General features: G+C 44.6%; 3 long non-coding RNA genes across 3 annotated transcripts; 2 read left to right on the plus strand and 1 right to left on the minus strand.

The window, feature by feature from the left end:
* Window positions 1-17,158: 17,158 nt before the first annotated feature.
* Window positions 17,159-73,296, plus strand: LOC111098296. Its single transcript, XR_005354784.1, has 4 exons — window positions 17,159-17,199; window positions 30,356-30,412; window positions 44,532-44,662; window positions 72,562-73,296. It is a non-coding gene; the product is annotated as an uncharacterized LOC111098296 (long non-coding RNA).
* On the minus strand, window positions 32,827-65,480 carry LOC111098300. The gene is made up of 4 exons (XR_005354785.1): window positions 65,410-65,480; window positions 43,676-43,725; window positions 41,518-41,805; window positions 32,827-33,462 (listed from the first exon to the last, which is right to left on the minus strand). It is a non-coding gene; the product is annotated as an uncharacterized LOC111098300 (long non-coding RNA).
* A 64,262-nt stretch (window positions 73,297-137,558) lies between the features above and the next one.
* Window positions 137,559-141,084, plus strand: LOC111098310. Its single transcript, XR_005354787.1, has 2 exons — window positions 137,559-137,751; window positions 140,663-141,084. It is a non-coding gene; the product is annotated as an uncharacterized LOC111098310 (long non-coding RNA).
* The last annotated feature ends 3,095 nt before the right edge of the window (window positions 141,085-144,179 follow it).

Raw genomic sequence — 144,179 nt, forward strand, 5'->3', positions numbered from 1 at the left:
ATTTTAGATCAGGTCATTAAAGGAACAGAAGGTCAAATCGATATCAAATGAGCAGCTCACAGTTTTCTCTACATTTTTTAGACATGTGATGATTTGCTACGGTTTAGTTTGGCTGATAGAATATGAACACTTCACAAAGATGTTTGTATTTCAGCCTCTGTCTTAGTTCATTTAACAAGCCCTTTTGCCCTAATTCTCAGTGTTGTTCAGTTAAGTTGAGTTGAAACCCTATTGCAGCCTTAGCAGGGATTTAATTTAATTTATTTTTATTTTTTGGCAGAGATTTTAAAGATGAAATATTTTGAGTGTTCATTTTGTTAAACAATTAGAAAAATACTTTAAACAGAAAGCCCTTTTATTTTTAATTTTAATTTATGAAAAAAATTTTAATTTATGAATTAGCACCCATGTGTGGAGGTTTCTAAATGATGATAATCACGTTAAAAAATTAATAAAACTAAGAACCTGATTAGTGTTTATTATTATTTTATTTTTTGTTTATTTATTATTATTTTAACTTTGGCCTCTGGTGAAGGTGATTGTTTTATAATGCATAACTATAACATTATTAATTTCACTCCCATAGTAGGTGGCTCTAATTTCTTCATTTGCATCTGTGGCGGGTATGTCATGGCAGTGACATTTTGGGTAGCCTTTCATTCAGGAATGTAGTACACACTTCAGAGTTTTAGTGACTTAGGTCATGTCTTAGGTATTTCCAGTGAGGTAGGAGGTGTGAATTTCCTTATTTTGATGTTTTTGCTATGGTTTCGTATGAGAATGTGCTTATTTGCAGGTGATGTGCCCTGAAGTATTCCAGTGTAATGAAGCATCATATTGGCAGCTCCTTAACAATGGTTTAAGGAAAATAAGTTCTTCCTATTTTAAGTTGAGATTGTGTACAAATAAAATGAAAAGAGTGGGAGAAGAAAACTGGAAGACAGTGAGAATAGATAACTCTAAGAATTTTATTATGAATAAGAGCAAGGAGAACAGTAGAGAGTAGAGAAAGAAGAAGTAGACAGGGTTTCTAGAATACAGCTTCAAGGCAAGCATGGAGGTTTAGATTAGTCATCTAGGGAAGGTGGCAGTTTATACTTCAGTGATTCTCAAGAGAATAATGTCACACACCTTCCTAAGAACCTGCACTTTCCAAAATCAACCCTACTTTCAGGTACAAATCAACCATTGTACCTAAGGTGGATTGAGAATGATGTATTGTAAACTTATTTTCTCTGTGAATATGGAGAATGGAGAATACTTGTTACCACATTTGTTGAATAGGCTTAAAGTCAACTATTATCACTCTTTAAATTTTCCTTTTTTAGACCCTTAGACTATTTGGGTCATTCATCCAGCAAACATTTGCTGAATTTGACTCTGTGAAGCAAAGAGACAGTTAGCTTGGGTATAAAACAGTTATGTGCCAGGACCTCTTAGATCTATCTTCGAATCTAGTGGTGGCAGCTCATATTAAACAAATAGTCATGAAAATAGAACACCGGGATTTAGACAGAATATTAAAAGAAAGCCTAGGTGGCTTGGATGGTTGGGCATCTGCTTTTGGCTCAGGTCATGATCTCCTATGTGGGGCTCCCTGCTCAGTGGGGAGTCTGCTTCTCCCTCTCCCTTTGCCTGTCCGCCTGATTGTGCTCTCTCTGTCTCTGTCTCTCTCAAATGAATAAAACAAAAACAAAAACAAAAAAAAAACAAAGGAAATTTGAATTTAAACTGGGGACTCAGGGAGCACTTCATTAAAGAAGTGCCAGTTGGATCGTAACATAAAGGATGAGAAGCTGTGCACAAGGCTGGGAGAAGAGCTCTCGTAGCTGAATGAGCAGAGTGCCAAGGCCCAGGGTGGGAAGGAGCGTGAGCAAGGAGTCAAGGAAGCCAGTGAGGCTGGGACACAGGCAGTAAAGGTGTGGGTGGCTGAGAAGAGTCAGTGAGAGGAATAAACATCAGACATTATGTTGGAGTTTTATCCTGCAAGAACATGAAGCCATTTTACTAAAGGGAATGCCATAATTAGATTTGTGAGTTGTTTTTAAAGATCACTTTGACTGCTTTGTGGAGACTGAATTGTCAGAGGCTGGTATGGAAGCAGAGAGACAAGAGAAGAGACTGTTTCACTAATCCAGGTAACAGATAAATGGTGATGTATGGCACCGTGTTAGCAGAGGTACAGAAGAGAAGCTGATGGACGTACAATTCTTTGACAGTAGAATTGATAGAACTTGTTGATAGATTACATGTTTGGCGGGGAGAAAAAAAATCAAAGAGATGAGAGAAGAATCAAGGATGACTTTTGGATGTGGTCAAAGTAACAGGCAGAAAAGCAGGAGATTGTGGGGTCATGGAAGCTAAATAGAGCTGAGCATCTGTTGGCTTTAGCAGACATGGAGCTCACTGATGATCTTAGCTGCACAATTTGGGTGGGTTGCAGGAACAGAATCCACATTGCCATGTGTGAGAAGTGTAATGGATTCAAAATTCAGTGCATATGCCCGGGGTGAGACATGCCATTCCCTATTTTCTTGGGAGACCTTAACATCTATTGGAGTCCTTCATATTCTAGTTATCAGGTCTCCTTCATTTCAGAGGCTGGGTCCACCTTTGCCTAGCAGTAACAGTGCTAGGCAGATAGTAGGTGCTCATTTAATGTTGCTATCCTTATTAAGACATTGTGGACATTGATAGATTTTTATTGAAAGATTTCAATATCTATTGATAGATTTTTATTTCCTCATTATCTTAATGAGTAAATGACAGGATAAAAAAATAAAGTGTGATCTAGAAAGCACCAGAACAGCTAACAAAAACACCAGGGACTGGGTGGCTTATGCAGGAAGCATTTATTTCTCAGTTCTGGAGGCAAGGAAGTCCAAGATCAATGCCAACGGTGCCTCGTGAGGGCCTGCGTCCCACTTCATAGATGGCATCCTCTCACTGTGTCCTCATGTGGTGTAAAAGATAGGGATTTCTCTGGGGTCTCTTTGACCTAATTCCTCCCAAAGGCCCCATATCCTAACACCATCACCTCAGGAATTAGGATTTCAATATACGGATTTTGAGTCCACAGGGCTACTAGCTAGCTGCCTTCTACCTCTGAAGTCCCTGAACTCTGTGATTAGCTCTTATTACACTTCTGGTTTCTGAATGGCGTGGTCCGACATCTGAAACTACTCTTTTCGCTTGTGTCTCACGGCCATCGGAGCTTTAGGGAGGATTCACTAGAGAGTATTTTGTGTAATCACAAAGGAAGTATATTTTCTTCTTAAATCCTTTATTTGGCTCCCTTATCTGTGCATCACAGGGAAAGGATGTTTCCAAATGTTTTATTTAATGGGCGAGGATTTTACCTGCCATGATGTTCATAGAACAGTTTGGCAATTTTCATCCCAGTGGGGTGATAACTTTCTTTGAGAGATACAGACCTTGATAGGGGAACTGGCCGGTAGGATGTGCTTGGCTCTGGGCAAATTGCCTGCATGACTGGACACCTCCTGGCCAACTCCATCAGCCTACCCTGGGGCAGAGGCTGGGCCATCCTGTCCACACACTGTGGGGCAGCACATGTTTCTGTGTGTAGAAATAAATATATTATTATTAATTATTATTTATAATTCTAAAAATTCAATCACGGGAAAGGATAGTGGATTCAAGATGTGCATCTACTTGTCCTGAAATCCTACCAAAACAACAGTAAAATGATTTTTCCTTTTTTTTTTTTTTTTTTAGATTTTATTTATTTATTCATGAGACACCCGGTGAGAGGCAGAGACAAAGGCAGAGGGAGAAGCAGGCTCCCTGCAGGGAGCCCCATATGGGATTTGATCCCAGGACCCGGGGATCATGCCCTGAGCCAAAGGCAGATGCTCAACCACTGAGTCACCCAGGTGTCCCAGTAAAATGATTTTTTTTAAGAGAAAAATACTCTAGGACCAAAACAAATCAACAAACACCAACAACAACAAACAAAACAATCAAGAGGATGCAACACTGGGGGAGCTGGAAGGCACATGGATGAGAGGTAACGTAGCAGACAGAAGAAAGCTGTGTCCTAAACCGACAGGGGAGAAACCCAACAGCATCCCATCTTATATGACAAAAATCCAACTGTCTAAAAACAGGAGCATGATGTGAAAAGCTGTCCAAGAGCGGGTCAGAGCCCCAGATGGGCCCCTGCCTCCGTACTCCTGGGGGGCCATCCCCTTGGACGCAGCAAGGGGCAGCGATGCTATTGTCCAGGGGCATGCGGCCACAGCCCCTCTCTCCACTGAGCCCTGCAGGCAACCTGGAGTTCCCCGGGCCAGCACCTTGACCCCATGGTTCTCTGAGCTCCCTTTCCCCTCCTCAGCCACAGCACCTGGGCCTCATCACTGTGGGGGCCTGCTGACCTCCTTACTCCTTGCATTCTGGGGGCCTCGCCTGTCCTTCCTGTTAAGCTGCCTCAACACAGTTGGTCCTTGACTGGGACCTTGACAAGGCCATGCCTTGTTCTGCTCTTTCTTCGTCTTCTAGTCCCCCCTCCACCCACCCAACTTCCCATCCTCCCGCCCAGAAATTGCTTGGAGACAGAAAGAGCTGGCATTTGACTCTCCCCTCTGTGTTCTATTTCCTTCCTCACTTCTGGCCTCATGGCCAAGCCAAGGTGGGGGGCTCCACGAGGGAGGGAGCCAAGGAGATGGGGACACGGAAGCAGGTCAGTCTCTGAGTCCTCACTTAGGGGAACACTCCGTCCTCCCCTCCTTTGTTCCCTGCACAAGAGGGGCTGCTGCTCTCTCCGTGACACTCCGCCGCCTGGATGCCACCCACCCCGCCATCTCTCCAGCCTTGTCCTCTACACCAGTGGCTTCCACGCTTTTTGACTCAGACACACAGTTGACCTTGATTCCCAGCCTGCTCGCACACACACGTGCATACACTTACCTCATGGGTTTCGGGACATTCTCATATTTTCTATTTTGTTGTTTTATTCTATCCAGTCCATTTAATTTTCAAAATACTGGCCAATAAATTCGAGTATCAACACACTGGTGGATCTTTACCACTGGAAAAATACTACCACAAACCATCTTTTTTTTTTTTTTAAGATTTTAAAAATTTATTTATGAGAGACATAGAGAGAGAAGCAGAGACACAGGCAGAGGGAGGAGCAGGTTTGCTGCGGCGAGTGTGATGCGGCACTTGATCCCAAGACTCCAGGATCACGCGCTGAGCAGAAGGCAGATGCTCAACCACTGAGCCCCCAGACATCCAGTCTTGTCTTGTCTTTTCTACCTTTTTCTTTTTTTTCCCTTTTCTTCTTTCTTTCTTTCTTTCCTTCCTTTTTTTTTTTTTTTTTTTTTGTTGTTGTTGTATATTTTACTTTTTCCTTTAAGCTGAATCCTTCCTTTATTGTTTAACCAGCTCCTGGGCCTGTCTAGATTTTTAAAGAAGCCTACTCCTTCTTTTTCACAATCCCATTCTGGAAGGAGTTTGTCCCTATAAATTGTTCCATGTCTTCTTTCCTGCCTCCCCTCTCTGCCCAGCCAGGCCTGTCTGGCACTGGATCAGCTCTTGCTCTGGCCGCAGACGATCCCTGTCATTAATTCTGGCCTCTCTGTGTTGGTTCTCAGCAGCATTTACCTCCTCTGTGCACTCCTTCCCATGGCTGCCCCAGCACGCCCCTGCCCCGCACCTGGACCCCCTCCTGGTGACATCACACTCCCACTTAGATGCAGACCACTTACCCAGCAGCATTCCCATCCAAATCTCTGAGCTCCAGACCCTTCTATCTGGCAATCCCTGGCTCTGACTTCCTAAGCCCCTATACACTCGCTCCCCAGCTTTCTATTTCCAAATGCCCCTGGGTCCATTGCCCTCCTCACACCACACGCCCGGCCCCTGGCTTCTAGTTTATATTAGTCTTTGGAATCTGTGCATCCTGAATGTTTTCCTCGGTTAGGAGACAGTTATGGAAGAAACAGTCTACTCTCTCATCCTCCTTTTATTATCTTTGCTCCTTTGGTAACATCGAGCTTTCCCATAACATGTTTCCTATTCTTTTATTATGTGCTTGGTGCCATTTCCCAAACCTCATTCTAATTTTCCCTGGAGGGCAGCCTTCATTACTGCTGCTGATGAGCACTGAGGAGGGAATGTAGGCGTGCAGTTTCCTTGCTTCGTGCCATACTCTTGAAAGCGAGCACCGTTAGCGGATGAGCATACAGCTGCTTGAGGCCACAGGCTGTTTCTTAACCATGTTACTCTTCTCCGGGGACCTCTGTGTTTATTCCTTGCTCTCTCTACAGTTCTCTTTCTGATCTGGGAGGGTCCTGCCACATTAAGGTTCTTGGAAGTCTAGATAATATTAGGTCAGACGTGAAGTCATTTTATTCTTTCAAGTATAGAGAGTCTGTTTAAATCCTGTTGCCAGAAAATACCAGAAGGCTGTGGAAAGATTTCCTTTGTTTATGTTCATTCAATTAATCCATTTTCCCTTGCTCTGAAATATATTCTAAGATTGTTCATTTTCCTGAGTCGCAAAGTGGGGGAAGCCCTAGAGAGAGAGCACCTGGCGGGATTCCTTTAGTGGAGAAGCTGAGCGTCCAGGGTGCTTCTGTGCCCTGCGCTCGGTCACACGGCTCGTTCCTGGCGGAGTTCTGACTAAGGCTGGGTCTTCTTAGGGCAGGGCTTTTTCCACTGTGTCTTCATACCCATGCCCACCATGCCTTCCCCCACTCTTATAAATCCTTAAGCACACACAGACACCCACGTTCTCCTTTAATCATCATTTCAGGAAGTGGGGGACTTTTTTTGTTCAGTGACACTTTGGGTAAGATGAGCTTGATTTTAGTGCATTTTGATTTAATTGTTATCTCTATAAAACGTGTTTTTAAACTGGATTTTTACAGTTACTTCACATCAATGGATCATGTATGTTTCCTTTATTTATCAATTATTTTATTTGAAGTGGGCTCCAAACCCAGCATGGGGCTCCAACTCACAACCCTGAGATCAAGAGTCGCATGTTCTTTTTTTTTTTTTTTTTAAGATTATTTATTCATGAGAGACAGAGAGAGAGAGAGAGAGAGGCAGAGACATAGGCAGAGGGAGAAGCAGGCTCCATGCAGGGAGCCAAACGCAGGACTCGATCTCGGGACTCCAGGATCAGGTCCTGAGCTAAAGGCAGGCACTAAACCGCTGAGCCACCCGGGCTGCCTAAGAGTCCCATGTTCTATCAACCAAGCCTGCCAGGTGCCCCTGTTTTCTTTTATTCAACAGATGCTTAGTAAATAGCATACAGGTGACCTCTGAATTTTTATATTTATTGTGATGAATGAATGAGAGAATTTGATTATCCCAGATCCGTTGGGCACCTCAGACCCACAACTATGGGTTTGTTCAGATTAGCGTGTGCTCTAGGATCTTTTGAAACCTGTGGGGAGCTGTCATATTTGAATCTGTAATATCAGGTTTTGCGGATTATCTTCTTTGATAACCTTTTTTTTTAAAAAAAGATTTTATTTACTTATTTGAGAGAGAGAGAAAGCATGAGCAGAGGGAGGGCAGAGGGAGAGGGAGAAGCAGACTCTGTGCTGAGCATGGGGCCCAACATGGGGCTCGATCCCAGGACCTGGAGATCATGAGCTGAGTCGAAGGCAGATGCTTAACCGACTGAGCCACCCAGACGCCTCTTTGATAGTCTTTTATGAGAATGTGGTGAACTTGGGTGTCTCGGATTTCTGTAAAATTTTATGTGTTTTTGAGTATAGTACACCTGCAGTGCTCTTCAGTTGGCTTTGCTAGCTTTTCCTGTGGCAGGTGGACCAGGGGTCTGCAAACTTGTTCTTTAAAGAGCCAGACAGTAAATAGTTTAGGCTTTGTGGGCCATCTGGTCTCAGACACACCATTCAGTTCAGCACTTGTGGGGGAAAAGCAACCATGGGCTACTGTAAATGCGCGTGGCTGTCCAACAAAACCACATTCACAAAAACAGCCTGAGTTTGCCAACCCTGATCTAAACTACTGTCAAGTTTTCTCCCAAGTGTTAGTGGCGGTCTCGGCCAGCAGTTCCTCTCCCCTCCCCTGAAGGAGTCACCAAGCTTCAAATCAGAAGGACAACAGCTGTGTTCCCATTTCTGTGGCTTTTGTGAAGTTGGACTTCCTGCCTGAATGCTGTCTCCTCTCTTTTCCGTCTGTCTGAATGTTATCCAGAACATTCCACAGTGCCCTCCCCCATCTCTGAACTCTGCTGGTCTCGTGGTATTTGTGTGTTCATGGGTTTAGGGCTTCTTTCCAAGGTCCTGGAGCACAGAGTGTCTTGCACAGTGTCAGTACTCGGAAGCAGCTGTTAGCACCCAAGAAAAGCTCAGCTCCTGTACCCACCTGAGAGGAACCATCCTTTGAGGGGACAGGAGGAGTGACACATGACCCAGTTAGCAAGAACCATAGTTATTGGGGCACCTGGGTGGCTCAGTGGTTGAGCATCTGCCTTGGGCCCAGGGTATGACCCCGAGGTCCTGAGATCGAGTCCTGCATTGGGCTCCCTCAGGGAGCCTGCTTCTCTCTCTGCCTCTCTCTCTGTGTCTCTCATGAATAAATAAAATCATTAAAAAAAAAAAGAACCATAGTTACTATTTTATGGCTCTGATTTCTCAGAAAGAAGACAGGGTCTGTTGTGGAAATGGAAGTTTGAGAAATCCTAGAAAGTTGAGGGAAGAACCAAGATGGTTATCAAAGAGAAGCACAGGGTGCTTTGGCAAGTATGTCTTTCAGCCCTCAGAGCAGAAACAGCCAAGGATACTTTATAGGCTGGGAATGAAACCACCGCTTCCTAACTGTGGGACCATGAGAAAGTTTCACTTCCTCAATTTTCTCACCTGTGTACAAGACGCAGAGTGATGCCTAGCACCCACAAGGCACCCACGAGATGCCAGCACTTGTCAATTGACATGCAGAGCCTGGCATGAGCCTGCCTGACCCCAGGCCCCAAACCCTGCATTGATGTAGTGCAATGGTGAAGCGAGCTGAGGACCCCGTCACCCAGGCCTGGGATTGACACCTCAACTAGGCCGTTGCCAAAAGATAACCATGCTCCAGAAACTTCTAAAACTGGAGGGATTAAACTACGTTGCAGTTTGACTAACATGCATCGAGGGGTTCTCTGTGCCACGTCCTGGGGGTGCAGAGACAGCTCGGGCCTGGCTGTGGGTCTTCAGGACTTAGAGTCAGGGGAGGCAACACTTTCATTATATTGGACTAAATGGCAAGACAGACAGACCGTATTGTAGGACCACTACCCTGGTCGAAGCGGATGTTAAAGGATGGAAGGATATTAAAAACTGCCAATAAGCTGCAGAGATTCGGTTGTAGCATTGTTGATTCAGGGACACTGAAAAAAGTGGCTCCCGAGCATCCTGGGAGCGCGGGGGGCCATGGTGTCTCTGGGGAAACCCTTAACCGGTGTGGAGACAGGGGCTGGGGGTAAAGGCAGTGGGGGTGGGGACACGGATGGTGGTTCCCAGCATCTCTCTTCAAGCGCCTCTGGTGGTCCCATGGGCTCGAGCCACCCACGTCTGAGGTGGCAGCTGACCTCCCCATACTCCCCGAATTGACCATCCATTTCATTCCTCCGGTCTCTGCACATCTACCACCTGTGGTCACCCGGGCACAAGATCTGCTTTTGTAGGAGCCCAGATGAAGATGGGTCCCTCTGATTGTCTCTCCTACGCACCCTTTCCTGTCCAGGCTGCCACCGTTTGGGTGCTCTCTACAAAACTCAGACTTAAGGGGTGCCTAGGTGGCTCAGTGGGTTGGTCTGTCTCTTGATTTCTGCTCAGGTTATGATCTCAGGGTCTTGGGATTGAGCTCAGCATGGAACTTACTTGTCCTTCTCCCTCTGCTCTTCTCCTCTCTCTCAAATAAGCAAATTTTTAAAATCTTAAAAAAAAAAAAAAAAAAGAGGGCACCTGGGTGGCTCAGTCAGTTAAGCATCTGCCTTTGATTCAGGTCATGATCCCGGGGTTCTGGGAACAATCCCACATCAGGCTCCCTGCTCAGCGGGGAGCCTGCTTCTCCCTCTACCCCTTTTCTCTACTCCTGCTCTCTCTCAAATAAACGAATAAAATCTTAAAAAAAAAAAAAGAAAGAAAACTCAGCCTTCAGGGTGTTGGTCTTTCTGTGGCCTCCAAAAAGCCAGTTTTGAGATGGAAAGCTGAATAGGGACCCATCTGTTTTTGGCCATGCCACCGATTCCTTGCCTGTTACACTGAATCTTGGTTTTGCGTATTTGGTGGAAGATGGCCACAGGAAATAAAAATGATATCTTAATATTTTAACAATATTCCCCTTTTTACACAGACAATGGAATTAAGGCATAAAGGAAAAAATAAACGTGAGCCTCTTTTAGGGGTACTGAAGCAAATGTGGAAATTAAGTGCATGAAAATACATGCACTAGGTTTTAATAAAACCAGTTTTTTTGTTGTTTGTTTCAATTTTTATTCAAACTCTAGTTAGCCGACATATAGGGCAACATTAGTTTTAGGAGCAGAATTCAGTGATTCATCACTTACGTGAAACACCCGGTGCTCATCACAACAAGTGCCCTTCTTTATTTTTTTATTTATTTTTAATTTTTATTTATTTATTTTTGTACAAGTGCCCTTCTTAATGCTCATCACCCATCACCCTAAAACCAGTTTTGATAAAACTTTTTAAAATATAGTTTACTTATTTCTTAGAGAGAGAGAGAGAGAACACGAGAGGGGGAAGGATGAGAGGGAGAAGCAGACTCCCTGCTGGGCGGGGAGCCTGATGTGGGACTAGATCTTAGGACCCCAGGATCATGACCTGAGCTGAAGGCAGTCGCTTAACCAACTGAGCCACCCAGGCACCCATTAATAAACTTTTAATGCAAGTTTTTAAAAACTGTTCTCAGTAATTAGGTTGTTGGTAGTATTAGTGCCATTAATCTGAGACTATTATGTATATAACATGGGATGAAGTAAACAAATAAATTCGAGATAATCTAATTATATCATCTCTTGTGTTTTAGAGAACCAGTGTTCCCAGTATAGAAGACAGGAGACATGGGTGTAAATAGAAGAAATTATGTTTAAAAAAATAGTAGTCTTGAGTTTAAATAAGGAGTTCCAGCATGAACTCATAAGCTATTTTGTTTTTAAAAATATTATATATGTGTGTGTGTATGTGTACGGTTCACGTCATGATCTCATGGGTTGTGGGATGGAGCCCTGCATTCAGCTCTGCTCCCGGTGGGAAGTCGACATGAAGAGTCTCTCCCTCTGCCCCTCCCTCCACTCATGTGCTCTCTTTCTCTCTCTCTCTTTCTCATAAATAAATCCTTTTTAAATTTAAAAAAAATGACAGGATTGGAATATCACCATTTTAATGGATTTAGGCATTGTGCATTGACAGCTGTTCACATCACCAAGAGAGAGATCATTATACCTTATGTGTCTCCTAGTGAAAGACCTATGGTATTTCCGTGCCACCTATGGTATTACTGGAGAGATTGAACCTGAGTCTAGATACAGCTGCCAATTTGCAAGAAATACGGAGGGACATATTGCATTACACCAAGAATATCAGCAAAATAGACTGTGAGGACCCTACAGGTCAAATGCTCCTAGTTTTTCAACAGATACATTGTTGTGAAAAGAAAGAGTTGGAGAAGGACCTATAAAGTTGAGAGAGATCTAAAGGGCATATTACTTTTTTTTTTTTTTTTTAACAAGGGCAAAACAAGGTGCATACTTGGTGAGAAAATCGCCAAAAAAGAAAGGACGCCAAAAGGTGATTACTACAGAAAGCCAGGATGTTGGATCCTCTAGGGGACCAGGAGGGTATTGACACTGGGACAAGGCACAGGGAAGGATTTCTGGGGTCGCTGGTACATTGATATATTTTGACCTTGGTGGTGGTAACAAGGTATTTGTTTTTGTTCTTTTTCAAAATATAGTTATTTTATAATAAAAAGATTTAAAAAAGAGAAAAAATGAGAAAGTGACTACAGTGTCTTCATGCTTTGTTTTTTTTTAACTTTTAATTTTAATTCAGTTAGTTAACATATAGTATTATCTTAGTTTCAAGTGTACAGTATAGTGACTCGGCACTTCCACACATCACCTGGTGCTCATCGTGACAGGTGTGCTCCTTAATCCCTATCACCTGGTTCACCTCCACCTAATCCCCATCACCTGGTTCACCCCCACTCTGGTCACCATCAGTTTGTTCTCTATACTTAAGAGTCTGTTTCTTGGTTTGTCTTTCTCTCTCTCTCTCCTCCTTTGCTCATTTGTTTCATTTCTTAAATTCCACAAATGATTTTAAGGTATACCCATACTTTAAAAAATCTGTATGATGATTTTATTCTGTTAAGCCCCTATCTTGGGGATTTTCTTAGGTCTAGACATTTAGACCCATTATTTACCCACTCTGGGGACCTATTCTCTTTTCCTCCCTTCCCCCACCTGGCGAGAGCCTGGGGACAAGCTGACGTTCCATCTTGATCTGGTTTCCAGGGGGATAGAACTAGAATGTTAACCCAAGGTCAAATTTGTCCATTGAGAAGATGAAAGATTTTTCGTTTCTTTGTTTTTAAACCCATTACTTACACCTGCATGAATTAGAGAACTGCCCCCGTTGCATTTATTTTCACAACATGTCTTTCATGAGACCTCATGTATAGACCCAGGCAGGTAAATGAGATCTGTATCAAGGCCTCCTTTATCTCCAATATTTGGTATTCGAGGTAGAAGTATATTAACTTCCTTGTTCTTCATATGGAGATGATATGAAACAAAGAGATTTAATGGAATTGTCCAGGTCACATGGGGAGCTGGAGGCTGTGCCAGGCCACCTGATAAAATTTATTGCCAATGTAATTCCTGTTTGTTTGCTTTTTCAGTGCCATCTTAGAGATAGGTTTTATTTATAATTTTTCCTTCTGCTACCCTTTCTTCCTTTGCCTTTTTGGCAGGGGCTTGAGAAGGAGTATATTGTTTCTGAATCTTAGTAATTAAAGGGATATTCAGAATGGTGTGTTCTCTGATTTAAATCCCTAAAAAACCCAGAAGAGGTTTTGACAGAACTAGGACATGGGAAGCAAAAAGTCAATTAAAGCTGATTTTTTTCAAGAGCCACATAAATGTTATAAAAGTGCCACATACTTGAGCCATTTTAGCAGTTTTCCATCTGCTTTTGTTGTCAAAGCAAAGAAGGAAGTTTTTCTGGCATTTCTCTGAATTGTCTTAAGTGACGTTTAGATCATCATAGTGAGTGGGGTGGCCCTAATTCTCAGTGTTCCAATTTGACTCCGAAGTTTAGAGCAAGCTGCACTAATTCATTTGGTTAGTTTTGCCCCCTTTTGGCTTGAAAAAGAAAAGAATGTGCATTCTTTCACTTGGCAGAGCAAGTAGCATTGTGGGTTGTCCTTCAGATACATTTTCCACAGGCACCGATCTCTTCTCCGGCATAAACAGGCTGTTGTTGAACAGACAGACATTCAGGAAATTCTATAAATTGAATCTTCCATCTTCTGCTAATATGGCTTTTGGCAATAAAGCCATTATAATGAAGTGCCATAAAAGGCATCTTTTTTTTTTTTTTTTCATCTGTTGCCTACTCAGCATGGGGCTTATTGCTATTTAGAAGTCTGATTGCTAAGTGTTAAACTAGGCAGGTCACCCTGCAGTAGATAGATAGATGGGCCTCTGATACACCACCTGCTGTCCTTCAGGACAACTGGCAGATGTGGGGGTGGCAAGAGCGAAAAAGGCAACAGAGGCACGCTCCTTTGATTTCCGATGGCCAGCTGGACATTGGCTAAGTGGCTCTAATGAACATCCGTAGGTGCGTAGTCTATGAATGGATCCAATTTAGGGACTTATTGGTTACCTATTTGGAGTCTGGTGTTGTGAAAAATTTTAGAGCTGGATAAAATAGAAATTTGCCTCTAAAGAAATTGGCCCCAAATTGGGGAAATTATACCGAACAATAAGAAACAATTTGAGAACCACTAAATGCCAAAGTCTGTCCATTTTATAAAGACTTGGTATTATACTGGAGCACTTTGTAAGTGCTCAATTGGTGGTGGGTTGCTGTTGCTGATTATTATTATTATTATTATTATTATTATTATTATTAATTATCTGGATCACAAAATCAGGATTTTAGAGTAAAAGAAGGTGTGCTGAAATATTGATGATGACCAAAGGAAGGATGCCTGCGGTGAGTGGATGGGATTTGCTCAGATGGAAGGATTTTGAAAGGGGTGTGGCATAGATGAAGTTGGTTCTCAGTTTCCGGTTTCAGTCTTGCGTCTGATGAGTCATTCATCTGCCTGCTTTCCAACTCCGCAAAGTTTGCTGTTACCCTCAGTTGTCATCCTCTTCCTCTTCTTGCGGGTTTATTATTATTATTTCTTCTTCTTCTTCTTCTTCTTCTTCTTCTTCTTCTTCTTCTTCTTCTTCTCCTTCTCCTTCTCCTTCTCCTTCTCCTTCTTCTTCTCCTCCTCCTCCTTCTCCTTCTCCTTCTTCTCCTTCTTCTTTTTCTGAGAAAAGAACTTTACTGTAATTTTAGTAAGGTTTTCAGAGTCAAAGTTGATGTATATGTTCAAATTATCATTTTAACTAGAGACAAATTTTTTTTTTTTACTTTTTTGCAGGTGTAATTGACATATAACACCATGTTAGTGTCAAAATGCTTTTTCCTGTGATGAGGACTTTCGAGATCTATTCTTAGCAACTTTCACATATGCAGTATAATATTATTAACTATTGTCACCATTGCTGTATAGTACTTCCCCGTGATTTATTTATTTTATAACTGGAAGTTTGTTTCTTTTGGCCCCCTCACCCATTTCACTCACCCTCCAGCCTTACAGCTCTACCAACCACCAATCTGTTTTCCGTTTCATGTGTTTTTGGTTTTCTTTAAGATTCTACATATAAATGAGATCATCTGATATTTGCCTTTCCCTGTCTGACTTATGTTACTTAGCATAATGCTTTCAAGGTCCATCCATGTAGTTACAAATGCCAAGATTTCGTTCCTTCTTATAGCTATATAGTATTCCATAGTGTGTGTTTGTGTGTGTGTGTGTGTGTGTGTGTGTATACAGATATATCTTCATTATCCAGTTTTTTAAATCTTCTTTATCCATTTATCCATTGATGGGTATTTAAGTTGTCTCTGTATCTTAGCTATTGTAAATAGTGCTGCAATGAACATGGGAGGTACAGATATCTTTTTGAATTAGTGTTTTAGTTTTCTCTGGATAAATACCCAGAAATGAAATTGCTGGATTATCTAGTAATTGTGTTTTTAATTTTTTGAGGAACTTCCATACTGTTTTCCATAGTGGCTGCATGGATTTACATTCCCATCAACAGTGTATAAGAGTTCCCTTTTCTCCACATCTTCACCAATGCTTGTTATTTCTTGGTTTTTTGAGGATCATCATTCTAGTAGGTGTGAAGGGTACCTCATTGTGGTTTTGATTTGCATTTCTCTGATGATTAGTGTGATGTTGAACATCTTTTTGGTTATCTGTTAGCCATCTGTATGTCAAGAAAGTTTTTTTTTTAATAATTTATTTATTTATTTATTTATTTATTTATTTATTTATGACAGTCACACAGAGAGAGAGAGAGGCAGAGACATTGGCAGAGGGAGAAGCAGGCTCCATGCACCGGGAGCCTGACGTGGGATTCGATCCCGGGTCTCCAGGATCGCGCCCTGGGCCAAAGGCAGGCGCCAAACCGCTGCGCCACCCAGGGATCCCTCAAGAAAGTTTTTAAAAAGATTAATAACTTCATTTGTTTTTAAATAAAGATACATACTCATTATTAAGAGAAATCAAACAATACAGAAAAAGTACCTAAGAAGTCAGTTAATACCCTACCACTCAGAAATTACTCTGTAATAATATTCAGTGAAGATTCTTCAATTCCACACTGTATGCATATCTACAAAAACAAGTGTAGAAAGAGAGAGATATGTTCATTAACTTGGATCATATTGTAATTACTATTTAAAAATTAAAGGCCATACATTTAATTTTGCTTGAATGTAATGTGAAACATACAACAAAATGAAATGGTAGGAATTGTTGAACTTCAGATAGATGTTTCTTGGTTACAAGAAACAGTAGTTTCATTAAATAAAGACTGGGGCTCAAATCCCAAATGTCAAGTTGTACTTTCCTGTATAAGAAGATGATTTTGTCTCACTCGGACACATTCAACAGTCCTGCATTTGAAAGCTAGAGAAAGTGAAAAGATTACTTTCATTTCCAGCAATATGACAGACTAGATATCCTGGGATCCTTTTATTATGAACTGGCCATCTAAGGTTGTTTGATAATTTCTAGTTCCCTAGAGACTTGGGGTATACCTGTTACATGCCTGCAAAGACCTTGGCTTCTGGGCAATGAAGTGTTTGAATGGAGACCCCACATAAAATGATAAACCCCACAGGGCTATACTTCTATGTGGTCATGGTAGGGGTGATCTAGACCAATATCTGCATAGTTAAAGAGATGATCTGACAAGGAAATGTATTTTTCTCAGCCTGGGCTCTGGATGGAGCCAGAAAATGAAGCCTCTCCTGATAATTTATAATCTCAGATCAGCTCCATAAGGTTTGACTTATAGCTCTTGCATAGTCCAGAGCCCCCAAGCCAAGAAATTAATGTAAAGTGGTCCTGGGTTGGGAGTGTCTTCAGATGCCTGGAAGGAGAAAACAGAGGTCTTCTCTGCAGGAATACGCCCCCAACACAGGCTTCATGGAATCTCCATGGAAAAGTCCTGATGAACACAAATTGATACTGAAAAATCAAGACAAACACAAGCAACCATGTCATCATGAATAAGGATTAAGAGAAACAACAAAGAGTAGAAATTTGGTCCCCAAAGACTTCAGATACTATAAATAATAAGATATACAAAATGAAATAAATATGCTTTCATGTTGTTGTTTTTTTTTAATTTTTATTTATTCATGATAGGCACACAGTGAGAGAGAGAGAGGCAGAGACACAGGCAGAAGGAGAAGCAGGCTCCATGCACCGGGAGCCCTGACGTGGGATTCGATCCCGGATCTCCAGGATCACGCCCTGGGCCAAAGGCAGGCGCCAAACCGCTGCGCCACCCAGGGATCCCTGCTTTCATGTTTAAAGAACTAAAAGAAGGTAACAAAATCATAAGCATGGGAAAAGATTAGACAGATTTGAATAAAATTCAGATAGGACTTTTAAAAATAAAAAATATAATCACTAAAATTTAAAAAAACCCTATGAATTGAAGAGATTAGACAAACCTGAATACAGAACTAGTGAACAGAGAAAACACTACAGAGAAATAAGGAAGAAAGGATGAAGGAGGGCGAACAGACATGAAAGATGGGGTAAGAATGTCTATGATGTGCTTCAATGGAATAATAGGTAAATAAAAAGAGAATAGAGAAATGAAGGAGTAACGGCATCCTATTTTCTAGAATTTGTGAAAAACATGAAAGCTCACATTTAGGAATCATAATAAATACCAAATGGGATACATTTTTTTTTTAAAGACCCTATTCTTGAGATCCATCATGGTAAAACAGCAGGTGATCAAATACAAAGAGATCTTTAAGATCTTAAAGGTAGCCAAGGATAGAAGACAAGTTGCATGAAACAACAGTATTAGGTGGACAGCAGACTACTCAACAGCGATAATGGAAAGCTGATGGTGCTAGTAAGAAATCCGATGCCATTCAGACTCTACTTTCTGCGACCCATTTTTCTTACAATCTTCATTTAGTCCCTGGATTTCTGAAATTTTAGAAGGGCTATGTCTTGGAACAAGTACCATTTCATTTATTGTGCTGGTCTCTCCAGGGGCTGTTTTAATTTGCCAACTCATTGTTTTTTAGTTTTGGAAAATTTTCTGGCATTGTCTGTGATAGTTTCTAAATCTAGATTGATCTGTTTTTGAAAATTCTCCTATTTTTTTCTCTTTCTTTTATTTCTCATATTATGGAAACCTTTGATTCAAACATCTAGTCTATAGATTGAGTTTTTAATTTTAATCATATTTGAGTTATCCAAGGGCTCTCTTTGATTCTTTAATTGTTCCTTTAAAATTCCCCTGAAATATGAGACATATAAAACATACTGATGAAAAGGAATAGGTGGTTTAGGATATCAATCCCTTCTTAAAAGACTTTCACCGTATTTTTAGCCTCTCTCGGCTAGTGCTTTTCGACCACATCCTGAGTTTCTCTGAGGTTCTATAGGATTAGCTCACTTTTTAGCTATGTATCCCTCTGCAGGAACTTTGGGTTGTATCTCTCTTCTATCTGTTTGGTCAGTTTCAGCTCATATATCTGCTTAATTTTTTTTAAATGAACATACAGCAAAACAGACTTTTTTGGGGGGTATGTAAAGTTCTATGAATTTTAAAATATCTTAGATTCTTATCATGTGTACTCAGAATCTCTCTCCATCCTTTTTCTCTTTCTGACAATGTCCTATAAATAGAATCATACACATATAACCTTTTGAGACTGGCTTCTTTCATTCTACATGATTCCTTTGAGATTCATCAAGTTGTTGCATATGACAATAGTTTGTGTCTTTTTATTGCTGAATTGTATTCCATTTTATGGACGTACCAGTTTATTGAAAGACATTTGGGCTGTCTCCTGTTTTTGACAATTAGGAATGGACCTGCTACAAACATTTATATTCAGAGTTTTGTCTGAGTACATGTCTTTTATTCTTTAGAGTAAATGCATAGAAGTGGATAGCTGGGTCATATTGTTAAGAGTATGTTTAACTTTATAAGAAACTGAAAAAACTGTTTTTCCTGAGTCGCTAAATCATTCAGATCTTTTCCCTATTTTTTAATTGGGTTGTTATTGTTGTTGAGTTATGAGTTCTTTATATGTCCTAGATAGGAGTCCCTTATAAGTTATATGATTTGCAAATATTTTCTTCCATTCCTTGGGTTGTCTTTTCATTTTCTTAATATGGTGTCCTTTGCAGCACATGAGCTTTTAATTTTGATGGTCAGTTAACTTTTTCTTTTGTCGCTAATATTTTTGGTGTTATATCTAAGAAAACATTGCCTAACCTGAGATTGTGAAAATTTACACCTATATTTTTATAGTGTTAGCTCTTGATTTTACAATCTTTGATCCATTTTGAATTAATTTTTGTGTATGATGTGAAGTAGGGGTCCAACTTCATCATTTTTTCAGGTGGCTATCTAGTTGTCTCAGTACAATTTGTTGAAAGGTCTATTCTTTTTTTTTTTTAAAAGATATTATCTATTTATTCTTGAGAGGCACACAGAGAGAGAGACAGAGAGAGGCAGAGACACAGACAGAGGGAGAAGCAGGCCCCATGCAGGGAGCCCAACGTGGGACTCGATCCCGAGTCTCCAGGATCATACCCCGGCCGAAGACGGTGCTAAACCGCTGAGCTGCTGGGGCTGCCCAAGGTCTATTCTTTCCATATTGAATTGTCTCAGCACCCTTGTTGAAAATAAATTGACTGTAAATGGGAGGGCTTATTCTTTTTTTTTTTTTTTTATAATGGGAGGGCTTATTGGTGGATTTTTAATTTTATTCTATTGATGGTTATGTCTGTCTTTGTGTCAGTATCACATTGTCTTGATTGTCATTATTTTGCAGTTGAGGTCAGAATGTGTGAATCTTCCAACTTTGCTTTTCTTTTTCAAGATTATTTTGGACTATTCTAGGTCCCTTGAATTTCTATATGAATTTTAGGATTAACATCAACGTATGCAAAAAATTCAGTTGGACTTTTGATGGGGATTGCACTAAAATGTAGATCAACTTGGGAAGTGTTGCTGTCTTAACATATTTCATATAAATGTATGAACATATTAATAGGTAGGACTTAAATACTATCTTTCAATCCATGAGCATGGGATATCTTTTCATTTATTTAGGTTTTTAAAAATTTCTTTAAACTATGTTTCGTAGTTTTCAGAGTACAACTTTTACACTTAGTGTATTGAATTCCTTCCTAAGTATTTTATTCTCTTTTTGATAGTATTGCAAATAGAATTACTTTCTTAATTTCATTTGGGAATTGTCCATTGCTAGAATATGAACATATACTGTACAATATACAATTGAATTTGTATATTGATCTTGTATCTTGCAACCTTGCTGAATTTATTTACTAGTTCTAAAGTTTTTTGGTGGATTACTTGGATTTTTCTATATAATCATCTCATTTATAAATAAAGATAGTTTTACTTCTTTTGCAAACTGAATGCCTCTTCATTTTCTATCTAATGGCCCTGGCTAGAACCTCCTGTATAATGTTGACTAGCAGTGGTGGGAGTGGACATCCTTGACTTTTTCCAATGCTTTGGGAAAATATTCATTCTTTCACAATTAAGTATGACAATCACTTAAAAATTTTTTTTTTGGGGGGGGCACCTAAGTGACTCAGTTTGTTAAGCATCTGACTCTTGGTTTTGTCTCAGGTCATGATCTTAGGGTGGTAAGATTGAGCCCTGCCTAGAGCTCCATGCTCAGCAGGGAGTCTGCTTGGGATTCTTTCTCTCCTCCTCTTCCACCTCTGCCTCTCTCCTTTCCTCATGCTGTCTCTCTAAAATAAACAAATAAATAAATCTTAAAAAAAATATTTTTTTGGTAGAAGCCTTTTATCAAGCTAACGATGTTCTCTTCTGATCCTAATTTGTTGAAGCGTTTTAAAAATAAATTAATGTTGAATTTTGTCAAATGCTTTTTCTGTACCAATTGATATGATTACACCAATTGATATGATTGTGTGGTTTTAAATGTTTGGTGGTTGAAATGGTGGATTATATTGATTTTCAAATATTAAAGCCAGCCATGATGCCCAGGATAAACTCTCTTGATTGTGGTGTTATTAGTCTTTTAATATATTTTGTATATTTATATATTATATATTTTGTATTTCATTTGCTAATATATTTTTTAGGATTTTATTTATTTATTTGATACAGAGAGAGAGAGAGCGCACACTTGAGCACAAGCAGGGGGAACGGCAGGCAGAAGGAGAGGGAGAATCAGGCTCCTTGTGGAGCAGGGAGCCCAATGGTGGCTTGATCCTAGGACCCTGGGATCATGACCTGAGCCAAAGGCAGATGCTTAACTGACTGAGTCACCCAGGTGACCCTCATTTGCTTATATTTTATTGAGGATTTTTATAAGTACGCTCATAAGGGATATTGGACCATAGTCTTCTTATACTGCTTTTGTCAAACTTAGGTATTAGGGTAATGCTAGTCTCATAAAAGGAGAAGTAGTCCTTCTTCCATATTCTGGAAAAGAGTGGTATTGGTATTGTTTCCTCTTTGAATGTTTGTTAGAATTCACCAATGAAATCATCTGATCCTGGAGATTTTATTTTCCTGGAAAAAGTGTAAAACTATGCATTCAATTTTTTACTATTCAGAATATCTATTTCAGGGGCACCTGGGTGGCTCAGTGGTTGATCGTCTGCTTTTGGCTCAGGTCACGATCTCGGAGTCCTGGGATTGAGTTCCGCATCAGGCTCCCTACATGGAGCCTGCTTCTTCCTCTGCCTCTCTGTGTGTCTCTCATTAATAAATAAAATTTTTAAAAAAGAAAGTATCTATTTCATCTTGAGTGAGTTTAGATAATTTATGGTTTTCAAAAATTGGATCATTTTATCTAAGTTGTTGCATTTCTGTGTGTAGAGTTGTTCCTAGTATTCCCATACTATTATTTTAATGTCTGTGGGGTCTGTAGTGATATCTTCTGTTACATTCCTGATATTGGTAATTTGTATCTTCTTCTTATTTTGGCATGTCTTGCTAGATGTTTATTAGTTTTATTACTTGCTTCAAAGAACCAGTTTTGATTTCATTGATTTTCTCTACTCTTTTTCCTTTTCAGTTTCATTGATTTCTGCTCTAATTTTATTATTTCCTTCCTGCTGTTTGATTTGTAGTTATTTTGCTCTACTTTTTCTAATTTATTCCTTTTTTTTTTTTTTTTTTTTTTAAGTAGGCTCCATGCCCAGTGTGGCGCCCATCTCGGGGCTCAAACTCATACCATGAGATCATGACCTGAGCCAAAACCAAGAGTTGGATGCTTAACCGACTGTGTCACCCAAGCACCCCTACATTGTTTACATTTAATGTAATTATTAATATATTTTGATGGGCCTATCATTTTATTATTTTCTGTATGTTCTTTGTGTTTTTATTTCCTTTGCTTATGCTTTCCTGTCTTCTTTTGTTATTTCTTTTTTTTTATTATTTATGATAGTCACACAGAGAGAGAGAGAGAGAGACAGAGAGAGAGAGAGAGAGGCAGAGACATAGGCAGAAGGAGAAGCAGGCTCCATGCACCGGGAGCCCGAGGTGGGATTCGATCCCGGGTCTCCAGGATCGCGCCCTGGGACAAAGGCAGGCGCTAAACCACTGCGCCACCCAGGGATCCCTCCTGTCTTCTTTTGGGTTAAACATTTAAAATGTTCTTTTTTCTTTTTTTTTTTTAAGATTTTATTTATTTATTCATGAGAGACACAGAGAGAGAGAAAGAGGCAAAGACACAGGCAGAGAGAGAAGCAGGCTCCATGCAGGGAGCCCGACGTGGGACCCGATCCTGGGTCTCCAGGATCACGCCCTGGGCGGAAGGCGTCACTAAACCACTGAGCCACCTGGGCTGCCCCATTTAAAAATTTCTAAGTGAAAATTTAATCAAACTAACTAGTCTGGCATGCAGTTATAAGAAATAATACAAAGAGATCCTTTGTACAGTTTGTTCAATTTCCCCAGTGGTAACATTTGCAAAACTGGTATAATATAATCAGGCTATTGGCATTAATACAGCCCTCTAGGTTGTTCAGATGTCCCCAGTTTCACTTATGTTCATTTGTGTATATGTGTGTATTAAGTTCTAGACAATTGAATCACCTGCATATATTTGTGTATCCACCACCCCAGTCAATATACTGCACAGTTCCAACAACATAAGAAGTCCAAGGATCCCTTGTGTTTCCCTTTCATAAGCATATTTACTTTCCTCTGGCTATCCCGCCCTAATCCTTAGCAACCACTAATCTTCCTCCCTTTCTAAAATTTTATTTCAAAAATGTTATATAAATGAAATAATAAAATATATAGCCTTTGGAGTTGGCATTTTTTCACTCAGCACAATTTTCTGGAGATTCATCCAAGTCGTTACCTGTATTGTTAGTTCCTTGTTATTGCTGAGTAATATTTCATAGTATGTAGGGACCAGAGTTAGTTTAACCATTCACCTGTTGAAGAACATCTAGGCTGATTCAAATTTTGACTATTATAAATAAAGTTGCTGTGAATATTCATGTAATATTTAATTTTTTTTAGTATTTCATTTTAGCTGCTCTCTTTTGTTTTTGTTAGCATCTCTTAGGTTTCATTGCTCTAGGGATGACAATAAAAATTGCTTAATTTTTCAGTCTGTTTAGAATCAATATTTAATACTTCAGGAAGATATTGAAAAAAAAGTTACCACCATATGGGTCTTATTATCCTTCCCCATTTTGTGTTATAGTTATCTTATATATTAAACATTTACCTACCTGGTTGAATTTAGGCTGCAAGTTCCAGTCAGATCTATGGGTTATGGCTCTAATGTCAATTCCATTTGCAAAGCCTTTGCAGTGCTCTTGGATCTGTCCCAGGTACACACTACCACCACCAGTCTGGGACTCCGACTGTGGTGTATCCTGCTGTTCCCTTCCCCCAGTCTACCATAGATGGTTTAGGGTTAGATGCATGCATGTACCACTCAGAGATTTCTCCAGGAGTTCATGAATAACTTTCTGGGGTTGCTTTTTCCTGCTTCTGCCTCTTGACAGTCAGATACTTTTATGTTTCCTGGGTATGTCTTTTTCAATCCTCTGGGGTCAGAAAGTGGAAGCTTTATCCAGCTAGCTCTTCCATGCACCCGGCTGAGGCAGAAGGAAATGGTGAACCAAAAAAAAAAAAAAAAAAAAAAAAAGGCATTATTTCTCACACTTATGCTGAGTGTTAGCAGCCTCCTTTCCTGTTCCTCAAACCAGAACAAGGGGGCATGTCCTGGAGCATTCTCTGCACCAACGACCATTCCAGTTTCCAGCTGGGCTGCAACTAGATTAGGGGCTACTGGAAGGAAAAAATAAGTTGCTTGATGGTACTTCAAACTATGTTCTTTTTTCCTCAGTCTATCATTTCTTTCTCGGAGTCCTCAAATAGCTGATTCATGCATTCTGTCTACATTTCATAGCTGCCTTCAGTGGGAGGGACAGGGTGAAGTATACTTTTCTATCTTACTGGAACCAGACTTCCTTGCTCTGCTTTGTCTTTTATTTATTTATTTTTTAAGAGTTTATTTATTCATTCATGAAAGACACACACAGAGAGAGAGAGGCAGAGACACAGGCAGAGGGAGAAGCAGGCTCCATGCAGGGAGCCCGACGTGGGACTCGATCCCAGGACTCCAGGATCACACCCTGGGCTGAAGGCAGTGCTAAACCACTGAGCCACCCAGGGATTCCCTCTGCTTTGTCTTTTAAACATTTGTTGACAGTTGACACGTTCATCTACAGGTGCTTTTTTTCAGTTCTCTTTGTCTTCATGAACTTATGCTTTTGTTTTAAATTATTTTACAATTTTATTGTGATCTTAAGAAAGAGAGGAGATGGTCAGTTCTCTTTCTTTCATGAATTCTAATAAAATTGTGCTTTGTTCAAACTTCGACTGTTTTTCTTGCTTTCTTTGGTTAGTATGATTGTTGGTTTCTTAGTTCCATTTTAAACTTTTAGGATTGGTTGGTTGGTTGGTTGGTAATGGGGTACTATTAAATAGAAGAATGAAGTCTAAGAGAATTGATTAGAAATCCGGTGTTTTGTTTTTTCAACTTGTTTGAAATAGAGCTTTTCTCCAGTTTTAGAAGATATATATATTTGATAACTGATAAAGAAGACATCCAGATTTTCCCCTCTCTTTATGTTAGCCAAACAAAAATATTTTGATTTGTTCACTATGGTAAAAACATTTTACAGTAGATATTGCTTTCATACCTTAACATTAGTTCTTTAGTTAGATTTGATAATTGCAGGTTTTCCTTCTTATGCATCAATATCTACTGTGTTTGTTTGGGGGCTCTTTGTTTTGTTTTGTTTTTTTGAGAATAATTCTTTTTCTTTCATTTTCTTTGGGATTTTTGCTACCTTTCTTTACTAATTATTTAACCATTTTGCAGAGTATCTGTAGAACTTTGAATTTTTTGCTGAATAGAAATATATGTTCTAGTTTCTAGACTAGGAATTAGCCAAAATAGTTAGTTTAAAAATATGTTTATCTTCCCTTTTTCTTTTAACATACTGACTTCATGAGATAAAGGAGAAACTGGAGCTTGGAACTAGATTTTTATCCACAGGTACTCTGCTTTTAACTTTCACTTTTTATTAACAAAGCTAATGTGAAAGCGAAGTGTTTTCTGTTGCCAATTTAACTTCTTTAATTAAAAATGAAAGTTATAAAGTAATAGTGCCAAGGGTGAAGTTCTAATGTCATCAGAATGGGGGAAATGGGTTTAAAATTGAAACTGTTGGCATGATGGCAACTCTATAGCACAGTATCAGGAGTTTTGACACTTTATTTAATGAAAAATGGATACCAATGCCTTAAACTCTTCTCGTATTACCTTTAAAAAAATTATAAAACTATAAAGAGGCATGACTATGAGAAAAGCACTGATGAAAGCCGAGGGTGCCCTGGGAAGGTGGGAGTTTGAAAGATTAAAGCATGAACACTGAGGGTTTCAAACTCTAAAGAAATGTGTATTCTCATTCTTAAATGAGGTCAGGCAAAGCAAAATTCCTCCTCACTTTTACCAACCTCATATAGTTGCCAAGTGTCTGAAACAAGCACCATTCTGGAATGTGCTGAACCTGATTATCACAAAATCCCAGAGAGAAACCCTGGTTTATGGTCTTCATGCCAGCTGGAGTGGCTTTAGGAATGAATTTTTTTTTTTTTTTCTGAGTAAAAAACAAAGTACTCAGAAACATGTTTTTTATAGAGTCTTAGGACCCTGCCCTCCAATTTCTAATTATATCAGAAATTACCTTTTCAAACAATAACTTCCCATTCATGAAGACCTCAACCCAGTGGGATTAGTGTATCTGTCATGCCTGTGCTCAGCAGAATTTCTACTGCTTTGTAGGATTATATTCTCTTCCTCCAGAAAAAGCCAGACGCTATACCAGACATGTCATTTTACAAAATACTAATAGATTTTCCCAATATCAGGATTATATGCAGATATATTTCAGGCATACAAAATGTTACATCTACAAAGACTTTGACAGAAAAATGTCCTTGGTTCAGGCCTCACAGTCAAAGTGTAATAGTAAAACTAAATTAATTTCATGGTAATTTATCATCCCTAAAATTTAAAGTGGGAGGAGGCAAGAGGTCTTTCAGTCAACTACCTTCCCCCTGTCTTCCGACAAGAATCAAAAGCTGGGATTTAGTGAAAACTAGCCCAAGTGTGGTATATCTCGTACACAGGGATTCCCCCCCCCCCCCCCTTTTTCCTTTTTTCCTTTCCCTTCCAAAGCCTACAGGTTGGTCCTTCTTGTCACACTCAATCAAGTCTGGAGACGTTGAGTCTCCACAACACTGGCTCTTGAGGAAGATTTGATTTTTAGATGAAGCAACTATGGCTGACAGAGAGGGCCTTTCCAGAGCACCAGCCACCAGCTGGAATGGCTGCCCAGGGCTAGCAGGACTCCCACTTGCTGCTGGCCTTCAGGGCCTAGAAAGCTAGAGGCACCACACTCCCTGCCAAATCAGACTCCTGTGCTCAGCCTGCCATGTGACAAGGAAGGGGCTCTGGGGCCCCCCTGTCCTCGTCTTCACAGAGCAGAGTGGGCTGCGCACAACAGACTGCAGCCCTTGCATGGGTTTCTGAGTGTCATCAAACTTTCAACGTTGCCCTTGCTGTTCACTCTAATTTTTTTTTTTTTACAGATTTTATTTATTTATTGGAGAGAGAGGGAGAGAGAGAGAGAGCAAGCGAGCGAGCGCACATGTGTGCATGAATGGGGGAGGGGCAGAGGGAGAAGCAGGCTCCCCACTGAGCATGGAGCCAGATGTGGGACTGGACCCCAGGACGACCAGGACCAAAGGCAGACGCTTAACCGACTGAGACACCCACGTGCCCTGTTCTATTATATCATAGACTGACCTGATGGGGAATTCTTCCCCTTGACACCACCTTCCAGGGACGACTGGAAGATGATCTCCAACCATTTCACCTGGAAATCTCCAAAGAGGACACATGGGCCCTGTCGATGTTCTGTTATGTTTTCAGTAGCTTTGCAGATATGTTCGTGGGTGTGTTTTTCCAGTACTGTGCTTTTCTTCATTTTCCCCAAGTGATTCATTAGTATTTTTCCTGTTGAAGAGGGTTATCATTAAATATCCAAATTAATAGTCAAGGAAGCAACCAAATTTAGGGCAGCATTTTTTTCCTATAGGAAATTGGGTTAGTTGCTTTCTTTCCTAACAAAACCTCATTTTGCTGGATTTTTAATTTTTTTTATTTGTTTTTGAGATAGCTTTATTGTTTTTATCTGTTTATAAAAGGAAATACATGCTCTTTGCAAAATCTTAAGAATACCCTGAGAAATATAAAAGAGGTTAGCAAAGGCTACCCATAATTCCACTTCCTGGAGACAATTTCTCTGCCCATTTAACTTAAATCCCTTATTAGGTAACTAGAAATAGAGCTATGTGTGTGGTCCATAACTACATTCTTCTTAGAACCCTCCAATCCCTTGTCCCACCTCCTCCCCCAATACCACTAACTTGACCCTACTTTAATTATATGACCACAAACTACAAGCGGGTCCTTAGCACAGCTCAGCTGCCGAATCCACTTCCCCAGCTGGGTCACACTATCACTCTCCAAGACTGCTGACTTATGCCTTCTTTTTTTTTATTAACATCCTTTCCCTTCTTCAAGTGCCAATGATGACCTTGTTTCTTATTTCTCCTCCTTACTCCCCTCTTTTCAGTTTATTCTTTTTCCCACCCATTTCGTGTGGCAAAGCAAGGAGGTTCGGGGGATGGCAAGAAGGAGGGAGTGATGAAACAAGGAGCAGATCCGGGTAACTGGGGAATCTGGTACAGATTTCCAAAGAAGGAAAAGCTAGCATGTGTGTTGCTACATCAGAAGTTGTGTATTTGGTGGGGAGGGTCCAGTCCTGCAGGCAGGACTGGGGGCAGGCATTGGTAGCCATCATGGGGCAGCTTGGGGCTCCTCTCTAGGGAGAGTAGGAGCCCCTGTTAGCATCTGCAAATGGTGAAGCTTCTCCCCTCCCAACAGAACTCCACACTGGTGTCAGTGTCCACATTCAGGTCCCTCTGATGGTGGTCTCTGCCATTGTTCTCTGTTCAAGTGGGTGTGTTTTGGCTTTACCATAGTTATTCTTCATTCTGTCTGTTTAAAATGTGTTGCTAATAAATATATATTAGAACCAGGTCAATTTTTTTCTCTTGAAAGATCAAGTCAAATATTTCTTGGGTAATTAAAAACATTATTTTTATGAAAATACAATTGACATCAACATTATATTAGTTTGAGGTGTACAGCGTAATGATTTGATAGTTGTATATGTTATGAAGAGGTCACCACCATAAATCTAATTAACATCTGTCACCGTACACAGCTACAGAATTCCTTTTTCTTGTGATGAGAAATTTTAAGACCCACTCTTTTAGCAACTTTCAAATATGCAATATAGTATTATGATCTATAGTTGCCATGCTCTATTTATTTTATAACGACTTATTTATTTTACATCCAGAAGTTTGTTCCTTTTGACTCCCTTGACCCAGTTCTTCAACCCTCACTTCCTTCTCTGGCAACCACTAATCTGTCATCTATATCTATGAGGTTTTTTTGTATCTTTTTTTAGATTCCACATATAAGGGGATCCTTGGGTAGCTCAGCAGTTTAGCACCTGCCTCTGGCCTGGGGCTTGATCCTAGAGCCCCAGGATCGAGTCCTGCATCAGGCTCCCTGCATGGAGCCTGCTTCTCCCTCTGCCTGTGTCTCTGCCTTTCTCTCTCTCTGTGTCTCTCATGAATAAATAAATAAAATCTTAAAAAAAAAAAGATTCCACATATTAATGAGATCAGAAATGCTATTTGCTTTTCTGTGTGACTTACCTCACTTAGCATAATGACTTCAAGGTCCATCCATGTGTCACCAATGGGAAGATTTCATTCTTTTTCACAACTGAATCATATTCCATTATATATATGTATATACATAATATATATAATAGGATAATATTATATAATAGCATCCACTCCTCCACTGATGGGCATTTAGGTTGTTTCCATATCTTGGCCATTGTAAGTAGTGCTGCCTTGAACATGGGGGTGCAGATATCTTTCCAAGATAGTGTTTTAATTTTTGTGGGACAAATACCCAGAAGTGGAATTGCTGGATCAGAGGTCTATTTTTAAGTTCTTCAGGAACCTCCATACTGTTTTCCATGGTGGCTGCACCAGTTTGCATTCCCACCAACACAAGTGTTCCCTTTTCTCTACATCCTTGCCAGCACTTGTTATTTCTTGTATTTTCGGGTCAAATATTTTTAATTTTTTTTTTTTTTTTTCCTCACACAGCTCTTTAGGCCCTAAGTATGTCAGCACATGCTAAACAACATGGAGGGAGGGAATCCTACTGCACGTTGCTGGCATATTTCCGCTATAGCCAGGTACAGATTCTTAGCAATTAAGGATTGATTTCATTGTCCAAGAGATTTAGGGACTGAAAGCTTGGCACTGAGGATATTTTGGGATCCAGGAAGCGGGAAATGTTCATCACGCACATTTCTTTCTCTGCTTTATAATGGCTGCCTCTCTGTTGGATGAGTTGGCCTCCTGGAAAGAAAAGGTTTGGGGGCATGGAATCATATAGAAGGCCTGGGGTGAGGGTGTGTGGAGACATTCGGTGTACAGCATCCTAAATACTTGAAAAAGAGTAGAAACTTGTTTTTAAACTTTAAGAGTTAGCAATATTATAAGTAAAGTGGGTGGATTTTTTTAAACCTACAGTAGATTTTATTTAAAACTGAATATTTAACAGCTTATTGGGTAAGCCTAAAGGCTTGAAATTACACGTCAATGAATTTAGGCCTCGCGTTTTCGACACCTTGGCTCCTATTCTCCTTCCTCTGCTATTTTTTGACTTAACTGCAACAGATGAGGGGCTCTTAAACCATCTGTTAACCTTTTCTTTCTCCTTTTTTAACCATGTAGAGTCGCTCCAGGCAAGAAGACCCGGAGCCATCAATGCTGAAACAAAAAGCAAAGGAGGTGAGCATGGCTAGAGATCATTGGGTTTGACATTTCAAGGCTTGAGTCTATTAATTTTTTATGTCCTGCTACTTGTATATCGTTAATAAAAATCTGACGAAAAACTTTTTAGGATGTATTTGTTGCTTTGGCTTTGATCTTAATGTTTGCAAACTAATACATTAATACATGTGAAGCCTTAAGGAGTTTTTCTAAGAGAATATTTCCATACATTATATTTTCATTTCCATTTTAGGTAGCTGAGCCTCTGTGGGGCTGTTGATGGCAGTGGCATTCGATTTTGGTGGGAAATGTATCTCTTTGCCTGCCATTAAATGTTATTTCTTAGGCATAGGAAGCCTTGTCATCAATATTTTACCGAAATTCACTTCTGTAAGAGCCTGCACTTCTAAAAATTCTTCATTTTGAAAAGATCTCTGAAATCCCGTTCGGTTATTTGCAATAGTAAAACTACTCCCCAATCATCGAAGCACAGGGTTTGCTGTCTGGTTATTAAAATTTCACTTAGGTTAGGCTATAGAGATCAGTTCGACTGAATGTCATTATCTTTTGCTCTCTTTAAGGGACCCGTTCTCTGGCAGTGGTGTCTGTGACTAATTGAGTTGCAGAACTCAGATGTCTAGAAACAGAAGCCATGCCAACGAAAACATGTCATTTTGTAACTTACATGTTATATATGTGTCCCCAGATGCAAAATAGGAGTCATGGCATGACAAAGTGTTTACAAAAAAACTTCTAAACAGCATTTGAGATTTGAGGGTCTAGTGACTAATTAGATTATATCTGAAATTTTGCTTTATAAAAATAAGTAGATAGGGCACTTGAATTATTTCTTATTACAAAATGATGGGTAACCCAATTTTGAGCACTCTGTGGTGACACCGGGTGAATGGGCTGTTGAAATGGCTCTTGGAGTTGCGCTTTACTCGAAAGTGACTGTAAAATTCTTTGAATATTTATGATTTATATTGAGTATAATACAACCTTCAGTAGTTTTCAAGTTTTTATCTTCGTGAGTAGTATTTGAAATGTCCATCCTTTTCTGATTTATGTGTGCCTAATTATTCAGATAAATGTTCGGTACCTTTTTCTTAGAGAATAGGGAATGGGAAAAAAAGCAGACTATACAAGAAAGCAAAATTAATTCGCTGTAGTGACCATTAAAATAACCACCGATTAGAGCGACTTATGGAAATTTCTTTTACTATTGTTCCCAAAGAGATGAAATCACTATTTAAATATGGGGTTTTTTTTAGATCCACTAGAGGGAGTAATGCTGTACAGAAGTATATTTTTTAATGAAAAAGATTTGTTTGTCATTGAGTTAGCAAATACATTTGTGCTAATAGTATTATCAAAATTCAACAGCTGTGATATTCAAAGTCTTGCTCTTTATGAACATTACTGGGTGGTTGATTTAAACTCGAAACCAGCTTTTTGGTGACAGAGGGGAGGGAGTAGCTCTACACTTCTACACATTTGTCCTACTTCTTTCTGTTCCTTCTAATGTAATTCCTTAATTTTCTAATTCTGCTTACTGTCCCCAGGCAATTTTGATATGCAAATAAGCTTTAGCATTTGAAAAAAGGAAGCTTTTGAGATTTTGACTTTCCTCTTTTAGAGATTATGTGTTTGGTACAGTAGCCTCACAAAAGGGAGTAAGTGATTACAACTTTGTTTCTATAGTGGCTTTCAAGAGCTTGTCTTTTGACTTGAGACCCTGCCTCTAGATCTCCCCAGGGTCTCCCTGACCAGTGAGTGGTCTGGCTGGCAGGTGTGGGGTGTGGGGGTTGGAGAATGTAAACCATACTTTCCCAAATAGGAGATTTCTTCATGCCTTCTGTCTTCTATGAAGCAATGATAATAAGAAGCTTCAAATTTGAATGTGTTTTCCTTCCCAAAACTTAAAGAATTTAAAGGAATCCATACACAGGTTTTATAAATTTTAAGAAATACCAAAGGGCTTAAAATGAAAAGCACAAAGATACCTGGGTGGCTCAGTGGTTAAAGCAACTGCCTTTAACTCAGGGCGTGGTCCTGGAGACGGGCTCCCTGCTTGAGCCTGCTTCTCCCTCTGCCTGTGTCTCTGCCTCTCTCTCTCTGTGTCTCTCATGAATAAATAAATAAAATCTTAAAAAAAAAAAAAAAAAGAAAAGCACATCACCAGGCTCATCTTCCCCTCCTCTCACATCACCCATTAGAGTGATCGATCGATCACCTTATAAAATAAAATTTTTACTGAGGCAAAATTTATAGACAGTGAAACGCACAGTTAAAAGCCTTCAAATAAATTGGTGTTGATTAATTGATATAGTTGTGTAACTACCACCACGCTCAAGATACAGATCATTTGTATCAACCCCAGAAGATCCCCTCAACCCTCTTCTTGTCAAAATTAATTCACCATAGTGACTGATAACATGACCACTGGTTAGAGTGATTACCGTAGACATGTCTTTTACTGTTTCAAAACAAGATGGAATACTTATAAGTAAGGTTATATTTTAGATCCACTAGAGGGAGTAATGAAGTCCAATTTATCAGTTTTTTTCTTTGACCTCTTATGCTTTTAATATCACAACTAAGAAATCATTGCCTAACCAAGGTGACTACGATTTACTCTTATGCTTTCTTCTAAGAGTTTTATAATTTTAGTTCTTACATTTAGGTCTTGAACCATTCTGAGTTAAATTTTGTGTATGGTGTGAGGTAGGTGTCCAAATACATCCTTTTGCATGTGGCTATCCGGTTGTCCCAGCACCATGTGTTGAAAAGACTGTTGTCATCTCCATTGTATTGTCTCAGTACTCTTCTGGGAAATCAGTTGACCATGAACATAAAGATTTATTTTTGGACTCTTAGTTCTCGTCCATTGATCTAAATATCTGTCCTTACACTGGTACCACACTGTCTTGACTAAAGTAGCTTTGTAGAATGTTTTGAAATTGGGATGTATAAATCCTCCAACTTTGTTCTTCTTTTCCCACATGGTTTTAGCTCTTCTGTGTCCTTTGTACTTCCAAATGAATTTTAGATCAGCTTGCCAATGTCTAAAATAAATAAATAAGTAAATAAGTAAATAAATAAATAAATAAATAAATAAATAAGCAAGCAAGCTAGCTAGCTGGGATTTTGGTAGAGATTACAAGGAGTCTTAGGTCAATTGGTAGAAAATTTTAACAATATCAAGTCCTTCTAACTCATGAAGATGTGATATCTCTCCATTTATTTTTTTAAGAATTTTAAAAAAGATTTTATTTATTTATTCATGAGAGACAGACAGAGAGAGGGAGAGACACAGGCAGAGGGAGAAGCAGGCTCCATGCAAGGAGCCCGATGTGGGACTCGATCCTAGGTCTCCAGGATCACACCCTGGGCTGAAGGCAGTGCTAAACCGGTGAGCCACCCAGGCTGCCCTCTCCAATTGTTTAGATCTTCTTTAATTCTTCCAACAAAGTTTTGTAGTCTTTAGAGTATGAGTTTTTCTACCTCTCTTGTTAAGTTTATTCCTAAGTATTTATTTCTTTTTGATGCTGTTATGAATGAACTGTTTGCTTGATTTCATCTCAGATGTTCATTGCTAACATATGGAAATATAATTGATTTTTGTATGTTGGTCCTGCATCCTGCCAACTTGCTGCACTCACTTATTTTTGGAGTCTTTCCCTCTTTTTTTTTTTTTTTTAAATGTGGATTCAGGGTTTTCTATATACAAGATGATGTTGTCTGAGAATAAAGATAGTTATGTTTCTGCCTTTTCAGCCTGGATGCTTTTTATTTCTTTTTCTTGCCAACTTCCCTGGCCAGAACCTCCAGTGCAATGCTGAACAGAGGTGGTAAGAGTGGATATACTTGTCTTGTTGGCAATCTTAGGAGGAAAGAGTTCAGCTTTTTGGTTAGCAGAGATTTTCAGTTTTTATGAAGTGCATGCTATTGACTTTTTTCCTTTACAGTTAGTGCTTTTTGTATTCTAAGAAGTCTTTGCCTATATTTGTCCTGCACCCTAATCCCAATGTGGGAGGCAGTTTCCCACACCAACGAGCAATGCTTTGACACCAGCTGGATGTCCTACAGTTCAACTCAATTTTGACACTATCTTCCCAGAGATAGCATCAGCTCCCACAAGCTAAGGGCTCAGTCCCACAAGATTGCGCTCCACTTGAGATGCCATTCTCTAGCTTGGGTTACCCATGTGTCTGACCACCGGCGACAGATTGGAGGTTCCCATGACCCTTCCTTGGGTGATGAATTTGCTAGAGCAGTTCACAGAACTCAGGAAACCCATTTACCTTCTAGATTACCAGGTTATTACAAAAGGTATTAAAGGACATGAATCAACAGCTAGATGAAGAGATACATAGGGTGAAGTCCTGAACAAAAGAGTCTCTGTCCTCCTGGAATTTGGGCCTGGCATGGTAGTATGTGGAAGCATTCTGGTTCTCCAACCTGAAGCTCTCTGAGCCCCTTCCCTTTGGGTCTTTATGGAGGCTTCATTTTACAGGCACAATTGGTGAAATCATTGGCCACTGGTGATTGATTTAACTTCTAGCTCCTCTCCTTTCCCTGAAGGCAGGAGGGGGGACTGAAAGTTCTAACCCTCTAATCATATGGTTAGCTCTCCTCACAACAAGCTCCTTCCTTCTGTGCTTTCCAAATCACCTCAATAACAAAAAGAGACCTCTTTATTGCTGCCATCACAGGAAATTCCAAGGGTTTTAGAGATGGGGATGAAAACCAAATATGTATTTATTATAATATCACGGTCTACTTCAAGGTTATGAAGATTTTCTCCTTTGTTTTCTATAGCAGTTTTGTAGTTTATCTTATAAATTTAGGTCTATGATTCATTTCTAAATCATTTTTGTATAGCTGTTGATTTCACCCTTTATGTCTGTCAATTTTACTTCATGTGTTTTAAAGCTTTGTTATTAGGTGCATATGCATTTAGGATAATTATATTTTCGCAATGAGTTGCTGCTTTATCATAATGAAATAGTCCATTCTACCTGTAGAAATACTGTTTGTCTTGAAGTTTACTTTTCTGATTATTAAAATGACCATGGTAGCCTTCTTATGCTTACTGTTAGCATGGTATATATTTTCTCACACTTTATTTTATATTTAAAGTGCATCTTTTATAGGTAGCGTATAGTTGAGTACTACTTTTGTCTAATGTCTTACATTCTTTGCCATTTAATTGAAACATATCCTTTATTTACACTTAATGCGATTATTGGAATGGTTGAGTTTAGATCTACCATCTTGTTATTTGTCTTATTTTTTCTTTTGGCCATCATTCCTTTGATCCTTTTATCCTTTTTGGATTAATGGAGTGTTTTTCAGATTTCATTTTATTTCCCATTATTGGATTCTTATATATATATAATATATAAATATAATATTTTAGTAATATATATTATATATATTTAACTTATCAAATCCTATTTAAAATTATATTGTACCTCTGTTCACTTAATGCTTCACATCCAGCACTTCTCATTTCACACCTTATACTTCTCGTATCACAGTTCCTGCTTTATACTTCACACATGTAACAACCTTAAAATAGATTCATTTCATTTATCTACTCTTCCATCCCATGCTTTATGCCAAAGTTGTTATATCTTTTATTTTTACAGATGTACAAACCCGACCTTACAGTGCTATTATTTTGCTTCTAACAGTTTTTATTTATTTTTTTTTAATTTTTTTATTTATTTATGATAGTTACAGAGAGAGAGAGAGAGGCAGAGACACAGGCAGAGGGAGAAACAGGCTCCATGCACCGGGAGCCCGACGTGGGATTCGATCCCGGGTCTCCAGGATCGCGCCCTGGGCCAAAGGCAGGCGCCAAACCGCTGCGCCACCCAGGGATCCCGCTTCTAACAGTTTTTAAAGTAAATATGGGAAGAAAAAAGTCTTGTATGTTTACGAAGTTATTTACCATCTAGTATTCTGTATTCCTTACTGAAATTCAAGTTTCCATCTGGTATCATTTTTCTTCAGCCTGAAGAACTCCCTTTAGCATTACTTGTGTTACAAGTCCAATGACAAATGCTTTTAGCTTTCATTTATCTGAAAATATCTTTATTTCATCTCATTTTTGGAGGATATTTTCACTGAATTAGAATCCAGTGTTGATAGCATTTTTCTTCAACATTTTAGAGATGTCATTCCATTGTCAACTCACCTCCATTATTTCTCATGAAACATCAGTGAAAAATCTTATGTTTGTACCCCATGTGTGATATGTCTCTTTTCTCCTCTTTTGACTGCTTTCAACATTTTCTTTTTATCTTTAGTTTCTAGAAATTTAATTATGATATAACTGATTGTGTTCATTCTCGGTAGATACAGAGCTTCTTGAACCTTTGTTTTTGTTTGCTTGTTTTGTTTGTTTTTGTTTTTAAGGTTTATTTATTTATTTTGGAGAGGAGAGCATGAGCAGGAGAGATGGGCAGAAGGAGGGGAGAGAGAATCTCAAGCAGGCTCCTTGCTGAGCACAGAACCTGGTAAAGGGCTTGACCTCACCACCCTGAGATCATGGCCTGAGCTGAAACCAAGAGACTGAGCCACCCAGGCACTCACAACCTTTTTTTTTATAACTAAGTTTGGGAATTTTAGGCCATTGTTTTATTAATATTGTTCTATTCATCATTTCCTTCTAAAACTTCAACTGCACATAATGTTAGAGCACTTGATATTATCTCTGTTCACTGAGACTTTTTTCCCTTCATATTTTCTTTTTTATACGGGAAAATTTCTATTGCTCCATCTTTTTTTTTTTTTTTTTTAATTTTATTTATTTGAGAGAGAGTAAAAGAGAGCATGAACAGAGGGGAGGGGCAGAGGGAGTCTGGGCTCTATCCCAGGACCTTGGTATCATGACCTGAGCCGATAGCAGACGTTTAACCAACTGAGCCACCCAGGTGCCCCTTGATCTATCTTAAAGTATGCTTACCCTCTCTTCTGCCACACTGAATTTATTGTTAACTTATTCAGTACATTTTTCATTTCAGGTGCCCTTTTCAGTTTTAAAATTTTCTGTGTAGTTCCCATTTTCTGCTGAAACTTCTTTTAAAGATTTATTTATTTATTCATGAGAGACAGAGAGAGAGAGAGAGAGAGAGAGAGAGAGAGGCAGAGAAGCAGGCTCCTCGCAGGGAGCCTGGGATCAAGCCCTGAGCTGAAGGCAGATGATCAACTGCTGAGCCACCCAGGTGTCCCTGAAATTTCTTTTAATTCTTTGAATATTTTATAACAGTTGTTTTAAATCCTTGTCTACTAATTTCAACATCTGGATCATCTTGGCATCTATTTTTATTAAATGGAGTTTTTCTTCCATGACCAGTAGTCACATCTTATAGTCTCTTTGTATGTCTAACTTTTTAAAACTTATATATGGGGCATTTTCCATGATATGTTGTAGAAACTCTGGATTCTGTTCTAGTTCTCTAAAGAGTGTTTCTTTTGGTTCTATCAAGTGGTCTAATTAGTGGCCAGTCCCCCTGAACCTAAGATTGCTTTCTTTTCTTAGGATCACACTTTGTCAAGGTGAGCGTGTTTCAGTTTTTGCCTTAGTCTCTTGGTAAGTTCTTTGTCTTGGGACATCATCTTCTCCAGCATGACCCTTCTGTGGGCTTAATGGAAAACCCAAGTGTTTACCAAGTTCCCTCGACTTGGGTGGATTCCAAATCCAAACTGTCTCCCCTGCACTGGGTGACAGCTGAAATCTCTGTTCAATTTTTCCAGTCTTCCAGCTGTTGCTTCCCAGCAGGCTTCACAGAGTTTTCCTGAATATTCACAGTTCAGGGTTAACTAGGGATTTGAGGGGAGTTGTATGCAAATGTGACTCCCCATTCGGTGGCTCCTTTTTTTAACCATTGGCTTTTCTCCCATCAAGTTTCCACTGCTCTGGCTAACATTTCACACCCTAACATTTCAAGCCAGTTCAGGCTTTCAGTTTCAGTTCTAGCTGCTACCCCTATGCAGACTATACAGTGCCTTTTGGGAAAATTAGCAAGAACATAGATCTTACCTGTGCAATTCCCTTCTTTCAGGCATTGAATTCTCTGCTCTTTATGCTTGTTTTGAGTCACTTCCTGGTGCTGTCAAATAGTTTTTAAAAATATTTTGTCCAGAGTTTATAGTTGCTATCTACAGAAGTGGCAGGCTTGTACAATGTAGTCATTCATTATTGAAACCACAATTTCACAGCAATCATGTTTAACCATTTCTGCTATACGGTCTTCTGAGATTATCTCCACACTGTAAATATTTGTTTATACTTTTATTTCTGGATGTCTCAACTTCAGAATGATTTAATGGATTTATGTTATATTTGATGAAATTTAGTTTATATGTCTTTTGCCTCCTCTGGTTCACTCATTGCAATATGGTTATATTACTATTTTTTATTATTTTAACTGACACATTTGCAACTTTAAATAACCTTTTTAAACCTGTATTTCTTATTTCACCACCTCTGGCCAGCCTCTTGATTACCATGTGGTAAAATAAGAATATTAGCCTCTTTACCTTCTTTTTCCCTCTTTTATATATTTTTTTACCTTTCTACCCCCCAACCCCCCAACCTATGTGAATTGTCGCCTTTATATTTGCTTTGCCAAGTACAATGACATTTCATCTCTGTCACATAAATACAATTATAGCTTTTTTGACTTGCCTATGGCTTGATTCAACATTTGTTAATGCAACAAATACCCATTGTGGACCTACCATGAGACAGCCCCTGTCCTTGGTGCTGGGGAAACAGCAGTAAATACAGTAGCATATATTTTTAAAAAATCCCTGCCCTAGTGGAACATACTTTCTAGTGGAAGGAACAGAAAATAAATAAGATGAAGAAAATGTTTAGTATGCTAGTTGTGCCTAGGGGAAAAATTTAAGCTATATGGAATGTGTGTATATGTGTGTATATATGCACACACACACCTGTATATTTTGCAATTTAGATAGAAAGGTCTCTCTAAAAGGTGATATTTGAGTGAAGTCCTGAAGAAGGTAAGGGCTAAACTATGTGGATATCTGGGGAAAGAGAGTTCCAGGCAGTAAGTCATGAACATTATAAAGATTAAATGTTAATAAAAAAGAAGAAATACTATTTTCTTTGGAGCTGAGACTATGATTACAGTCCTTCTCAGGGATTCCAGTGACCTTATGCTTATGCTACTCATAGAAGAATGCTCGAAAGGATTTGTTTTTATATTCAACTAATTGCTCACATTCATATCCTGTCTTCTTCTCCATTAAATTTAGACCATACCTTTCTAGTATATTTATCCCCACTCCCTTTGCCGCTTACCTTTCTTTATTCTTCATGAAAGAAAAAAAAATGTTTTATTTATTCTATTACTAGTATCTTCTAGGTTATTTTCTCCATTACTCAGAATTTAAATTCCATTTTTTTCCCTGGGTCTGCTTACTTCTACTCAAATCTGCCCTGATTTCGCAATATTTTGTTATGACTTTATAGTGTTAGTTTTGGTTGTGCTGTTAGTTTCTCTTGGAGCTTATGGTGTGAGTTTTTCCTAGAGTTTCAATTATCTTCCCTTTAAAAATAAAGATTTTATTTATTTACTTGAAAGAGAGAGCATGTGTGAGCAGAGGTGGGGGGTAGGAGCAGAGAGGGAGAGAGGGGGATAAGCAGACTCCACGTACTGAGCGCAGGCCTGAGGCAGCACTGAGTCTCATGACTCTGAGATCATGACTTGAGCTGAAACCAAGAGTTGGACACTTGACTGACTGAGCCACCCAGGCATGCCCCCCCACCCCTTTTTATTTTTGCCTTGCCTTCTGTTTTTTTCCACATTCTGTTATTATAGAGCCCAATCATACTCTCCAATGGAGAGTGAGGCTGCAGTATTTATTCCTTCAGCTTTCTCCCTGGGAGGTTGCCCTAAGCTGACTGAATCCTTTACTAAAGGCCACAGCTTTCAGCAGGTGGCTCTCTTCGCAAAGACCTCAGGCTTCAGACCAGCTGTCACAAAGGATCTGGTCTTATTGGCCATAGGGCACTGCCCATCCTTCGAGGCTTACCTATACCTTGCCCACATCTTTGCAAATAATCTCTTTTATTAAATTCTCCTAGATTGATCCTATTTGCTTTTACTTCCAGGTGGGACTCTCTGGCTATGCAAAGAAAATATAAATCATATATGCGTAGTGCAGTATACTGGGCCAAGGAATCTTAGCTTTTAAAGCACATAACTTTTCCATGTAGACTATTTTTATTTGCCTTTTTTTTTTTTAATCTAACTAAAACTTTCAGCTCCTATTCCTCTATTCCCATTCTGGCTCACTGTTTGTTAGGAAATTCTGGGCTTTCCCTATAATTTCACAATATTTGTTGGCCATAGAGGCCTTTAGAGAGCAGGGTTCCCATAAGAGATGCTGTGACTAGCACTGAATTGGATTGAATTATCCAGGCATACCCTTGTGTGTGGGTCCTAGAAACTTTTAACTTACAATGTAGACACCTGCCTCTGTGTGGTGGTGCCTTGTTCCTGACCACGGACCAACCAGGATTGGTCTCAGATGAATAGTAATAAACTCGACTTTTGAATTGTCTCTTTCAGCTACAAGGACCTCAGGAATCGTTTGTGGGCACATCTGTCTCCAGACTGATGTCCCTAAGGGCAGGGCCTGTGTCCTTGTTAAGTTTCTGTTGCCAACAGCCAGTCCAGAGGCTGCCCATAGCAGGAGTCAAAATATTATTTGTATAATGAAGGAAGCTGTCCTTAGAGAGCTATAAAACCACAGCCCCAGTTGAACATCTTTTCTACTCACCCTGTCCAGTTTTGCTCCATAAATAAATGACTAGGGGGCTTTGAAACCTCAATGAAGGGTATTCATCTTAGTCTATAGACCCCCATGTAAAAGAAATGAAGCTTCCCTTTATTTCCTTTAAATCAAAATAAATTGAATTCTGAATTCCCACATGACAGAGTTGGAGGGAAATTTGATCCTATTCATCCTGGGGGTGGGAACAAAGTGTCCTCCCCACAGGGCCTCACAAAGATCTAGGAGGCTTCTTTGGTGCCCGGACAAAGTGGGAAGAGACCCATCTTTAGTCTCTCACTCACCTCAGTGGCCTCATTTCCAAGCTCCCCGGGAGGCAGGTAGCTGTGCTGCTTCTATCATGAGCTTGGCCCTGGGATCACAGCCAATGCTGGGAGCCTGGACTCCAGCTTCCAGCCTTTCCAGGCACACTGAGCTGGTACCTCCCAATGAGTAGCACTCTTCCTACTACTCATGGCACCTGCTGACTCAGTCTCTTCCTGGATGGGTGGGCAGCTTGTGTTCTCTCTACGCCCTGCTATGTCCCCACAGATTCAGGCTTTCCCCTCTTGCCCCTCAAGGAGCTTAGGCTTCTGGAAAACAAAAGCCAAGAAGGTTAATTTCCCTATAAGAAACTTCTGGTTATTCTTTAGGACAAAGTGTTAGTTCATTTCTCAGTGGATTTCCCCACCCTCTGCTTGGGCTGGTGATTGGCCAGGATGCCCCCCCCCCCCCATCTGTTGTTAAATGTTTTGGGCTTGCCCCTGCATCTAGGCATTTGTGCTGGAGTGTTGGTCACATACCCCTTTGCAAGTGTGGACATCTGTCCCACAGCCTAGTTGTAAGGAAATAAGTGGCAACTGAGTGGTTGGTAATACATGTCCATTCCTTTCTTTCCCCTTCTTGTTCCTGATGTTAATTTTTCTCCCTACTGCACCGAAGACTCTTTGCTATGTTCCTGTTTGTGTCTCCTATACCTGGCAAGTAGTAAGTGCTCCATTGGTGTTTGTGGGATTCAGTCCACTTCCTTACCTAGATACCTGGCCTAAGTTTTCATCACTTTTAAGCTGCCATTTTGTCCTCTTGGGCAGAGCGAGGAAAGAATCTTCCTCTATCTTAGGGTGCTGGATCTTGCCTCAGGGGGGTGGTTTGGGCCTGTCACTGTGCTGGGTGGTGTGAAGGCTGGGCCCACTCTTCCTTCAGCAGAAGGTTTTCCTATGGCTCTAGGGAATCATCTCCCTAACTGACTTTGCCTCCTCAAGGAGACTCACATGCGTTTCTTAATCTCCTCTGAACTGCAGAGAGGGCAAATCTGCTAAGTTAGTAATGCTGAGGATTCTGAGGTTCTCTGAGGTTCTTGATTCAATGAAGTACAGCCAATGGCTTTTTCAATCACTTTTTTGGATAAAATAATCATTAAATAGCAATAAAGAAATGTTATATTTAATAAATATATAATTAAATAGTAATAGTAGTAACTAATTAAACATAGTGTAACTCATTACAGGAGATTTGAAAGCCACGGATGTTTATGTTTATGAGCATGCTTTGTATTTTCCATCTACCCAGTATCTTCACTTGGATGTCAAATATACATCAGCTGGAACCACCCTAAAACCTGCACCATCTCCAGGCGTGCCCAGCTCAGGACCCTATTCTTCCAGTTGCTTGTTCATTTTGGAATCTACTCTTTCTCACCCATACATCTAAATCCAGTAGCAACATCTGTTGGTTTCTTTCTTCAAAATCCACCCAAATCCAGGACACCTGGGTGGCTCAGTGGTTTAGTGCCTGCCTTCGGCCCAGGCCGTGATCCTGGAGTTCTGGGATTGAGTCCCGTATCGGGCTCCCTGCAGGGAGCCTGCTTCTCCCTCTGCCAATGTCTCTGCCTCTCTCTCTGTGTGTCTCCCATGAATAAATAAATAAAATCTTTAAAACAACAACAACAACAACAACAAAACCACTATTTTCAACTCTGAGGGGACAACACCATCATAAGTTAAGGAAGGCCTATATTCTGCAGCTCTTTTGTTTGGTGTATACACAATCAGGATTGCTGTCTCCTAGGAGAATTGACCTATTTATCATTATGTATTAACCTCTTTTCCCCTGGTAATTTTCTTTGCTGTGAAGTCTGCTTTACCTGATATTAATATATCCATTCCTGTTTTCTTTTGAGTAAGGTTTGCATGGTATAGCTTTCTTCATCCTATTACTCTTAACCTATCTATCTATATCATTGCTAAGACTGTTTGTGTCCGCCACCTCAAAATCACATTATCATCAATCCCCAGTACGTTGGCATTTGGAGGTGGGGCCTTTGAGAGGTGATTAGGGCATGAGGGCTCTGTCTCTTGAATGGGATTTTATAAAAAAGACCTCAGAAAGATCTTTTTTGCACATTTCTGCCTTATGAAAACAGTGAAAAGATGACAGTCTATAAACTGGGAAGTAGGTTCTCACCAGATACCAAATCTGTGGTGCCTTGATCTTCGAAGTCCCAGTCTCCAAAACTGTAAGAAATAAATATTCATTGTTTATAAATCACCTGGTCTATGGCATTTTGTTATAGCGGCCTGAAGGAAATAAGGCAATCATTATATTTGAAGTACATTTCCAATAGACAGCATATATAGTTGGGTCATATTTTTCAAACCAGTCTACCACTCTGTCTTTTAATTGGTATATTTAGGCTTTTGTTTTATATTTAGGCTTTTTACCTTAAATGTAATTATTGATATATTAGGGCTTACGTCTGCTATTTTATATTTCCTGCTTATTCCTTCTGTTTTTATTTTTTTATTTTATTTTTTCTGCCTTCCTATGGATTTGTTTTTTAGAATTCCATTTTAATATATCGTGTTTTAAAAAAATAATTTATTGTGTTTTTCACTGCATTTCTTTCCTTGTATAGCTTTCTTAGTGGTTGCTCTAGATGTCCAATATTATAGACATAACTTCTCATAGTCTATTGGTGTTGGCATTTTACCAGTTTGAGTGAATTGTGGAAACCTATCTCCCTTTGTATACATTTACCTGTCCCCACTGCAAGTATTTCTTGTGTATACATTTAGAATCATGTTAGACAGTATTATAATTTCTTTAACTGTCAAACAGAATTTAGAAAACTTAAGAGATGAAGGAAAATGTATTTAACCATATTTTTTTCTATTATTCTGTCTTCTTTCCTGATGTTCTAAATTTCCTTCTTTCATAGAGTCATTTCTGTGCCCTTAGCCATTCTTTGCAGGTTGTCTGCTGTCAGTAAATTAATTTTCCTTCATATGAAAATGTCCTGATTTCTACTTTATTCTTTAAGGATATGGTCACTGGATATAGAATTCTGGATCAACAGTCCTTTTCTCTCAGTGCTTGAAAATTGTGCCACTTTCTTCTGGTCTCCGTGGTTTCTGATGGGAACCCAGCAGTCATCCAAACTGTTCTTCTCCTGTAAGTAAGGCACTGTTGCTCTATTACTGCTTTGAAGATATATTCTTTGCCCTTAGCTTTAAGGAGTTTAACTACTGTGTATCTTGGTGTTTCTTTGGATATCTTGGATTTCTTTGGATTTATCTTGTTTGAGATAATGGGATCAGAAAAACTTCTCCAATCTATAGGCATCTGTTTTTGCCAAGTTTGGGGAATATTTAACCATTGTATCTTTGAATGTTTTTTTTTTAATTTTTTTTTAATTTTTATTTATTTATGATAGTTACAGAGAGAGAGAGAGAGAGGCAGAGACATAGGCAGAGGGAGAAGCAGGCTCCATGCACCGGGAGCCCAATGTGGGATTCGATCCCGGGTCTCCAGGATCACGCCCTGGGCCAAAGGCAGGCACCAAACCGCTGCGCCACCCAGGGATCCCTTAACCATTGTATCTTTGAATAGTTTTTGGCTCAATCCTCTTTCTCCTCTTCTAGGATCCTGATGGCATGAATGTCAAATCTTTTGTGATAGTCTCACTGGTTCCTGAGACTCTACTCATTTTTTTTTTTAAGTCTGCTTTCTCTGTATTGTTCAGATTGGGTAATTTCTATTGTTTTACTTCAAATTTACTGCTTCTTTCCTCTTTTATTCCTCTGTCCCCTCCGTGTTGAGCTTTTAAACAAATTGAGTTAAAAAAAAATTACTGTATTTTTGAGGTTTTTCTTTATATCTTCTATCCATCCATCTGCTTCTTCTTTATATCTTCTATCATTTGCTGAATATTTTCAATTTTCTATTTTCTCATTTGTTTCAGGCTTATTCATAATTACTTGTTGAAATATTTTATGACGACTACTTTGAAATATTTTTTAGATAATTGTAACATCTCTGTTATCTTGGTATTCACATCTACTGATTGTCTTTTTTCATTCAAGGTGAGATTGTCTACTGATTGTCTTTTTTTTTTTCCTCCTGATTATCTTTTTTCATTCTACTGATTGTCTTTTTTCTACTGATTATCTTTTTCATTCAAGGTGAGATTTTCCTGTTTTGGTATGATGAGTGATTTTTGATTGAAACTTGGACATTTGGGGTATTATGAGAATCTGGATCTCGTTGAAACCTTTTGTTTTACCTAGTTTTTGGTTTTGTTTTGTTTTGACACTGCTCCACAGGGAAAAGGTGGTTTGCTTTATTACTGCCAGGCAGTGGTAGAATTCAGGTTTCTACTTGGCCTCTCCTGGGAGAAGGGGGGAAGCTCCTAGTTACTGTTGGCTGGGGCCTGGGGTAAGAGTTCCAGCTCCCCAATAGGGCTTCACTGACGTCACCCTGGTTGGGAGGTATGAGTGGATTATTATTACTTTCCACATGGCCTCCACTGACACCAAAGGGAGGGGTGTGCTAGTTTCATGCCACTGGACAGTGGTGAAAGTGCTGACTCTACGTCGGGTGTCTTTCACACCACCTCTGTGGGGGAGAGTGAAGAGTGCTTTGTTATTGCAGGATGGGGGTGGAAATCCCAGCTCCCTATTTACCCTTCTCTGAGTAGGCTGGTATTATAGCCTGATGAGGATGGAAGTCTAGGCTCCACACTCACCCTTTGCTGGCAGCTGGGGCCGCAGTTTTTTCCTGTAGCATTTAGTGGAGTAGAACAGTTATTTTCTAAAGTTTCTGTCTCCCTAGTCTCTTTCCTGGTCCTTTGGCTAGAAACAACAAAGTTTTGAGGAGGATTTTTGTTTGTTTCTCTGTGTAGTTTGGTGTGCCTGGGTTGCAGTTTCTTTAAATACAAATCCAAGACATTTAAGGCAGAAGAAAATCCAGAGAACTAACTACTATGTTGTTCCTTGAGGACAACGTGGTGGTCACCCCAAAGGTCCCTGGCCAGTCTGCTTATTGCTCTCCACCTTGAGTATTATGTTCATTTCATATGTAATGACAAGGGTTTTTAGTGGTGCTCAGCTGGAGGAATAGGGAAAAGTACATCTATTTCATATTCCAAGAATTTATTTTTATTTTTTTAAAGATTTTATTTATTTATTCATGAGAGACACAGAGAGAGAGAGACAGAGACACAGGCAGAGGGAGAAGCAGGCTCCATGCAGGGAGCCCGACATAGGACTCGATCCCAGGTCTCCAAGACCAGGCCCTGGGCCGAAGGTGGCACTAAACCGCTGAGCCACCCAGGCTGCCCTCCAAGAATTTTTAAAATTTTATTTATTTATTTATTCATGAGAGATACAGAGAGAGAGGCAGAGACATAGGCAGAGGGAGAAGCAGGGTCCCCAAGGGGAGCCTGATATGGAACTTGATCCCAGGACCTCAGGATCATGACCTGAACCAAAGGCAGATGCTCAACCACTGACTCACCTAGAATTTTATATAGCATTTTATTTCACACCCTGTTCCTGCTTAACATACTGGCTATTATTTCTGGGATAGCATTAAATAACAACAGAAATAGCATCTATCCTTTTCTCATTCCTCATTTACTGTGTATGCCTCTAATGTTGCCATATGAAGTGTGATGCTTCATGTTGGACATTAGTTTGAGACACTGAATTCAGTCAGTATACTTAAATTCAGTTGAACAAATATTTAGTAGTACTTGTCATGTGTAAGTCACTGCTCTAAAGCTGGGAATATAGCCAGCAGGGAATAAAGAGGTCATAATTCTTTTCTTTTATATTAAAAGTTATCTTTTTCTCCACTGCAAGAGCCACCTTTATATTAACACTATGTCTCCCATTCTCTCATCCCTCTGGCCTACCCTAGACTGGGGGTGGGGGGGCAGGGAACAGTGTGGTTCACAGTTAGACAAGAGAAATGTGGCGTATATTAAGTTGTATTAAATCTATGGTACTATCTTAAGACTCTTAGTGTCAAGCACTACAAACAAGTTCAAGCTAACACAAGTAAACAGAGGCAAATAGATCCATTGTGCACAGATGGCCATTTAATGGAGCTACATTTGATGAGGCTGAGTCTTGAGCCTCAGGGAAGACTAGAACCAGGACCCATCAGGACTCTTTGTACCTGTGTTCTCCTTTCTTGTTTCTTTGCCTCCACTTCTCCTGCAGAACCAGCTTCATCCCTCTCCTCCTGCCTGAAAGCCTGTGATAGACACACTCTAGGTTCCAGGTTCATGTCCCATCATACAAAGAAATAGTCCAAATTGAACTCCTCATTCTCAGCATCTGATTGGCTCAGCTGGACACTTGCCCACCCCCCGATCCAGCCAGCTGGGGCCAGAGAGCCTGGTCAGGTGGTCCAAATGTGGCTGCTAGGAGTTCATCTTGGTGTTAGGGGTGGGCGCTTGGAACGAGTATCCTCCTTATACTTTATGACTGTGGAGTAATAACATGAAGCTACAGGGACTAGATAAGGAATCATTTTATACATGCAACAATAATAACTACCCTTACATTAGGCCTCCAAATTAGGACTTCTGTAAATTGCTGTGAGAATGTTTGGCCTGAGGTTTGGCCCTTTCGTGGTCTGTGTAGTGCATTTTTTATCACTAGTGGATCCTTTGCCTTGCTATGGGTCATATTATGGTGTATAGCAGACTCTTTGCCTCTAATTTATATGCACCTTCACCTCTGCCTGGGCTTACAGATAAAGCCAATACAGAAATTCTTTTGAATATAAATACTTTCAAACGAGGGGAGCATATTTCTTAGCCAGCAACATGAAGCCATGAATTCTATTCTCACGGGTTGAATCTAATCTTCCCCCCAAATCTTTTTTCTTTACTGACTCTTTTTCTTGTAGTGGTATCATAGAGAAATATTTGGTGTGGTTAAAGATGTTAGCAGCTTGCTTCCACATCATTGCTAATTCTCAAATACAAGCATACACTAAATTCCTAAGGGCTGTAGCTTGTTATTTTCCACTTCTTTTTTTTTTTTTTTTTAACAGAATCACTCACTTCTGCTTTCCCTTTTTCTTAGACCAGGATTATAGCATATTCCACCATTCTAGTCAAGGGCCATTTCTCCAGCCTGTGTTTTTAAATATATATATATATAAAATGTATGTTATTTTGTATATGTACATATATATGTATATGTTTTTACATATATGTATATGTTTATATATATATATTTGAGAGAGAGAGAGGAAGCATGAGTGGGGGGGTATTAGAGGGAGAGGGAGACAGAGAATCTCAAGCAGGCTCCACACCCTGTGCAGAGCCCTACGTGGGGCTTAATCTCATAACCTCAAGATCATGACTGAGCAGAAATCAAGAGTCAGATGCTTAACCAACTGAGCCACCTAGGTAGGTACTCCTAAGCATTTAGATGCTCTGAGAAACTTCTTTCCTCTACCTATCTTGGTGTCCCAGTCCTACCTCACCCTGGAAGAACTGCAATCTTCCAGTTCAATTTCCAGGACTCTGAGGCACAAATAGAAGGGCTCACTCCTTAAAAATAGCCCCAGTAGGCATTCAGGACAGCCTAGGAACAAAGGATATCATATGTCCTCTGGTGAAGTCTCTGCTTGTGTCAGTGTGAATGGCCTCTCCAACTAGATATATTATTGGTTTAGTATTCCCCAAATCTCCCAAGAAATCAAAGCCAATCAAGGTTGCCAGGAGACACAGGCAAATTGCATATCAAAAACTATCAGGAAAAGCATACCAAATGTTATTGTTGAACAACTTTCACCTAGACAGTTCAAGCTGGAAGATTTCCATAAGCCCAGGTGCCATAAATTTACATTTCTTTGATTCTAAAACACCACTAATTTTAGAATGCATCACACGTATAGTAACAAAAGAAAGAGCTGGCAAGTTTCTTTTGACATCTTCATCCCAGAAACATTAAAATGTGGGGGAAGTGTATCTTACAATTGAAGAATTACATTAATATCTTACAGGAACTCAAGAGTCATATCACACAGTAGGCTTAGCCAGAGTCCAGTGGCATGTAAAAACAGAAGTGACTGAATCTTATAAAATTACAATCCTTTAGGATCTCATGGTTATTCCATTGCAGTTTGAGTGCAAATAACTAAAACTCTGAGTGCATTTACAGTGCCATGGCTAAATTTCTGATTTAGCATTCTATAGGGAGTAAATACCCCTACAAAGATCATGAACATTAAGGATTTAAATTCCTAGGGAAAAAAATAATCTAATTACCATATTAAAATTTTCCTCTATCTCACTGAGGAGAATCAACAAGTAAAATTCCTAAAATGAAGATTGATCTTGTTCAGTTGTGATTATATAAAATATCCTGTGGTGGGGACACCTGAGTGGCTCAGTTGGTTAAATGTCTGCCTTCAGCTTAGGTCATGATCAAAGGGATCAAGTCCTGTGTTGGGCTCCCTGCTCAGCAAGTAGTCTGCTTCTCCCTCTGCCCCTCCCCCTGCTCATGCTCTCTCTCTCTCACACACACACAAGAAAATAAATAAAATCTTAAAAAACAAAGTTAAAAAAATATCCCACTGGCATTAAATGAAATTGCTTCATTCTGATATGATATTCCTTTTTGCTGGATGATAATAAAGAATGTTCTTGTTCCTTGTCTAAGTTCAAAACCAGCCAAGGAGAGAAGTGAGAATCACATGGATGGAGATTGAATATCATCTCTGTTACAGTGATGACATATTGAAGAGAATGGTCAGACATCCTAGCCAGGTGGCTTCTCTGACTTCCGGTAACCAATTTAAACCTTGGAACTGTCCATCTGAAGGCATGTTTAGGTCTGTAGTCAAACAGGATTTCTGCCATGAACTAGTTCAGAAGGAAGAGAGTATTTTTACTCATAAGTTCAAATAGATGATACAGTTAAGAAATATGGACCAGTGGCTATTGCCCACCATTATACCCCATTCCTGGATGAGGCAAGTAGTAAAGCATGAGATATAAGAGGTCACAAGTTGTTTATGCGGAACCTTCCTCATGGAAACTTGATGAATAGGTCATGGGAATATCCTAAAGGGCATCTTTATTCATTCATTTAATATGGTGGCCAGCCCCAAGATGGTCTCCAATGGGCCCCATTTCTGATTATTCATAACCTCGTGTAGTCTCCTCCTATATTATACCAGGATTGGTCTGTGTGACCAATAACATATGGCAGAAGGGGAGACATGTAACTTCTAAGATTAGGTCATAAAAGATATGTGGGTTCCATCTTGGGGGCTCTCTCTTGCTTTCTTCCTTGTTTGCTCTGAGGAAAGCCAGTTGCAATGTTGTAAGCAGTCCTAAGGTTAGCACTATGTAGAGAGGAACTGAAGCCCCCTGGCCCAAAGCCAGTGAGAAACAGATCCAGCAACAGCATGTGAGCTTGAAAGTGGATTCTCCAGCCTCATTTAATCTTGTGATGATGGAAACCCTATGTAACAGATTGACTACAACCTCATAAAAGCCTCTGAGCTAAAACCACTCAGCTAATCTGCTCTCAGATTCCTGATTTTCAGAACCTGTATGATATAATACATTTTTGTTGTTTTTAAGTTCCTAAGGTTTGGGGTAATTTGTTCCCCCAGGGAAAGATAACTAGAACATCTACCTAACATTTATTTCATACACTTATCAGTTTCCAAAAATGTGCCAAGCACAAGTGTCCCTGTCCCTAAGATCTGCCATATAGATAGGGGAACTGTGAGGTGTGTGGTTCTTTCATGAATGTTCCTTACAATAACTGTGTGGGGCTAGAGAGCTGATTTCAGTTTTACAGTTGAGGAAACTATGACTCAGGAAGATTATCAACTGATCAATTATACTAAAATAGAAGTTAAGTTTGGTTGCCTGTATTGTGTTGTGGGTCTCCTTCATTTCTAGATATACAAGAGAGAAAACAAGACTTATGCTGATATTTCATTAAGAACACAGGTATAGTAAAGTTTTATTGCTACAGGCTGCAGAGGGACAACCTGGCATGGGCCTTTCCAGAAGCAGGGAGCCTAGCTTCTCTGAGTGCCTTAGGATACCCCCTGGGGAACAGTTGTCTTATCTTGGTCTTCATGGGTTATGCGTTCCCTGACAAGCCTAAGATAACATGAGGTGTTGGTTGGGATGTGGGCACCTATTTTTGATGCAGAAGTACATTTTAAAGCAGCCCCTATTTCAAGACAGCCTTTGCAACTGGCTGGGGTCAAACTGCCATATGTCTCTAGAAGATTGGCCTACAGGGTGGATAGCTGTGATTCGGCATCATTTAGCTTTGAACATAACATTTTATCATGTTCATTTCTTAGATATTGATGTTGCTTTATTTGCTCTTGCTTTTTAGTATGTAGCAATATAGAAACCATAAATTTTATTTTATTTTTTAAACAAGATTTATTTATTTATTTGAGGGAGAGGGAGAGAGAACACAAGTGAGAGGGGCAGAGGGAGGGGAAAAGAGAATCTCAAGCAGACTCTGTGCTGAGCATGGAGCCCAGTGCAGGGCTTGATCTCACGACTAAGACCACAACCTGAGCTGAAACCAAGAGTCAGACACTTAACTGACTGTACCACCCAGGTGCTCCCAAACTATAAACTTTAATATACAAAATTTTAAATGCCATCAAATGTATGGAGCTCTTTTGGGGCATTTTTGTGGCCACCAAATAAATGTAGCAGCATAATAATTAAATGATATTATGCATCCTTACTTAATTTTGAGCTTTCATCTATAGATCATGAAGACATACTAATCCACACTAAATTGCCAAATTAAGAAATTTTACCTTCACCAAGCTGCAGAAAGTACTATAAGTTAAGAAAGATTCTTTTCCACCCACTGACAAATAATTGCATTTAAGAATTTTCTAAGATCAGGGATCCCTGGGTGGCGCAGCGGTTTGGCGCCTGCCTTTGGCCCAGGGCGCGATCCTGGAGACCCGGGATCGAATCCCACATGGGGCTCCCGGTGCATGGAGCCTGCTTCTCCCTCTGCCTGTGTCTCTGCGCCTCTCTCTCTCTCTGTGACTATCATAAATAAATAAAAATTAAAAAAAAAAAAGAATTTTCTAAGATTGAAGAAATTTAGATCTTTAGACAGGCGGTTATATCAGGTTTGATTATCCATATTTTTGCTATGAATATATTTATTTATGAATAAATAGGTTATATCAATTAACAGTGTAACAGCTGGAACAATAACAGTGAAAATTAATGTCTTCACATATGATTTCTTGTTTCAGTTGGAATTTTTGCACTTCTTGGGTTTGTATTTCAAATTGGACTTTGTTGTTGTTATCACAGAGGAGGAAAATGCAGCTGGTAGATAGTTCTGGAAGGGAGGAGGAAAAGTAAGGACAGTTCTCTATAGCCAGTATTGGTAAAAATTAATGCTACTGACTGGATGATATTCAGGTCAACTCTAGTACAAATCAATCATCATATTTATAAAAAAGGACCAAATCTCCTCCTACTTCCCTAATTGCACCCCATCCCCCAAACAGCAATCCTTCATTTCGCTCTGCTCATGGAGAGCTGACCTGCTTTGTGTTATTTTTCTAATTCTAAGCAAGAAATGGACATCCTGTACTGCTCAGAATTTTGTTAGGAAGATGCAAACCTGTGAAGACAATGCTTCTTTAATTTAACTGCCTGAGGTTTTTCTGCAGAAAAGGTTCAGAACATATGACTTGTGAAAAATTTTTAAGACTTTGAACTTTTTGGAAAATTAGTATCAGGTTACATTTAAATTTTATGAAGTATTCTGACTCATATCCCCTATCCTTTATGAAATCTTAGTCCATTCTAACACTCAGTAACCTCTGAACCATATTGATAATGGTTTGCTTATTCATTCACTTAAGAAATGAATACCTGTTATCAGCTACAGCCTATGCTGGAAAAGTATATCCTGTAGGGATTAATCTAGCAACAGATGGTTTACATTGCAGTTAGGGTAAGCAGTGTAGTGTTTGTGAACAGCTCAAGAGAGCATGTACCCAGACTGAGTTGTGGGTGGCTTCCTGGAAAAGCAGTGCCTACGCTGAGAGAAAAAATGACACACATAGGTCAGAGAGATGTGAGAATGCTGTATAGGCAATAAGACCAGAGAGATGAGCAGGAGCAAAGATCAGAAAATCTTTGGGTATCAAACAAAGGAGTTTCCATGTTATTGTGAAAGCACTGAAACCATTGAAGATGTTTAGAGAGTAAAGCAAAATGACCTAGTTGGTGTTTTAGAAACATCACTCTAGAGGATGTCCATTATTGACAGTGCAATGGATGAGATACCCTGGCCAACCTTCCTATGGAAAGCAACTAAAAATGCCAGATGAAAGCAACTTTTAAATAAATTATTAAATGAATCAATGAGCTGGCAAGAAAGTAAGAAGCACTCACACCAAAAACCAGGTAAAGAGAGTTGCTCAGAAAGAGAAGCATAGCTGTTTCTTCTTTGCCTTCAGGGCATTTGCTAAAGAAGATGAACATGAAGTTTGATTTTTATTTCCTTTTTGGCTGTGGAGTGCAGGACATAGCTTGAGGCCTATCCAAAATAGGGAGTCTAATAGGAGACTTCGATCATATAACTGAGATGCCAGAGATTATACCCTTAAAGCAAGAACAAACTAGAAAGAAGCCCACCCTGCCACCCTCAGGGAATTTCATGGAAAATTACCAATCTGGAAATAAAGTGCTAAGATAGGACGAGAACCAGTCCCTCTTGAATGTAATCACAAACAAATCCTCATACAAGTTTGTACCCAAAATTCATACATCTAGACTTTCTGAACAAAATCTCAATCTGAAGTTTTCATATAAAATGTTTCCATTTAAAAAAAAAATGTTTCCATTTTAGGGGGCACCAGGGTGGCTCAGTTGGTTGAACATCCAACTTTTAGGGGGAAGGGCTGGGGCAGAGACAGAGGGAGACAAGCTGACTCTCTGCTGAGTGGGGAGCCAGACATGGGGCTTAATCTCAGGACCCTGAAAGCATGACCTGAGCTGAAACCAAAAGTCCAATGCTTAACCAACTGAGCCACCCAGGCACCCCAAGCATCTAACTCGTGATTTCAGCTCAGGTCATGCTCTCAGGGTCATGAGATTGAGCCCCACATGGCGCTCTGTACTCCATTGGGGGGGGGCTACTTCTCCCCCTCTTCCTCTTTCTCTGCCCTTCCCCTACCACATGTTCTCTTTCTTTCTCTTTCTCTCTCTCAAAATAAATAAAATCTTAAAAAGAAAAAGCAAAAAATGTTCCCATTCTGGTAGTGCTTGAGGACAATAGACAGAAACTAGTGAAAATCCTCTCTCTGGAGAAACCTACCTTCCTTATAAGCTTAAAGAATTTACCTAGGTGAAGCTTTTTTGTTTGTTTGTTTTGGGTTTTGTTTTGTTTTTTGTTTTGTTTTGTTTTGTTTTTTAAGTAGGCTCCACACCCATCACAGAGCCCAATGTGGGGTCATGAAATCACAACCCTGAGATCAGACCTGAGCTGAGATCAAGAGTTGATGCTTTAACCAACTGAGCCACCTAGACATCCATACCGTGGTGAAGTTCTAAAAAATATGAACACACAATAAAATTTAACAAATAAAAACATATACAAAATAAATAACAACAAGAAAAGGCATCATAAGGAGAACCAGCAGAAACAATATGTAGCAGGATCAGACAGGCAAAGATTATAGAGTAATATAAACTTATATGAAATGTATGGCAACAATTTCCTAAAGATCTTGACAGGAGAAATGGAAGTATACTACTGTAAGGTTCTTATATATAGTATAAGATATTTATTTATCTTAAATATAAATAAATTTTATAAATAAAATATAAGATAATATTTTACCACAAGGTGGTAAAATATCATTTGAAGGCAGATTGTGCTAAGTTAAATATGTATTGTAAACTCTAGACCAAGCACTAACCAAAACAAGAGTTATGTTTAATCAGCTCACAAAGGAGATAAAATAAAATCATAAAAGATCTTTGATTAATTCAAAGGAAGACAGAAAAAGAAGAAAAGGGGAACAAATAATAGTAAGAAAAAATAGAAAACAAGTAGCAAGATGATAGATTTAAATCTAACCATATCAGTAATCACATTAAATGTAAATGGTCTAAACACCTCAAAGAAAAGGCAGAAAGTCTCATAATGGATAAAAATGCAAGATTCAACCAAATGCTGTTTACTAGAAACATACTTCAAATATAAGGACCCAAATGAGTTAAAAGTAAAAGAATGAAAAAAGACACGCCATGCTAACACTAATTGAAGGGAAGTTGGAGTGGCCATATTAATACCAGGCAAAATAGATTTCATATAAAAAATAATAACAGGGATTATCATTTCATAATGATAAAATTGTCATTTAAACAAGAAGAAATAACTATTCTCAGGTCATTCACTCAATAACAAAGGTTAATTCACTCAATAACAAAGATTCAAAGTATATGAAGCAAAAACTGCAAGAAGATAGAACTGCAAGAAGAAATAGACAAACTGACAATTATGGCTGGAAATTTCAATACCCCTTTATCAGTGGTTCAGTAGACCTTGTTGGGGCTGAGATTTTGCATTTCAAACAAGTCCCCAGATGATGCTAATGTTGCATCTAGCAACATTAGTAAGATGCTGGAAAGCAAACCAGAAGAGAATGGCAACAATGAACTACAGGAAGAAGGGGAAATGCAGAAGAAAGGGTGAGAGGTATAATGAGATACAGCGAGAAAGTCCAACATATATGTAATTAGATTCCAAAGAGAGGAGAGAGAGAATGTGACAGAAATAACACTCGAAGAGATAATAATAGTTAAATATTTGTTGAAAAGACATCAAGCCAGGCATGCCTGGGCATCTGACTCTTGGTTTCACTCAGGTGTTGATCTCAGGGTCATGAGATCAAGCCTTGTGTTGGGCTGTGCACTCAGAGGGGAGCCTGCTTAAGTTTCTGTCTCTCCCTCTCCCCCTCCCCCACACATATGCATGCTTTCTCAAATAACTAAATAAATCTTTAAAAAAATTTTTTTTTTTTTTTTTATGATAGTCACAGAGAGAGACAGAGAGGCAGAGACACAGGCAGAGGGAGAAGCAGGCTCCATGCACCGGGAGCCCGACGTGGGATTCGATCCCGGGTCTCCAGGATCGCGCCCTGGGCCAAAGGCAGGCGCCAAACCGCTGCTCCACCCAGGGATCCCTAAAAAAAATTTATTTTATTAAAAAAATAGAAAAAAGACGTCTGGGCATAGATTCATGAAGACTGTGAGCTTCGAGTAGGGTAAATACAAAGAAAACCATACCCTCAAATACATATGAATATATGTTATAAATTTTGGTAATATAGGACAGCCCAGGTGGCTCAGCAGTTTAGTGCCACCTTCGGCCCAGGGCCTGATCTGGAGACCCGGGACTGAGTCCCACGTCAGGAGCCTGCTTCTCCCTCTGCCTATGTCTGCGTCTCTCTCTCTCTCTCTCTCTCTCTCTCTGTCTCTCATGAATGAATAAATAAATAAGATCTTTAAAAAATTTTTTTGTTAATATATGTGTTAAAAACTGTTGATAACTAAAGACAAAAAAAACAGCGATAGAAAAAAAATAAAGATTACTTTCAACGGGGTGACAACTGAACTGAAGATTAACTTGTCAACCAAGATGAACATGAAATTGGGCTTCAAATGCTATAAAGCAAAAATTAACAAAACTACAAATAGAAATATTAAATCCTAATCTACAGTGAGAGATTTTAGGATATCTCTTAGTATCTACTAAGAACAAACAGACAAAACCAAGAAAGATATAACAATAGGACTGTTGACACACTTGACCTAATTTTCTTATAAAACCCTACACTCAACAGCTGCAGAATAAATGTTCTTTTCAAGCATATTTAGAATACTTTTAAAAATTGACCATATACTGAGCCATAAATTTCAATGAATTGATTTCATATAGAGTCTGTTTTCTGTCAACATTACAATGAAGCTAAATATGAGTTTTTGACAGGATAACAGGAAAAATCCCCACATTTTTAGAAACTTAACCATTTATGCATACTAATATTCTCTCTATACATATTTATTAAGATCTATGGTCACATCCCTTTGTTCATTCTTGTAAGCACTTATTTGTAATCTTCTTCCTTTTTATCTTGTTAGGAGTTTATCCATTTTATTAGCCTTTTCAAAGAATAACTTTGGCCTTTGTTGATTTTCTTTACTGCATTATGGTTCTATATATCACTAATTTCTACTCGTCAATTCTTTCTTTCTACTTTCCTTTGGTTTAATTTTTTCTAACTTCTTTGGGTGGGTGCTTAGTTCATTGGTTTCTAAGGCTTTTTTTCCCCTTTAATATATGCAAATTTTTCCTCTAAACATGGTTTTAGTTTACCTAATTACTTGGTGTATAGTATTTTCATTCATTAATCAACATATTCTCTAATTTACATTGTAATTCTTTCTATGACTCATAGGTCATTAATTTTCAAACATATAGGAATTTTCTAGTTGTTTTATTCTCTTTTTTTTTTTTTAAAGATTTATTTATTTGTTTGACAGAGCAAGAGAGCACAAACAAGGAGAGCGGCAGAGGGAGAGGGAGAGGAAGCATGCTCCCCACTAAGCAGGCATCCCAGGATCCTGAGATCATGACCTGAGCTGCAAGTAGATGCTTACCTGACTGAGCCACTCAGGGGCTCCACTAGTCATTTTATTCTTATTACTTTTTAGTCTGATTACATTATGATGACAAAACATCTTCTGTGATTTCAGACATCTAGTGATAACAGTTGAAACTTGCTTTAAGTGCATTCTTGAGTCAAATGCAGTGTTCTGTACCCTTTCATTATGCCGAAATTTTATTGTGTGGCTCAAATCTATACATTCACTGATTATTTTTTGTCTGCCTGACACTGAGAAGTGTGTTAAAATCTACCATGATTGTCATTTTGTCTATTTCCCTTCAGAGTCCCTTCAAATTCTTATATATTCTGAGCCTATTATTAGTTTCATGCAAATTTAGAATGATTTCTTCTGCCCCATTAATTGAAGTGTGTATCATCATGAATTTTTCATATTTATCTATGGTAATGATTTTTGCCTTAATGTATCCTTTGTTAATCTACTAATATTAACATAGCCATACAGCTTTCTTTTGGTTAGTGTATGAGGGGTATATCTTTTTTCCATCCTTTATTTTCAACTTTCTTGTATCTTTACGTTTTATATATAATTCTCATAAACAACATACAGTAGATTTAAAAAAGATTCAATGCCTCTTTGTCATTTTAATTAGTCTTTGTCTTTTAAATTTGGAAACATTTAATCTGTTTATATTATTATTTCCATTACTGATATATCAGGGCTTAAGTCTGCCACCTTACCCAATACTTTCTCTTTGTCCTTCATGGTCTATATTCCTCTTCTCCCATTTTGGGCTTTCTTTGGGATTAATCAAATGTTTTCTATGATTCCATTTCCTCTTCAGTTAGCCTAAATGTTATACATTCTTTTAAACAATTTTAAGGTGCTTATCCTTAACTGTTTACAATATACGTATACATGTTTACTTACAATATGTATACTTGACTTATATAATTCTAATTTAATAATACCTTTATCTCATCCCAGAAAAATATAAGAATCATAGAATTCTTTAACTCTTTTTACCTTTTTACTGGCTTACATGCCACTGTTGCCTAATATTTTGATTCTTTATATAAAATGCAATCCCTACAATATAGTATTATTATGTTTAAGACAGCCAATATACATTTTGATTTAGCACATATATATTGCTCTTTCTTCCTTTCTTCACCTTCAGACTACCATTTGGGGCTATTTTTCCTACTGTCTGAAAAATATTCTTTAATATTTCCTTTAGTGTAACTCTACTGAAATTAAATTCTTTTTGTTTGTATGAAAATGTTCTATTTCACCTTTGTTTTTGAAGACCAATTTGCTGAAAATAGGCTTCTAGCCTCATAGTCCTTCCCTTTTAGCATTTTAAAGATAGTATTTCACTGTCTTTTGGGTTCATTGTTTTTGATGAGAAGTCATCTATTAGACTAACTTTTGCTTGTTTAAAAGCAATCTATCTTTTTTCTTTGGCTAGTTTAACATTTTTTTCTTTGTCTTTGGTTTAGTAGTTTTATTATGATTGGTTTAGGTATGGATTTCTTCATACTTATGCTCATTGTTCTTAAGTTTTCTTGAGTTGATGGGTTGATGTTTTAAAATTTTTTGGGAAGAATTCTTCGTCATTGTTATCATTCTGTCTTCTTGGACTTCAATTACTGGTGTGTTAGGTCTTCTTTCTGTGTCTTCTGCATTTCTTATCTTCTCTTCAAAATTTTCCAAACAATTATCTCTCCATGCTTACATTTAAATATTTTCTTCTGCTTTATCTTCTCATTCATTAATTCTTTCTTTATCTGCACAGATTGCTGAATAATCCATCCACTGAGTTCTTAACTCATGTTATTTTATTTTTCAATTCTTGGATTTCCTTTTTCTTTTTGTTTCTAGATCCCTGCTGAAATTTTCAAATCTTATCTTTCACCTGCTTGAGCATTTTAATATTTGTGTTTGACAGCTTCAGTATCTGGAATTTCTCTGTTTCCACTGACTATTATTTCTGTTAAATTTCATATTGTCTTGTTTTCTTATGGCCTGGTTATTTTTATTGTGTTTCAGACATTGTATGTTCAATATTCTTATAGAAAGTTTTGAGACCTAAGATCATATTAATTTAGTCTAGAATAGATTTGTTCTTACTTGTGTCAGACAAATGAAGACACTACCCATTCAGGATTACTTTAGTAAAATTTCACAGCTTAAGAGGATTTGTAGCTAAATAGAAGTCCTTACCAGGGTCTACCTATGGCTCATACTTATGCCCAGGATATGGATTTTGTGGTCTCAAGCCAAATGGATGGGGCCTTACTCATCTTTTATTTACTTGCCAGGTCTGAACACTGAACATCCCGCTCACTCTCAAGTCTATCAACTTTATAGCTTCACCTCTTGCATTCTCAGTTTTCCACCTCAGAATTGACAAATATCTCCTGGAGGAAAGTGACCCCAGATGCTGTGCTCTACTTCCAGGGTCCTCATCCTTTCCCAGATCCTATCCTGGCAATTCTTTATTATCATGGTGGAACTCTCTGGTGCTTTCTTTCTTCTTTCTTTTTTAAAGATTTTATTTATTTATTCATGAGAGACACAAAGAGACTGGCAGAGACCCAGGCAGAGGGAGAAGCAGGCTCCCTGAGGGAAGCCTGGTACAGGACTTGATCCCAAGCAAGACCCAGGGATCACAACCTGAGCCGAAGACAGATGTTCAACCACTGAGCTGAAGTGCCCCTCTTTGGTGCTTTCAAGTAGATTTTATTTTATTTTTCTAGATTCTCTAATTGTCCTTTGTGATAGGTTTAGTAGGAATTAGTCCACAATTACGTGAAATGGAAGTGTTTTGCTTAGTTCTTTTCCTTCAGAATGACTTGTCTTGAAGAAAAGTGAACCTCTACTTTACTTTATATATAGTAGTATATTTTACATGAACTAAAGACCAAAATAAGGAAAATACAACTTGAAGATTTTTGGTAGGAAATAGAGGATGCTATCTTAATATTCTTAAGACAGAAGTACCCAGAAAGCATATCTAAAGGAAATAATTTATAAATCAGACCAAAATAAAAAATAAAGTTTGTAAGAACAAAAGTCATCAAAACTAAGGTTAAAATTCAAGGCCATTTCAGAAATTATTTTTAAACCTTCATAATGAGCCAAAGACTTATATCCAGAATAAATTTTTTAAAAGCCCAAAAGGAAAAAAATGGAAAAAGATACAATGATCCAAAGAGGATGCTTTAGTGACCAGTATACATGGGAAAAGATGCTTAACTCACCAGTAATCAGGGAACTCAGGGATGTGAAATGCTTCACATCCATCATTGTATATATATTTAAAAAATCTGATAAGTGTTTGAAACCTATTGGAGAGATAAGAAGTCACCCTGAAAGCCAGAGTACAAATGAGAACAGCCCATTGTACTTCATATAGCAAAATCTATTGAAAATTGAATAATACTCTTTTTGACTCAGCCATCCTAAACCTAGTTATAAACCCTTGAGGTATTGAACACTGCATAAGGGTCTTTATTATCAGGGTCTTTATTGTGCACCATTAGCAGTGGTAAAAAATGGGAAATAACCTGTGTTGTATGTGTTTAAAATGGGTTTAAAACTGAGATATTTTATATACTAGATTAATATAAAACAGTTAAAGTTATTGAACTATATCTATGTGTATCAATATGGATAAATTTTGAGAATGTATTGATGAAGAACATGTTGAATGGCAATGTGTACAATATGACAAAATGCAAGGTTTAAAAGTAAGAAAAATAGTACTATAAATTCCTTAAAAATATATACAGAAGTTATAAAGAGGACAATGTGAAAAGAAAAGACACACACCGGCATGCCTGGGTGGCTCAGTTAGCTAAGTGTCTGACTCTTGATTTCAGCTCAGTTCACGATCTCAGGGCTGTGAGTTCAAGCCTCCCTAGGTGTGGAGCCCACTAAAAAAAAGAAATAAAGGATCCACACCAACTTTCAGTTATCGCTAAGGGGAGAAATAGAGGTTGGGATGGAAGAAGAAAATGCGGACTTTGCCTCTAGTGGTAATGTTTTATTTCTTACACAACAAAAACAAAAGGCAAAGAAATTGAAACCAATATGACATAAGGTTAAGATTTTCTAAGTTAAGAATTAACGAAATAAGGCATGCAATTATTCCTAGCACATTAAAAAGCATTGAAGAAAAACCGGGAGGGGGGTTGAGAGAGGGAGGGAAGGAAAGAATCAGATGGAGTGGATGTTCCTACATATTACAAGCAGCTGCAGGGCTCAAGAGGGAGTCATTGGGAAGACTTCATGTAGATGATGTTTTTAAAAATTTCATTCCAATGGGAGTGAGGGATGATGTCTTGGCATGTATAGAAAGCTAGCTAAAAAATCGTAAGGATAGAGGTGAACAATCTAGAGCCTTACTGATGTCAGGAGAGTCACCTTGGTTTAACATCTTTATCCTCAATCTGGAGGTCACAGAGCATGGGAAACTCTGGGCTTGGAAAGGGCACCAAGGCCTTCCCAGGCATGGGATTTCTGGCTGGCTTCACTGAGCAATGGAGTAGACCAACCAGTAGATAAGATGGGGTCATCTGAACTGTTCAGAGTAGGCACTGAGTGATGCTAACCCACAGAAGGGATGCAGGTCCAGCTGTCATTGGGTGCCCTGGGCCAGTGTGCCATCAAGCTGGGAACACGTTGGGAGGTGACTTGCATTTGACAGATACAGATGGAGAAAAGTGCATATGGCAGGTCCATAATAGACAAGGCAAGGACAGAGGGGGATCTGATCAGGGTTCCTCAAATTGTGGCACAAATGTTCTTGTTCACTGAAACCTGGAATATAGGGTATGAGTATTTAAGAGAGGAAAATCTAGCATAAAGGCAAAGAAACTCTACTTTGTACAAGATCTTTCAAGCTTCTGTCTCTAGGTTGATGGCTCACACTGAAAGATAAAAATTGATCAAAAAGATTTTGTTTGAATTGAGAAGACTTTTGGATCCAGTCTTGGCCTTGAGCTTGTTTTTGGATAAGCAATGTCTGGATAAAAACAAGAGTGACTGACGACCCCAGTTTGGATCTTCCTTTAGGGTTGAGGCCGATTTTGGTTGCTCCCTTCCTTCTGAGAAGGGCACCCAGCAAGCTCACATTTGGACACTGTTTTCCCTCCATGTAGCCAGTTGCCTAAAGAGATGTAAAAACTCCCCTTTTCCCAAAGTATTAAAAAACCTAATATGAAGCAAGATACAACTAGTCATACCCCCCAACTCAGCTTATATGTAAAATTAAGCCATGTGTCCCCAACTGGTGTTGAGATGACTAAAGAAGCTTTGTTTGAATATCTATTTTAAAATTCTTATTTGTGTGGGAAATACCTTATCTTTCAGCCTGTTAAAGAGCTTTCTGATTTATAAGGATATCATCATAATTGAATAATGAGATGCTGCTTAGCATGTTGTTGTTCAAAAATGTTTCCCCCCTCCAGTTACATTTTTTAAAAGTAAATAAGTGCAATTATTTCCATTCTTAATGTAAACAGCATGGTCAATTTTCTCTTAAATTTGTCTCTCTGATAGTGGATGAGTTTGTAATTTAAGAACGTTGAAAAGGGAATTTTTTATATATTTTGGAGGGTCTGCTAAAATAAAAGTCTGTCTTTGAGACTTCTAAAAGTGGTAAAAAAAAATAGGCCAGTTTCTATTTCTCTTTCTATTGACCAGTTACTGGAGGTGTTCAGAATGAACTGATAAATTTTTGTTGGATATCATTCTAAAAGTCATCGATAGTTAGAGATTGTTTATCTTAACTCTAGCTTAAAGAAGATAATTATCGATTAACAAATATCCATTAATTGTATTTTCCTGATTCTGTATACATGTAAAGAATAAATATGTTGGTAGTCAGTATTATATAGACTTATTTTAGCGTGCAGAGGTTGGCTGGCATCTAAAAGGGAAATGACATCCCCCATTCCTGCTCCACCCCTTTTCTCTAAAGCCTTTTTGGCTCAATGGAAGCAAAGGGTTCATGAGATCTTCTCATTTTAGAGATGGTGGCAGAGGACAAAAAAGTGTTCACCCTATAAGACAGAAGCAAATGAAAATCTCAACTGAATATTCATCACATCTCTGGAGAAGGGAGGCCTCTCTAAGTGAAAAAGTGGGAGAATTATTGCAATGAAACATTTTTGTCAGATTTGACTGCATACTTTCTCCCCCCTTTCCTGTTTATCATTCTTGTGTACCCAGTCAGTCCTATTTCTACCACTATTATTTACCACAGGCAATGACCAGCGCCTCCCCAAAACCACAGCAGGGTACTAAACACAACAACAGTATAATAAACAGATAAATCTAAGACTTCAACATGGTTTCCAATACCCATGGGATCTATTTAAAAAAAAAAAAAGACTTCAACATAAATAGATTTTACTCTGGTGAAGACAGGGAGCCCCTGCAGAGTTTGACCAGTGGAAGGGTTATGATCTGACTTAATTGATCACAAATCCAATCAAGCTGCACTGAGAATAACCCTGAGGAGTCTGGGCAGAAATCTGATTGGGGCTTTTATTATTACTATTATTCATGATAGACACACAGAGAGAAGGAGAGACATAGGGAGAAGCAGGATCCCTGAGGGGAGCCTGATGTGGGACTTGAACCCAGGACCCCGGGATTACGCCCTGAGCCAAAGGCAGATGCTTAACCACTGAGCCACCCAGGACTTTGAGTGTATTTTGAAGACAGCTGACAAAATCCATTGATGAACTGGATTTGGAGTTTGAGATAAAGAGTGATTCCAGGTTTTTTCACTTGAGCACTGGGGCTAAGATCTGCCTTTAACTGACTGGGGGAATGTTGTGGGCAGGGCACGTTAGGAGGGGAATTTCAGGAGTTTGGCCTCAGATGTGTTAGTTTTGACTTGACTATTATATATGCGAGTGGAGACATTGAATAGGCAAATAGTGTTTATATAACAGGAAGAATATATGCAAAGTCAGAGAAGCGGTAAAGACATTGAAGGTTTAAAATGTTCACACAGAGGGGCGCCGGGGTGGCTCAGTCTGTTAAGCCTCTGGCTCTTGATTTCAGCTCAGGTCTCTAGCTCCAGGTTGTGAGATCGAGCCCCACCACGGGCTGTGTGGCTGGGTATGGAGCCTGCTTAAGATTCTCTCTCTCTCCCTCTCCCTCACCTCAAAAAAAAAAAAAAAAGTTCACATGGAGATGAGGCCCTGCTGACCTGAATCTCGGGTCCCAGAGCCATAGTGTAGGCCAGAGGCCAGTGTCCTTGGATTTCAGCCACCGTAGTTGACTTGAACCATAATAGACCAGTGGAACATACCTTTTATGATGTAGTTGATGATGGCTAAAGAATTTTGAACATTTTTTTCCAGTTTTTTAAAATATATAATTGACATATGACATTGTGTAAGTTTAAGGTGTACAACATAATGGTTCATATTTGTATATGTTGTAAAAGGAGCCCCACAATAAATTTGGTTGACATCTAACACTTCACATAGTTACAATTTTTTCCCCCATGATGAGAACTTTTAAGATCTGCTTTCTTAGCAACTTTCAAATATACAATGCAGTGCTATTCATGGTAGTATCCATGCTGTATATTACATCCCCAGAATTTATCTATGACCAGAAGTTAGTACCCTTTGACTACCTTCACATTTTCCCTCACCCTCTACCCCCTCCCTCTTCAAACCACCAATCTATTCTCACTTTTGATGGGTTTATTTTTTTTTAAGATCACACATATAAGTGAGGTCATACAGTACTTGTCTTTCTTTGTCTTTCTCAGCAGAATGCCTGCAAGGCCCTTTTATGTTGCTGCAAATGGCAGGATTTCCTTCCTTTTTATGGTCGAATAATATTTTCTTATATATACCATATTTGTCCATTGATCCATCGATGGACACTTAGGTTGTTTCCATATCTTGGCTATTGTATATAGTGCCGCTGTGCATATATATGGGGGTGTAGCTAACTCTTTAAGATAGTGACTTCATTTCCTTTGGATGTATACCTAGTGGTGCAATTGCTGGATCATAGTAGTTCACCTTTTAATTTTTTGAGAAACCTCCATGTTGTTTTCCATACAGGATTCACATTTCCACCAACAGGGCACCTGGGTTGCTGTTTCTCCACATCCTTGCCAATGCTTGTTATCTCTCTTATTTTTTTTTATTTTTTAATTTTTAAAAAATATTTTATTTATTTATTCATGTGAGACACACACACACACAGAGAGAGAGAGAGAGAGAGAAAGAGAGAGAGAGAGGCGGAGACACAGGCAGAGGGAGAAGCAGGCTCCATGCAGGGAGCCCGACGTGGGACTCGATCCTGAGTCTCCAGGATCATGCCCTGGGCTGAAGGCGGCACTAAACCACTGAGCCACCCGGGCTGCCCTCTCTCTTATTTTTAACAGCCAATTTAACAGGTGTGCGGTAATACCTCATTGAGGGTTTCACTTGCACTTCCCTGGCAATTTGTGATGTTGACACCTTTTCATGTACCTGTTGTCACCTACTTCTTAGAGCAAAAGTTTTCAGCCTTTCAGCATGAGTATGATGTTGGCCGTGGACTTGTCATATATGGCTTTTTTTAAATGTTGAGATATGTTCCTTCCATACTCAATTTGTTAAGAGTTTTTATTTACAAAAAAAAAATGTTGTGTTTTGTCAGATGCCTTTTCTACATCTATTGAGATGATCACATGATTTTTATCTTTCATTCTATTAATGTGGTGTATTGCATTATTGATTTGGGTATGTTGAACCATTATTGCAGAGGAGGGATAAATCTCACTTAATCATAGTGTATGATCCTTTTAATGTGGTGTTGAGTTCCACTTTGGATTTTGTTGAGAATTTTTGTGTCTATATTTGTCAGGGATATTGGCCTATCTTTTTCTTTTCCTGTGGTATCCTTATCAGGGTAACGCTGGCCTCTCCAACTGAGTTTGGGAGTGTTCCCTCCTCTCTGATTTTTTTGGGAGAGTTTGAGAAGAATTGATGTTAATTCTTCTTCTTTTTAAAAAAGATTTTATTTATTTATTCATGAGAGGCAGAGACACAGGCAGAGGGAGAAGCAGGCTCCATGCAGGGAGCCTGACATGGGACTCGATCCCAGGACCCCAGGATCACGCCCTGAGCCAAAGGCAGACACTCAACCACTGAGCCACCCAGGCATTCTGTTAATTCTTCTTTAAATGTTTGGTAAGATTCAGCAGTGAAACCATCTGGTCCTGAGCTTTTCATTGTTGGGAGGTTTTTGATTACTAATTCAGTCCTTTGTCATTATTGGGTTGTTCAGATTATCTGCTTCTTCATGATTCAGTCTTATTCTTCTTCATGATTCAGGTTATATGTTTCTAGAAATTTATCTGTTTCTTCTGGGTTGTGCAATATGTTGGCATGTAATTGTTTATAGTAGTCTCTTATGATCCTTTTTATTTCTGTGGTGTCAGGTGTAATGTCTCCTCTTTAATTTATAATTTTATTTATTTAGGCCCTCTCTCTTTTTTTCTTGGTTAGTCTAGCTAAAGATTTGTCAATTTAGTTTTTCAAGAAACAACCCTTGGTTTTGTCAATCTTTTCTATTGTTTTCCTGTTCTCTATTTTGTTTATTTCTATTCTAATCTTTATTATTTATTTCCTTCTGCTAATTTTTAAAAAATATTTTATTTATTTATGAGAGACAGAGAGAGAGAGAGAGAGAGAGAGAGAGAGAGAGGCAAAGACACAGGCAGAGGGAGAAGCAGACTCCATGCAGGGAGCCTGATGTGGGACTTGATCCTGGGTCTCCAGGATCATGCCCTGGGCTGAAGGCAGTGCTAAACCGCTGAGCCACCCGGGCTGCCCTCCTTCTGCTAATTTTAAGCTTAGTCTGTTCTTTCTCTAGTCTCTTTAAGTGTAAAGTTAGGCTGTTTATTTGAGGTTTTTTTTCTTGATGTATGCATTTTTCACTATAAACTTCCCTCTTACAACTGCTTTTGTTGTATCTCACAGTTTGGGATTGTTGTGTTTCCATTTTCATTCATCTCAAGGTATCTCTTTAATTTCCCTTTTGATTTCTTCTTTGATCCATTCAGGAGTCTGTGGTTTAATTTCCATGTGTATGTGAATTTTCTAGCTTTCCTTGAGTTATTGATTTCTAGTTTCATACCATTGTGGTTGGAAAAGATAGTTGGAAGGATTTCAGTCTTCTTAAATTTGCTAAGACTCATTTTGTGACCTAACATAGGATCTATCCTAGAAAATGTTCCATATGCACTTGAGAATTACATATGCTGCTGTTGCTACATGGTATGTTTTGTATATGTCTGTTAGGTTTGTTTGGTCTATAGCATTGTTGAAAGCTGCTGTTTCCTTATTGAGTATCTGAATGGGTGACCTATTCATTTTGAGAGTGGGTTATTAAAGTCCCCAACTATAATTATATTGCTGTTTCTTTCTCTTTTTAGTTCTGTTAATATTTGCTTTATGTATTTAGGTATTCTGATGTGGTGCATAAATATTTGCAATTGTGACCTTGTCTTGATGAATTGACCTCTCATTATATAAAATTATATTTGTCCCTCTTGACCATTTTTAGCTTAAAATTTATTTTGTCTGGTTTAAACAAGCTATTCCTGCCTTCTTTTGGTTACTGTTTGCTTGAAATATGATTTTCTATCCCTTCATTCTGTTTTTGTGTGACATTAAAGATAAAATCCTTTACAGACAACATATAGTTAGACCTTGTGTTTTTATACATTCAGCCATTCTATGTCTTTTGATTGAAGAATTTAATCCATTTACATTTATAGTAATTATTGATAAGTAAGGACATACTCTTGCCATTTTGTTAACTTTTTTCTGTGTTGTATATTTATTGTTTCATGCTTATGTTGCTATCTTGTTTTATGATTTGATGACTTTTATAGCTTTTTTTAAAATATTTTTTAAAGACTTATTTATTTATTTATGACAGAGAGAGAGAGAGAGAGAGAGAGAGACAGGAGGAGGGAGAAGCAGGCTCCATGCCAGGAGCCCGACATGGGACTCGATCCCGGGACTCCAGGTTTAGCAGGCGATAAACCGCTGAGCCACGCAGGGATCCCCTTTTATAGCTTTATACTTTGGCTTCTTTATTATAATCTTTTGTGTATCTACTATAGGTTTTTCCTTTGTGATTACAATGAGACTTGCATAAAATACATAACAATGTCCTACAGTAAACTGGTAACAACTTCAATAGTATACATAAACTTTAAACATTTACTTCTCCCCTCTCTCATTTAGGTTATTGATGTTACAATTTACATATGTTTTGATATTATGTATCCTATAACAAATTATTGTAGTTATGGTTATTTTTAGTAAATTTAGTTTTTGACTTTTAAAAAATTCAAGTATGATTAACATTTGTTATATTAGTTTCAAATGTAAGATATAATGATTCAACAATTCTATATATTACTCAGTGCTCATCTTGATAAGTGCACTCTTAATTCCCTTCACCTATTTCACCTATTCACCTACTGACCTCCCCTCTGGCAACCACTGGTTTGTTCTTTACAATTAAGAGTCTGGTTTTTAACTTTTAAACTGGAGTTGTGGGGCACCTGGATGGATCAGTAAGTTAAACATCTGCCTTTGGCTCAGGTCCTCAGAACAAGCCTTGCACTGGGCTCTCTGCTCAGCAAGGAGTCTGCTTCTCCCTCTTCCCCTCCCCCTGCTCATGCTCGTGCACTCTCTCTCCTCTCTGAAATAAATAAATAAAAATCTTTAAACTAGAGTTGTAAGTGAATTATGCATCATCAGTACAATATTAAAGAACCTGCCTTTGGCTGCATATTTGCCATTGCCAGTGAGTTTTTTACATACATTCATATGTTAATGACATTAATCAGCACCCTTTTATTACCACTTGAAGAAGGTCATTTAGCAGGTGTTGCGGTGATGAACTCCTTCAGCTTTTGTTTGTTCAAGGAAGTTTTTCTGTCCTTTGTTTCCAAAGGACAGTTTTGCTAGGGTAGTATTCTTGGTTGACAGGTTTCTTTTTTCTTTCAATGTTTTGAATATATTATCCCACTCTCTCCTGACCTGCAAAGTTTCTGTTGATAAATCTGCCCACAATCTTATGGGGGTTCCCTCGTATGCCTTGTATGAGCTGCTTTTCTCTTGCTGCTTTCAAGATTGTCTCTTCATCTTTGTTGACAATTTGATTATAATGTATTTTGGTGTCATTCTTTTCAAATTCAGCCTATTTGGGGTCCTTTGGGCCTTATAATCCAGATTTACATTTATTTCTCCAAGTTTGGGAGTTTTTCAGCCATTATTGCCTTAAGTATACTTTCTGTCCCTTTCTCTTTCTTCTGTCCTTCTGTGATTTCCATAACATGTATATTGTTTCTTTTGATGGTAATATTCCATTAGTCCCACAGGATATAGTGGCTAGTCCCACAGTGGCTTTCCTCACTCTTCATGCTTTGTCTTTTTTCTTCTCTGACTAGATGCTTTCAAATGAATCTGTTTTCTTGCTTACTGCTTCTTCTGCTTGGTCAGGTTTGATATTGAATTCTTTAGTGCAGTCATAGTATGGGATTATTGTTTGGAATTTGGGGGGGGGTTCTATTTCTTTGTTGCACTTCTCATTTTGTTTATATTTTCTCATTTGTTCACTGTTTTCTTAATTCTCAGTTGTTTGTATGTTTTTGTAGTTCACTAAACTTCTTTAAGAAGATCATACTGGATTCTTTATCAGACAGTTTATAGATATCCATTTCTCTAGGGTAAGTTACTGGAGCATTATTAGTTTCTCTTTGATCATTTCATATTTTCCTGATTCTTGATTCCTTGAATTGTTATCTGCACATTTGAGTAAGCTGTCTCCTCTTCCAGACTTTATAGGTTTGCTTTGGCAGATAGTCCTTCCCTAGTCAGGTTAGTTTTGGGTTCTGGATGAGTCAAGTGGTAGCATCCTTGGTCAGGTGGGACTTGCTATTAGGGGTCTTTATTTGGGTGACACCACTGCCTAAGCTCTAAGGTCGGGGGATGCTCCTGTTTGGGAGCAGATGAAATAGGACTGCTGGCTTGGTTCCTTGTCTAGGTGTAGCTACAGGATGCCCACATTCTCTGGTCAAGCTTCCTGGTCAGGTGGGACTGAATACTGCATTCAGCAGTTGGGCATGGCTGCATACTTATTTTCTGGTCCAGATGTGGCCACAGAATGGGCTTCATAGCCATTAAAGCTTGATGGCTAGGGACCCAAACTGGAAGAAACTGCCCACAAAGTTCCCTAGCCAGATGAGGCCACTGGCTTGGCTCTGCAGATGTTCAGGGCCACCGGCGAGGCTCTCAGCTTAGGTGCCTTTGTAAGTGGGGCTGCAGGATGGGCTATGCATTTTCCCAGGTGTTATGTTTAGTTTTCCTAGTTGGATAGGGCTGGAGGCTCCAGTCAGGCACAGGAGGGGCTTCAGATTTGATTCCTAGACAGGCAGGGTTTAGAGCAGACTCCATGGCTTGTGACCCAAATCAGAAGAACTGTCCACTGAGCTCCCTCACCAGGCAGTGCCACTGGCTGAGCTGTCTATTTGGGTGCCACCACAAGCTGGGCTGTAAGATGGGCCACATAGTCTCCTGGGTGTCCTGGTTAAGCTTCCTGGTCAGGTGGGAATGAGAGTTATACTCAGCAGTAGGTAGGGTCATGAACCTGCTTCTCTGCCTGGGTAAGTAGCAGAACAGGCTCAAAGGTTGGCATGGCCCTCTGGTCGGGGACCTGAATTGGGCAGAACTGCCCAGTGGGTTTCTAGTCGGAGAGGGCCATTGGCTTGGCGCTGCATGTGGATGGAATTTCTCGCTGGGTGCTGCTCTACTGAGGTGCTACTGTAAGTGGACTCTAGGACGGGCAAAGTAGCCACCCCGTGTTCCACCAGGCCACCACCAGGCTAGGCTAGAGGGGGGGACTATATTCAACAGTAGATAGGGCTTCAGATCTGCTTCCCTGCCAGGACAAGGCTGCAGAACAGGCTCTATGGCTGGTAATACCTGTTGGTCAGGGACCTAACCAGGCAGAACTTGGCCTGCTGAGCTCCCTGGGAAGATTGGGTCACCAGCTTGGCTCTGCTGATGGGTAGGGCCATTGGCTGGGCTAAGAATTTAGAGCATTTTACCATGTGCCAGGCACTGTACTAAGCACTCTGGAGGCATTGTGTTCTTGAGTTGTTTTAACAACATTGTAATGGGTCCCATTCTGCAGATGAGAAAACTGAAGTTGACAGTAATTAGGGAGCAGTAATGAGGGGAAAGGAGGGAAGCTAGGATCCAAATCAAGGGCTTTGTGACTCAGAAGCTCCATGCTCTTAACTTCTATGCCTTTCTGTTTGGTATTTCAGGAGTCCTCTGTCGGCCTCTTCACAGGTGAGATCATACAGATTCTTAGTTCTAATGGTGTCTTCTTAGCTTTGCATCCTTTGTCTTGGTCATAGAATTTACCATTTCTGTGGGGCAGGTTAAAGGGGATCTATCTGCTGTGCAGCTTCTGCTGTTATATACAAACATCACAGAATCACAGCCACACTTTAAAAAAAAAAATCTTTAAATATACCGGTATCTGGGGGAATCTTCTTTGAGATATTCCTATTTTTAAAACTAGTGATAATTCTATTTTAATGACTTTTTCCACTCTATTTTTATTTTGCCAGAGATTCTATCTACATGTCAAGCCTCTCAAAAGTCTATTAACATCCCCAAATTGTAAGAGTAAGAAATTTCTGTTCCTCACAGAGCCCCAATATCTGGCAAATGTGTCAGAGAAGTCACGTAGGCTGTAGGGAGGTGTCAGAGATATAAGTGGGAAATGAGTCTGAACTTAAAAAGCAGGGATCAGGTGCTAATTGTATTCAACAAGACAGGAAAGATCGAGATATTCACTCTTAGATGTGGATCAAAGGGGGACTAGATTAAAGGGATCACCTCTTGTTTAGTAAGTTATTTAGTTATTTATTTCCATGATCTCAACTCCTCATCTTGAATGTTGATTTTAAAGTGGTTTCTAAGTCGGAGTATGATCCATATTGCTAAAACTTGTTTACCCCTAAATGATTACATATTAATAGGCATGTGTTACTGATCTTGGAATAAAACTTTTAAAAAAATTGTGTGTATAGTTGTCTTGTCATTTGAAAAAATCAGTGACCTTTTAAAAATATCTCTAGTTATCTTTATTTTTTTCCAGCTTCACTGAAGTATAATTGGCATCAGTGATCTATTTGAACCTTCCACATAGCGTAAGAGGAATGATCTAGTTGCAGACCTTTTTTCAGGAGCTATAAATGTGCCAGTCCAAAAAAGAGAAATCTTACAGTACTACCCATTCCTCCTGGCTATTCATGCACACTGCCAGCACTTCTCAGAGCCAGCCATGTGGGTCTGGTGGAGCTTGTCTGGGTGGCCTCTATTTGTGAGGAACAAAAGAGACTGTCCAGGAGGGGCACTGAATAGGATGCCACAGTCAGAAGGTTGGGTTTTATTTATTTGTTTGTTTATAAAAAGTAGGCTGTTTACATTTATTTATATATTTAAAGTAATCTCTACATCCAACGTGGGGTTCAAACCCATGGCCCCAGGATCAAGAGTTGCCGGCCAGGTGCCGTGGTTTTATTTATTTATTTTTTCAAAGAGAGAATTAAGGCAAGTGTGTTCTCAGAAGGGCTGTGGGCATGTAGTTGGGGACCGTAGTGAGGTACCTCAAGAACCTGGAAATGATGACCCGAATGACCTCAGAGCGAAATGGTGAAATCTACAGGAATTGAACTAAAGCTGAGTTCTTCAGAGCCAGCCTGTGAATAGGGAGGGTTCCCAGGAAGATCTCAAGAGACGTGTGTCTTCCAAGCATGTCTGGTCCACTCAAGGTTGGCAGGGATTGACCATGAGAGACCCCTGTAGGCACCTCATCCTCTGGGCAGGGCTAAACCTGCTGTGGGGATGGGGACCAGACCAGGTTGTCCTGAAGCACGTGAATCCACACTCTCCCCACAGCTGTGTGTCTGCCGGAGGAAGGACAATGTGTGTGTCACGTAGACCCCAGCATCATGGTCTCATTCTCCCTGTGAGCGGTCTCTGTCAATAAATGGGTGCTCCGATTCTTTCCCAGTGGTCCTGAGAGCTTGCCTCATGGAACCCAGCCCCTGAGAGAGCGACATGCTCTCCACAGACCAGCCACACCCAGTTTCCAAGACTGCAGGCCCAATGGGCAGACCAGGCGCGTGGCATTTCTGCCAGCTGCCTCCCGGGAGGTCTGGCAACGGGCCTCCAGCCACACACATCAGCTCCCTGCCTAGCCTCAGCCTTGGAAACTTGACTTCAAAACCAGTAACTCTTGACAGTTTTTTTTTTTTTTAGATTTTATTTACTTATTCATGAGAGACACACAGAGAGAGGCAGAGACACAGGGAGAAGCAGGCTCCCTCTGGGGATCCAGATGCAGGACTCGATTCCAGGATTCTGGGATCACTACCTGAGCCAAAGGCAGACGCTCAACCATGAAGACACCCAGGTGTCCCTTGACAGTTTTCCCTACATCCCAAATAGATGTTGAAGTCTTCAACCCCAGTACCTGTGAATGTTGACCCTACTTGGAAATAGGGTCTTTGCAGATGACCAAGTTAAGACAAAGTCATTAGGGTGGCCCCTAATACAATTTGGCATCTTTATAAATGGGGGGGGGGTTTGGGCTTCACAGATGTGAAGGTACAGAGAGAACACCACCTCTAAGCCAAGGAACGGCTGAGACTACCAAATCTAGGAGGGACATGCGAGACAGGCTGAGAGCCCTCCCAAGGAACCAATCCTGCCAACACCTCGATTTAGAACTTCTAGCCTCAGAACTGGGAGACTATAAATTTCTGTTGTTTGAGCCACCCAGGTGATGGAACTTTTTTACAGCAGCCCTGGGAAACTAATATAACCTGTGCTAGGCTTTTCACCAGGGAGCTCAGAATTAAGGCTGTTCACGAAGAGTCCCTATTTGGTACCCATCCCTTATGCTACTTGTTGCTGGAAAAGCAATGCCCTGGGAATATGAACTACCCATGGGCACGGTTGGTGTGGCCCTAGGAGGACCTCTGGCTGCAGGGAATTTCTTTTTTTTTTTTTTTAAAGACTTATTTATTTATTCATGAGAGACAGAGAGAGAGGCAGAGACACAGGCAGAGGGAGAAGCAGGCTCCCCCCGCAGGGAATTTCTACCAGCAGGGACAGGTGTCCTACAGGGGCCAAACAAATATTATTTGTGGTTTTCATTTCTAAGTTCTTTTCAGGTAAAATAATTATTATGGGCTATGCATATAGAAGGCATTCGCATGAAAAGACAGTTGTAAAGACAAATTATAATCTGCTTAATGCGTCTTTACCATTCTGCCTCAAACATAAGTCAGCTTAGTCTGTTTATTCCAATGCTTTGCAGTCCCTAAAAATTTACTTTGGAATTTTACTTTTTAACTGCATATTAACTTAACAGACACTTAAAACTACTTGTGCAAAAGTTGTAATTTTTTAAAATGAAATGTTAAAATTTGCACGTTTGATGTAAAAACAGCTATCGTGGTTTCCCTCAGGTGGCTGGCCTCCGCAGGTTAAGAAGGCAGATACATTTGGGATCAAGCAAAAAACTTACCAATAAATTTTGACCAAGTAAAAAACATGGCTTATGATAAACATCATATATAATTTTAATCTATAATTATTGCTCCAGTTGAAATAAGTACCTGAATTTCTGAAATACTTCTTATTTCATAATTCGGCATGCTTTCCGCCCCCCTATACTTATATTTTTTTTAAAGGATTAATTCTGGAAGCAACCCAATGAGGTTGGCACATTTCCTCCCATTTTGTAGATTGAAAATGCTGGGACCCGGGAAAGGCCTCTTGTCCAAAGCCATAAAGAAAACAAATTATAAAAGGAACACATATCTATCACGCTTTTGGGCCTCTCATTCCTTCCATAAATGTTCGTTGATTGAGAACAGCATTCGTGTTCAGATTCTTCCTCGGGTTTGGGCTCATGCAGATGAAGGAGATGAAATTCTTGCTTCTGACTAATGTGTATCAGGTGACCCTTGTGCTGGGAGCCCCGGCACCCATTATTTCATTAAACCACACCCGTGAGCCAGGTATGGTCAGCCCCCTGTTATGGAGCAAACCGAGGCTCAGAGGGGCTTAGTGTTCCTCACGAGGTCACCTAGCTAGTCTGTGACTGCTTGGGGCTGGTACCAGACATAAGTGAAGCCTAAATCACATCATTTTTTAAAAAAATTATACCAGACTGTCCCCAAACGGAAAAGAATTTTTGTTACATTTCTCCCTAGCACCCACTCGATGCCAGATACCACATGAAGCCAGTTCCTCGCTTTCCCTCATTTCATCCTCTGCAAGGTAGGAGGGTTATTTTGACTTTTTCCAGCTGAGGAAACAGACACTTATGGATGTAAACATCAATAAAGCGTTGTGGCCGGAAGTTGATAGAGGCAGAGTTTGAGCCCAGGTCTCACTTGGCTGAAAGGATAATTTTGTTCTGCTGCATGGATGGCAATATTGTGTGAAGCTAAATATGACAAGTGTCAAGGAGGTGCCATTGGATCCCCCACGGGATTCAGAGTTGGTGATGAGGGTGATCAGGAAAGCTTTGTGGAAGAGGGGGCCCCGGGAGGTGGCCTATGATGGCCTCTATGGGGGGAGCTGGTGGGGAAGCATGGGAGGGCCAGGGAGAAATGCTGGCCTGACTGTCCCCGCGGCCACCGTTGTCCTCGTGGGCCGGTCTGTGCCAGAAACTCTTCAGTGCTGAGGATGAGAGGCTACATAGCTAAACCTGATCGTGAACGAAGAGTTGCAGCAGGAAAGAGAGAGCATGTGGAAGAGTGTTTGGATGCAGAGAGAAGCCTGCAGAAAGGTTAAACCGGGAGCTGCTGTGGCCCACAGCTGCCTCCCACAGGTAAACTGGGAGGGGAACAGGTGTGTCTCCCCAGTCGGCCCTGGTGTCCCTTTGCCTTCTTTTGCCTGGCCCCCTTTCTCCTGACTGCTACACAGATCTTTTTCACATATGTCTGCCCTGAAATAATCTTTCGCAAGCTTCGGTCTTTTTTTTTTTTTTTTTTTTTTTTATTTATTTATTTATTTTTTTAGCTTCGGTCTTTCAGGGCAAGTGATGGTGTGGAGAAGGGAGGGCTGCCCTTCCGAGGGTCCCCACGTTTCTAAACCCATCCTTCTTATTTCCCTCTAGAGAGGGGCAGATCGACTGTCCATTGCAAAGAACTGTGGGATGGCTCACGGGTCTTAGAATTTACCCTTGTGTGTGGTCTTTGCTTAAGAAATGCAGGGAGTTTCGTGAAGGGACATCTTTTGGTTTGCCAGTCGATGAGTCTGAGGAAGGAGAGGGGAGAGAAGTGCAGGTTGGGGTGTAAACCCAGAGTTCACTGTCCGCTTCCAGAGGCATTTTCTGAAGGACCCATGGCACACTTTTCCACCCCCTAATGCCCTGTTTCCAGAACTTTATTTTTTATTTTTTAATTTTTTTCATTTGTTTTTGTTGGAGTTCGATTTGCCAACATATAACACCCAGTGCTCATCCCATCACGTGCCCTCCTCAGTGCCCATCACCCGGTTACCCTGTCCCCCTGCCCACCTTCCCTTCCGCAACCTTTTGTTCATTTTAGGGAGAGTTGTCTCCCTCTCTAATTTTTCCCACTCAGTTCCCCTCCTTTCCCTTAGAATCCCTTTCACTATTTCTTATATTCTCCGTATGAGTGAAACCATATGATGATTGTCATTCTCTGATTGAGTTAGTTCACTCAGCATAATACCCTCCAGTTCCTTCCACGTCAAAGCAAATGGTGGGTATTCATCCTTTCTGATGGCTAATATTCCAGTGTGTATATAGACCACATCGTCTTTATCCATCCATCTGTCGAAGGACATCGAGGCTCCTTCCACAGTTTGGCTATTGTGGACATTGCTGCTGTGAACATAGGGGTGCAGGTGTCCCGGCATTTCACTGCATCTGTATCTTTGGGGTAAATCCCCAGCAGTGCAATTGCTGGGTCATAGGGTAGCTCTATTTTTAACTTTTTGAGGAACCTCCACACTGTTCTCCAGAGTGGCTGCACCAGTTTGCGTTCCCACCAACAGTGCAAGAGGCTTCCCCCTGTTTCCAGGACTTTAAAACAACGGTAGCAGCCAGGCCTACTCCGGAGGAAATGCCCCGCACGGTTTGGCACAGAGCTGGTGTCTGCTAAGTGTGGTCTCCAAATCAGAGTCGGTCGTGTTCAGCAGCTAGCTAACAACTGATCCCTGAAGCTAAAGAAAGTGCCTTTCCAGCCACCATGGGTGCTGCTGGGAAAGAAAGAAGGCAAGCTCAATCACAGTCCTCAGCGAGGTCAAACCCACCAGGCTGCCAGGTGCCATCGATTCAGAGGGGAACGTAAATGGCTGTGTCCCCACGGACGCACAGTCACACTGTGGGTGACTGCAGGCTGTCCCCACGAAGCCCAGCTGATGCAAGGGGAAGCTCAGCCGGCGGCTGCCCTCCAGACCTCTCCCCAGCTGCTGGGCATGCTTGGAAGGACTAGCTAACAAGCCCTGGCCATTAAGTAAAGGCAGGTAAAGGCAGGGCGAGGGGCTCATGTGCCACCTGCAGCCGGGGCTCCCTTGAGGCCGAGCCCAGTAACCAGGTGCGGCCCTGCACAGCCTCTGCCCCTCTGCGCAGAGCGGGAGCTTCCATGTGTCTCTGCCCTTTGGGGGCCCCTTGCTGCACGTCCTGTGGGACTGAGCAGCTCTGAGGACGTCTCCGGAGACGGTTTCCCATCAGCCATCTCCAATTTTTGGAAGAATTAGGAATGAGAAGTGGCAGGTACTACCTCCTGGGCTAAAACACACACAAATGGATCATAAATCCCAAACGAAGATGTTGATTCTTATTTCAAGCCAAAACGCCCGCTTTGCCTGGAAAGGTTGCACAAATTGCTGAGGGAAAGCCTGCCTTGCCAAGGAGCTGGCTGTGCCCGAGAATGCGCCAGGAGTCCGCACGAAACGTGAGAATTAAAATGAGGTGTGCTTCCCACCCTCCTCCCCCCGCCCCCAACCGTCTTACTTTTAATAGTTATTTAGCAGAAATCTGCATTTTTTTCCCCCTTGGAAGGTGCTGTGTCTTTGTTGGGCAGCTATGTGTACCAGTCTGCCTGCCTCTTTCCGCCGGCTTGTCATGCTCACTAATTAGAGAGCTGCCGCCTGGTTCACCTTGTTAATTAGAGGGACTTGCACACGGAGCCCTTCGGGCAGTGCGCGCCGAGCCTCGCACCAGTGCCCCGAGAACGATGCGTCTGTGAAGTCATTCTTCTCATCTACCTTCTATTTTTCATTTGAAATGAATAAATCATTGAGATTTTTCCTTGTGGAGTGAGAATACAAGAACTCACATCTTTGGAGGATGTAAATTACATGTGATCAATAGGAAGGCATGGCTCGTGTATTGTACTTACATGATTTCCTAATTTACTTCTTGTCGGTGTATGAGAAAATGGCCTGGAATGTGTGTCTCCTCTCCATGAATCAGTGTCCTTCATCTGGCGAAAGAGGGTGTTGGGTGAGAAACACAGCTGCTTCGTTTGAGCTGTCGGAGTCTGGTCCGGCGGTTTGTTGATCGCCGGCACAGAGGGTGGGACGCCTCTGAAATCCAGGCCTCCGAGGAGGCTGTTTGACCAGAAACTTCTCCCCAGCCTCCCTCAGGCCCCGCCTGCTCAGGAAGACACAGGGCACGGCAGGTAATTCTGATCGAGAACATTCTTTTGTAATAGAGAGCCCACTTATTAGGATTGCAAAGGGGTTTTAGGTGAATCGTGGGTCTTTACCGAAGATTTTTTAAAAATGCAAATAATATTCCGGCTGCACCCGACCATGGATCCGATCGCAGAAGCGGGAGTGTCTTTAAAGGGTGTGCTGCCTCCTTTTCCTCCCTGCATAGGGCACTTCAAGTAGTTCCAGGGGCTTCCTCTCCAACTGCTTGGTTAAAATGAAGCGTTAGTTAAGTGAGGATAGGAAGAGGCGAGAACTCTCATTGGTCGAAAGGCAGGTGGTAAAGGTAGCGCTTTCCCCTAAGTAAAGAAGGGATAGGGCTCAGCCCCACCCAAATCCGGGTGTCTCTGCTGAGGAGCCTGGCCAAGTAACCCCATTATCCGTCTCTGTGGTTAATTAATATCTTAAACACGGTTAAACTTTCTGCTCATCCACCAGGCTTGCAGGAATTAGACATGCCCAGTTGCAGAGACTTCGGCAAAAGATTTTCAGATATTTCCTAGGAAGAGAAAAGAATTTTATACCTGCTCCTGCTGGTAAGGACACAGGCCACGGTAGCTGCCTTCTAGAATGTTCTTCCCACCATTAAAAATATCTAGTTTTGTGTCCACAAGCACACATTGAGCACTTGCTGCATGCAAAACGCTGCCCCAGTCCCCAGGGAAGGAAACCCCAGCACGCAGAGACCAGTCCTGTCCTCAGGACACCATATGCGGGTGGAGGAGAGAACCCAAGAAGAAGCAAATCGCTACCCCCCACCCCAGAGTGGTGGGCAATGCGGTACCCGCCCAGAGGAAGGGAGCCGGTGGTCACAGAAGGACGGAGGCATGGGGAGCAAGGCTGAGAGGGCTGCTGGGGAACCAGCAGAGGCTGCCAGGTGGGGAAGGCCTTGCAGGCAGGGAGCTCAGCGCACACACAAAGGCATGGAAACGCACAGCCCCGTGCAAGGGTGCAAGTGGCTCCCAGGGCCAGAGAAGGAGTGAGTGACAGGAGACACAGCTGCAGGGGCGGGGGGCACAGTCAGGTCCCTGTTACCAGGGGTGCCTCTCACTGCAGCATTACTGTTCACACCGTTCACCCAATGTGCGGCTGCCATCCCCCCCCCCCCCCCGCCCCCGCCGCTCTGGCTCTGCAGCAGCCCGTGCATGTCTGCAGGGCTCCCTAGGAGGGTGCCCAGGTGTGCCTGGCTGCTTTGGCACGTGTGCCCTCCACACAGCTCCGGCCCTGGGTGCAGGGACCGTCAGATGTAGGGGGTGGGGAGGGAGGGAACGGTGGGTACTAGTGTGCCAGTGACTTCACAGGCCAAAGCAGCCACCTCGTGTAAGAGCCTCTCTACCTGCTTGACCTTAAGCATTTTACTGAAGTTTTAGGTTGCTGTGTGGGCGTGCAGTACTTCCCGAACAGGTAGTTCAGGCCCTCAAAGGCGACCGGAGCCCCTGCCCTACGTGCTAGGGTCAGTGCACGTACACCAGGGATGCAAAGATGAAAAAGACACCATCTCCTGCCTTTAAGGCGCTCACAAGAGCCAGGCAGAGTAGGCGTGTTTGCAGAGACTAGGTATCAGAAGCAGCAGCCGGCAGAGGGTGGCATCACGGGGGAGGTGACACTGGCGCTGAGTTTTACGGGATGAACGACTGAAGTGTGCATGGGGTGGGGGGGAGAGGAAGGGTTTTCTAGACAAGGAGCAGCAAATGCAGAGCAAGGAGATGCGAATGCGCACAGTGTGTTCAGGGGCTGCAATGATTCGCTCGGGCTCCAGCTCAGGGAATGAGTCTGGGGTGGGGGTGGGTGTTGAGGGGTGGGGAGGCTGAGGGGACTAAGCATCAGAGCGAATTATTTTTTTTTCAAGATTTATTTATTTGTTCTTGAGAGACACAGCGAGAGAGGCAGGACACAGGCAGAGGGAGAAGCAGGACTCGATCCCTGAGTCCTGAGCCCCCTGAGCCCGATGCAGGACTCGATCCCAGGACCCCGGGATCACGCATCAGAGCAAATTAATACCATCTCTTCGGGGATCTAGCAGTTGCAGCTCGTAGCTGTGTGAGACGCCCTGCTTCACAGCTTCCGGGGTTCCAGCCGTGGGAGAGAAAATCCAGCCACGTGCACACCCGCTGTCCAGGTGGTATTGGACACGATGATGAATTCATCACCACCGGAATACACTGCCACTTCTAAATTGGTCGGAAAGTGACAGTTGCAAGCTGTCAACTTGATATGGTGTGTCCCTCTTTTTTTTTTTTTTTTTTTTTTTCGTTAAACAAAGTCCCTCTTCCCTGTGGTGGGTGGTCAGGCTTGCACCAGGCAGGAGGCAGAAGGAAGGGCCCCAGGGCTGGACGCCTCTCAAGCTTAGGGACCCCTGGGCACCACCTCATCTCCTTGGGTGAAAACACCTTCTGCTCCCCAGATGAGTCCCATCGATGGAGCGAGCGTTTCAGATCTCGGCTGAGGCTGAGGTTCACAGTGATATCTAAGTACCGACTTAGGGGAGCCCAGGAGCTCCCCAGATTTGCTTAGTTCTCTCTAGCAGGTCCTCGACAGGCACGACCCCACTCTGTCTGCAGGGCGCTCCCAAGGGCCGTTAGGCTTTGCTTGTGTCCAGGGTTAGAGAAGATGCTTGGGGGAACCGGTAACCCATCGAGATTTAATCAGCATCGCTTGTGTCCCCCGGGCACCGAAATGGTCCCCTCACGGAGCCAGGGCGCCTAGTCAAGGCTTCTCAGGAGGGGTCCCAGCCGCACAAGCCATCAGGACTCCGGCCAAAACCCGGGTCTCCCTCCTTGGAAAGAACACACTGGTGCCAGATTTTGTTCCTTTAGCGAGTCCTTTGCTTCAGTGGCATGAGTGACAAGAACACCGAGATGTGGCACACGTCCACAGTGAAATGAAAGCAGTATTCAAATAGCAAGGAAGGGGCGCCTGGGTGGCTCCGTCGGGTAAGTATCCGACTTTTGGTTTCAGCTCAGGTCATGATCTCAGGGTGGTGAGATCGAGCCCCGCGTCGGGCTCCACACTCGGTGCGGAGTCGGCTTGAGGATTCTCTCTCTCCCTCCGCCCCTCCCCTGCTCACATGCGTGCTCTCTCTCTCTCTCTCTGTCAAATAAGTAAGTCTTTAATAAAATAACAACTGAAAGCCCAGAAGGTTTTCTCCTGGGACACGAGACCCTCTCAACCCGCCCCACCGCCCCGCCCCGGCCTCACCCTGTTGCCTGCCCACCAAGCACAGCCCCTGCCGTGGCCTGAGCCCCACTCGTGGAGCTCATGTTCCCCAAAGTGTGTGGCAAATGCCTGGAGAGCAAAGTCTCGCCCGCCTCCCATTGTGCCCGCACCCTCAGCACCCCCCACCCCGAGTCCATCGGCATCGTGGGCTCTTGGGAAGCCTCTGCCAGTTGAGTTAACAGTTTCCACACACACTTAAAAAATTTCATCCTTTTTGCTAGATTCTGAGGGTGATGTGTGCTGCTGGCAGACAGTTTGGAAAGCACAAAGTCGCTCTGTTCTGTCTCAGGAGCGACTGTTCCGGCTCGTTTAGGCCAAATAGATGCTGGCGGACCCCTCCCCTAAACCCATCTAGAACAAAGATTGATTGCACGAGTTAATCTCTGGACTTTGGCTTCATTACTTGGTATTGGTTATTGTAAAATGAACTCTCTTAACAGGCTTTCTTTTTTTTTGGGGGGGGGGGACCATCCTACGCTTTGTGGTGTCCCTTCCCAGTAATAATTAATTTTCCTAAAGTGGTGACACCTCCCTCCTTCCTGGTCGGGGGCTCGGGATGCTACAATGCCAAGTAAGGCCAAGTCAGTATACGCGAGGCAGCAAAGCGATTGCCATTCGCACTCCTGAGAATGACTAGTGGTGCTCGTAGCAGAGCGGGTGCACTTGGGTAAGGGGGTGTGCAAACCTCCGTGCGGATGGGTGCGGGTGTCCACGTGCTGAAGGCGGGGTGAGCGGCCCAGTGCCCACAGCCAACCGCGTTCAGAGCAGGGAACCCTGAATCTGCCCAGAAGATGCAGACGGCATCTATTTTTTGCGCCCCCCCCCCCCCCCGTCTGTCCTGTGCCGGAGTAGACCAAACAATCCGTACGTCTAAATTTAAGAGCTCATTTTGGGACAACTTTAACCCATATTTATACTTCCAAATTTGGTGATTTCGTGGCTGGGTTCTGAAAATAAAACATTGGTTGTTTTCTTAAGGGTGAAGACATAGTCCTCAGAGTGCAAATATCTGTTGAGCGTTCCCGACGGGCCAGAGTCTCTGCTACTAGGGGTTTCGTCCTCAGCTTTCAGGGGCTCATGGTCTGGGGGAAGACAGACCCGCAGGCAGGCACCGTCCCTGCAGGAGGACGTGAGCCGGGGCAGGAGTCATCCTACCAGAGGCAGAAACTAAGAACAAAGGAGAGCAGAGATGAGTCAGACCAGGAGCATATGAGGCTGGAGCGGGATGGCCAGGGGACCGTTGCCAGCAAAGGGGTGAGAGCAGGCAAAGGCCTGGGGCAGCAGGAGCCGCTTGATCCAGCTGTTGGGCAGAGGTTGCAAAGGGGCAGCTTGCAGACCGCTCTGTGTAGCCTGTACTGGGTCATATTTGTTTCTTTTTCTAATCTGCTGCCAACAGTTAAATACCAAGAGATTTTACACTCAAAACCAAACCAAACCAACATTGGGTTTTGGGGTTCTCTTAAAAATCTGGCATCTGCATTCCTGCCTGTCAGCTGGACACTGGAGCCGTGCCCTCTGTGCACTCACGGGGCCCAGAGCCTCCCTGGCCCCCCAGGCATCTGGGGCTGGAGCTGGGGAGCAAGGGATTGTGCAGGAGGCCTTGGCCTTGGCTAGGCCATCGGCACCACGTCCACAGGCAGCAGAAAGCCATCCCAGGTCCGTGAGCATGGGGAGACCTGAGCAGGTTTGCCTTCCAGAAGGGCATCTCTGGTTACAGCCCGGAGAATAGATTTGATGGGGCCAGAAAGGAGGCCATGGGAGGGGTAATGGTAAGATTGTGCTGGTTCAATAACAGCTCCCCAAAGATGTCAGGTTCTGATCCTTGGATCTGTGAATGAATGTGAGCTTCTACCAACACACACACACACACACACACACACACACACACACACACACTTTACAGCTGTGATTATTTGAAGATGGGGTGATTATCTGGGATTACCCAGGTGGACCCTAAATGCCACCACATTGATCCTTATAATAGGGAGGCAGGGGGGAAATTGGACCCACACAGTAGAGGTGGTGGCGATGTGACCTCGGAAGCAAAGAGAGGAGTGATGTGGCCACGAGCCAGGGAACGCCAATAACCACAGAAAACTGGGAGAGGCGCAGGCCAGATGCACCCCGAGAGCCTCTGGAAGGAGCGTAGGCCCGCTGACACCTTGATTTCAGCCCAGACACACTGCTCCCTGACCTCTGCCCCCCAGGACTGTGAGAAGACACCTTTCTGTTGTTTCAATCCACCGAGTTTTGCGACTTTGTTAACAGCAGCCACAGGAAACCAGTATAGACAGTGACAGACAGACCTAGGGGTGGGATCCACCGGACCAGGGCCTGAGTGGCCGTGTCTGTCGGGGAAGCGGGCGGCGCCTAGGATGTCTCCAGGTCGGGTCTTGCCACCAGCAAGCCTGGGACTCAGCTATGGGTGCAGGAGTGAGTCCGGGAAGCAGGAGGTGAGCACAGAGGCAGCAAGGCAGGGAAGGGAGAGGCCCCCATTCAGGTACACGACAGGTACACGACAGGTACACGACAGGTACATGGAGCAAGTGACCATGTGCGGTGCTCCTCTCACCGTCTCTCGGAAGCCCAGGGAGCTGAGGCATTTATCCACGGGCTCCCATTTCCCACTGGTTGATGGTTACCTGAATTAGGTTCTCCAGAGAAACAGAACCAGCAGGATGGAGAGATAGATATTTATTATAATGAATTGGCTCACGTGATTATGAAGATTGACAATGTGAAGTTCCAAAACTCTGTGGCCAGCAAGCTGGACGACCCAGAAAAACCCAATGTTTCAGCTCAATTCTGTTTTTCTTTTTAAAGATTTTATTTATTCACAAGAGACACACAGAGGCAGAGACACAGCAGAGGGAGATGCAGGCTCCCTGCAGGGAGGCTGATGCAGGACTCGATCCCAGGACCCCGGGTCACGACCTGAGCCAAAGGCAGACGCTCAACCGCTGAGCCACCCGGGTGCCTCAGCTCAATTCTGAAGGCAGGAAAAAACCTGATGCTCCAACTCAAATAATCAGGCAGGAGGAATTGCTTCTCACTCACAAGAGGGCCAGTCTTCCTGTTCTATTCAGACCTTCAGCTGCTTGGATGAAGCCCCTGGAACGAGGGGGGTCAGTCTTCTTTGTTCAGTCTACCACTGCGCTTGTTAATCTCATCTGAAAACACACTTACAGACGCATCCAGAAGCACTTTGACCAGACATCTGGCACCCCGTGGCCCAGTCAAGCTGACACATAGAATTAGCCGTCACATCGGTCCAGGGGCATTATCCCGCCACCTCCTGCTAACGGCCTCCTGTGGCCACCGCAAAGCCTGGTGGGTGCTGAGGCGCTTGAGGTGGGACCCAGGCCGTGTGCCCGGGACTGGTGACGATTGCTGTGCTGAATCGGGTGTGCCCAGGGGAGGCAGCTCAGACACAGCAAGCACCTGCTCCAGGCTCCTGAGTTTCTGGCTCGGCCACGTGCTGGAGCGGGGAACCCAGTAAGAGAAGCGAGGGTGGGGGACCAAGCCGGGCCCAGTCGGCGCTGGCCTGGGTTTGTGCATCTGGGCAGGTCGACCTGAGGCTCTGGAAGCTACCAGAGCGGGTGACACTCATGGTCCCGGTGGAAGCAGCTGCCGCGGAGTAGAAGGGGGGCTTGGGGGTGGGGGTAACGCGGTGAGGGGGAGGCAGTAAGCAGGGACAACTCCTTCAGGACAGAGGCAAAGAGCCACCTGGAGTCAAGGGGGCATCGCTGAATGGCCCCAAGGAAGATGTGGATGGAGTCTCACGCAGCAATGAAAAAGGATGCGATTGTGCGACTTGCGACCATGGGGACGGACCTCGAGAGCATTATCTAAGGGAAATAAGTTAGAGGAACACAAGCACCCCACGATCTCACTCACACATGAGATGTAAAAGGCAAAGCAAATGAAAAAACGAACAAAGCAGAATCAGACCTATAAATACGAGAACAAAGTGACAGCTGCCCACGGAAGAGGGGTGAGGGATGGGTAAGAAGGGGTACGGGGGTGGGGGTACGGACTTGCAGTCATGAGATGAGTGAGTCACCGGGACAAGTCAGTGATACTGCAATAGGGTTGCATGGTCGCCGAAGGTCGCTACACCTGTGGCGCGCGCAGCATAGTGTACGGCGATGCCCTAACACGCGTGTGATATCGTGTGCCCCCCTGCGCTCCAATAAAAGACCTCTTTCAAAAAGGACTTTTTTATTTGTCATTCAACGCACATTCCTGAGAGCCTGGTGTTGTGATAGTCCCTGAGGATATGGCAGTGATGCACGCAAGCTAAACTTCTGATCCCGCAGAGGAAACATGTAATAAAAAACAATTTTAGGGCAGCCCGGGTGGCTCAGCAGTTTAGTGCCGCCTTCAGCCCAGGGCCTGATCCTGGACACCTGGGATCGAGTCCCACGTTGGGCTCCCTGCATGGGGCCTGCTTCTCCCTCTGCCTGTGTCTCTGCCTCTCTCTCTCTCTCTCTCTCTCTCTGTGTGTCTCATGAATAAATAAAATCTTAAAACAATTTTTTAAAGATATGGATAAGATGTGTGAAGAACTACATCAGGATGAAGTGACAGGGCTACGTAGGGGGACTGGTCAGGAGAGGCCTCTCTGAGGAGGTGACAACAGCACTGACTGTGGGGGATGAGAAGGACCCAGCCGGGCAGAGGGCTGGAGGAGGATGCGTCAGTGCAAAGGCCCTGGGGCAGGTGCTCACAGGAGAGGGAAGAAGCCATGTGCCCGCCGCAGTGAGAGAGAGGGCGGGGGAGGGATGAGACGGGGCGCCGCTGGGGCACATCCCGCAGGGCGTGGGAAGCTACGGAGGCTTCAAGGTGAGGCCAGGGAGCTTTAGCAGCAGGGAATGACGCCATCTGATTTACGTTTTTAAAAAGGTCACTCTGGCCTTCGTGGGGAGGATGGACTCACGGAGGTAAAGCAAGCGGGGTGGCGAGGGAAGAGGCCCCGTGCGGTCCCAGCCGGGGCAGCGGGAGACATTTGGGCAGAGCGGGGTTTGCAGGGACCGGCCTGCTGCAGAGGGGCCACCCGGGGGTGCTGGAGTGGGCGCGGTGGGAACTCGGGGCGCAGGTGTGTGTTCCCTCAGACGGGCGTGTTAGGGGTAGGGTACCCGCTTAGAGACCACTGCCTCAATCAGCCCTTGTAACTGGGTCGCGGGAGCCCCGGCTTTACAGAGATTGGCTTTTCTCAGATTCTCCACCCGCCCCCCCCCGCCCCAGGCTGCAGTGGAGGGTTCCCAGTGGGAGTGCTTCCCTGGGGGTCGAGGTGGGGGGGTATGGGGGTGTGGGGGGGAGACCAGCTCCTGGGATAGTTAGGCCCCCCTGGAGGGTTCCGAATGGGAGTGGCTTCCCTGGGGATTGGGGGGGTGGGGAGAGACCAGCTCCTGGGACAGTTAGTCCCCACTGTCCTGCCTGTCACCAAGTGCCCCCAGAGGACTGGTGTGAAGGGAGACTGGAAATCAGCTCTGGGCACGGCTGTCCACTCACCCTATGCCTCGGGTGGGTGAGGGGTGCGGGGGATGGGGGTGGGGGGAGGAGGTGGCAAGGCCTGGGTGCCAGAGTGGTGCTTTGGGACTGGGCGGGCCGGGACCCAGCTCCCCGGAAGGGTGGAAGCCTCGAGTCTTGTTCAAGACCCCGGCCACCCGAGGCAAGCTTTTGGAATGTGCCATCAGTCTCTGGATTTGGGGGTGCGTGCCCTCACGCAGGTCCAGCCTTAGGTAACTCGGGGCGAAGGGGCCCGGTCGCTGCACCTCCCGGCCTCTGGACCTCCATTGGTGGGTCTCCTGCCAGCAGCAGGTGAGGGACTCGTCAAACCAAAGAAAGGTCCCCTCCCTACCCTGGTGAGCCTCAGTTTCCTCAGCTGCTAAATGGGAACAACCGCTGATCAGGGGTTCAGAGAAGACTCTGTGGAGGTTAGGGGCGGGGTGGGTGCGCCAATTCGGGTGAAGCTCGAAGGCGTGATGCGCTGAGTGAAAGAAGCCAGGCCCAGAAGGACAAATGCTGCAGGCTTTCACTTGTGCGAAGTTTCTAGCGTGGGCTAACCCCTAGACGCAGGAAGTAGAACCGAGGTGACACGGGGCTGGGGGCGGGAGGGGCAGGGATGTCTTGTTCTGTGGGTGCCGAGTCTCTGCTCAGGATGATAAAACGTGTTCTGGAGATGGGTAGTAGTAATGTGTGTGCAGCAGTGTGAACATACTTAGTGCCCCTGACCTGGGACACTTAGAAATGGTTAAAATGACACATTATCTGTTTTGCATATTTTACAGCAACAATCAAAAAGGCAGGAAAAGGCTGCTTGTGCGGCTCAGTTGGTTAAGCAGTCCACTCTTGATTTCGGCTCAGGCCATGGGGGTCGGGCCTGTGTCAGGCTCCACGCTCAGCGGGGAGCCTGCTTGGGGCCTCTGTCTCACCCTCTGCCTCCTCCACTCGCTCTCTCTTTCTCTCAAATAAATAAATAAATCTTAAAAATAGAAAAGACAGGAGAGCACCTTTGGATGAAACTGAGTGGGGTCCCTGGGGCTGCTGTGGGCGTGGGGAGGAAGAAAAGAGTATAGACGGTTCTGAAAAGAACGGATGGGGTTGAAAGCAGAACCACATTCCCCAATAATCCCGAATTGTCTAAGCATTTTCTCTTTATAAGGTTTTATATAATTTTTACACCTGGGTTTTGTGCTAACGGTTGCTTAGTATTACTTCATAAGCATGTTCTCATATCTCCCTAAACTCTTTCTATAAAATAGCGCTGCAATCGCCGTCAACATTCTATCCAATCCATCATTCACTTGATCAATCCCAAGTGCTGGATGTTTCAGATCCTCCCAATTCTTCATGTTATAAACAACACTGTGGTCAACATCTTTGTGATAAATCTGTGTACACCCTGATTATTTCCCTGGGGAAGATTTTGAGCAGTAAGGGTCCTCGGGTCTAACAATAGAGCCCTCTTAGAGGTTGCCACATGGTGGCAGGTTGGTTCCCAGAAAAGGCTGTACGTCTGGGCTCTCCATCAGCGCCCAGTCCACCTGCTGTGTCCAGCACTACTGATCCCACATGGGAAAAAGGTGTCTTGACTCCCTGTGCGTCACTCCCAAGAGAGGCATTGTCGGTCGTGGAGCTTGGTAGGTAGCGACCGTGCAGGTGGGATTCACGAAGAGCGAGCAGATGTGAGAACCCGACCCCGAGCAGAATCGCAGCCAGCCCTCCAGCCCCGCTACCCAAGTGTCACTTTTTGCCAGGGTGGCTTGTGCTTCCCAAGGAGGCAAAGGGGGCAGATTCCTCAGGGGTGTGGAAGCCGGGGAGGCACGGATTTGGAGAGTGGGCACGGCCACCGCTGCCCTCATGCAGGTGCGGGTGCGACCCCACCAGGGATGGGATGAGGCGCCCCACCACCGTGGTCTCTACTTCCAGCTGGCTCTGGACTCCCCTCTGCCACTGGCCTCCAGGGAACCTCAGCCACATTTCTGAACCTCAGTGTGTCTGTTTCCCCATCAGTAGTGGGGGCTGATCATGCTTATTTGGGGGGGGGTGGCGTGTGGCGAGGGGTAAGCCCTCGGGTGTCAGAGCTCCAGGCCTGGCCCAGCGTGGCTGAGCAGCACAGAACGTGCTGGCCCCGGGCTCTCCGTCTGCCACTCACAGGACAAGCAGGCCTTGCAGGCCTTCCTCCTGCGGCGGGGCGGGGAGGCCCGTTGTCCCCCGTCCTCAGCCCCGGGGCCTTAGGGATGGCGTTCGCAGTGCCCGCAGGCCGGAGGGCTTCTTGGACACGGCAGCTGGCGCTCCGGGGAGCCCTGCTTCCGCCCCCTTCCTTGTCCCTCAGCAACAGACCCTTCCTTTGTGCTCGTGACCCCTGGAGCTCACCCAGCCCCCAAATGTCAGCTCTGCAGAGTCCCCACCACGTTTGAGGCCTTTGCTTTCTTGGTGATCATTTTTAGCAAGTTAGACCGTCCTCTTAATATATTCAGCAGACATCTGATAATTGTGATAACCCTGATGGGTGGTGAGCCGGGCAAATTAGCCAAAAGATGATTGATTTTTTTTTATGCGCAATTTTATCTTCAACCTTTCCTAGCAACGTGCAATACCAGAGTAATAATTTCTTCTCCCAGGTATTTGCCGGTATCGAGACTGCACATCTATTTACGGTTGCCTGGAAGCCTCATAATTACAATACAGCCCAAGTGCCCATTTTCTTTCCTTGACTACAAATAGGGATCAATCGAATTTTAAATGACTGCTCCGGGGCTCGCTCCCGATCGTGACCTTTGTAAATGATTAGAGCTCACCACTGTTGCTGTCTGCCCAGAAAGAGGGAATGGGCAGGGCTTTCTAACTGGCATTTAATCTGGATGTGGGCCAAAGATATTCCAGGTGAAAACCGGCCAGGAGCTGCCTGTAGAGAAAGGTCGAGTGGACTTTCTCTGTGCCCTCGGGGACACTTCCCGTGTGTCCCCCAACCCCCTCGCCTTTGTCTGAGTCCCTGGCTGGCTGGCTGCTTGCTCGGGAGCCTGTTGGCAGAGGTGCCCTCAGCACCCACCCCGGGGCTCGATTCAGCACAGCCCTGGAAGTTTGAGACCTGCAGATAAAAATTCTTCTTTGTCAGAAAAGAGGTTTTTTTTTTTGTTTTTTGTTTTTTGTTTTTTCCCCTTTCTTTCTTTTAGCCGCTGAATTTGGTTTCAAATGCTAAGCTTTCTGAGTGTGAAGCCCAAGAAAGCCCCGGAGTAAAGCTTTCTTCCAGAGGAGGCTGGGACAGGCCTTGCCTGGGGCTTCCCTGTAGTTCCCGCCCAGAGGAGCCTCAGAGCCCCACCAGGTGGCTGAATCAGAGGGCCACGGTGTGGGTTTAAGCCACCCCGGGGCCCCTGGTCCTGCACCTTGAGGGCAGCCACAGAGCCCTCCCCAGGACCTCAGGCCTCCCGCATTTCAGGGGTGAGCGGTTAGCAAGGCTGTTCCCACCTGCCCCCTTGGTGGTAGCAAAGGGTGGTGGGGATGGTGAGAAGGTGTCCCATTTGGGGCCCGCCCACCTCAGTTTCTTGAAGCCCTGCTGTTAGGAATGACCTTTGTCTGTGGTCAGGGAGCTGACTGTCACTGAAATGACTCTTGTCGGCCTTTCCAGAGTCTCACTCTAGGCACCAGCACAGGGCTCCTTCTGGGCAGTGGTCTTCTGGCTGGCTGCTACTAACGCTGTCTTGGGTTTTCTTGAGAATCGCTTTGCCCAGGCTTGGTGCCCACTGGTTCTCTCTCACACCCTCCTTCCCTTCTCCAGCCAGGCCAGTGTCACTGGGGCCAACCCTTTGCCCCAGAACACCCCATCACCGCCTGCCCACCTCCACCATCCACCTCCGTCCAGCCTCACCTCTGTGCCGGCCTCCCTGAGCCCTCCTGAGCAGGGATGACACCTGCTGCGGTCTCAGAACGTGGCCTGTCCGCGTCCTGAGCACCTGAGTGCAGCTCCTCACCATCCACTCCTCTACTACCAACCCGTGAAAGCTCCCCTTGGCTCCTAGACACCTGAGGTCCCGGGAACAGCGGATGAAACCTGGCGAGGGGATCGGCCAACTTGTGCTGGCGGGCCGGGCGCGACCCCTGGTTGGCCTGCTCCTGTCTCTGCGGCCCAGCTGCTGACAGAGCTCCCAGAGGTGGAAATCATCATCAAGAATTTCAGATTTAAATCACATGAAAAGTCTGAAGCAAACCACAGTTGTGGCCACAGCTGTGGAAGTCTCCGGAAGGTGCGTGCGGAGGCAAGGCCCCACGAGGACACGTGTGTCGGGAGCCACCCAGTAACTTAGGAAGGGAATCGAGAGGACAGGCTTCTCCCTTTGCCACAGAGGCAGACACAGAAGTGGGCACCACCGAAGCCCAAAGAACCACACGACATCATCAGCCAGTAGCTCCTGGAAAGCCACGAGCTGGACTCACCTGAGCTCTTTCTCCAGGTGGAGAGGTGCGCACTGGCCCGGGTGGCCACGTGGTTCCTTGCACGTCCCACGTGCAGGCATTTGGCTGGGCCTTTGCCACACCACGAAAACCAAATGCCCTGTGTTTCTTGTGTCCCCTCTCTCTATCTGTAGAAGAAGAGGGTGTCTCTCCGAGGTTAGGCCTTTCCAGCTGTCACAGTCGGGTTTATAAAGTGTGGATTCGAGTCCCAAGCAAGTGATTTAATTCCCAAACACCAGGTCAGCCCGGAAGCAGGACAAAGGTGTCGCACGCTGTCTGGATAGGCTCTAAAATGCCTCCCCGGCCCGAGCAGCAGATCCGAACCCAGAGCCAGAATCCTGGCATCATCCGGCCTCAGGGATGCGCGTGGTTCGAGCCCATGAACCGACCTGGCTGTGAAGTTAGCTCTGCATCTTGATTCGGGGGGCAACGTCGTTCACTCCCTGAAGAGCCGTGACTTTGCTGACTTCAGATTAGTTTGTTTTCCCACTGTTAACATGTGTACATGTAAGTGTTTTCGAAGATGCTTACATTAGTGTCATGTTTTGCGGATGATGTACAACAGTAGGATTTAGGTGAGAACCTTTAGCGCAAAATCTCCTGCTCCCGGTGATGAGAGGAGTGCGTGGTCGTCCCACTGAGGTATGATAATTGATCCTGCCACGGGCACATGGTAGCTCTTGTGTCTCACCTTTGCCTTGGCACACAGGGTATTAGTCATTACTCTGATCAGGATAGTGGCCTGCGTGTTTAAAGTGTGTAACTGGCACCTTTTTGCAGCCATCACCGTTCAGCCTCCGCGGTAATGTCATTTTTTGGCGGGGTTCTGCTGATGCTACAGACACCCCAAAAACCCAAGTGAAGAAACCGAGGAGTCTGCTCGGCTGTTATCCCCGCTTCTGGTATCTTCTGGGACCGTCAGCAAGCTGGGTCTGTAAATGATGAGTACTCGACTGGGAGTCGGTTGGTTCCTAAATTCTTTTCTTGACTCCTTATGTTAAGAAAGGAAAAAGCACTGCCTACGCTCCCCCAAGATGCTGGAACAATTGATTTTTGTAGTCAAGTAAATCTAATCTCCTGTCCAGACCACCCGGCATGGGCAAAACCGGCAAAGCAGATGGCTTTCGTAAATGAGAATTTAGCCACGACGGGAGGAGCAAGCAGACAGCCTTATTTCCCGCTGTGTGTTCCATGAAACACAGGAGTAGGTGAAAGGGAAAGGGGGCTCCAGATTAAAGGGTCTCATCGTCAAGGAAGTTTGAGAAGCACTGGGCCGAGCCGTGGGAGTCAGGGTTCTTTACTAACTGGCGGTCTCACCTACAAATGCAGCAGGCTCCCGCTGCCAAAACCCTCCAGTGGCTTCCTGCTGCATTCAGGGTGGACCCCAGCCCGCCTGCCCCGGCCCTGCCTGCCCCGGTCCGCTCTCCTCGGAACCGAAGGCTCCAGCACCCTGGCTTCTTCCAGTCCTTGGAACCCCTCGAGGCCTTGCCTGCCTCAGGGCCTTTGCACTTGCTGTTTTCCCTGCCCGCAGACTTCTTCCCCCTACTTTCATGGCAGTCTTCTCCTCATCATTGGGATCGCAGCTTAAAACCACCTCGTGAGAAGTGCTCTTCCCAAGCACCAGCTCTTGTCCCAGCCCCCGGCCCCTGTCACTTCATTTGTAATGTAAACATAATGACCTGCTAACATGTATTATTATTTTTTTAATGACATCCCTTGCTTTATGATCTCTCCCTGCCTGGACTGTGGCCGTGGTCTGTCTCATTCACGCTGCCCTCCTAGGTTCAGAACCATGCCTGTGACCTGGAAGGCTCTAGAAATACTTGGGCAACAGCGTGAACGGTGGGCACATGTGTGTTAGGGCCATGGGGTGCGGGCTGATGAAACCCTTGAATGTGTTAGGTATTTGGGAAATGGATTAGAATCCGAGGGTTCAGAGCCTCAAGCCGTTCTGCAAGCCTCGCCTCTTGACGCCAGGCCTGGGATCTCAGGGGTGGGTGTGCGTGTCGGGTGCCCCTTTGGGCACCTGGTCCTGCTGCTTGTGCTGCAGGCAGAGTCCTCTCTGGGTGACTGGGTCTTGTCTGGTGCTGTCCCTGGGGTGGCCCCCCACTCCCTGTGCTGCCCCCCTGCCTGTAGGCATGAGCTCCTGCTCCGCCCACGTGGCCCAAGGGTTTAGGAACGCGTGTCCTCGCGAGGGTCTGCAGGTCCAGCAGAGCCGGCCGGGGAGGGATGCTGGCTTGGCTGCTTCTGCTCCACCGGGAGTCCCCGGTTTTCCTGAGCTGCGGTATCACCAGGCCTGGAAATTCTTCCCTTCCAAGGCCTCCCCTGTGGCCGCCGCGCTGTGTCAGCAGCGTCGATGGGAGGGCAACAGAGGTGCGGGAGTCCTAGGCTTCCTGGCCACGGAGGGTGGGCGGTAAAATGATAGCAACCTCCCGGCCCGAGCCAGGGCCCCGGCCCTGTCAGGTAAGGGGGCCTCAGAGGGTTGGCCTCCCACCCCATTTGGAGGATGCCAGCCTGCCTCCTGGGCTCCCACCCCAACCCCTGCACATCAGCTGGAACCTCTGCCCATCGTGCCCCCCCCATCCTCTGTGCTGCCCCTCTGGCCTCCTGGTTCCTTCCCCTTCTAGACTTCCAGAGTCATCATTCACAGTCCCGCATGGCCGGTCTTCTTCTTTCTCCTCATTTCTTACCCTCCATGCCAAGGTCCAAGGCTTCTGGCGGCCATTCCCTCATCTATCTCTCTGTCACCTGTCTTGCATCGCTGAGCCCCGCGTGGCAGCCAGAGAAGGTGTGCTGTGTCACAGTCGGACTGTACTGTGGGTCTGTAGAGACAAGTATCTAGTCACACTCTCTAGAGGCATGGTTTTTTTTTTTTTTTTCAATGTTTACAACCACCAGACTGTACCACAGGAACACGGGCATTGCCAGCAAATCCGTGAAGGAGACCCAATCTGTCTCTATGGTGTGAGAGCAGCTTCTTCAGCTCGTGAGGAATGTCACCGATGCAAGGGTTGGTTGCCCAAAGGCCCTGGCAGGACCCAGCGGAAGATGTGAAATGTGAACGTCCTGATTCATGGACAGAAGCATCTTTCAGGACAGTCGCCAGTGCCAAGTGAAGGGAGAAGGATGCCAAAACCGCTTGTGGTCACCTGTGGTGTTTGCTCTTTGTCTCTCTCTGGGGGCCATGGGGGTCTCTCTTCGGACACTGAGCTCTGACACAGATGGTGATTAATGGTGACTTTGACAGAGGGTCTGTCGGAAATGAGAGCCAGGCTGCAGGGTCATGGGGAGGGGGGTGGCTGTCACAGAACCAGCAGAGGCACACGAGCCTCCCTGACAGAGGACCCCCTGCCGAAGCTGGATTCACAGTAATAAATTACAAACCACCATGACGGAGAGTCTGTTAAAATAAATGGGAGAACTGGCATTCCAAGAACCGGAAATCCTGGGACAGTGAGAAAGGGATTCCTGAATGGCGTTTAAAATATGTAGGGGGGGGAATCCCTGGGTGGCTCAGTGATTTGGTGCCTGCCTTCGGCCCAGGGCATGACCCTGGAGTCCTGGGATCGAGTCCCACATCGGGTTCCCTGCATGGGGCCTGCTTCTCCCTCTGCCTGTGTCTCTGCCTCTCTCTCTCCGTGTCTCTCATGAATAAATAGATAAAATCTTCAAAAATAAATAAATAAATAAATAAATAAATACATAAATAAATAAATATGTAGGGATGGGTGAGTATGGGTCACAACTTCTTTGTATGTTTGAAACCAATTCGAACATCTAGAAAGGAGAATCGAGGAAGGAAGGCAGTCAACAGAGTCCATGAAAAAAAAAAAACATGACAAGAGTCTTAATTAGAAATTAGAGCCTACACCTACTGACACCCAGCCCTTTCCTGCTGTCCCCTCTTCTTCTTGGTAATCCACGCCGTGGGAGGCCAATTTGTAATCTGGGTCAGCAATCAGGGGGCCAGGCGATCGCCTTCGTAACTCCTCAAACAATATGGCACATGTCTTGTCAGACAAACGTAGGAGGGCTTAATTTCTCAGGCGTAGATAGACCAGGTATGAATTTCCATTTGTTCACTCAGAGGACAGTAAATGGATATGTAGGATTTCATATTCATTTCTTCTACTCTGTAGCAGCCAGACCCTTAATTTCTCCGGAATGCTATCCATAAACAGAAGTTGCTTGTTGCCATGGATTTCTGCTCTCAAGTTGAGTTTTTTTTTTTTTCTTTGCCTTTTCCAACACTTGAGCAAAGCCAGTCTAGCTGAGAAAATAAGTGAGTTATTTTTAGTTCTTTGAATGGTTTTTGCATGAACTCTTTCCTTCCTTTGGTCCGAGGCCCACTGGACCGTCATAGAAATTTTAATACTAAAGTGAGAAAGGGGGAAGGGTCTTTGCTGGGCCACTTAACCTGTGTGTCTGCTCCTGTGTCCAGCTCGAACTCTGGGCTCTCTCAGTGGACGGGAAGCCCTTGCTGTCGTTTACTGTGTCCTTGTAAGGAGCACGTTGCTTTCCAGACATCCCGGAGGTACCTTGGGCTTAGCACATTTAAACAGAAACTTCTGGGTTCTTTTCCTCTTGGTAGAGCCAGGAGCCCTGTGGTCCTCCCCCAAGCATCCTTCCCCCAGCCACTCCTCCCACCACTTCAGTTGTATTTCTCAGTATATTCCAGATGAAAGGAGTCGTGAAAAGATAGGGAGGAACCTTAGGTGCATATTTCTAAGTGAAAGAAGACAATCTGAAGAGGTTACCGTATGGTTCCAACAAGATCACATTTTGGAAAGGGCAGAAAGTACAGAGAAAGTGAGAAAAATCAGTGATTTTCAGGGGAGCGGGGACGGAGGAGAAGGCTAAGTAGCTGGAGCACAGGGATTTTAAGGGCTCTGAAACTCTCCTGTATGATTCTGTCATGGTGGATACACGTGAAAACCCACAGAATAATGCACAGCCCAAAGAATGAAGCCTACTGTATACTACGTAGCTTTTAATTAATAATAAAATATCCAAAAAAATAATTAATAATAAAATATCAATATTGGCTCATCAGTTGTACAAATGTATCACAATAACGCAAGATGTTAAAAATAGGGGGAGGGCAGCCCCGGTGGCGCAGCGGTTTAGCGCCGCCTGCAGCCCAGGGCGTGATCCTGGAGACCCTGGATCGAGTCCCACGTCGGGCTCCCTGCATGGAGCCTGCTTCTCCCTCTGCCTGTGTCTCTGCCTCTCTCTCTCTCTGTGTGTCTCTATGAATAAATAAATAAAATTAAATAAATAAATAAATAAATAAATAAATAAATAAATAAATAAAAAATAGGGGGAAATTGTGTGGGTTTAAGGGAGTCGATGAGAACGCTCAGTACTTTCTGCTTATTTTTCCTGTAAAGCAAAATGAAATTTATTAATTAAAAAAAAAAAAAGACTCTTAAGGAGCATGGGCTTCCCAGAGTTTGCCTTGTAGCCAGAGTCCAAGGCGATCTTGGAACATTTCGAATGGACCACTAGCATCAACCAAAGCCAAGAGTATAGTGGGTGTTCCGGCCCGCTGGCCACGCCAACTTTATGCCAGTGATAAAAGATATAAATTTCCCGTGAATCCATCTGTCTGGCAGTACACTGGACCAGTCTAAAATCCTGACTAGAAGACAATGTCGCCTGTCCTGAATGCTGTCTGTAGTGCTTAACCTGATGCCTGGGGTGGAAGCAGCGCTTGCCCTGTCCCTGACCTCCGACGGCGACGATCCTGAGATGTGCATGTCCTTGGAAGCCTAGCTAGATGTCCCTTCTTCTCCCATGCTCATGGGCCCGGGCCTGACCTAGAGGTGGCCAACGGAGAGCTCCTGCTCTCTGACAGTTACCTGTCACCCCTGAACACAGCCTGCTCCTCTGTAAAGGGCAGGTGATGTCAGGCACGGCCAACTCCCAGGAGTATTGAGAGAAAAGTAAGTCAAGTGAGAGTTAAGTGACTTTTCTGAGTGAACTTGAGAGCACTGCAGACCTCCTGCTAGAGCTTCCACCTCTCCAGCGGGTCGTACCTTGGAGATTTGGGGTTGCTTGCTCTCCATTGGGTTACCAACCTAAGAAGATCAGAGGACAGGAGCCTTTTCTTTTTCTTTTGTCATTTTGACCTGCTGCTTTCACCAGTGACAATCCATGGTACCCAGGCCAGGCTGGCACCAGAGAGGAGCTCAGGTGCAAGACAGGGATGGCCTGCCGTACTCGGCATTTCCTCGAGGAAAATAGAGGCTGACCACTTCCTCTTTTATTTTTTTATTTATGTATTTATAAGGTAGATAGATAGATGATAGATAGATTTGTTTATTTATTTATTTATTTATTTATTTATTTATTTAGGGAGGGGAGGGGCAGAGGAAGAGAAACTCAGGCAGACTCCACGCTGAGTGTAGAGCCCCATGTGGGGCTCCATCTCACAACCCTGACACGGCGCCCTGAGCAGAAACCAAGAGTCAGATGCTTAACCGACTGCACCACCCAGGCGCCCCTATTTATTTTTTTAATTCAGAGATTATGTTATTGCTTTAAAGGCAATGACATTGATCCCTTGCCATATTTCTACGGCTCAGGTTTCAAGGAATTTTCAGAGGCGATCGTGTAAAGCAGCAAGCATGTGCCAGAGGATTGGGAGGAAATACGCAGGCAAGGGAAGCAGTCGGAAAGCCCACTTCTGAAGAACTCAGAGGCGTGTTTTGCCATATTGCACAAAGTCCACAGAATGGCCTCGGAGAGGCCATAAATCTACTATAAATATTTACGTACAGACTTTTTTTTGTGCACCTTAGTGATGGGTGATCTCCATCCACATCCAGGGACAGGGGAAGAGGTTAAACGGGAGCCTCAGGTAAGCACTACTAGGGAAGCAGGGTGCCTTAATGACAGGAGGGCAGCAGTACTGGCTGCGTTGAGCTGGCCGGCCAACGTCCTGAACGTATCCCACACTCCATACAGCCTCTGTCTAGCAAGAGCCTCTCCTTGTGTTGCAAACGAGCAGCAGAGTGACCATAGGAAACATCAGGCCAATGATTATTTCTCTGTCGTAATACCAAACTTTAAAAAAAAGCTAATAACTTTAGGCTAAAACTTTTTTTAAAAATGTTAAAAATAGATTTTATTTATCTATTTATTTGAGGTGGGGGAGGGGCAGAGGGGGAGGGAGAGAATCTCAAGCAGACTCCTCGCTGAGCATGAGGCCTGATCCAGGGCTCCCATCCCATGACCCTGAAATCATGACGTGAAGAATCAAAACCAAGAGTCAGATGCTCAACTGACTGAGCTGCCCAGGTGCCCCTAAAAAATGATTTGTAATAAAGATTTTATTTATCAAGATTTTACTTATTTATTCATGAGAGACAGAGAGAGAGAGAGAGGCAGAGACACAGGCAGAGGGAGAAGCAGGCTCCATGCAGGGAGCCGGACGTGGGACTGGATCCCAGGACCCCGGGGTCATGCCCTGAGCCAAAGGCAGATGCTTAACCAGTGAGCCACCCAGATACCCCTAAAGATTTTATCTTTGATTAGTTTTAGACTTATAGAAAAGTTGGGAAGGTAGGATAGAGAGTTCTCATACCTGACACCCAGTTTCCCATTACTGACATCTTGCACATTTGTCACAATTAATGAGCTAATATTAAGTAAAGTCTATACTTGATTCACATTTCCTTATTTTTTTTTTTTTTACCTAACATCCTTTCTTTCTTCTTCTTCTTCTTTTTTTTTTTTTTTTCTATTCCAGGATCCCATTCAGAACACCACATTTTATTTAGTTGTTGTGTCTCCTTAGGCTCCACCTGCCTGTGACAATTTCTCTGACTTTCCTCGTTTTTGATGACTTTAACAGATTCAAGGTCAGGTATTTTGTAAGTTGCCCCTTAATTGGAATTTGCCAGATGTTTTCCTCATGGGGAGACTTGTGGGTTTTGGAGAAGGAGACCGCAGAGGTCAGGTACCTCCTCGTCACATCCTATCAGAGGTACATGCTATTCCCCTGACCTTGATCACCTGACAGAGGTAGTGTTTGTCAGTCTTACCCACGTAAAGTTACTCCCCCACCCTTTTCACACTGTACCTTTTGGGAGGAAGTCATGATGCTTAAGGAGTGGGCATCTATGCTCTAGCTCATTAGGGCAGGGTGTGTCATAAATTATTTGGAACTCTTCTGCATGGAGATGTGTCTATTTTACCCCATTTAATATTTAAATATTAAATTAAATACATTTTAATTTAATTTAAATATTTAATTTAAATATTTAATTTAATCAATAATTTATTTATATTATATGGACTCACAAATATTTTTTATTACACTTTGAGTTATAATCCAATACTAAGTTCTTTATTTTGTTGATCAGATTGTTCCAGCTTTGCCAAGCTGTTGGTTGCTGTGTCCCTTTGACAAGACCTTCACAATTGTGCCTTTACGGAGCACCTTCTTGCTCTCTAGAGCCATAGGATGCTCCATTCCATTTGTATACCCCAGTCCTAGGATCAGCCATTTCTCCAAAGAGCCCTAGTTCCTTTTTACCGGAGAATGACGTTACAACCTAAGATCTGGGCAATGTGTGCATTCATTTCTAGGCCCTCTCAAATGGCAGAGCAAGAAAACAGATCTGCGTATACAACTTGTGTATCTACACATATCTGTAAATACTTCCACACGTAGCCAGATGTATCTATGTTAAGCTACATGCGGGTCATACTGATGTCTCCAACTTGAATGTATTACCTGTAGATCATCGCGACTCCCTGCCCTTGCTTATCTGTAAACTCCCACTCCAGTAGAGAGACACCTGGCTCCGATCATCCACTATCCATTTACTTAATTGTCCAATTCATACATAGCTGTTTTACAGTTGCTAACCCTTGGCCCGTGGGAAATGCCTTATAACCTAGAGTTCAGTACTTATGCACAGTTCCTTTTGCCCTCAGTCTTCAGGTTCTACTCATTTCCAGAGTTATGTAGGTCAGCACCCCCTTCAGTTGTTTCATACGTTTGTGATACGATTAAATTCTTTGGTCACCATCTGCATTCCATCCTGAGATTCTCCGGACTCCTAAGGGATTTTTTTTTTAATGTATACAAAGTAAGGTTCATTGTGCATGCCACGGCATTCTATGGGTTTGACATGTGCGTTGTCTTATCCACCCACCATCACAGCATCATACAGAAGAGTTTCATTTCCTTAAAAAAAAAAAAAAATCACCTGTGTTTCACTTGGTTGAGTTTCTGTCCTCCCCAGACCCCTGGCAACCATGGATCTCCTCACTGTCTTCGTGCTTTTGCCTTTTCCAACATGTCCTGTGGTTGGAATCATACACTATGTGGCCTTTTCAGACTGGCTTCTTTCATTCGGCCATATGCACTTAATATTCATTCACATTGCTACGTGTCTAGTAGCAATGTCTTTTTATCACGAAATAATGTTACATTGAATAGATCTACTACTGTTTGTCCTTTCACTTATTGGAGAACATCTTGGTTGCTTCCAGTTTGGAGTGACTGTGAATAAATCTACTATAAATATTCATGTACAGACTTTTTTTTGTGGACTTAAAGTTTTCAGTTTAATTGGATAAATACCTAGGAGCATGACTGCTGGGTGGAATGGTAAGACTATGTTTAGCTCTGGAAGAAACTGCCAAACCGCCTTCCCAAGTGGCTGCCCCAGCCTGCCTCCCCACCTGCAGCATGAGTTCCTGTTGCTCTGTATCTTCTTGCCAGCAATTGGTATTATCAGTTTTTTTTTTTTATTTTAACCATTCTGTTGTGTGCGTAGTGGTGTCGCTTTGTTACTTTAATTTGCATTTCCCAAGTAACTAATGGTTTTCTTTTCATAGGCTTATTTGCCATCTGTATGTCTCTTGGAGATATATTTTTTAAAATTTTTAAGTAATTTCAAACCAACAGAAAAGTGGCAAGGACAGTACAAAGAGCTTCATTATTCTTTAACAGTAGGAGGATAAGTTGCTGGCCTGGTGCTGTGTCACTCCCTAGAATCTAAATGCGTATGTCCTACAAACAAGGACATTTTCCTATGGAAACACAGTACACAGCTCAAATTGGGAAGTTAGCGTGGATCTCTCACTAGCATTCACTCCTCAGACCTCACTCAGATTTCACTGTTGATTTGATAGCATCCCTTATCGCAGGAGGCTTGAGTCCAGAAACGTGCGGTGTGTTGAATTGTCAAGTCTCTCAGGCTCCTTGAATCTGGGGCTGCTCCTCACCCTTTCCTTCCCTTTCATGACCTTGATCCTTCCGAACGTCACCAGCCAGTCATTTACTTGGTAGACACTCCCTCAATCTGGTTCTACTGATGTCTCCTCACACGTAGATTCAAGTTTTGGGGCTCTTGGCCAGAATGTCACAGAAGGTGACACTGTGGTCTCCTAATTGCATCTTTTTAAGCGGTGTCTAATCCCAATGTGTCCCATTACTGACAATGGTAACTTGACTCAAGTGTATCTATAACTGCCAAGCTTTTTTTTTTTTTTTTAAGATTTTATTTATTTATTCATGAGAGACACAGAGAGACACACAGAGAGAGGCAGAGACACAGGGAGAGGGAGAAGCAGGCTCCATGCCGGGAGCCCAATGTGGGACTCGATCCCAGGTCTCCAGGATCACGCCCTGGGCTGAAGGCAGCGCTAAACCGCTGAGCCACCCGGGCTGCTCTTTTTTTTTTTTTTTTTTTTTAATTACAAAATCACTCTTTTTACTTTTGTAAAGATGAACATTTTGTGGGGAGGTGCTTTGACACTAATATCTTGGTCCTCATCACACCTCTCTCTGCTGGCGACTCTTGGATGAATCAGTTACCATGGTGGCTGCAAGGTGATGATTTTTCTCACTCCATCGCTCCTTGTCCACCTGGCTCCCCATCCCACTGTAGGGAAGCATTCTATGGTTCTCCATTTATTGACTTGGACCAGCATGGGCTTTATGGATTTCTGTTGCAGTCAATGGATTTTCACTGCCCCACCTTTGGCCAGTGGGAGCTCCTCCAATGTCCTCTGGTATATCCCGGTTATTCTTTGAACACATCCTTATTTTCTGGTGCGACAAAGCATTCCAGGCTCATCTTATGCTTTCCCTGCCCCCATTCAATTTGTGGAGGATGATTTTTAGAAAGTAAGGCCTGGACACCAGGGGAGCTCATGGCTTTTGGGGTGTCCCTGCTCCCGGGGCCTCTCAGTGCACACGGATAGGAAATACGTGAGTGCATACACATACAGGCAAACCTGCGTCCATGTCTTTGTATACATACACCTACACTTACATCCGTGTTTATTTTCATATCTGTCTTTACGTATATTGAAGACCATGAATTGGGACTTTTGATAACGTGAATTTTCATCTAATCCTAAAGCAATCCATACGAGTTTGCTAGGGCTGCCATAACAAATACCACAGACCAGGTGTCTTAAACAACAGAAATTTAATTTCTCACTGCTTTGGAGGCCAGAAGTCCAAGACCAAGGTGCCAACGGGGTTGGTTTCCTCTGACGCCTCTCTCCTCTGCTTACAGATGGCCACCCTCTTGCTGTCTTTTCATGTGAGCATCCGTTTGTGCACCTGTGCCCCTGATGTCTCTCTATGTGTCCTCATCTCCTCTGCATAAGGACACCTGTCAGATTGGATTAGAGCCCGCCCTAATGGCCTCATTTTAACTTAATCACCCCTTTAAAGACCCTTTCTTCAAATACAGCCATTCTTAGGTACTGCAGGCTTAGGGGTTTAACATACGAATTTGGGGGGAAGACTCGATTCAGCCTATAACAGGTTGATTCTAATTTTTTCTTCCTTTCCTGTATTGAAAACCCCCTTTCCTAACAGTGAGGAATCTGGCCCCCATATATTTACATATTAGCTCAGTACCTCTGGACCTACTGCTGCTTCTGCCCACACACAGAAGCCTTCCTCATCCCCCTTGGGGCCAAGCAACCCATACCGTGCATCCCCCACCGCCCTCCCCACTCCATGCAGTCACTGCCTCATCCCATGAAGACTCCAGTTCCTCACTCTGGGCACTCCCTTGACATGCTTTTGTTCCAGCCCCCCATGACAGACCCCTGCCACGGTTCCCCAGCCCAGTCCCCATGTGCATCATCCTCATCTCACTGGGGCTCCAAAAACCCACAGAAGGCTTCAGGAACGCCCCTTTGCCCCACTGGGCTCTGGGGCTCCATGCCAGGCTGCCGGTGCTCCCCAGTCCATGCCACAGCAGATGCTTATTTTTGCCTGGCCCCTACCTGGTGACTTTCTGATGGAGGGAAAGAAGGCTGATTCCCAAGGGGCGTTGGGTCCTCCCAGATCCCAGGCTGAGGGCACTGGATCAACTGGGGCTCCTTATTGCAAATGACAGAAACCTACTCTGGCTAATGTAAGCAAGAAAGAATTATTATGAAAAAGACATGAGACAACACAAGAAATCAGATAAAAGCCAATCGACCACAGGTAGGCTGGGAAGCCAGGTGGTCTGAGGATATGGGGGTGTAGGAAGGATTTGGGGTTACTGCCATCAGAATGGTTGAGCACAAACTGTTTTCATTCCTGGGTCTCTCCATTTGAAACTCAGATTCCTGGCAAAGCGGGGGTGGGTGGTGATGTGTCCTGACCAAACCCTTGGCCAGGGAGCAGGTCCTGCGGTTGACTTCCCAGGAAAGCTACAGGAACTAGGGAAGGCAGGGTCTTGAAGAAAAAGTGGGGCCTTGTTGCCCACTGCAGGGCAGGCCAAGAGCACCTGAGAATGAAAAGTTTAGAGTGACCTAAACAACAGAAATGTATTTTCTCACGGTTCTGGGGGGTGGAAGTCCTGAGATCAAAGAGTTAACCTCCTTCTGACGGCTGAGAGGGGAAGGATGTGTTTCAGGTCCTTTGCCAGGTGCTTGTTGCCTGGGGCGTTCCTTAGCTGTAGAGGGTGTTCTCTCGAGGTCTTCCTATCACCTTTCCCCTATGCGTGTCTGTCTTTGCATCCAAATCTCTCCTTTTTTATAAAGACACGGTCATATTAGATTAGGGCCCACCATACTCTAATTAATCACCTCCTCCTAACTTAGCTAATTGCAATCTGCCGTGGACCCATTTTCAAGTACAGTCCCATTCTGAGGTGCCAGAGGTTAGAAGGGGGACACCATTCAACCCCTTAACAGTCTTTTGGGGACATGCAATCCAGAAGTCTCCGGGAAGACTATGTTCCAGATAGTATCTTTTCCCTCCCCTGTGTATCTTGCCCTGTCCTGGAAGAAGCCCCAGTCCGGGCAAACTGGAAAACTCAAACCAATTATCTTTCTAGTAAAAAGAAATCCACTCTGATGGGAATTTCACCTGAATTCATGACTACAAGTCATCCCAGTAGCGGAAAATAGATTAATGAAGAGGGTAGAGGACCTAGAAGCAGGTACTTATGCATATGGTCACTTGATTTTGACAAAAGAATTCCAAAGCCATCCAACGGGGAAAGAAGAGTCTCTCACAAATGGTGCTGGGATGATTGGGTATCTATGTAGGAAAAAAGAAATGAATCTCAACTCTGGTAGCCGTTAGGGTTTGATGAGAGAAGCAGAGTCACTGTGGGTGATACAGAACAAGGTTCTATTATAGGAATTCGGCCCTTCTGATTGTGAGAGCTGGTTAAACAGTCTCTGTAAAGCTGTTGCTTTTGCTTACCTGTAAGGCCTGAGATCATCAGGACTGTTGGAAGGAAGGGAAGATGGATGTGAGGAGGGGGAGGACAAGACAAACTGGAACCCATAAGGACATATCAAAGCCTGAATCTGTTTGTCAGCAATGCTAGCCTCAGTGATGTGAGCGCTCTACAGGAAAAACTGGTGCCCATCACCAAAAGCCTGGCCCAGGACTCAGAGAAGTAGGCGGCCCTAATCCGGTGTTGCTGGAGGAGTGTACGCCTGGCTGCTGCACAAAGTCAAAGTGGTCCAACAGACAAGTGACAATGTGCTTGGCTCTATGTGGCTCGTTGGAGCTTAAAGATGGCATTTCACTTCCACTTCCCAAATAAGGTGCAAACTTCTCTTGTGCACTTCCCAAACCCAGAACCATACAGGGAAGGGAAATGTAGTTCCAGCTTGGCTTCCTTGACACAGGAAAAAGCTTCCACAACCCTTACCTGACACCACATTAAAGGATTAATTCCACATGGCTCATAGAACTGAGTGTTCTAAAGCGTAAGGCCTCCAAAGGAAAGCAGCGGACAGTGTCTTCACAACATTGAGGAGAGAGATAGCTAATATATGGCTAAAGAAGCGAACCATACAAGAAAAAAAAACAAAAACTGACAAAGCAGACCTCCTCAAAATTAAAATCCTCTGGAGGTGCCTAGGTGGCTCAGTCAGTCATGATCTCAGAGTTGAGAAATCCAACCCTGCATCAGGCTCCATGCTCACCAGGCAGTCAGCTTGAGATTCTCTCTCTCTCTCTCCCTCTACTCCTTACCCACCTCTCTCGCTCAAATAAATAAATCTTAAAAAAAAAAAAAAATTAGGGCAGCCCTGGTGGCTCAGCGGTTTAGCGCTGCCTTCGGCCCAGGGTGTGATCCTGGAGACCCGGGATCGAGTCCCGCATCGGGCTTCCTGCATGGAGCCTGCTTCTCCCTCTGCCTGTGTCTGCCTGTGTCTCTGCCTCTCTCTCTCTCATGAATAAATAAATAAATAAATAAATAATCTTTAAAAAAATTTAAAATCCTCTGCTTGTCCAAAAAATGTCATCACAGGGGTGCCTGGGTGGTGCAGTTGGTTAAGCATCTGATTCTTGACTTCAGCTCAGGTCATGATGTCAAAGTCATGAGATCGAGCTTCGCATTGGGGTCTGTGCTCGGTGCAAAGTCGACTTGAGATTCTCTCTCCCCTGCTTCTTGCCCTCCCACTCATGCATGCTCTCTCTCTCTCTCAATATAAATAAATAATAAATAAATAAACATTTAAAAATGCCATCACAAAAGATTCTCAAAGTGAGAAAGAGCTTCAGAGAAAAGAATACATCCAAGGCTCTGCCAGGAAGACATCTCAGAGTAAAGATGAAGGCAAGTGCCTACCTGTAAAACTCTTCACGAACACACCGGGAAGTCTTTGGGTGGTGCCTTGCAGCCCCTTCCAACCAGACGGAGGTGGTTTTAAAGATATTAGCAGCATGCCTTGCAGACCCTCTGTGTTAAGCAGCACACTGCGTAGCAATCCTGAGGGAACTGTCCCACAGACACCTCATGGAGAGCCCAAAGTACGGAAGGGCTTATTTTGAAGAGATTTGAAAATACGGCTCTTGTTTAATGGATTGGATTTACAGATCGATACAGAGGAAATCCACAAAGGTTTTAAAGGAAGTGAATTAGATTGGAATGAAAGGGAAAGAGATGAAACATGAAAAGAAGTAGAACTCCCATGCTTTTATGGGCAGGGAGCAGTCTCAGAAGGCTTACTTACCAAGCGGCTCATTTTTTATGGCAGAGGAAGCATGACTCCGAGGACAGAGCCAAGAGCCATGGAAGGCAACTCCCAAGGAATTGGCAACGGGTTCCCAGCTAGATTTCAGAATTGTTTTGGTCCAGGGTCACCTGTGTGCATCCCATTTTCTCCCTCTTTGGGAAGATCTGTGGTGATTATCCTATTTCTGTTTTGTTATCTATGTGAAGGGGTGGGGTGAGGGCTGTTAATATGTCCATTAATTTCACAGGTCTTCAAACAGAGTACCCAAGGGATCGCACTCGAGGGGCCTTATTCATGCCTGGACCTGATTTATAAAAAAGATACCTTGGACTTGGAGCCTGGGCCTCACAGCTTTAATGGAAAGAGCTCCCATCCATGAGATCTTCTACAATGTGACCTTGCCACTTCACCATCAAGACGGGGACTCTAAGTCTCCTCTTTTTGAATCCATGACTGCTTACGACCAATTGGAAGTGATCCTATGTAACTTCCAGAGCTGGGTTATAGAGGCAACACAATTTCTGCCTTGCTTGCAGAACTCACACTTAGAGCCCCGAGCTGCCGTGTAAGAAGTCCGAGTCTACCATTCCGACAGGAAGTCGAGGCTCCAGGAGCGACCATACACAGGCTCTCTTTGGCATCTCCCAGATATGTGAGTGAGGGTGCTTCCAGATAATTCTAGCCCCCAGGCATCAAGTCTTCCCAGCTGAGGCCCTAGACGTTGTAGAAACAATAAGAAGTCAACCCCACTCTGCCCTGTCTGAGTTCCTAACTCACAGAATCCGTGAGCATAGCAAAGTAGCTGTCGCTTTAAGTCAGTTTTGGGAAGTTTGTCCACAGTAGGAACCAGAAGAGAGAGATTGCTGAATGGACCGAGGGCTGGATTGATGGATATGCCATAAAGCAAATTGAGTAAAATATTAATTGTAGAATCTAGGTGAAACATGCATGGGTGTTCCCTCTACAATTACTTCTTTTTTTTTTTTTTTTTTTTGTATATTTGAAAATTTTTTTACAGTAGAATGTTAGTAAGGGAGGAGGCAAGAATAGAAAGCCCTGGGTAACAGAAAAAGGGTTAACTAGCATTTATCTTGCATTGCCATGTGCCAGGCCCTGTGCCCAGCACATTTAGATTCAGTATCTCCTCTTATCTTCCCACCGGCCTCCAGAGCTTGCTGCTGTAATTTTTCCCCATTTTACAGAGGAGAAAGCTGAGTCTCAGAGAGGTGAAGTCACTCACCCACCGTAACAATGCTTGTAAATAAATCACAGAAGCGGACTCGAGTTCAGGTACGTGTGATTCCGTGATTGAGGTTAACTCCCTCAGATCTAGGGCACCCCACATCCCTGCCCCCTCCACCCATTTCTGATAGAAAAGAGGAAGTTAAAACCCAGCAGATGGCTTCTAGGGACTCCTGAGCTTTCACACTTCTCCAGTATTGGATTGTATTTTTAATAGAAGGGAAATGAAGTCCTTATTTCCGTTTTCTTCCTTCGGGGATGGGACTGTCTCCTTGCCAGCGATCTTTGGCAGTTGCACACTCTTCTCCAGGTGCTTGCCTCACGGTTGGGGCTCCGGAGGTGGCAATGAGCTGTCATGTTTATTGTCCCCTCTCGCTCGGTCTGGACTCTGCAGGTAGGGCGGGCTCTTTTTCTGAGTGAGAACACCGTGAGGCTCGGGAATTTTATGTTGACCGAGGTCACAGGAGATTCCAGGTGGAACAGGCTTGCCCTCCCCTCCCCTCTCCTGGTGCAGAGGCCTGTGCTTGGGGCTGCCTTTCCCCTAACCGGTCTCCATCTGGCTTCCCACTCAAGCCAGGCCCGCGACCAAGCTGCACTTGCTCGCACTTGCCCGTGGCCCCTGTGGGTGTTTCCCAGACGGTGGTACTTGCCCTCGGTGCTCCTCTCCTGCCACAATCCCAGAGAGCTCCGGGCAGGTGAGCAGAGACAGCCGCCCGCGCGCCCTGGGGCGGGGCGGGGGCGGGGGGGGGGGGGGGGGAAGGTTTCCGTTTTCGGGGAGGGCCCGCGAGCCGCCTGGACGCCCCATCCTGCGTCCTGTGGCCCCAGGGAGGCCGCGGACGGAGACCCGGGGGTGCCCTCCTCCGGGTCACGACCGGCCCCTGTTCTGCGGTGCGGGGGGCAGTGCCTGGGGGCGCGGTCGGCGGGGCTGCAGCCTGGGCAGGGGCTCCCCACCCCCCCCGGGGCCTTGACACCCACCGGGGCAGAGCCGGGGACACCACGCAGCCCCAGACCCGCCCGCGGCCCGCACCCTGGGCTCGGCTCCGCACCAGCGCCCGGTGGCAGGTCGCGGCCCCCAGAGGCGGGTCCAGGGGGCGGCGTCCGGGCCCCCCCAGTCTCCCGACCCCAGAGGCGCGGCCGCCGTCCCAGGTCGCCGTCTCCGCCTGGGGTCGCCGGAGCGCCGCGGCTGCCGCAGCCCTTCCCGACGCCCCGGGGCAGGTGGGGGCGGGGGGCGGGGGGCAGGGGGCGGGGGGGGGGCAGAGGCAGCTGCGCGGGGCCCGAGGCGGGGTCCGGTTTCTAGGCAACGGGTCGCGGCTCGGCCGGGCCCTCCCCGCGGGGGCCGCCTCGGTCCCCTCCCCCGCCCAGGCCCCGCCCGGGTCCTGCCCGGGGGCGCGAGGAGGGGGCCAGGTGGGGCCCGGGGGCGCGGCCGGGGGCGGGGCCGGCGCGGGAAGGGGGGACCCCGGGCGGCCGCAGCTGCGGGCCGCCGTCCGCCCCGACCCGGCGGGGCAGCGCGGGGGGCGGGGGACAGGGGGCAGGGGCAGGGGGCCCGCGGGGGGCGGGGGCAGCGCAGGGGAGCGGGGTCAGGGCAGCGCTGGGGGGCAGGGCAGCGCGGGGGGCAGCGGGGGGGGCGGGGGCAGGGGTCCCGCGGGGGGCGGCGGGTCTGTTTCCGCCGGGCCTCCGCCCGCTCGGGCTGGAACGAGTCTTTCCAGTGGGGCGGCCGCGCCCAGCCTCCCCGACCCGCCCGGAGGGGGCGCGACCCCGCCCAGGCCGAGGGCGAGGCCCGGGCCGGAGGCGGAGCCGCTGGAGGGACAGGCGGGGCAGCCGGGGTCCTGGGTCCCGGGCGGGGCGAGCTTCCGCGGCCTTTCGCGCCCCCCGCCCCGAGCCCGTGGGTCCCCCCCCCCCCGACCCCCTAGCAGAGGGGTTTGGAAAAGCTTCCTGAGTGAGTCTGCAAATCAAAGCTCCGGTCCAACCTTGTTACTTCACCTGGGGAAACTGAGGCACAGGTAGATCGTACCAGGGCCACATGGTGCTTAGCAAACCGCCAGGGAGCCTCGTGAAGGCCTATGAGGAGCGCCCGGGACAGAGGCCGGGATGTCCCAGAGCCTCCATCCCGGGGTCTGGGGGCCCAATGCCGGGCCAGCTCCACGGGGTGCACAGAACAGATCTCAGCCAGGGGCCCGGCCTCACGGAGCTAATGAGGACGAAGCCTTCCTTTCCTCAGCCTTGGGGTGGACACGCGGCTGGGCCTCTGGGACTGCGAGGCGGGGACCACTCTCCCCCCCAGCCCGGCGCCAGCACCGACCCGAGGGCGCGTTAGCAGGAGCAGGAGCAGGAGCAGGAGCAGGAGCCTGGAGGCCAAGCAGCCTTGATTTCCTCAGCGGTGGACCGAGCTGGCCCGAGCGAGGTCTCTGATTGCCAGGGTCTGGTTTTTCAGAATCACAGCAAGCTAAGACCCAGGAGGCGGAACTACCCTGGAGGATTCTTTTATCTGTTCAACCTTGGGTCAGACTTGCAGTGAGCATTTGATCAAGAAACTTGGTCAGTGTCTCAAAATGCAAAATCAATCGCCCATTTTACTTTTTTACTTGGCGTTTCCTTGGGATATTCCCGGTTCTGGGAATGGAAGATTATAAACCATTGTCTAAAATTCTGCCCTGATTAGCATCCTTCCGCAAGTCAGGATTTCCCTGGAGCCAGATCTTGGCAGCCTCAGGATTACGACTTTTTAAAAATACGATTTTGATGAATTTGTATCTGTTCCCCAAATTAGAAACTCTCTTAATTATATAGGAGAAAACACTTTCAAAGAGAAAGGGCAGACCTTTAGAGCAAGCCCTGGAGCAATGCTTCTAAAGAAAATCTCAGGGCAGGCAGGTCCTGGTGAGGGAGAACCAAGCGAGACTGTCTTTTCTGCAGCTGTCAGGCCCATCATCATCCAGTTAGTTCTTGGCTAGAAAGCAAAGAATAAAGGGCGGTTTCCTTAAAGTTGTTCATTCTCCTACTTAGGATTCTAACTTGAGAGAAAGCCTGGGCTTGGTGAAGTAGTTTTAGAATTGGGCTTGGGTGGTGAAATGATAGATGAGGTGAAATTTCTTGTTATAAAAGTATTTCCAGCTCAGGGGCACCGGAGTGGCTCAGTTGGTTGGGCCTCTGACTCTTGATTTTGACTCAGGCCATGATCTTAGGGTTGTGAGATCAAGCCCTGAAGCAGCTCTGTGTGCTCTGTGTGGGGTCTGCTTGAGAGTCTCTCTCCTTCTGTCTCTGTTCACATGTGTGCCTCTTTCTCTCTCTCTCTCAAAATAAATAAATAAAATCTTAAAAATAAAAGTATTTCCAGTTCATGAGTGAAGAGAAGGAATGATGGACATCACCATTTTACATCCCTAGTGAATTAATGGATCTAGGCAGATAAACTACGGCTGCTAATGTCATGAGAAGAGAGAACCTGATAGGGGCGCCTGGGTGGCTTAGTCAGCTGAGTGTCCACCTTTGGCGCAGGTCATGATCCCTGGGTGCTGGGATGGAATCCTATATCGGGTTCCCTGCTCAGCGGAGAGCCGACTGCTCCCTCTTCCTCTGCTCCCCCTCATCCTCTTGCTGTGTCAAATTAATAAACCAAATCTTTAAAAAGAGAGAGAGAGAGAACCTGACATGATGTGCCTTCTAATGGAAAAAACTCAGCACCAACTGTGAAGTAGTCTTGACATTCCTCATGCTCCTGCCCCCATACACAAATCAAACCTGAATCTGATCCAGCCCCATCAAGATCAACTACCATCTTCCAGGAAATACAAAGTATAGGGATCACGTTAAACACCACCATGGGAACTCAACCAAAGCTATCTTGTGACACTACAGGACAAGTGACCCACTTCTTCAGTAATTAATTGCAAGGAAAATAATCACATTTAGATTCTTTTTTTTTTTTCTTTTTGAGAGACAGAGAGAGAATGAGTGGTAGAGACAGAGGAAGAGGGAGAAGCAGACTCTCCACAGAGCAGAGAGCCCAACAACATGGGGCTAGATCCCAGTGGCTTGGGACTATGACCTGAGTCGAAGGCAGACACTTCACTGATTGAGCCACCCAGGTGCCCCTAGATTCTAAATCAAACAAATGGCAAAAAGAAAAACAAGTGACATTCATAGAATACTTGTAAATTTGAACACCGGTGGGTTACTTGATATTTTTAAAGTATTATCACGCTATTTCAGAGTGATATTATTACATTTTTAGGTATTTTTAAAGTATCTTAATATATTTTTCATGTATTTTGGAAATACCAGCTAAAATATTTACAGATTAAATGATATGATACCTAGAATTTATTCCTAAGTAGTTGTATGTAGTGGTAAGGAAAGCGAGTGAAGGTATAGTTGGAAACAAGATTGGACATTAGTCATAGGTATATATGGTGGTTCATTATGTTATTTTCTATTTTATTTTTATTATGTTTGAATGTTTTACTTTTCTACTTTTTGCATGGTATTCTCAAACTTGGGATCTAGTGTTGAAACCTGACCGAATTATCTGGGCTGGAACTCAGGACAGTCGACCCATGTCTTCCTCTGTGACTTTGTGCACATTGATTCCCACTTGTTCATTTAAGAAACATTGAGGACCCTCTGTCTGCTTGAGCTTCTGAAATTATGGAGCTCACACTCTAGGTTAGAAAATGACAAGGAAGGAAGCCACCAGATGGAGGTGTGGAAGGCTTTGCAGAAGAAGAATTGGTGTTTAGATATAAGTCCTGATGGATGGAAAGGAGTCCTTGGATGGTGTCAGTTCATCTTCTGGAAGATAAGATCATGAGACTAGATCTGCAAGGAGGGCCCATTTAGTCCTAATAGATTCTGCAATTATAACCCGCCTGTAACCATTTTTTCCTTGTGTATGTCCCTCCAAGGAGCTGAGAGACCCCCCATGGACTTCCTGTCATCATCCTTTATTTTGTTAGCCGAAGCAATCCAGCTTGAGTTGTTGGTCTTGAATCCCTCAACTGTGTTTGGAGACCAAAGCATTATTGTGTTAGCCAGTCTATAACCTTCTTAGGGAGTGGTCTCTCGGGCTCGCAGATTTATTTCTGTCCATCTAGTTCCTAAGGCATTTCACTTAAGTAACCTGAGCTTTACATTTGTTGGTAGTTATGCCCAGTGTTGATAATAAAGACCATTTGCTCACCAAAATGTAAGTGTTTTCAGTTGATACCCTTGGCTTTCCTAACCCCTCCTGTCTTCCCTCTCTCCCTGTAGGACATGGAGTTCAAGATATAGCACATAGCCTGGCCTTTGGGTTAACTAGTTCATCCTGATACTCATTCTGACATAACAAGTTGAACTTTGTGCTTTGATGGCCCCTTGGCCATGTGACATGAACCATCTGTAGGGCAAGGCTTGAAACAGCAGTGGTCATTTGACAAGTAGTTGGCTATATCACATCTATATTATGGAAATTTTTGTTTTTTTTTTCTATTTATTCTTTTCATCATCTCAGTTTTTGTGGATATTTGTACTTTAAAAGAACAGTTTCTGAAACTTTTGGAGAAGATAAGAATCTTTAAATTTGATTGCCATGTGTTTGTTGAACGAGTATTCCTGAGTTATGATGTGGAGTCAAACACATTGTCTTCTTAGGGACCTAACAAGCAACTTTCAGTGTGATGCAGAGCCTGGTGGAAGGCTGGGGATGTTAGGAGCTCCTCTAATTTTTGCCACTATAAACCAAAGGTATACTTTGCTGTAGGAAAAAATATTGGGAAGTTAGCTGTGATATATTGCATGTTTCCAGTGGCTGCTCAAAAGCTTCTTATACTAATTTAATTCAAATAATTTACCTTAGCAGAAAACTATAATTTTCTACTTTTTCCAATCAGTTGAACTCATTTGTACTTTGTATATCCATCCAGATGGAATTTATTACTCCAAAGCCAGTACCCTAAACTTTAATTTTTCTGCTAACCATCATTATCATTGAGGAATTATGGTAAAGGAATAGTTGAGACCTCTACTTCTGTCTCTGGGACAGCAGCCTGGTTCAAACCAACCCTCCTACCTCAAACGACTAGAGCACCTGGATAATTTTTAAAATCTGTCTTAAAACATCAGAGATCTCCTGAAGCAGTAAGAACTTTAGAGGAAAAGATCCTGGAGAGAATGGAAGCGTGACATTTGACACTTGTCTCAGTCGGTTTGGGCTGCTATAACAAAGTACCATAGATTTGGTGGTTTACACAATGGACATTTATTTCTCACAGTAACAAAGACTGGAAGTCCAAGATCAAGATGTAGGAAGATTTGGTGAGGGCTCTCTTCCTGATTAGCAGATGCGTCTTTACATGGCAAAGAGAGGAAGCTCTGATATCTCCTTCTTTTCTTTTTTTATAAAGATTTCATTTATTTACTCATGAGAAAAACACAGAGAGAGGCACAGACACAGGGAGAAGGAGAAGCAGGCTCCCTGCAGGGAGCCTGATGCTGGACTTGATCGCAGACCCCAGGATCATGACCTGAACCAAAGGCAGATGCTCAACCACTGAGCCACCCAGGAGTCCTCTCTTCCTTTTCCTACAAGGGCATTAATCCTATCTCAGAGGGTTCACTCTCATGACCTCATCTAAACCTAATCACCTTCCGAAGGGTTCACTTCCTTATACTATCATTTTGGGGTTAGGGCTTCAATATGTGTGTGTGTATATATATGTATATGTATATGTATATATATATATATATATATATATATATATATATATATATATATATATATATATATGAATTAGGGGGCCAGAGGCACAAACATTTCATCCATAACAGTATTATTATTCTCCTCAAGGCATTTACATCTAAGAATAGTGATTTAAAGGCTAAAGACATAGACAAAGATTTGGCAATCTCAGAGAGAGTCTGATAATAATATCCTAGGCTTTTGGTTAGGACCTCTGAAGATACATCAAGAAAGGACCAATTCTCACAAAGATACAACTTTGATTCAAATCAGATTAAGATGGTCTGCCTCCATACTAATTGCTTTACAAAAACAAAAGAAAATATCTGGAGAAAGATAGCATTATCCATTGTATTTTTTAAAAACTTTTATTTATTTATGATAGTCACACAGAGAGAGAGAGAGGCAGAGACACAGGCAGAGGGAGAAGCAGGCTCCATGCACTGGGAGCCAGACGTGGGATTCGATCTGGGGTCTCCAGGATTGCGCCGTGGGCCAAAGGCAGGCGCTAAACCACTGTGCCACCCAGGGATCCCTATCCGTAGTATTATATTCATTCTATAACTGTCATATACAACACGTAGTGTTTGATCAGAATTTACTAGGCACACCAGAAGACAAGACCAATTGACCCAAAACTAAGAGAAAAAATAGAAAATAGAAACCGACCCATAGGAAATCCAATTATTAGAGTTATCAGATAGTATTCAGGATGACTCTTGATTGGTACATTCAAGGAGATAAAAAACAAAATGGAAAATTCCAGCAAAGAATAGAAATTTATTTTAAAAAATAAATGGAAAGTTTGTGACTCAAAAAAAAATTAGAATTAAGAACATATTAGATGAGTCCAAAGTAGATCAGACACAGATGAAGAGAGGATTCATGAATTGGAAGATACAGAAAAAGAAAATATTTGGACCAAAGCACAGAGAGACAAAAGGATGGAAAATACGGAGAAGGTGTGTCATATTTTGGACATAGTGAAAAAGTATAGCATAATTGTAATTGAAGTTCCAGAAGAGGACAGGGAGAGAAAGAATGAAACAGAAGCAATATCTGAATAGAAAATGACCAGGGATTTTCTAAAATTGATGAAATATGTAAGCCCACAAGTTCAAGAAGCCTTCTAGAACCCTAAGCAGTATAAGAGTCATCCCTAGACACATCATAGTAAAACCACCAGAATCCAAAGAAAAGAGTAAGAGATAATCTTAAAAGTAGCCAAGTAAAATACAAATTACCTTCACCAGAGCTACTATGGGACTTACAGCTAACTTTTCAACAAACCATGAAAGCCAGAAGACCATGAAATAACATCTTTAAAGCATTGAAAAGCCCATCTAGAATTCTATAACCAATAAAATACTCATCGACAATGAAGGTTAAATCAAGATGTTTTAAAATAGAGGGGAAAAATGAGAACACTGATCACCAGCAAATATGCACTCAAAGAAATACTGAAGGAAATTCTTTGAGGCAGAAAGAAAATGATCACAAATGGAAACTTTGATGTGCAGAAAAAAAGACAGAGAACTCTGTCTCTTCTTATAAGGACACTAAGTGTATCAGATCAGGGCCCTACTCTTATGACCTTAGTTACTTCTGTAAAGGTGCTATCTTCAAGGGATGTACATTTTGTTAAAAGTAGGCACCATGCCCAGCATGGAGCCCAACATGGGACTTAAACTCATGACCCTGAGATCAAGAACTGATCTGAGATCAAGAGTTGGAATCTTAACCAACTGAGGCCACCCAGGCGTCCTAGTGCTATCTTCAAATATAGTCACATTCAGGCATTAGGGCTTCAACAAATGAATTTGTTGTGGGGACACAGTTCAATCCATAACACGATTTCTAGGGTATAGCCACTAAAGGAATGGTAAAAATATATAACTAACAAGCTAATAATAGAAAGTGAAATGAAATGAGAATAATTACTCCAAAAGAAGGCAAAGAAGGTAAGGCAAATAGAAAAAGAAACAGGAACATTGTAGATTGAAACCCAAATATATAAGTAATTAAATTAAATATAAATCAGCTAAATACTGCCATCAAACTACAAAACCTGCTAGACAGGATGAATAACCAAAACCCAATTACATGTTGAGACACACCTTAGGCGTAAGGATAAGAAAGGTAGAAAGTACAAAGATGAAAAAAGATATGCCATGCAAACAATTACTAAAGAGATAGTAGGAGGCAGAAAGGTAAATATTTCTGATGTGACCACACAAATTTGTCACAATCAATAGCAGTTAATGGAAGATGTATTTTTTTTATTTTTACTGAATCAAATTCTCTGTTCCAATGTGCCTTTGAGGCCAGTCATTTTCCTAAAACAGAGTCATACTCATCTTAGCCATCTTAGCCCTTCTTCGAATGTTTATTAAAGACCTACTATGTGCCAACCTGGTGAACACTTTTTTACCTAAGGCCCGTATTCTTTCTAAAATACTATGATATTTCAACAAACAAACAAGTAGGGGAGGTTTTTCTCCCTGCTGGGTGAACTTTGTGAAATACCGGTAGGTAAAATTAAGAGCAAATGGACAAATGCAGAGGCCAAGGTAGGAAAAGAGGGGGAAGGGAGACCAAACTTTACTAGAGCCCCCATTCTTTGTTATCTCATCGATCCCATAATAACCTAATGTGGCAGAAGTGGGTACACGTTATAGGTAGGAAATTAAGGCACGTAGAGGTTAAGGAACTTGCCCTGAGGCCGTGGCTCACAAAATGAGAAGCTGATTTGTAAACATCAGATCTTCTAACTCCTTGGCCCACTGTTCTTCCTGGCATCCCAGGCAGCTGACAGGTGGGGTCCCAGAGCATCCCAGCTCCACATGTATGGAACCCCGGGGGTTAGGGGTAGCATTTGTGAAGCAACACGAGCTGACCAGGGGACATCTCTCAGACTCTTCATCTGCCGTACTGATGAGTTGAAATATCCACATGTCCCAGATGGGGCGGAGCCTAGTGCTCTATACCTTGCTTCCCTCAGCCTCCCTATCTTTGGGACTTTGTATCAGCCTGTCGTCTGCTGACAAGTAATGAGGCAGGGCATGGGAAGACAGGCAATGAAGGCCTTGGTTCTTGTGGGTGATCCTCTTGTCATTAGGATTCTAGCATTTCCTTGACAGTTTCCGGGAGATTCCGTAGCCATTAAGCACTCTGTGCAAGGCTCTGGCCTCGTCCTTTTGGCTCACAGTGTGGCTTTAGAGCCACCGAGCAGGAAAGAGGGGAGAACACCTATTTCACGAGTGTCTTTGTCAGCTCAGGCTGCCCTAACAAAACACGATAGACTAGCTGGCTTCAACAGCAGACATTTAATTTTCTCAAAGTTCTGGAGGCTGGAAGTCTGAGATCAAGGTTCCAGTATGGTTGGGTTCTGGTGAGAGCTCTCGTTCTGGCTTCCCGCTGTGTCACCACCGGGCAGGGAGAGACAGTGAGCTCTCTGATGTCTGAGGAGGCCACTAATCCCATCATGAAAACCCCACCCTCATCTTCCCACATGACCCGAGTGACCTCCCAGAGGCCTCACCTCCAAATACCATCACATCAGGGGTTAGAGCTTCAGCACATGAATCTTGTGGGGCACCATTCAATCCATAACTATTGGTTGTTTTTTTTTTTTTTTTCTCCCTCCGGGAAGATCTCTTAGTCTCTTACCAGTGGAATGGGCATATTGTCATTCCCAAGTGCTAGCAAGTTGACAGCCCTGCCCTGCCCTGCTGTGCATTCTGCTCTCCCTCCTCCCCACCCTCGTCTTCTCAGAGGTCCTTTGGTGGGTTCGCAGCCAGAATCAGGAGGGGCCACCCTCCCTTACTGAGAAAAATGGCCTCAAGCAGGCCACATGCTTTCTCCAATGAGTTGGGGGCAAGGGGCACATGTCCCAGGGAGGGTAGGACAGGTGTCCAGATACCCTGAAACCTAAGGAAGGTCATGTCAGTGATGAAGTGGCCTTTGTGTCTTGCATAGCTTTCCAAATTAGCTTTATTTTCCAACCTTGAGAGCTTGAAACTTGTAGGTTCAGCAGCTGAAAACAGAGAGACTCTGGAGGTCCTTAAGTTGCTTTTCCTTCACATGGACTCAGCTCAGTCTCCCTGGCTCAGCCCCCTTCGCTCTGTCTTCAGCAGACTCCAGGCTACTAGATCTTTCTTTCTGGGTCTCTGGTGGGACCTCAGCCTGAGTGTGGTCTGTGAGTGGGGGTGCCCTGGCCTTGAGGATTCCCGGTGCCTGGCTTGTGACTGCTTCTGACCCAGCTGGGCCAAAACTTCTCCCTCGACTTGGCTCCTGGTTGGTGATGCTCCTGCCCCCACCACGCAGTGCTCCTGAACCCCTGCTGACTCTCCGTGGCTTCCCGAACTGCACCCCTGCACACACCTGCCTCTCCCCATGACGTGAGCAGCTGTCCTGGGTCCTTTTGGGGCCTGTGTCCTCCCTTCCTACCCTGCGGGGGCGCCCCTGTGACCACACCTGCCAGGTGGCTTGTGGGGAGGGCAGCTGGGTGGAGCACTTCAGCTGAGCTGGCAGGTACGATTGCTCTGCTGCTGCGGCCTAGAAACAAGATTTTATAAAATGACCCTATAATGCATGTTCTCTCAGTCCTTGAAGCTTCCCAGGGGGATGATAGACTCACGCACAGCTTAGCAAGAAAATCAGCCCTTCATGTCTTCACTGCTTGGCTTTGACAAAGTGGCACCAAACCAGTCAGACCAAACTGTGTCAAAAGGTTCTCTGGGGCAAAAGCAACGCCCTCTCCTCTAACTCTCACTACCCTCCCCCAAACGGGCACGTAGTGCTGTCTCTCTGAAACCAAGGCTCAGAGAGGGGAGGTAACTTGGCCACGGTCACCCAGCACATCCAAGATAGGGTAGGCTTCAAAACCGGGCCTGCTGAGGATGAGGGCCACGGGGCACTCAGGGTGGCATCTGGCCCCTCTGTTCTCCACACCTGAAGGCTCAGGGTAGGGGTGAGGAACCAACATCGACAAAGATATCAAGTCTTGTCTTCCGTGGAAAAAAATACGTCACTCTGCAACCCCTCAAATAGGACTGTGTTTTGCAACTTCTTCGTAGACCTTGACAAATGCAGAATCACAGAGGACAGGGGGGCCACAGCAGAAGCCCCAGCTGGGGCCCTAGCTGGTAAACAGGCCAGCTAGGTCGGGAGGTGGTGGTTCTCACCCTGCTGCCCGCCCCCCACCCCAGCTGTCGGGGCCCCCCTTTGATGCCCACCAGAGCTGTGCCCATGCTCAAGTCTGAGCAGCTGGCAAGCTAACCTTCACCTTTGCCAAAGTGGCCATGTATCCCGAGGGCTACATTTGCTCCCAACAGCACTTTCTGGGACCCCGTGCCCCATCCTGAAGGGATGACACTGAGTCTCAGAGAATCCGGGGAAGCTTCCTGGTCAGGCCCCTCCTGGGACAGAGCAGAAATCTCTACTCTGTGGCCTCTGGACCTGACTCAGTTCTTCCCTCCCTCAATTGCTCAAATGCCCTTTTTATTTTTATTTATTTATTTATTTATTTATTTATTTATTTATTTATTTTGGTGCAGGGAGAGCCAGATCCCAGGCCCTCTGACTGCTGGCAGCCACATCCAGCCAGCCACCACTCCCAGCTTCCTGGCCACCCCCGCGTCGGGCGCAGGGCCAGGCTCTCTGACAGTGGCCGGCCTGAGAGGCAACGGCCTGGGGACGGTGGCTGCGGCTGATTGAAGTCCCTGTTTCCCCGGTACAAAGGCAGCATAATTAATCAGGCAGTAATGAATTCAGGTACCACCGGCTTGTCACCTCGAGAGATAGCCTATCTGAGAGGGCTGGAATTCAAACGAGGGAATCAGGTCATCATTCGTACTTTTCAGTATTAAATGTTAATATTGAGTGGAAGACTTCTTAGAATTTGACCAAAATTTGGTCTGTTGGCCTTCAGGAACCTGTGCCCCTTTCTCTCAATGTCTCTCTCTCTCTTTGTCTCTGGTCTTGGGCTCTCTGGGCAGGAGCACCCGGGGAGGCTGGGTCTCTGGCTGACTGTGGGCCTCCACCCAAGGCCTTCTCAGCTCAGGGATGACTCTCCCCATGTGCACCTGTTGCTCGACATCCTCTGCGGTGGAACTACCAAGAAGGGGAAGGTGAGGGATTCCCTCACAGAGACTTGGGCTCCCCTCTGCCTATAGCAGCCCAGGCAATGGATCAGGGCTGCTTACACCATGGACAGGATGTGGGTGCTGGACTCTGTGGCTGGGCCCTGATCGCCCTGGTTGCACTTCAGCTTCCAGGAGCAGCCCGCCCAGGGGTACAGACGGGGCCATCGGCAAAGCATGGATGCTGCAGGCTGGCTGATCTGAGTTCAGATCCCATTCTTCCCAGGGCCCTGCTGGGAAGTTTGGAGCGACTGGTGGAACTTGGTGCTGGTGTCTGTCAATGTATCGGGCTTAAACTAGGTGGCGATTGTGGTCTACCTTGCTTGGAGCTCGCGCACAGTAGGCGCTTGGCTGGGGAAGGCTCCTGCAGGCCCCACAGAGCCCCCCGGACACTGGACTGAGGCTAGCCCACTCGTGGCTGTATAGGTGGAACAGCCCCAGTTGGTTGTGAAAAACACACTGGGGCAAGGCTGTGAGGCCTGAGGTGTGGCATGTTCTGGAATCCTCCTGCCTTTAACGGTCCCCTTGTCAGTACAGCTCATGTCACCTCCAGCCTCAGGATCAGGGATCCTCAAATGCCATGGAAATATGAGAAGGTCTCCCAGAAGAGGTGATGTTTGATTCCCTTCAAAGGGAGATGTCAGAGTCACAGGATGGCCCAAAGCTACTATGCCCGTGTACGACATGAGTGGGTAGCTTGAGATTCCCACGTGTCCTGAGTACCTGCTGTGTGTTCAAGCAGAGAACCAAGTATGAACAGTGTGAAAAGGCAAAAATACTCATTTGTTTTATTTTTTTAAGATTTTATTTATTTATTTGAGATAGAGTGAGACAGAAAGAGAGAGCACAAGCAGGGGGAGGGGCAGAGGAAGAGGGAGAAGCAGACCCCACTGAGCAGGGGGCCCGATGCAGGGCTCCATCCCAGGACTCTGGGATCATAACCTGAGCCGAAGGCAGATGCTTAACTGACTGAGCCACCCAGGTGCCCCTATTTTTATTTTTTTTTAAAGATTTTATTTATTTATTTGAGAGAGAGAGAGAGAGCCAGCACAAGTGGGGGAAGAGGCAGAGGGAGAGGGAGAAGCAGACTCCCGACTGAGCAGGGATCCTGATGCAGGGCTCCGTCCCAGGACCCCCAGGATCACGACATGAGCCCAAGGCAGATGCTTAATCGACTGAGCCACCCAGGCGCCCCAACTCATTTTTTAAAAAATGAGCAAAGAAGAGGAACAGACAATCCACAGAGGAGACATGGAAAATGTCAATTTATTACAGAAATTAATAAAAAGATGCCAAATCTGCCAAATCTGCCAAATCTTAGGGAAAACACAAATTGAATGCATTTGTCGCTCCATCAAAGGAGCAGAAATTTACAAATCTAATGGTATCAGGCACCAGGGAGGGTATCAGGATACTGCCCTCAGATGCTACTGGACCATGCATTCGTGCACCTGCTCTGGGGGGCCTACCCTGCAACCCTGCAGTTTCATTTCTGCCGTATGTCTCCTCCAGAAATATTTATGTGCATGGAGGATCATTGCAGCAGCCCTTATAGCTGCCGAAACCTGCAGGCCCATCAATATCGGAATGCCTAAGTAGACTGAGGCATCTTCACAGCATGGAGTTTTATACAGACATTTTTGAGTTGGACCTACATGTATGCAAATAGATTTCTAAGATGCACCATTGAGTAAAAAACAAAAAAGCCAAGAACAAAAGACAAAAAAAAAAAAAAAAAAAAGCCCTTCAACCATCTGTACAGCCATATATGTAAAGTTCACCGATACCAAGTAATACTCCATAGTTTTTATGGAGTCCCACGTACACTATAAAAGCACAGAAAAAATCAGAGGACAGACAGTTGACCCTTGAACAACACAGGGGTTAGGGACACCGACACCCTCCTGCAGTAGAATGTCCATGTATAACTTTGACTCCCCCAAACTTCCCCAAAGCTTTTGACCCCTAAGAGCCCGCTGTTGACTGTTAAGCTCTACAGCAGGTTAACCTGTGTTTTGTACGCGATCTGTATTATATACTCTATTGTATAAAGTAAGCTAGAGAAAAAGAAAATGTTAAGAAGATCATAAGGAGGAGAAAATACATTTACAGCACTTTTTGAGAAAGAAGTCCGTGGATCCGTGGGCCTGTGTGGTTCAAACCTGTTAATCAAGGGTCAACTGTATACAGGCCGAGAGGTCACCTTAGAGTAGAGAAGATTGAGAAGCAGTCATGGATTATAGGAGTCCAGGGGCACTTGAGCCTTCTGTCTACACAGGAGGTTCTGGAGGCACGTGTGTTAATGTACCCCATGTAGGAGAGAGGAGCTTCTAAAGGAGGCTTGGTCAGGGGCAGGGGGGTGGAACCCACAGTGCAGGTGGGGGCTCTCGGCAGAACACAAGGTGAAAAGCTGAGGGAGCGGCCAAGAAGGAACAGTAGTGAGGGCCTGAGGGGCACGTTACCCTCTGGGGCTTGCCTAGGGGAGAAAGCTGGGGGTGGGGGGCGGGGAGAGTCCGACACACAGACGGGAACCCCAGAGAGGAAGGAAGGTGAAGAGCCCAGGTCCCTATTTCCATCTTGGCCTGGCTTTTTTGGCAGGTTGGAGCGTGACAAACAGACCTGCATTTCTTGATGCTTAAGTCACGAGTTGCAACAACCCAGGTTCCTCCCCACCCCCCTCCTGTCCTCCTTTTAAGCTGGAGATCTGTTTACCTTATTGCTTAGTCTTGATTATTATTGCATAAGGACCCAGAATAAAAAATCAGTGCTCCTGCTGCTGACCGCTCTGAAACCATCGCCCAGAGGAGGGGGACTCTGGTCCTGGGCTGCCCAGCAGGGCAGAAGGCAGCCCACGGCCTTGTGGGTGAGGGCAGGGCCTCTGCTGGGTGATGCTCAGGGGCCCTCAGCTGTGGCGCCTCCGGCCTACGGGGGGTGGTAGTGGTGGAGAGCCTCAGCTGCAGCCACCTGCCCTAAACTTCAGCCTGGGCTCACCATCCGTGCCCAGAGTTAGGCCAGCCAAATGTGCAAAAAAAGAGTAAACCCAAACGTATCTCCTGGGCTCCTTGGGATGTGGGTTTTGGAGTCCAGTCTGACTTCACATCCTCGCCAGGTGCCCCATGACCAGCGCGTACAGCTGTGTGCAACCTCAGATTGGCCATCAGCGTTGCTAGCAACTGAGCACGATAAATGTGTAGAGCCCCCCCTCCATGAATGGCACCCAGTACGTGATGCAGGTGTTTGCAATAATGATGCTAAGACCTTCTGTCTTTCTAAGACCTTTATCAGAACATAAATCTTTAGATACTATGTGGTTTTCAATAGTATATAAATCTATCGTTATTCTGATAGAATAATGTATTCTAGTATTCTAGTTTTTCAGGCATAAGAAAAACTCTATTTTAATTCAGTAACTCTTTTCCATCCTGGATTTCTTAAAGTTGAAGTTTTATTGTTTAGGGAATCTATATGAAGGGATGAGGCCTGAGAAGAGAGATTGCATGCAGCGAGCCGGGATTGAGAAAGGCCAGTAGAGACATCGCTTCCAGGCCTCTAGGGAGGGGTGTTGGGAGAAATACCCGCTCCTCCACCACGTTGGCTGGTCCAGGCAAGATTCTTTTTTTTTTAATATTTTATTTATATATTTATTCATGAGAGACACACAGAGAGAGGCCCAAACACAGGCAGAGGGAGGAGTAGACTTCCCGTGCGAAGCCCGATGTGGGACTCGATTTCTGGACCTCGGGATCACGCCCTGAAGCCAAAGGCAGATGCTCAATCACTGACCAGACAGGATTCTGCTCACCTAGTAGGGCATCCATTCCCCACAGTAAGGCTAAAATCAGAGAGAGGTAGGCGAGGCTCTTGTCTTTGGAAAAATTAAGAAAATGCCAAAATACTCAGTAATCAAAATAAATATTTTAATGTAAATTTATAAAATAAGAATGATGAGGCTCTGGGTGGCTCAGTGGCTCAATATCTGCATTTGGCTGGCTCAGGGCGTGATCCCGAGGTCCTGGGATGGAGTCCCACATCAGGCTCCCTGCAGGAACCTGCTTCTCTCTCTGCCTGTGTCTCTGTGTCTCTCTCTCTGTATGTGTCTCATGAATAAATAAAATCTTTAGAAAATAAAATAAAATAAGAATTAATGAAAAAAATCTCTGCTGAGTAAGATGTCAACACTTCACACCCTGGCTACTAGCCCCATCTTAGAGACCCATCAGCTGCTCTCAGGCTCCTCACATCCCCCTTCCTGGGCTCTCTGGGGCAGCTCTAGGTCTGTCCCGGTCCAGGCAAGGGAGCTGGGAGCTGTGCTCTGTGAACTTGCCCCCCATCAGTGTGGGCACGAGCTGGGAACCCTTCCTGGACAAGTATCTTTCAAGTGTGTGTGTGTGTGTGTGTGTGTGATTTTTTTTTAATTTATTTTTTTCTGGTGACCTCGTTGAGGAAATGAGAAATTTAAACAAAGCCAAGCATGGAAGCAAGGGATAGGAATGTGAGAGTTTACAGTAGAAAGAGCAGATTTGCAAACTGTTCTGAGAAAGCCTTCTACTCACTGTCAGAGCTTTCAGAAAATACCCAAGGGATTGCAAAACCAAGAGCAATTTTTCAGTTTTAAGTACCTTCCCATCCCCCTAACAATGCTGCCGCAATAAAGAAAGGTTCAGGTGTATATCATGTCTGCCCCTGTAGGATCCGAGCATTCTGTACACCTGGCTTGAAAGCTCAGTTGATTTGCTCTCAGACACACACCATTCTCAATAGAGGGCACATCCCTCCTGCCCTGGCTGACGGGGCTGGGTGCCCAGCCGGCGAGGAGGTTTCCACCCAGGAAACCCTACAATCCAGATGTTCGTCTGATGAGGCGCTCCCTTTGCTGGTTAAACCCCTCCCAAAAGAAATGGAATTAGAGGGAGAGAAAAAAAAAAAAGAAAGAAAACAACCCACGAAACTATTTCTGGAAGTTAGAAGTCCTGTCACGAAAACCATTTCTGTTGCAATAAAATATATTTATTTTTTAAAAAGATTTTGTTTATTTATTCATGAGAGACAGAGACACAAGCAGAGGGAGAAGCAGGCTCCCTGCGGGGATCCCGATGCGGGACTCGATCCCAGGACCCTGGGATCATGCTCTGAACCGAAGGCAGATGCTCAACCACTGAGACACCCGGGGGGCCTCGCAGTAAAATATATTTAAACCAAACTAAATGAATGACTACCATCATTCTACCATACGCATTTCTTCTGCTATTTTTGTACGTATTCCTTTAAAAACTAACTCGACAATATTTAGAAAGAGGGCGCGCTGTTTGGGGCCAGTTATTTGCGGTATGTGTCCCAACGCACCGCTGAGGGGCCTCCAATTCTTTCAGGGAGGACCTTGGGGGTGGGTGCTGGGTCAGGGGCAGATGGAGGGAGCTAGGAAGAAGGGCCCCACTTCCAAAAGAAAAGGTAGGACAGGCCGGGAGGTGGGTTTTGTTTCAAGCTTTCAGGCAGACGCTGCTTTTGAAAAACGGATTCTATAATTTGTCATATTAATGATATTCTTTAAATCATTACTAAGCATGCCATATAAGTGAACAATAAGGTACGATCCTTTTTGTCCTTCCCTTTATCTGTAGACTTGACTGTGGACTCCCTCTGTTTTCGGCACCTTGGTTTTGTTGTTCTGCCAGAAAGTAACTTTTCTGTTCAACAGTATATTAATGCAGAATAGAAATAAAGATGCTTTAAAAAATTCTTTCAAGCACAAAAAGCGATGGTTTTCAACAGATAATTTTACATATTTACATATTTTACCTTAAGCATTTTGTAGTCTCTGCCTACTGGTGAATGGATCAGATTTTTACACTCTTTCAAAATGAACCAGTTTGGCTTCTAAGCCATTGCAAAGGACAGAAATGAATTCTAACTTTTTTTTCACTTCGTTTTCGCATCTTCACATTTCCTTATTTCACATGGTTTAAAATAAAAATGCCTCCAGCATTATTTTTCCTTTCTCAAGAGCAAAGTGAATGTGACTTTTCGGAGGGGTCACAGGATGCCCGGGAGGCCTGTGGGTGTTGTTGGACCGTTGCCTGCTTTCAGCTTGACTGAAGGGCTTGTCAGAGTTTTCATCTCCTAAGAAACGAGCCCCCGGCACTGGCCAGAAGCAGGAGAAGGCAGCAGTCGGAGTCCCACGCTGGTTCTTTCCCACTGACATCAAATCCTGAGGTTTTAAAATTAATCCCGCACAAAGACAGCCCTTCATTGTGGTGCCTATTTGAAATCAGACCAGCAATAATGACCTTTCTAAGATGTCTCGTCGCTAAGATAGCCCCCTGTTGAAGCTGAAAGGCTGCCGCGGGAGCCCCCCGGAGTGGGTGAGCCGCCCCGGGGGACCCCGGTCAAGGTGACCGCCCGGCCGGGCCCTGCCCGGCAGGAAGTGGCCGCTGGCCCAGATGGCCAGACTGCCGCGGGCCACCCAGCCCCGGTGACCCGGAGCCACCGCGGCCTCCTAGGTCTGAGCTGCTGACCGCTCCCCAGCTGGGAACCGCTGGTCACCTCCGGGTCACACGGATTCCTTGAGTTCTAACCAGGGTTTTCGGTAATACGGGGAACTAGAGACGTAAAGGGACCAGTCCTGATCATGAGGCAGAAAAGCCAAGAGGGTCATCCCTCCAAGGACATGCAGCCCCACCAAGGGAGGGCACAGAAGGGGAACGGGGTGGTCCTGTGCAGAGCCACCTCCTCGAGTCCCCGCCCCCCCCTTGTCATGCTCATTTTGCACGGGCACTTTTCTTCCCCTTGGCTCTCTGCCTCGCCGGGAACGTGGCTGCGGTGGGGTGCGGCCAAGAGGGCCCGCCCTGGGGGATCGCGGCCACCCCTCGGCTGGGCACCCGGCCCTCGCCCGCCGTCTCTGCGGTGCCCGCGGGCTGGCTCTGCACACGGCCACCAAGACAACACTTCTCGGGGACAGCCAACATGACCGGCAACGTCCCCGCACGTTAGTAGTAACCGAGGAGCCTTTAGAGCGAATGTGGCTTGAATGTGACCCTCTTACCGGACTAGACCGGAATAACAATTTTGTTATTCTCTATAACCTCCTTGCTACTAAATAATTAGATATTGTAATCACTTCCATCAGCGACTCCGTGCGAGGCCCTGGTTCAGTTCAAACGGCCATCGGGTCCCCACGCCGGCTTGTGGGTCGGGGCCTTCAGAAATAGAGAGGGCCCCGGTGCGCGTCTGGAGAGCAGGGGAGCGGCGGCTATATTTTCCTCCTGTTCTTCTTGGGAGGATTTCCGCCGTGTTGGGTTTTGAGATTCCAAGTAGAGCGTCCCCTGCAAAGGTTTTTTTTTTTTTTTTTTTTTTTTTTTTTTATCTCATCAGAGCTGCTTCTTTTAACCCTCGGCAGTGGTTTTGAAGAGGAGAGGCGTGCGAAGGACGGTCTGAGTATTTGGTAAACAAGGAGGGCTGGTGTCTCTCCAGAGGACACACTCTGTGTAGCTCGGTGGGCTCTGGCTCAAGCTCCCTTCTCCACCCCGGGTGCCTGGGGCAGGTGCCCGGCTGGCCTTTTGCGCTGGGACCGGGAGAGGGGCTGCCCCCGTCTCCCGTTTTCCTACATTTCACCTCTGTGGGGCCGCGGGATCAGAAGCTCGCAAGGAAAACCGATGCCCTTTTCCCGCAGTGAAATTAACCAGAATCACGTGGAAAACAATCCCAGCCTCGTAGGAAAGAGGAGCCATTAAAATGCGCCCTGAGCGATGGGCTGCACCCAATCTTGCAGCCTGGCGCTCAGCGGCAGCAGACAGGAGGCTGCTCCCCGGGATGGAGGGAGCCTTGTTGTAGTGCCACAATTAAAATCAGCTCCTCTGCCAAAAAATAAAAGGGAGGAGGGAAGAAGCAAAACATCAAAGCCAGATTGAAATGTGTAGTTAGTAATAAGAGTGGTCTCCTCTTGAACCAAAGCCTGCAGCGATTCGCGGCCCCCTTGTTAATGAGAAATTTTGACCTCTGGTTTGTAAGTTAAACTTGTAATCCCAGCTAATGAAGTAAATCACTTCCAACTTGAGTCTGTTGTTCCCCGTCTGCTCTGCACACTGGGTCTGAGAGTGAGGATCCGGGTCCGCACACACGGATGGAGGGGAAATAGAATTATTCGCGCGGTGAGGATGTGCCTGCGGTCAGCGCTGCAGGCACGGGCTCGTGGACTGTCCCCTGTTTTTATTGCCAGCTGGGCACCGACAGGAGACAGAGTCCCCCTCGACTCTGTCGGGTTGGACGGGCCGGGACCGAGTGGCAGGGTGTGGGGAGGCGAGCCGGGCCCCCCACCCACCCCTGCACCGCATTTCTTCATTTCTTGAGCAAATAGAGGCACGTCTGACTCAGCTGCGGGCGGGCATCCGAGCACCCAGGCCGGTGCCTTGCGAGTCGGGGACGTCGAGGTGTATTTGCTGAAGCGATCCTGCGGGGTGCAGGAGAGATCCCGTGGGTGCTTTGGGGCTTGGGGTGGAGGGAAGAGAAATCTCCGATGAGGAATGGGAGTCCCCGAGAACCCGGGCTGCAGAGCCTGACTTCCGGCTGCACCGAGCATCCGTGGAAGAAAAGCCATTGTGTGCAACTGGATGCAGCTGGGACGCTAAGGGCCTTTCTTCTCATAGTGACAGATGATCGCTGAGAGAAACAGGCTAAAAAATTACCCTGTTTTAATTGCGTGAGGGCAAAAGTAGGCATTAGGCTATTGTTTCATCTGAAAGGGATTTCACTGAGACGGCTGTTGACATTCTGGTTAACACTCGGAGGGCCCAATTTTTATTAGATTCCGTGACAGATCACGTTCTCTCCCTCCCGGCTAGTCTAAATTCTCCCCAAATTTTCCAGATTATTTTGTAAATTCTCTCGGCTTCTGATTGGGCAACAGAGGCAGCAGTTCTCTGCCAGGACACGACTCAGCCACACAGTATGGTGCCGACCTGGGGGCAGTTGCTGGGGGCACGAGCCGAATCTTCTGGTCTCTGGGCGGCAGCAGTATCCCTCCCGGGATGCGGAGGATGTCTTTTCTGGAGCTCAGGCCACCTGCCTCCCTCCAAGGCCGACCTTGCCCGTGGGGGGCGGGAGGGGGGTGGCAGCCCCTGGAACCTACTGGGACCTCCAGGAATCAGTGGGAGTCCCCAAGGGGCACGGGTGGGCATTGCCCACCCTTTCTGCGCACGGCATCTTTTTTTTTTTTTTTAATATTTTTTTCTTTATTTATTTATGATAGTCACACAGAGAGAGAGAGAGAAAGAGAGGCAGAGACACAGGCAGAGGGAGAAGCAGGCTCCATGCACCGGGAGCCCGACGTGGGATTCGATCCTGGGTCTCCAGGATCGCGCCCTGGGCCAAAGGCAGGCGCCAAACCGCTGCGCCACCCAGGGATCCCAGCGCACGGCATCTTTGTGACAAAGTCCCACAGCTCTTGTTCAGAAAACGTGGGCAAGCTGGCCCTCTCTTTCCTTTTTTTAATTTTTATTTATTTATGATAGTCACAGAGAGAGAGAGAGAGAGAGAGAGAGAGAGAGAGAGAGAGGCAGAGACACAGGCAGAGGGAGAAGCAGGCTCCATGCACCGGGAGCCCGACGTGGGATTCGATCCCGGGTCTCCAGGATCGCGCCCTGGGCCAAAGGCAGGCACCAAACCGCTGCGCCACCCAGGGATCCCTCTTTCCTTCTCTCTTATATCGGACGCCCTCATCCATCTCATATTCCTTGGCAGGTACTAGCCTAAAAGTTTCTGGAATCCTCTTCAAGCTCCCTCGGCCTAAGGACAGAGTTTGGGAGGGAGGACGTTTTTAAACCGGTGACTTTTGTTATTTCTGTTGGAGGACACTCAGTCCTTGGTCTCCTTGTGTCTCTCTGGTTTTTCATTAGCCAAAGCGAAGCATTTGGGCATTTGTCCTGTTTGTATGACCCCGCGGAGAGCTCTGGGGTGCCTCCCCAGGTAGAAAAAGTCACTGACCAGTGTCTGAAATCCGAGGACGTCTGGGGCCTGAGGCTGGGCATTTAGATCGACTACAAACAACAGCACATTATACGTAAAGTGATTTGAATAATCTAATTTTTCCTCTAAATTTGAGCATGAATAAAATGTTAATTTCGTCAACAAGTGGAGAAAATGCCACAGTGAATGTGTTCTCAGATGGTGTACCTGGTATGCGGAGAAGCCTGTCGAGAGGGGCCGTGAACATAATCATGGTTTATTAGCTGCACTGGCTTTTTCCTTTGTTTCTTTTCATTTAATTCAAAGTGAAACAACTCAGCATGCAAAACTAAAATTAGCTGGAAAAAAAAGGTGTAAGTGAATAAACAGGCAGATCCATTAGAGTCGATGGGTTATCGGATCCCTTGCCACTCCTCAGACAGCGGCCTATTAAAAGTGGTAATGTCCGCTGCTGGCGATGCCCCCGGCAAAGAGAGAAGGCCGAGGCAGGGCCTATTTCACATGCATCAGACACAAGAATTAAATAGACCAATGTTCCCTAAAAGACTGAAGTACATCTCTTTCTGACGTTCATCTCAGGCAAAAATTCATTGATCTCAGTATGTCCCTTGGCAATTATAAAATATTAAATCCAAGTCACACTTTTCTAGTTGGCTTAATTTTTTTCTCTTTTCACAGCTTTCTATTTGATCAATTTTAACAAGTTAGGAATAGCATCTAATAATAAAAAGTGCAGAGTTTAAAAGTTTGTTCTTTTGACATTCTTTCCTTTTTATTTTGTTTTGGATGCGCATTAACTTTGTGTGACGCGAGATGACTTGAATAGGATGTTAACGGACAGAAAGAATGTGAGCGAGCCAGAAGGTTCTTTATTGAGGATGATCTTCATTAAGAGGCACCCAATGATAAGGACAGCCTGATTTAAAGTTGGTTTTTTTTTTTTTTGTTTTTGTTTTTTTAGCACATGCCCAAACCGCCTCCTTATTGTTTTGTACTCATTAATGCTCCTTATTCCAAAATTACCATGTGGTTTGAGCTGGGAGTATCTGGTAGGGCTAGAGGTTTGAGTGTGTTCCACTGAGATTTACAAAAGATGCATATCCCTTTCCCCATTTTTATGCATATGTAATTTTTTAGCGTTTGATGTTTGTTAATTCGGAATATAACATAAATGCTAGCACAGACACACATGATAAAAATGCAGAAATTTGGGAGCCCACTTTCATTTGAATATTAACACGGGAATTATTTGGGGGAAAACATTGCATAATAGTAATTTTCGTTTCGCCTTGCCATAAACTAGGAGAGCATTCTCTCAAATTTCTAAATTAATTTTTAAAATATATAGAATCAATGTGCTCGCTTCCGCAGGACATACACTAAAATATATAGAACCATTTTACGTGAAATCACGAACACTTCTGACATAAAATCTGTAATGATTTTCGTATGTGAAAAGTCATTCAATAATTGCCCGCCCAGGTACCAGATCTTTTAGTACATGTTTTGTTTACATTCTTTCATTTAACTCTTACCACAAACCCATAGAAGGTCATGGTCTCATCCCCACTTTGCAGATGAGGAGATCCAAGGGTTTCAAGATCATCCAGAAACTTCCCTCTCTGGCTAGCCAGGCCATCCTTTGGGGGTTTTGTACAGCGGGATCAGAAAGAAAGGGAAAGAGAGAGAAAGTCAGGGTCAAGAGGGGGAGAGGCCTGGGAGACAGTATTTGGGGGGTGCAGGAAAATGCACCAGGAGAGAAGCCAGAGAGAAAGAAGCAGGAGGAAAGAGACGGATTTCAAAATCGGTGTTGTGGCCTATGCATCTCCTAGCGACTGTTTGAAAAATGTCAGGACTGAAGTTGGCTGAGTTTGAAATGACAACTGACCTCAAACAACACGGATTTGAACTCCGCAGATCCAACTGTGCATGGACATCTCTTTCCAATAAATACAGTACAGTGCTGTAACTGTGTTTTTTCTTCCTTACGGTTTTCTTAATAACATTTTCTTTTCTCTAGCTCACCTTATGGTAAGAATATAGCATATAATACAGACAGCAGGGCAGCCCCGGTGGCTCAGCAGTTTAGCGCCGCCCTCGGCCCAGGGCGTGATCCTGGAGACCCAGGATCAAGTCCCACGTCGGGCTCCCTGCATGGAGCCTGCTTCTCCCTCTGCCTGTGCCTATGCCTCTCTCTCTCTCTGTGTGTGTCTCTCATGAATAAATAAATAAAATCTTTTAAAAAAATACAGACAGCATACGAAATATGTGTTATGTGATGCTTATGTTATTGTTAAGACTTCCAGTCAATAGCGGACCATTAGTAGCTAAGGTTTGAAAGAGTCAAAAGTTATACCCAGATTTGTGACTGCATCCAGGAGGTCAGCACCCCAATAACTCCCATGTCATTCAAGGGTCAACTCTACATGTCAGTTGGTGGATTGTGTTCCTTTGTCAGAGATGCTGCCCTAAGCCTGCACCACATGGGTGATGGCTTTACAAGCACACGGTTGTTTTGAACGGCAAATTGCTAACAACATTTCCAAGAGAATTCAGAATAGGAGTGGGGCACAGGGACAAGACAGCTCCAAGCCCGGTGGCATCTGTGCTCCAAGTAGGCTTCTTTTTATTTTATTTTTTTAAGATTTTATTTATTTATTCATGAGAAACACACAGAGAGAGAGGCAGAGACACATGCTAAGAGAGAAGCAGGCTCCATGCAGAGAGCCCGACGTGGGACTCAGTCCTGAGACTCCAAGATCACACCCTGGGCCGAAGGCAGGCACTCAACTGCTGAGCCACCCAGGCGTCCCTCCAAGTAGGCTTCTGATGCAGAATTTTTGGGAGTCTCTTTGTGGCTGCCCACGTCACTGTCCTCCTATTCCTGTTTTTCCTATGTGCCTTTCCTCCACTTCCATCTCTCTCACCATGCCATGATCATGAATCGCATTTTCCTCTCTGAGAGGAGAAGAGACTTGACCGCTTGAGGAGAGGATTAATGATTGAGGGGCCCACAGTACTCTGTGAGCCACGTCTCATAGTGGTCCAAGCAACATGGGGGCCAGCTGAGTGTGCAACCGTGGTGGCTCACCCATCTCTGGGTCTCCCAGAGCGATGCCCCCTCTCTGAGTCTCCATCCCCCTTGAAGGTCTTCCCTCATATGCATGCTGGGACCTTGTATCGCTCCAGCATCTAGAACCTGGCCAGACATGGAATAAGTGTCTGAGGAGGATCTGTTGAACAGAAGGATGGATGGATGGATGAATGGACGGATAGATGGATGGATGGATACATGGATGGATGGATGGATGGATGGAAGGACAGACAGTCTGGAGGATGGTTGAGAGGATCTCATAAACTCACACCAGAAACTGAACATTATCCCTACAAGGAGCATCAGCATTGTTGAGAAACCAAAGGTTGCTACACACAAAGAAATGTGACCCAAACTGGGGTTTCTCAGGGTGTGCTCCTTAGACCACTCGGTGCTGATCTGCTGGAGGTAGAGTGGAAACTCCTACCTATATGTCTGCAGCTGAGACCTCCTTTCTGCTTTCTGTACCACCTGCTGTTGACCGGGCTAACACAGACCCAGGCTCTAGCCCAGCCTCCTGGCCATGAGGAGCCCTCCCTGCCACCAGGACTCTCTCAGTAGCAGACATACTTACCCTGGGACCAGGGTGGACTTTGCGGTTTTGCCCCACCTCCCACGCTGCCCACATTAAACTCTCTGGGTCCCAGGAACCTTGTGTGGTTAGATGCCCAGCTCCTATACTATAAGCTTGTCCTATTCCCCCAAAGGAGGGAGCCTAGACCTTCCCTCTGAGATTTCATCCCCTCTGGAAGGGGTTCTTGGAATATAGCAGCTGTTGGTGGGGGTTAACCAAGCTGTTTCTTCTTAGGTGGAGCCTCAGTTATGTCATCTGGAAAATGGGAGTAAAAATAACCTCCTTGCCTCACTCGGAGGCTGCTTCACACCTCATCGACGTGAGAGCCCTTTGCAAGTCTCAAAATGTACAAAAGTGAAGCGTCCGTGCACATTTTAACCTTGAATCTTGAAGTGTATTTTGGGTGATTTCCTTCCATTAGTGGAGCTGGGGAAAGGCTCTCTCTCTCCCCAGAGCTGAACCCCTGGGTGCCTTCAGCGGGGAAGCAGTACCTCCCGGAGATGAATGTGTAGTGAAGTTTTGCACAGGCTTTGTGAACTGCAGTATCTGCCCACCTCTCTGTTCTCCACTTTCAATGTCTGGGTCTCTTGTTATATTAGGAATGTGACCTGGTTTGTGATCGTTGCACCCATGTACCCGTGAAAGACAGCAGCGGCCAGTGTGGACGAACTGGCTGTTTTGGATGTGGATGCATGCCTCTGTGTGTGTGTGTGTGTGTGTGTGTGTGTGTGTGTGTGTAATGTATATTCGAGGTAGGCAAATGGTTTACACATCCCCCAGTCCATGTTAACATGATGTTCTTTCCTGAACATAACATGTTTCTGAAAATCCCCAAATCCTTCACTCGGAAACCCAACAGGATCGTGATTAAAGTGGTTCTGTTTAAAGAACACTTGGGTGAACTTTATCTCCTTTTAACGATATCCTCATTTTAAAGGTCACGGCATTGAGCTCGCCAGAGCAGTGACCCAAGAATAACCTCTGTCTGCTACCTGCATCTCTGATCCGTGGTCTTAGCATTCGGAAATGCTCCTTCCCTGCGAGTTTCAGCAGCTAAATAAGTTGCAGCCCCTTCAGCTATACTCATAAAAATTTGCTTCCAGACAACAGGGTCTGTTTATTGTGTAATAATCGAAATGGCACTAAATTGCAGTGATTGCCGAACACTTAGGAATTGTGTTAATCTCTTAAGTGCTAAGCGGTTTTCTGTCGTTCCCCGCTCAGATGTTCAGGTGGATGTGTTTCTGTCACTTTGCGTCCCTCGGTCACAGTCACGGGGGAATGAAGTGTCCTCAAGCCTGGTTCCTGTCCAGCCGGCTGGCTGGGCCCTGCTCGCATGGTGCTAAGCAGCAGAAGAGCGTCCTGCCCAGGCCTGGGGCAGAGGCGGTAAGCTGCCCCTCCCCGAGTGGGGGGACCCCCCCCCCCCGCCCGAGAGGCTGGATCGGTTGCTCTTGGCTTCACCTGGTCCCACTTGTGTCCCCTGGCTTTGGCTGTGCCGTTTGTGGGTCTTCTGATAATTGCTTTATAGCTTGGCTGGAGAATAGGGTCTTGAAAAAGTAGGGGTGGGGTGGGGTGGGATGGGGTGGGGTGGGAGGCAGCCGGCCTTCCTGCAGGAGCCGCCACCTCTGAGAAGTTGCTCCTGGCCTGGCTGCGGACCCCGCTGCCCTGCAGGAGGCCGGGCGGCCCTGGCCTTGGCCTCCGCCTCCCTGGGCCCTGGCTGCGCTGCTGCTGCGCGGCGGGCCCGGGAAGGAAGAGTTAACCAGAAATGGAGCGGCGCTGCTCCGGGGCAAGCAGCCTCGCTGCAGAACAGAGCAGCGTTCGTGCAAAGGCAAGTCATTTCCCGAAACACTGCAGACACACGGCCTCGGGCAGCCTAAAACCTTTGGAGACCAAAATGGCTCGCAGGGGTTGGAAGTAATAAGGTGTTTTTCCCTTCTTTCTCCTTCACTGAAATTCTGCGAGGTTGCTCTGCCTTGCTGGGGAACAATGGTGCTGTTTTTGTGTTTTCTATGGGTATTAAGATCCATTACGCTGTGACATTTTTAAGATTGGTTATCCTGTAGTTTGGTGTTAAATTGAAGTTGTTTGTTTTGAATTTAATTCTTTCATTTTTCAAATGGAAAAAGGCAGCTCTGGGGTGCGGTGAGGCTGGCTCACTGGAGTGTGCCTGCACTCCTTCTGGAGCCGGCCTTTTTGCCATACCCGGACCTCGGCAGCATTTGCCATGCAGGAACATGACCTATTTCTCTATTGGAAAGTCTGCGAGAATCCTTGGGGATGACTTCCAGGACTGGGAACGAGGGGTCTTCTCCATTGTATCTGGAGAGAAACAGGATACGAGCCGGTTTTTAACAGAATGTTCTACATCCAATCTGTTATGCCTAATGCAGCCTGCATATAATTATTACTACTCTCTGTTGACAACAGCAGCAAAATCAGCTTCCATCCCACAAATGACCCAGCAGCAGTGGGCCAGCAGCCTCCGAAATGACATCTGTTAACTCTTTGTCAAATGTCCTCTCGTTGTCCCCTTCTCAGAAACAGCTCTGTGGTTAATTACGACCTGAGCATATGACACAGTCTTTGGAGGGGGAGAGGACAACTTAGGGCGGGGAGAAATCTAGCTCCAAGAGGAAGAAGAAGAAGAAGAAAGGGAAAAAAAAAAAGCTCTAGCAAATCGTTTTAAAATAAACATTCATCTGTAGCACCAGAATAAGTTGTTGGAATATGTTTTGATTAAGTCCCAAGATTACAGGGTTACTGTATAGCATTGTGTCCAGAGGCCCGGCCCTTGGTGGAAAAAAGATTCACATCAAATTCTTGTCAAACCATAAAAAAGTTTCCATCAGAGAGAGGCACATGGGCAGCCTCGGTGACTGTGAGCCGGGGACCTGGCACACACGGCGGTGCCTGCACTGATCGGCTTTGTGAACGGTGAAAGGCCGTTTCATCTTAAAGATTTTGTTTATTATTTATTTATTCATGAGAGACACACAGAGAGAGACAGAGAGAGAGAGAATGAGGGAGAGAGAGAGAGGCAGAGACACAGGCAGAGGGAGAAGCAGGCTCCACGCAGGGAGCCCGATGTGGGACTCGATCCCGGGTCTCCAGGATCATACCCTGGGCTGAAGGCGGCGCTAAACCGCTGCGCCATCGGGCTGCCTGGCCCTTTCATCTTAATTGGTCACTGGAACCTGGAAAGGCCAATCTGATAAATCAAAATTTAGGCTCAGCCCCAGCGAAGGAGGTAAAGTGACGTCTAAGACCTGCCGCCTGAGGTCTGTGTGCTGCTGGATTTCCTCCCCGGAGCCCGTGCGTCGTGGCTGCGTGCCAGTACTGAACCTGGCCTAAACTGGGCCTTCCTTGCTTTTTCGCCTCCTGTGAGGTGATCACGCTCAAAGGGGCCGGGTCCTCGGCCTTCTCTTCAGATCCGTATGCGGGTGCGGGGCTGAACACGTGTGGATCTAGCGCTCTGGATCTCTGGGTGCTCTGCTTGCCCGTGGCCCTGGGTTCTTGCTCACAGTCTCCACCGTGATAGCTCACCCGCCTCTCTGCGTAGGGGTCCCCTCAAAGGATTGGCCAGGGAAAGGCTTGAGCCAACCTCCCGACAGAACCCGAGCAGCTCAAGTCTGGCCTGGACAGCAGTCTTTGCAAAACGCAGAGTGGCCTCCCTACATTTGCTCATCTGGGAAGGGCCCTAAGGGGAGGCCTCCGTGCCTTGGGACAGGTGGAGGTGTTCCAGGCCCTTCCAGCCTTGAGGAAGCTCCTGAGAGATGCATTCTGGCTCCGGGCTGAACCTCTGTCTAGAGATCGAGAGGAGTGGCTGGTAGCCTGGGAGATTTCAAAGCTTTCAACGTTAGACCCAGGGAGCCCTGCCCTGCCTATGGCGTAGGGGACCCCCAGGAGGGTGCCCGGTCACAGGCATAAACAGGGACCACTGGTCACAGCCATGAACAAGAACTGCCCTCCAGGGGCACCTGGGTGGCTCAGCCGTTGAGCATCTGCCTTCGGCTCAGGGCGTGATCCTGGGGTCCTGGGATCGGGCTCCCTGCATGGAGGCTGCTTCTCCCTCTGCCTGTGTCTCTGCCTCTCTCTCTGTGTCTCTCACAAATAAGTAAATAAAATCCTTAAAAAAGAAAAAAAGGAACTGTCCTCCAGTCTGTGGACAGTAAATGCAAACCCAGTTCATGCTGACATTCCGAGCTATCACTTCCATTTCTCTTGCTGTTTCTGATAGAGACACTTCTGTACATTTCCAAAAACCCTATAATGGGTCCCAATCCCTTCTTTCCAGCAGCACCCTTTGAGATGCCACCCCAGATGGGTTCCGCTGGCCCTTCCCCGCCACCGAGGGGTCAACTCTTGGAAGCCGCAAGGGCAAGAGGGGTCCCCGAGGGTCGCAGACCTGAGCTGCTTACGTGAACGCTCGCTCCAGCACTGACTCAGACATCGGTTTCTCCATCTGATAAAGTGCCTTTGCTCGGAAGCCAGGCCGAGACCAAGAGGACGGCGAGTTTCACTGTAGACGGAGCCACCCTGGAGGTGACAAGCATGGGGAAGGACGATCACCTCCTTGCGAATTAATTCACCAAGAACTTTGACGCGTAAGCCACCACGAAGGCGCGCCGTCTTGACTCAGAGTGAGACATTCAGCTGTGCCCTTCGGTGCTGCGCCTCCAATCCCGGTCGTGAATAAACATCTGTAGGAGATTGGTTTTATTTTCCGAGTTTTGGCAATCGGTTCCTCCAAATAATATAATTACGTTCAAAATAAGTTATGGGACGGGAGCAGAGTTTGTGGAGAGTATTGAAATGAGCGCGCTGGCTTTGTTCCCTGCTGGCTCTCGGCCAGCGAGGTGGGGCTGCAAGACCAGTTTCCAAAACCCATCACGCCGATCACGCGCACCAGACGTGCAGGCCAGATCGTCTGTGGTCTCGTGCCCCATTGCGGAGCCCTGGGCCTGGCTTCTCCCCGGTTTGGGTCCTGCAGGCAGCACCTCCCCCATGTGATTGGATGAACTCCCTCTTGTCACCTCCGCTTGCTTCAGAGTTTTGAGCCCCCCGGGAAAGGGGGTCGAAGGCTCCGCATGCCAGGCCCCGTCCCTACCCCGTGCCCACCCGCCTCCTCCTCTTTCCATCCCGCCAGCTTTGGGCAGTTGCAGGAAGCAGGCCACAGATGCCACCTTGCCAGCCTCCCTTCTCAGGACACTCCCTCCTGCCTGCCCCGGACACAGGTGGGGCGGGAGGACTCGCTTTAGGAGGGTCCCTGAAAGGTGGGTCAGGGCCAGTCCCGAGGCCCGAGCCCTCCCCTGCCACCTCCACGAGGCCGAGGGCTCAGGCCCTGAAGTTTCCTTTTAGACTCTGTCCTGGGGATGCACATGTGGGTTAAATTAGAGCAATATGTTTTTCTAACAGCATCTTGGCTGAAAAGTCAAGCAGATAAATGGAAACAAACCCAGCTTTATGTGAATGAAAAGGGGATGTTGGGGGTTGTGCTTCTGCCTGAAGCTCCCTCGCCTGCAGGGCTGTCCTCATCCCACTCTCTCACCTCCCCCTCCAGCCCTGACCTCTCCGCCTGCCCCAGGAAGCCCTCACCACGGGGCTTCCCGGTCTCTGGACACCCCGCACCAAGCCTCCGCTCCAGCCCAGCTGACTTCCTGCCTCTCCCCAAACCTGCTCTGTGCTGCCCCACTGCTTGGCGTGGCCGTCACCCGCGCTGTGCCCCCCTTCTCTCCACCCTGTCTGGTGAAAGGACCCATTCCAGGGTCCCTTCGAGCAGGTCGCTTGCCCGTAACACCTTTGGTTTCCTCCCCTGTAAGTGGGGATGACGACGGCCACAGGGCTCAGGGCCGACTGAGTGACACCATTCACATGGAGCCCTTAGCACAGCACCCGGGACGCGAGAACACTCCCTGCGCTTCACCATCCTCATCATCACGGCTGCCTCTCCAAACTCCACTCAGCCCCAGGGCCTGGCTCTGTCTCTGCCCCACTGACCCCCTCCACTGGACGGGATCATACCCTCCCTGGGGGGCTCTTCTTGCACCTTCAGTGCTGGTTTCATGCTGTTGGCAGGCAGGGGGCCCCCCAGGGCAGGGTCCTTGTCGGGCCAGCAGCAGGGGCGGAGGCCACATGGTGTATGGGGACTTATTGGGTTGTGATTATGGGTTTTGTTGTTGGTTTTCATGGGAGAGAAGGGGGGCTGGGGCTCTCCCACAAAGGCACAAAGGCAGCCTGCATCCGTCACTCCTGGGGCTGCTCACAGGTCCTCTGAATGCAGCTGCTCCCAAGGCTCCTGGGGAACCAGGTGGTGATTTCCTGGCAGCTGAAGGCCGAGTCAGGAACCGATGCGTCACTCGATGACTCAGGAGTCCAGCAGTAGTGTGTCATATTTTCTAAAGCCACTTTCATGGACTTTCACTAAAGGAGCCCCTTTCTGCGTGAAGACCCGAGCACTAGCGGTGCGCCTGTGTGGCTTTGTCGGTTAAGCCACCGACTTGGGCTCAGGTCATGATCCCCGGGTCCTTAAAAAAAACAACAACGACAACAAAAACCAAGAGCATCAGTGAGACCTCTCCTCCATGGCCTTCCCCCTGCTCCCTGAAACCCCTAAGACATCCTTCCCCATCAGACGGCCCCACTTCCCTGACATCCCCCAACAGCTAGGAATCTTCACCAAGGCAGGGAAGGGGTTGTCCCCCGACATGTGCACCTGTCCCCATGCGGAGGCCCTTGACACAGGTCTCCTGCGAGGCCAGCGCTCCAGGAAACCCAAGTGGCTGGTATTAGGAATGCCGAGGGATTGTCCATCACTTCTCTCGCGTGGTCCTTGCTGCGCGGTCGAGACGCAGAGGCCAGCTTTCAGCGGGCCGGGCAGTCAGAGACGCTCCTGTCCTGGCCCGCACAGCTCTGTGACCTCCCTCCCAGGCACACCACATCCTCCTTGGAGGCAGGGGCTGCGTCCAGCTCATTGCCCTCATGCCCCCCACGCATGCCTGGCACATGGTAGGTGCTGCACGAACAGATGCTGTGAAGGAGGGAGCAGAGGGCGACTGAAATAGAGAATAGAAGGTGCAGATTGGTCTGCGCCCTCCCGGTTCCTGGCACAGGGCTCCCGAAACATCTGCTCACCTTCCGGGCAGTGGGGTGTCTTTTGTCCTGATGAGGCAACTCGGGGCGGGTGGTCTCCCAGAGATGGGGTGGTCACCGGGGAAGACCCAGCCGTGGTCAGAAGCTTGGCCTTTTCAGTCCTGCCCCCCCCGCCCCCCACTCTCTTGGAAGTGGAGTTGGCCAGTGATCCATCGTGCCTGTGTGATGAGCATAAAAATCCCCAAAAGTACAGCGTTCGGAGAGTGTCCAGGTCAGGGAACGCATCTGTGTATTGGGGGGGATGCACCCCAGCTCCTCGGGGACAGAGGCTCCTGCGCGGGGCTGGGGGGGGCCCATGTAGACTCTCACTCCAGGTGACTCTTCCCCTGGCTGCTCCTCCTCGTCCTTTACCATATCATCCTTTTATAAACTGGTAACTTTTCCTGAGTTCTGTGAGCCGCCCTAGTAAATTCATCGAACCCAAGGAGGGCGGTGGTCATGGGAACTTCTGATTTGCAGCCGATGGGTCCGAAGCACAGGTGGCTACCTGGACTCGTGATTTGCACCTGAAGTTGGAGGTGGGGGGGGGCAGCCTCGCTGGACTGAGCCCTTCACCTCTGGGAGCTGGTGCTCTCTCAAGGTAGAAAGCGTCAGAAGAGAGTTAGATCGCTTGGTGTGGGGACTCCGTCCCTGCCCCCCAACACACACACACACACACACACACA

This window comes from Canis lupus, chromosome 1 (genome assembly GCF_011100685.1).
Source record: "Canis lupus familiaris isolate Mischka breed German Shepherd chromosome 1, alternate assembly UU_Cfam_GSD_1.0, whole genome shotgun sequence".
NCBI classification, from domain to species: domain Eukaryota; kingdom Metazoa; phylum Chordata; class Mammalia; order Carnivora; family Canidae; genus Canis; species Canis lupus.